Here is a 144,179-nt window from a genome sequence, read left to right as displayed (position 1 = left end):
ATTCCTTTGAAGTAAGACAGTCATCTTGTTCGACAAAAAGTGAGATGTATGCCTTTTGAGCTACATGATGGAATATTTTAGGAGCTATAAACATTGTGTAAGGCTAGCCTAATATTTCCTAAAGCACACATGGAGTGGTGTTCATTAGTAGTTCTAAAAAAAAAAGAATAATCAAATCCAACTTTTCATTCATTTTAGGGAGCTCCATAAATAGCGAGATAAATAGACAGCCAAAGATTACTATTCGTTGCCATTTATTGATTAGATTTTAGATCAGTTAGGGAAGTTAGGAACCTAGCAAATTATTGTTCAAGGTCTATGATTGTTAGGATAATTCTTACTACATGTTTGTCTAGAATGAGAAGAGGCTCATGAAGGTTAGGATGCTCCATGGGAAATGGATTGGGGTTCTTTGGTGGGTCAAGGTGACTAAGGATTGGCGCTCACAAATCATTGGAGTATTCATGATGTACATCTTGTACAAAAATGTAATATTTTATATGAAGACAAATGGACTAAGGTTATTATTGAATAAGTTACAGCTACATAACGGCCTAGTGAAGTGGTTGATCACTTTGGAGGAGTTTGATTATAAAATTAGGAGTAAGCCACCGAAGTTGCAGGGCATCGTTGAATGTCTTGTGGATTTTGGCGAGTTTAATGAAGTCGTAGCTGAAGTAAGTGATCTTGAGGGTTTATTCAGAATAGATATAGCCTCCATTCCATCTTGGTATGCTACTATAGCACACTATCTATCCATATGAGAGGTTGGAGCCACTTTGTCAAAGGTTGAAAAGAGAAAAATTAGGCAGCAAGCCTTGAAATTTACCTTGATTACATGAACACTATATTGGCAAGGGGTCAATGATGTTTATCGCGCTGATGTGCTATATCTGATAAGGTTCTATTTATTTTGGAAGAGTGTCATGACTTTGCTTGTGGAGGATACATTGTTGGACGGTTAACTCCATAGAAAGCATTGAGAGTCATATTTTGATAGCCTTCCATTTTCCAAGATGCATTTGCGTATATCAAAAGATGTTATACATGTTAGAGACATGATAATATGGATAATAGAAAGTGCACTGACTCCTATCATGGCTATACTACCATTTGAGAAGTGGGGAATTGATTTTGTTGGACCTATACATCCTTCATCAACTACACAAAAGCATTATATCATTTTGGTAATAGAATATTTCACAAAATGGTCTGAACCCATGCTATGATGGAAATGACTAGTTTTAGTTTGGAACAATTTGTTTGCCATTTTGGACCACCTAAGAAGCTTGTGTTTGATCATGGGACATAGCTTTTGAATAAAGTGATTGAGGTTCTGATGGAAGCTCTAGAGATTAAACATAACAAGATGATGCCTTGTAACCCCCAAGCTAATGGACAAGTAGAGGGTACCAATAAGCAGCTTGTGGGGGATTTATTCAAGACTATATCCAAAAGGTAAGCGTGATTGGGATAAGAAGTTGTATGTGGATTTTTGGGCTTATAATACGACATTTAAAAGAGGTATAGGCCACACTTCTTTTAAAGTAGTAAATGGGGAAGCATGTATTCTATCTTTGGAGATTGAGCTGCCTACAATAAGGTTTACTCTAAACCATTCTTTGGGTGAAGAGGAAGCATTACAAGAAAGGTTCATTTCCCTTGCACATCTTGATGAAATTCAATTACAAGCCTTGTTATATCAAGAAGTAGGGAAGAAATGAATGAGAATGCTTCATGACCTTTGGGCTTAGAAGTATAAATTTGCTGAGGGTTAGGTTTTATATTATGATGCATGTTGTGAGCTTTTCGTAGGCAAGTTGGAACCCAAATGAGATGGTCCTTAGAAGATTGTTCGTATAGAAAAGAATGGCTCTATAGCCCTTTTAGTGGATTTGCAAGGGATAGAGTTCAAAACTAAGTGAATTTCAATCAATTGAAGCCTTATTATGTGGTGTTAGACTTGGTACCTTTGCAGGTCCTTCAAGATCTAGTTTAAACTTGCACAGGATATCAAGACTAGTGGATAGGGGCATCCATATTTAGAGCAGCATTACCACCAAGGCAAAGTGATCTGGTGAAGTAAGGGTTACCATATTACTGAGGGCAGGATGGATATTTTACATGGAAAATTCGAGTCTATTGCCACCACTGTAATAGAGTTCTTACTAGTGTCCTTATTGAGTTTAATAAGGAAGGAGGGATTGTATTTGTCTTACACCCTTTCTCTCAATTAGCCTTTGGTTATCATAAGTACGAGTAGGTTGATTTCCATGGCATGTTACATCAATGAAGATGGATTTACATATATTACATTTTGATGGAGCTTCTTAAGCACCTACTAAGCATATGAGTGTAGGGGTTGTCATTAAAGGTTCCTACTGTTGAGGGGTTTTAAAAATGGAAGTGTATTTAGACACAAATTTTACGAATAATATGGCAGAATACAAGGCCTTGCTTATGGGCTGAATCTAACCAAATGTGGTGGTATTTGTCAGTTATTGTTGGTGAAAGATGATTCACAATTAATGATCAACCAATTGAATGGGACCTATAGTGTAAGAGATCCCATTCAATTGCCTCCTACTGTCAATCTAGGGCTACTAAGGGGACTCCTTACTAACATGTCCTATTTTGGCTACCAATAGTTGGTATGGGTTATAAGTCAGGTAGTGATTGACCATCTTCCTGTTCTATCATGAATGCATCGGATCGTTCAATGGCACATTCCTCGAACATTCACTGCTATTTATGTAGGAGATTAGCTGATAATTTGTTACTTTTAGTGTAAGGCCTAAGCAACCCATCCCATTGGTCTAGTTTTGTGCTTTAGAAGGGTTTATGTAGGGGCCAAAGGTTTGTTCTCAGCAACAATAGGATGTTGAATGGTGTGCTTTATTGGTTAATTTTGTTAGGCTAAGAGGGCCATTTATTTTGTAGTAAAATGGTTTATTTTGTTAGGACAAGAGGGCCGTTCCTATTGGATTTAATGTTACATTTCATTAGGCCAAGAGGGCCCTTCCTATTGGATTTAATGTTACATTTTGTTAGGCCAAGAGGGCCATTTTTTTGTTTGGTGCAGATGTGGTTAATGGTTTTTTGTTTTAGTACTATATTGAAAAGATTCAATGAAGTATCTAAAGAGAGCCTCTTGCTATATAGAAGCTTCATATGGCCAAGTCCAAGTGATATCCTTCCTTTAGAGGTTCTTTTTTTCTATGCTTCATGTGTATCTATGTGTGGGAAATTTTTCTTTTATTGAGAACCAATATTTAAGACATGAAGTCCAATGTTAGGTTAGATGTATCTAGGGAGGTTTGAGTAGTTGTCAGCCTCGTGTAAAGGCATTGTCGAGTGTTCTAAGAGATATTTTTGAGAGTAGTCCTGATGACCTTGTTCTACTAGCCTGCTAGGCACCTGTATCTAGGAATCCTTATTAGTTGTGAGACAGTTACGGAAGCTTCCCAAATAAAAGACAAGAAACAATGAATATCTCTAAACATTATAAAATGCAGAGGTGTATAAAAAGGGGTTCTAATCCTTAAAATAAGAAAATAAATAAAGAAAAACTCCAAGATCAGATGATCATTGCCTTGCGAAGGCTTGGTAGATTCTTGGGAATGAGTCTGGACCCGGGCTGATGCCTTATCTTCCTAGGGATGGCATTTAGTCGAAAAAATAAATAAGGATTGTTGGAGCGAAATAGAAGTGAGTGGAAGAAGAAAATGATTTAGTGTCACCTTGTGAGATCTTGATAGGTTCTTAGATATCGAGATACGATCTAAGGCCTCGAGACCTGAGACCAACACCCTATTCTCCTTGGGTCACAATATGCTTAGTTCCCTCCTTTTTACATACCCGAGTATAAAATAATGATGAAAAATAATGTGGTACAAGGAAAAATATGCGACTTTTTATAAATTAGGCTATAGGAGTCCTTGACTAGTAAGAGTTCCTAGTTTAGTTGTCCTAGGGCAGATAGGGAGATCAGACCACTTAGTATGATTCCTTTGAGAGTTCTTTTTAGTTGTTCTACGTTAGAGCAGTTGGTTAGCAACTAGCTCTAGATCTCTGTCAGATTATGCTTGGCCTATCCCTCATGGACTTCATGCCTTGATTTTGTTAGGGGATGGGGTGAAAACTGTGGTTGTGCTCTGTTGATTTTCTTTGTAGCAGCTTGATGCTCTTTACAGTTTCTATTTATGCAGATCAGTTTATGGATTCGATGGACTGAGTCACCCTTTCCCATAGTTGCCATCTAGAGCATATTTTAAAGTGGAAAAATTCAAGTCCAAAAGGGAGCCTAAGAGGCATAAAAGAGGTATTTTTTGTATAAATCAAGGAGTTGAAGTTTTTCGAGATGCATTTCGATGTCATGAGTCCAATGCAAGTATCTGTTTGTCAATCAAAGTCTGTTTGACCTCCCATTTAATAGTCCCAAGATTTGGCGTTATAAAATAACTACTCGATTTACAAGCCGAAAAGCATGTGATAGAGACCAAGGTGATAGATTTCAGTGCCAAAAAGCTGCCCAGATTGCGATTCCGAGACTGTTTGCCCCTCCAACCGGGTCTAAACCACTTTCATCAAGTGCGAAAATGCCAAAGTTGAACTAGTTAGTTTTTGGAGGGTGGAAGGAGAGAAGGGGCATTTTTTTGGCACCCCTTCCTACCATTTAAAAATTTATGTTAAATGACTATCATGATCTTCCTTCCCCTCTTAGAACTGAGATCCACCATTTTTTTGCTCTCTATCGCTCTGATCCTTGCAAAGAATGATGTAGTAATCAACAAGATCCAATTCTAATCTTTCTCCCTCCTTTGTTTCTTATTCATATGGCTATTTATGATATATATATATATCGATATATATATATATATATATATATATATATCTCGATGATAGGTGATGGTTTGGAAGCATAATGGCATGTACATCGAGTGATTTAGATTTGTTAGTGGTGGAAAATAACATCAGTGGCTCCATTTCTTCAAAATACGAGACATATGTATACAAATTTTTGAGTAAGTGATCTTTAATTTATTTAATTTTTATGATGAATCATTACAGCATATGATGAAAAGATGATTGCAAATGACTAAATTATGTTTACTAATGTCAGTAATTTTAAAATTTCATTCTTTTTTCTTCTCGTACATTAAAAATAATAAAATTATAAAATCTAAACTAGGAGATTTAATAAAAAATGGCATTATTTTTGGGTTTTGGAGATCAAATTATGTTCATATGGTATGAAAATGAGTATGCTAATGGATCACCCTTCACATATTAAGACATAAAAATCAAAAAAATAAAAATAATTAATAATTTATGTTGAAATAAATTTAAAATTTCATTAAAACAATCAAATAAATAGAAGAATTTAAGAAAATTTATTTTTACATGTTAAGAATAACAAAAAATTAGAAGAATATTTATGAGTGTATAATGAAGGTAAAGCATGAGAGTTTATCTTAGTTTTTCTTTATTTATATGTTAGAGTGCATGTTTTAGAGCTTATTTCTATGGAAAACTACCATGAAATCTTCCTTCATTTGTGCAACGAATATAAATATAAACAGTGGGGAACTGAAGTGAAAATATATTTGATTAGGTTGCTAATTTTTTAATATATCTTAGAATAATAGTCATGGTTTATATAAGATTTAAGAGGTTCAGTAGTACGGGTTAGCCTGGTGCTGTTCCTTAGCAAATGCAACATGACGTTAGTAGAAAGAAATCATGAAAAGATTATTTGTACAGTTCATGTTGGCTAGTTTTTAGTTAAGTTATTTGAGCGTAGAGTGTTATATGCTTTGCATGTGTGATCTAAATATGATATCATAAGATAAATTCTTAGATACACTGCAATTGTATGTCTAGGTGATGATCAATGTTGAGAGTGTAAGATTTCCCTTTGTTGTAAGGTAGTTTTATATCTTGAGAAAATCAATTAAAGGAGGAATATATACAGTCTCCTAGATTGTTACATTTATATTATGAGAGGACTCTATTACGTTCCTATTCTATGTGTAAGATGACACATCGTGGGGCCAATCCCCAAAGTGTAGGAGAGCCGTAGGAGCCAGAGCATTTTGCTGTGGGGGGAGCTCTTTGTGTATTTGAATCGAGGTGTTGATCACCTATATGTTTGTGTACTCCCTCCATTGGATCGAAAAGAGAAAACATTGGACTACAGTCAACACAAATGCTTGATTTATTTAGAGTAGGGTATAGTCCCCAAATGGTCCCTACCATCGCAAGTCCATGAGGGTGGTTTAGTGAGCATAAAAGACTCGACTAGAGTGCTAGAGCAAGACTTTTGCAAGAGCAAAGGGATTAAGCATCAATCGATGCCTCATATAGCTCAGTAGAATGACATTGTTGAATGCCAAAATTGCACCATCATGAAAATGGCAAGGTGCATGCTTAAGGGCAAGAGATTCCCTAAATAGTTTTAGGTAGAAGCTATTAATATTATAGCCTACATTCTCAATCGAAGTTACATGAAGGCTCTTAAGGGAAAAACTCTTCATGAGGTCTATTTTGATAAGAAATCATCCATCTCACATTGTAGAACTTTTGGATGTGAATGCTATGCACATGTTCCAAAGGATAAGAGAAACAAGTTAAATCCAAAATGCACAAAATGTATCTTGGGTTATAGTGACGAGAAAAATGTATAAAAATTGTATGAACAGGAGACAAAGAAGATCATAATGAGCCATGATGTCATGTTCAAGGAGCAGCCACATATAGTGGAGGAGGAGAATATAAGTTCTTTTTCTTTATCATCTAGCAAAGAAGTAGTCCATTATGAACCTATCCCAAGAGCTATCCCTCCTCTCATCTCAAGGAGGAGAAAGCATTGTCTTCGAATGATGAGAAAAAAGTTCATCAACCTGTAATCACATCACCAGAAAAGCCATCGCCGGGATGGGTGAAACAGCTCTATGATCACAGTAATCCTATGCCTAGTATAGTTGAGGAAAAGACAAATGGACCAAGGAGGTCTCTAAGAATAGAGAAGGAAAGAAATACTTCTACTCACATAGTCAATATGGCTTTGATGGTGGCTGAGATTATGAGAGAAGTAAATGAGCTAGCTAACTTGGAAGAAGCACTTGTCGATCTAGCATGGAGGGCAGATATGAAAAGCTGAGTATGATAGCATAATAAAGAATGATACTTGGGAGCTATTGGATTAGCTAGAAAAGAAGAAGATTATTAGTACCAAGTGGGTCTGGAAGGTAAAGTACAAGGTTAATGATAGCTTATAAAACTACAAAGCCAGATTAGTTGCATAGGGATTTTCACAAGTAGAAGGATTTGATTTTCAAGAACCATTTTCTCTAACTACTAAAATTATCACTATTTGCACAATACTTGTAGTGGCTACTCATAAGAAGTGGAAAGTTTACCAAATGGATACAAATCAACATTCTTGATGTGGTGACCTCAAGGAGGAGGTGTACATGGGTCAACCACCAGGGTTTAAAGCTCCTCATTCTGAGAATGTAATATTTCCAATTCCTCCCGCATTCAATTTCTGTGTGAGAGCAGAATTTTGATGCCAAGAAGTGCTTAAAAATAGCCAAAAATGACGAATATCAAGGGAAAAATATTCAATGTCGAAGGCGGCGACTCCAGCTAGGACGATTTTAAGCACCAAGTGAAATACGACTCTTAAAAGGCGCCCGAGCGAAACTTGTTGATTTTTGATAATTTTTCAGACTGCCGTGCAGGTTGGCAGGAGTTGCCAGCCAATGCGGGATGTCAAGTCGGACGCATAGAAATTTTCAGCACTCGATTTGGACACCGGACGGCGGGGAAATGGACAACAAATGGGCAAGATGCGAAAGGGTGGACTTCTTTTTGGCCAAATGAGTGGTGACCTTTGGGAGCCAAAGACAACTTATGCCACATGAAATGTGGCATGCAAATCATGGAGAGAGGAGGGATGAAGAAAACGTGACAATATGGCGCTGAAATTTGCGCCCACTTCTTGGAGATCCATCATGCAGCCTCAATGCAACCCCCCTGACCAACATTGGCCCTTGATTCCTTCCTGTATGCTGATCATATCGCCGCCTCTTGCTCGTGCAATGATGGCCTGGATGAAGATTTCTGATTTTAGTCTTTCTCTCTCCTCCCTCTCTCTCCCTTAAGGGGCTGTTCTTGTGTGAAAGAAGATAATGAAGAATGATGGAGGAAAGCTTGTCCGGATGAGACCGGATTGCTTCTGGATGGATGAAGACATGAAGAGTGCTGTTCTTGAAGATGCTGAGCATTAAATGCATGCTAGAAATCAGACCTGTAATCAAGACCGTAATCAAGACCTAGAAACCAAGACCTGAAAATAAGCGGTAATGCTATTTCTACAAAGAAAAATGATCTTTTTATGCTATTTGCTTTATGAAACCTTGTTCATATGGGATGCAAGTTCATTATGATATTGTTTGCTATGAGTTTCAATTGTTTGCAACCTGAAAATCAGAAAATATAAGGCTACATGGCCGGAATTAGTGTGAAAATACATGAAAAACACGCGTTTTAAGGGTAAAATCGGGGGTCTTGCTATATAAATGAGAAATATGATATGTCATACCAACTAAATCTGAGTTTTTGCTGTCAATGAACCTAAGGGCCACATCCCACAATCAATTTTTATTTTCAGTCATTATTTATTTAAAAAAATAGGGAAAAATGCCCAAAAAATGGGTTTAAAATTAGGGAAAAATAGAAAACAGACTGAGGAAAATTAGGGAAAATTATATCTATGTTTGTGCAATGTATAACGATGGAAAAGCACGAGATTGGCCTCGGTTTGTCCTAGTTTCTATGTTTTGTGCGTATTTATTGTTCTTTTAGAAGGGAAAAATGCATAGAAACCCTATTTAACCGATCAATGATGCAAAATGCTAAGAGTGGGATGAAGAGGGGCTAAAACACTGAAAGATAAAGAAAATATTTGATTTATGCATGGCACTTGGCATATAGGAACCGGTTTGAATAAAGAGGATGGTAGCATGGGCATATGGCTTAGTGCCTCCTTTCAACGCAGTACGTGTTAGTAAAATTCATGGAAAGAATGCTTTATGCACTACGCACGATGCTGATCTTTCTTTTGTCTGAGCACATAGCCATACATGATTTGCATTAAGCATAATAATTAAAAGGTATCAGAAAAACCTCCTGGATGCATGGCACCTGTCTTCCTTAGGTTGTGACCAATGATAAGCGTGAGAGGATGTCGTAAGCTGTAGGTTAGTCGTTGGGTCCTAAGGGGAAAGTGTAGTGAGGAATGGTATATCCTGGAACGTAAAATATTGGTACCGTGAGAGGAGTTTGTGCTCGTTTGTGTTATATGTTTAGCAGCATATCAAAGGGCCAATCCCTGCGATGTAGGAGAGCTGGAGTAGGGCTCCGACTATTAGTCGGTGGAGTGCCTCCTATGTGTTTGTGATGAGGTGTTATGCCTATGTACTTTGGGTTCTCTCTCTGAGGAGTTTTAGGAAAACGTTGGACTATAAACTATAAACGCAGGAATTAAGCTTTAGGACGGTTTGTCCTTTAGCATTTGATAGACGCTCCTGGTCTGCGAGGTCGTGAGAGTGTTTGTGTGTCATGAGCATGAGGTCTGGCTAGTGCTATAGCCAGTGCCGGCCCATTTCAGGTCCCATCAATGGTGCGTCTGTCGGGAGGTGCTTATAAGTGGTGGTTTTCGGATCTAGGGTTTCTAGGGACCAAAAGAAAGTTGGTTTATGTCCTCTGACAAGGACCATCAAGCCGAAATCCAAAAAGCAGAACGTGCTAAGAGGGCTAGACAGTGGTTAGAGATCGTAAGTCGTTATTCTCCTCAAAGGAGTAGCCCAGTATGTATAAGAGGCAGTGGTCTTAGTAACCCAACTGCTCTACATAGTTTGTTAGGTGTAGGAGGAAGCGTAAGTTCTTCCTCTTCTCCACCAAGTCTACCCACTTCAAGTGGGGGGGGTGAATACACCCATTCAAGCTCCTATTGTTAATCCGATTGTCACCATGGCACAACCTATTGCAATTCCTATAGGGACGCCGGATTTACCAGCCTTAGGAGTTCCCTTGCCCATTTTTAATGGGTTAGCGGAAGAGGATGTAGAATTTCACATTTGTGAGTTCCAAAGATTGATGTTCAATTATTGCATCCAAGATGAGGGACATCTCATGATGTTCTTTAATATGACGTTAAAAGGAAGGGCTGCAGTATGGTATCACAGCATAGAGTCTGGGACCATAACCACAATTGATCAATTCTATGCAGCTTTCCGAGGAGAATATGCCCTTGAAAGAGGTGGCCAATATTGGTTGCGGGTCTTGAACATAACACGCCAAGATCCTCATGAGAATAAGAAAGCTTATGCCAAGAAGGTGAAGGAAGTATTTCGTAAGTTACAAACTGACATTCCCATTCCGCCGGCTGCCCAATTGCAATACTTTTTGCATGGGTTGGATTTTAATATCTAAGTACAATTGAGCAATGTGGCCTTGGCAGATATAGACACCACTATTACATAGGCAGAGGGAGTAGAAGCATGATTACAAACGGCCTACTCCTCTCGAATGAATGTTAATGGAGACTTAGTACCTGGAGGCAATCTACCATTGACGAATGGAAGTCAAGGGATGCCTATGACTAACCCTATTGGGAGAGGGAGTGTGGTTTAGAATGTACCTTTAGAATGTACCTTTACTAACGTTATTCTTGTGGGTCAACAGCCAATGCCAAATCAGATTGTTAGGCCAATGGACGACGGGTCGACGATTGAGGCTATGAGTCGAGTGCATCTAATGTCCTTGGCGAAGTTAAGGATATGATGAAGCATTATACCGATATGATTTCTGAACAATATCGACAAATAGTTGTCGATATTAATTTCTTAAAGAAGCAACAAAATCTGATAGGGAGTCGACGCCCTGAAGAGGGTGGACCCTCAAGATTCAGTTGTAAGTGGTGTGGTGGACAGCATTTCCCTAGAAACTGTCCAAATGTTAAATGCGATATTTGTGGGAAGTCGGGCCATTTAGCTGCTACCTGTTGGAGTAAGATTAGTTCCCTCCAACAAGGGAGTAAACAGCCAGGCCTGTAGAAGAGTTACCACAAGGCAACGGAGTCAGCCTTATTGAGGCTGTACAAGTCAATGATGCTGAAACCTCTAACTTAAGAGCCGTGACAAGAGGCCAAAACGCTAAAGAGGTTGACAAAGATAATGCAAAACTGGTTGAGGCAAACCCTAGACAAGGGGACGCACGTCCAGAATCCTAGCATAGAAGGGGGACCGCTAAGGCCGATTGACAAGAAAGTTGACCCTAAGAAGGATGAGGAAGTGCCAAGAAAGAAGGCAAGAGCCAAGAAAGAAGCACCAAAACCGGTCTAAAGACCAAAAGAGAGGATGGTTTGGTGAGAAAAGAGAGCTTTGGCTACTTATCATGACTTTGATTTGGCAAGTTCTCTTTGCGAAGTCAAACCAGATGTGAACCTTTTGCAATTGATTAAATTATCTCTAGGAGTACGCAAGGAATTTAAGAAGATCCTGTGTATTGGGTATATTGTAGAACCTTTGGGCATAGCACGAGTAGGGAAAGATTGGTTTGACCATGCTGAAAAGAATTTCCCTAGGGTTCCAGCTTATGTGGATGGAATATTAGTGGAACATGCTATTGTAGACACTGGATCCTCTGTCAATATCATGAGTTCAGAGTTGATGGAGAGGTTGGGTCTAGGCATCCAAAAAGACAGTTCCACCCTTCTTAGAATGGCTGATGATAGTCTAAGACAACCAAAAGGTTGCGTTACTAAGGTCCATGTTACAGTTGCAAGTGTAGAATGCTTCTTGTACTTTAGGGCGATAAGATTTGCAGGACGTCCTAGCTATCAAGTCTTGCTAGGGAGGCCTTGGATCTTACGAACAGACTGTCAAGTTGATATACCCGCTGGTCGAGTGGTTCTAGGTAGAGGTGCTAATCGAGTAATAGTCGATGCTTACCCTGAGTGTCCTCAAAGTGAGAGAGCTCCTTTATCCTCTACTGAATTAGAGACAGCTGATGATCCATCTGGTAGTGAGACATCATCCAGTGATGAATCTAAAGAGGGGTCCACTACAGAGGATATTTATCAGATAACTCTAAATGAGCATATAGAGCCGCAAGATAGGATAAGAGACGCAGATGTGACTGAGTTGGACCTTGGCACGCCGAATGATTCACGGCCAATTAAATTAGGTTCCGTGCTCAGTTCAGCAGAAAGGGAGGACTATGTGTCCTTGATTTAAGAATTCCGCGATATCTTTGCTTGGAGTTATGATGAGCTGAGAGGCATTCCTCCCAGCCTAGCTGTTCATACTATTCCTGTAAAAGAAGGCAGTGTCTGCTATTCGTTGCCATGATCTAGGCGCATTGCACAAACCAAAGGCCATCACATGGTATGCAAAAGTACCAAAGACAATAATAAAAGTCGTTTTCAACTTGTCCTCTTCTGCAATTGCCATCTGGTTATATCCCGCAAAGCAATCCATGAATGAGTATATTTCCCTACCTGCTAATTGATCCAAAATTTGGTCAATAAACGGCAACAGGTAGTAATCCTTAATTGTCTGCTTATTCAGCTCTCTAAAATCTACATATAATCGGATCTGGTTATTTTTCTTCTTCCTGATAACAACTGGTGAACACCATTTTGTGTGTTGAACAGGGAAGATTAAACCAGCTTTTCTTAACTTCTGTAACTCCTCAAACAACCCGTCGCTCAATTCAAAAGGCATACGCCTTACTTTCTTCCCTTTTTAAACGTTTCACGACCATAGCCCACCTGGATGAGCTGAAGTTGCAGAGCTTATTACACCAGGAGGTAGCTAAACGTCAGATGAAGCAGTTGCATGACCTTAGAGTGAAGAAGTATACCTTTAAAAAAGGGCAAATAGTTCTATATTATGATGCGCGTACGGAGCTGTTTCCAGGAAAGCTGGAACCTAAATGGGATGGCCCTTACAAGATCGTTAGGATAGGGAAAAATAGGTCTACGACTCTATTAGCTGATCTATAGGGAGTAGAGTTTAAAAATAAGGTTAATCTTAATAAGATTAAACCTTATTATTTCTAAGTATGCTAATATGGAGAAATGCATTGCAGGTCCATGTTGGGGATGATTTGAGACCTGCAAAAGAGCTTTAAAGCCGGTTGATGGGGCGGTTAATTCCTTATTTGGAGCACCCATATCTGGAGCAGAGATACCATCAGGGGAAACTCATCTGGTGGAGCAAAGGATACAAAGTGATTGAGCAAGAAGACGGAACCTTTGTGTGGGAGATCAAAGTCTTCTGCCATCACTGCTTACGAATGTTGACAAGTATCCCTGTTGAGTTCAATGAAGAAGGTGGGATGGAGCCATTAGTTCATCCTCTCAACATGCTAAACTTTGACTATCATAATTACGAGTAGAGGAGTTCGTGATGGCAGGCTGTGTAAACCCATTATGGACATACACATTATATTTTGACGGAGTGTCCAGGGGCCCTAATAAAAAAGGGAGTGTTGGAGTAGTAATCCAAGATCCCCGACGTAGAGTTACGATGAAGTTAGCTGCTTATCTCGGGGTAGGATTCACTAACAATATGGCGGAGTATAAAGCCGTGATTATGGGACTGCATATTTCCAAACAAGGTGGTACTCGTCGGTTGTTAGTAAAAGGGGATTCCCAGTTGATCCTGAATCAATTAGATGGGACATACACAGTGCGGAATCCCATTCTTTTTATGTATCATCGTACTGCGATGACCCTACTTGAGGAGTTTGAGAGAGTGTCTTTTCCGCTGATTCCACATTACTGGAATCAGTTTGTGGATTCACTGGCATATCTTGCTTATGAAGAAGACCTCTTGTTCAATTGCGGTCCTAGTTTGGATATTGTTATCAACGATGAAACATGACCCGGTCGATTGTGGGGTATGTTATCAGAGTATGCAATATATGGCAGACGATGGTTGATATGGGTGATGCAAAGAGTAGTCGAGACCAATCTATCGTTGTTATCCTAGACCCATAGGTTGATTAGACAACATGTTATGCGTACACCTCTTGCTATATATGCAGGAGGGATGGGTCATAACCTTATGCATTTAGTTTAGGGTTGGAAGCCCTGGTTTTTCCTCCTTGGGAAGGAGCCCATTATTGTATATCTGTATTCTTTCAGGGAGGGATGTGTATGTGCTATTCTGTTTTATCTCGTTAGGCCAAGAAGGCCAGTTTTGCGAGGTGTTACTGTTTTATTTCATTAGGCCAAGAGGGTCGATCAAGTTTTGTGATGAAGTGCTTTATTTCATTAGGCCAAGAGGGCGAGTTGTTTGTTTAGTGCAGGTGCAGTTAATGGTTTCTCATTTTAGTTTTGTGATAGACAGGCTCGAAAGAAGAGCTTGGAAGGAGCCTTTGTTGCATGGAAGCTTCTCGTGGCCCTATCTAGGTGATATCCCTCCTTTATGAGTACCGTGTTTTATGCTATATATGTCTGTGTCCTTGTTAAGGGGTTTTTTGTTTCTTATTGGCGACCGGAGTCCAAGGCATGAAGTCCCAGGTTTAGTTTCAGTATGTTTGAGGGAGGTCTGAGTAGTCATTGCCTCTTGTAAAGACATTGTCAAGCATCGAAAGACCTGTTTTAGAAGGGGAGTCCTAGTGACCCTGTTCTATTAGCCTGCTAGGCAGCCATTCCAGGAGTTCTTGTTAGTTGTGAGGGTGTTAGAGAAGCCTGCTAGAAGAAAAATAATGATGATAAGGGAAATAAAACCCTGAATATCTTAAAGACAATAAATATATACGAAGGTGTAAAAAAAGGGGTTCTAACCCCTATAAAAATAGAAAAGAAAAAAAACAAAAATTTATAAGCAATTGATCATCGCCTAGCGAAGGCCTGGTAGGTTCCTGGGGCCGAGCCAGACCCAGGGCCGATGCCTTGTCTTTCTAGGGGTGGCTTCTTGCTGGAAAAAAGAAAGTAAGGAATGTTGGAGCGAAAATAAAAGTGAGCGTTAGAAAAGGATTAAGTGTCGCCTCGCGAGAGCTTTGTAGGTTCTTGGGTACCGAGACAGGACCTAAGGCCGATGCCCTGTTCTCCTTGGGTCACTACGCTCAGCTCCCTCCTTTTTACATGCCCGAGTATAGAAGGATAAGACCCTAAAAGAAGCAATATGCTTAAAGAAAATACTTCTTGATCAGGCTATAGGAGTCCTCGCCTAGTAGGAGCTCCTGGTTGTGTTGTCCTTAGTTAGCTAGGTAGTTCGGGCCACCACTTCGGGCAACCTCTTTGATAGTTCTTTTTAGCTTGGCCATGTTGGAGTAGTTGGTTAGTGACTAGCTTCGAACCTTCTATCAGATTATGCTAGGCCTACTCCTTGTGGATGTCATGCCTTGGTTTTGTCAAGGGGTAGGGTGAGCATTGTGATGTGTTTAGTATGTATCTATTTTGTATCAGCTTGATGCTTCCTTTGGTTGTTTTGTGCAGATTTATTGTGGGATTCAATGGGCTGAGTCGCCCTATCCCGTGGTCGCCAATGAGAGCAGATTTTTGCTGTCGAGAAGTGCTTAAAAATAGCCAAAAATTACGAATATCAAGGGAAAAATATTCAATGTCGAAGGCGGTGGCTCCAGCTAGGACGATTTTAAGCACCAAGTGAAATACGACTCTTAAAAGGCGCCCGAGCGACACTTGTTGATTTTTGATAATTTTTCAGACTGCCGTGCGGATTGGCAAGAGTTGCCAGCCAATGCGGGATGTCTAGCCGGATGCGCAGAAATTTACAACACTCGATTTGGATACCCAACAGGGAAATGGCCAACAAATGGGCAAGATGCGAAAGGGTGGACTTCTTTTTGGCCAAATGAGTGGTGACCTTTGGGAGCACAAGACAACTTATGCCACATGAAATGTGGCATGCAAATCGTGGAGAGAGGAGGGATGAAGAAAACGTGACAGTATGGCGCCGAAATTTGCGCCCACTTCTTGGAGATCCATCATGGAGCCTCAATGCAACCCCCCTGACTGACATTGGCCCTTGATTCTCTCCTGTATGCTGATCATATCGCCGCCTCTCGCTCATGCAATGATGGCCTGGATGAAGATTTCCGATTTTATTCTTTCTCTCTCCTCCCTCTCTCTCCCTTAAGGGGCTGTTCTTGTGTGGAAGAAGACAATGAAGAATGATGGAGGAAAGCTTGTCCGATGAGACCGGATTGCTTCTGGATGGATGAAGACATGAAGAGTGCTATTCTTGAAGATGCTGAGCATTAAATGCATGCTGGAAATCAGTCCCGTAATCAAGACCAAGAAACCGAGACCTGAAAATAAGCGGTAATGCTATTTCTACAAAGGAAAATGATCTTTTTATGCTATTTGCTTTATGAAACCTTGTTCATATGGGATGAAAGTTCATTATGATATTGTTTGCTATAAGTTTCAATTGTTTGGAACCTGAAAATCAGAAAATATAAGGCTACATGGCCGGAATTAGTGTCAAAATACATGAAAAACACGCGTTTTAAGGGTAAAATTGGGGGTCTTGCTATATAAATGAGAAATATGATATGCCACACCAACTAAATCTGAGTTTTTGCTATCAATGAATCTAAGGGCCACAGCCCACAATCAATTTTCATTTTCAATCATTATTTATTAAAGAAAAATAGGGAAAAATGCCCAAAAAAGGGAAAAAATGGGTTTAAAATTAGGGAAAAATAGAAAACGGACTGAGGAAAATTAGGGAAAATTATATCTATGTTTGTGCAATGTATAACAATGGCAAAGCACGAGGTTGGCCTCGGTTTGTCCCCGTTTCTATGTTTTGTGCGTATTTATTGTTCTTTTAGAAGGAAAAAATGTATAAAAACCCTATTTAACCGATCAATGATGCAAAATTCTAAGAGTGGATGAAGAGGGGCTAAAACGCTGAAAGATAAAGAAAAGATTTGATTTATGCATGGCACTTGGCATATAGAAACCGGTTTGAATAAAGAGGATGGTAGCATGGACATATGGCTCGGTGCCTCCTTTCAACGCAGCACGCGTTAGTAAAATTCATGGAAATAATGCTTTATGCACTATGCACAATGCTGATCTTTCTTTTGTTTGAGCACATAGCCATACACGATTTGCATTAAGCATAATAATTAAAAGGTATCAGAAAAACCTCCTGGATGCATGGCACCTGTCGTCCTTAGGTTGTGACCAACGATGAGCGTGAGAGGATGTCGTAAGCTGTAGGTTAGTTGTTGGGTCCTAAGGGAAAAGTGTAGTGAGGAATGGTACATCTTGGAACGTAAAATATTGGTACCGTGAGAGGAGTTTGTGCTCGTTTGTGTTATATGTTTAGCAGGCATCAAAGGGCCAATCCCTGCGATGTAGGAGAGCTGCAGTGGGGCTCCGACTATTAGTCGCTAGAGTGCCTCCTATGTGTGTGTGACGAGGCATTATGCCTATGTACTTTGGGTTCTCCCTCTGAGGAGTTTTAGGGAAAGGTTGGACTATAAACTATAAATGCAGAAATTAAGCTTTAGGGCAATTTGTCCTTTAGCATTTGATAGACACTCCTAGTCCGCGAGGCCGTGAGGGTGTTTGTGTGTCATGAGCATGAGGTCCGGCTAGTGCTATAGCCAGTGCCGGCCCATTTCAGGTCCCATCACCGCGTTCTTCATAAAAATCCCCTCTTGGAAAGAGGTCATTGATAGAATTATGGAATTTAAGAAAAAAAAATTATTCCCTCCTTCCCCTAGCCAACTGTCGTGCTGGGGGAGAGGGAGGGAAGGCGGGATGACTAAGCATCCTTGTTGGATGCTAGAGGGGGGGTGAACCCCATGCATGATGCCGCGTGGGGGAGGGAGGATCTCCTCCCCTCACCTATATAAGCTTGTGTGTGAGAGATCCAGAAGGATATTTGGTGTCGTTGCCATAGAGCTGGGGAAGGAAAACAGAACGCTATTGTAGAGGAAGACGAAAGGGCCATAAATGCCGCTGTTGAGAGTGGAGGGAAGAAGCCGCTGAAAAATCACCATCTGCTGCCGAGTAGGATGCTGCCGCTGCCGCCAACGAACCCCTTCTGTGCCTCCATCCCTTATCCACGTGGGCTTCCACGTTCTTTAGAAGCTTCTTAGGAAGCTTCTAAAGCCTCCTAGGAAGCCCCCCTTCATGTGGCTTCCTTAAAGCCTTCCCTTAGAAGGTCTTTTTCACCCCTTGCTTCCCCCTTTTTTCAATCCATTAAAGACCATTTAGTATCCCCCCCTTTTTTTTCCCCGTGGGGTCCCATCCGAGCTTGAAAAAGGCCATCAAGCTTCCCCCCCCCCTTGCGTTCTTACACAAGGTTCACTTTTACCTCGGATCCCCTTTCTATTGGCCTTCACAAAACACCCTCTTTCCCCCCCTTTTTTTTTCATACCACAAAGCTATTTTCTTTTCCCCCTTTCCGTGAAGACAATTTGCACCCCCGGAGCTTCTACGAAAGGAATGGAAAATTCATAAGTTCCATTTCTAAGGTTCGATTCTGAAGGACGGTGGAATCACAAGGGGAGTTTCGCATGCAAAGGAGACGGCCAACATCATAAACCTGCGTCCAAGGTGGAAAGGCCGAATTTGCGATGGCCCCTAAGAAGGCACAAGGCGCAACCACAGGAGGATCATCTCCTAACATCCATGTGGACATTTCACCACAAGTCCAGGTTTTTCTTCCTAAATTTGATTAACGTCATAATATTTCAATTATGCATGGATCATTTGAGGAATGAGGATGCATGTTTTTTCGATTGAAAATACTTTGGCTAATAGCTCACCATTGAGGGATTCGATCATTAGTATTTTTCAATAAAACGAACAAACTAAAGAGAGCATAAGATTTCTATGCATTTTTAGCAAGTAGTTTTTATGCACTGCAAAGTAATGAAATTAGATTAATTAATGCCCATCTTTACAAAACGGAATTATGATAGTACACTTCGATTAAGCATGGAAGGAATAAACCGCATATCGCATTATTGAACATCTTTTTTTGAAATGATTCTTAAAGAAAGTTACTAGCAACTGTAGGAAATTGCTAGGGCTGCATGAAGAAGATTTAACTCTAGGCAAGTGGCCTAAAAACTTAAATCAATGAAAGGGTGTGTAAGTTCAGCATACGAAAAATTCATTCGGAAAAGAAAAGTAGAAAAAGGCTACATGTTTAAACATAAAATCCTAAAGCTTAGTAGCATGAATCTTGTTTGCATGTTATAGGATGATCAATTGGAATTATGCTATAACTTAACCTATGCTTTGATCTTAACCCGAAAAGTTAGGGTTTGTAAATCAACTTATACATAGACAATGAATCATGTGGTTATGGAAAGGATAGCGTAATTATCTTCAAGAATAGACAAGTTAAACTGATTTAAACTTAGACACCTAAAACCGCGAGGTACTCGTTTAGGAAGGGTTAATTCAATGCAACATATCCCAAAGAGCTAACTAGGGTTAGCACGTTGAGGACATTACCTAATCGCTCTTATTGCTAAAGCTGAAACTCTTAAACCTAAAGACTTGGCCACATTCACGGAATGTAGGGACAGTAGGACATACTTGCGATAAATGATCTAGGGTTTTTACCCTAAGGATCTCTCGCTAAAAGGTTGAAACTCGGTTTGAACATTGGAACCCTAGGACCAACAATGACGGCCTAATGCAATCAGGAATGGATTGTTATATCTAATCATGATTTCGTGATTATAAGACTCCATTCGATAGGTAAATAGTCCCATAGTTGATGCGACCCTTGCAACAAGTTACAGAGTTGCATGATCTTGTGATTTGATCACAAGGGAATGGCCAATTCCTCGGAATGAGATTGGCAGATTCTTACGAAAGTTTATCTTGTAAGAGGATGAATAATTGTCCTGATATAGTATCTTTCTTGGGTAAAGTAACCAAGATACGAGGAATTAGATATTTGCTTAAGACCAATTAGTGAATTGGAATAACATAATTCACTGCTAAGAGAAACTAGGGTTTTGATTAAGTCGGGTTAATAGGGTATGGCCCTAACCCAAGGATATAAGGGTTAACCAACAAACCCTTGGGGATCTTTCCAAGTCGCAATTGATCCCAGATCGAGTGCTGGATGCATTCGGAAAGAAGGATTCACTCCTTAGTAGTTGGCCAAAATAACGACCACTGGAAATGATTGTGCTTGTAACAGTTTAGAGAGCACTATTTTGCTTTGTTTGCTCAAAGAATTAAAGGATGAAAAGATATCTAATGCTTCAGGTTGAAGGATTGAAGGGCGAGGCAGCTTCAGTTACCCCCGACTTCCTGCTTGACCCTAACCAAGGGGGTTGTTAGCCGTGCTGGGAAGGTGGACCGAACCCACCGCGAGAGGTCTCTCCGTTGAGCGCTACTTGGAGCAGGAGGACGCTTGGGTGCCAGGGGGGGCTCTGGCCGTAAATCCCTCGCCTTTCGGGCCCTGCACAAGAGGCCAACGTGACTTGGGATTGGATCTCGAGGCCCGCATACTAGTCTACGGGTAGAATCTTGGATTAGTAATCCCTGTGGATTGCTAGATAGCCTTGGGCAGATTATGGATAAGCCTACGAGCTAGATTTTATGTATTTCAAAGATAAATATGATAACTTGTTGAAAAGGAACTTGTTTGACATTGCTTTTCTAAAGGAACCAGTGCCTAATGGGCTAATTAAGGAAGCTGATTGATACATGTCTAATTAAATGTGTTAGGTAATTAAATAACTAAAACAACCTGAGGAAAGTGCGGAGGATGTGGCCATAGGTCGCGTCCTACGGATGGGTGATCCCGATTGGCCGGGAATTTTTCTCAATCATGATGGATAGTGAGAAGATCGTTTCAAAGGATACGAATAGAAAAAGGGCACTGATCTAGAGTCTAAGTTATAATGATCCCGATTTACGCTGTTTTAGGGGAACAAAATGGGACTATGCCTTATGGCAGAGAGGTTGAGCTTCGCATCCCTCTCGTTTCCCATTCTCCTTGAACCAAGTGCAGTGTGAATCCGCTTCGGACTTGGTGTTTCTGCGTAAAGTAGTTCGCTCAGGTTCGACGCTAGTTGCCGTTAGGAAATGACCAATAGGGAAAACCCTAATTCAGGTCGGTCCTAAGTGGGAACGGCCATAATACTTCCGCTATGTGGCAGACGTGGAAAGTCCTAGATCGCAAACCTCGTAACATTCCATGGGAGTGCCGGGCAGAGCTTTCTAGACATCCTTTTTGATGGACTACTAAGACGTGTCTTGAAGATAACAGGTGGACACGTTACAGAGAATAAAGTTTGTAAGCTGAAAAAGGCATTGTATGGGCTAAAACAAGCCCCTAGAGTATGCTACTACTGGATAGATAAATTCTTTCTAGGTTTGAATTTCAAAAGATGTGAGTGAACACCTCAGTTCTCTCACTCATAAAGTAGATCCATACTTTATGACTATGATTATCAATAAAGAAAACATAATACTTGCAACTACTCAAAGTTGCAGTCTTTGTAAGATCCCATACATTAGAATGTATTAATTCAGGTGGCTTCTTGCATATATGCTTTTCATGTGGAAATGCATGTCTTGCTTACTTTTTAAATTGACATACTTCACATACTCTATGTATCCCATCAACTCTAAACTTATGCAAACTATCCAAAATCTACTTGAACTCCACTTCTTTTAGCCACTGCACATTCACATGACCAAATCTCACTCTTATATGTTCAAAGTGTCTCAAGTGTCTTAAATATTATATTTTTTGGAATGAATATATTGGAAGAAGCATTTAAATGTCTTAGGAATTCACTAAGGAGCTTGCACAAACCAAGGTCAAGTGGCCTAAGAGACACTTTGTTACATCATAAGAATCTGGCACACCTAGCACCTAGGCAACTTACATTAGGCTAACATCACCTAGGGACATTTAAAGTCATAATGCGGAACCACAATAATCATTTCCATGTCTAGGCTAGAACACACAACAAGTTGAGGGGTGAAATCATCCAAGCTACCACCAAGAGCTAAAGTCTAATGACTACAAGAAGGGCCCAATGAGAGAGAATATATTGACTAAGCTGAATTCATATCATTTTAGAGATTCAAAAGAGTAGAAATGCACACAAGAAATTTAATTTGCAAGAAGGGTATCATCTAGCTTTTCAAAGCCTAAGAGTCAGTTGATGTGTCTCATAGTGGACTAGGCCATTGGTCTATAAGTCCTAAAATCTTTGAAGTCAACAATAAAGAGAGACATTCTCATCCATCTATCCATTGATAATGTGACGAAGCTAGTAAATCAAGAACCTAGGCCACAACTAGCAGACATGATGGGGATAGACATATTCACAAAGATTGACCTTAGATGCATTGAGTGTGGCATCACTCATATGTATCATGATTGTAAAACACATAAGGAGTCTTGTAGTACCCTTATACAATCCATTGAGCCTAACACTTGAAAGATCAAAGCCAACAACATTGACTCAAAAGACAAAGAGTTAATACCTCTTGCATATCTTAGGGTCAAACTAACTGCCAAGCAAGAGCTCATCATTCATGCTCTCATCGAAGAAGGTTCTAATTACAACATCATGACTTATGATATATGGATTGCGATTGGATAATCTCAACTAGTCCCAACAAATGCAATCATTAAAACTTATGGAGGATCATCTTATTCTCTCCTAGGGACGATGCAAGATTCTTCAAACTATAGAGACTAAGAACTAATTGTTTTTAATGTGCTTCCAAATTAGAAAGATATGGGTAGAGAGATTCTACTTGAAATAACTTTCAAGCATGTGACCAGATGTATTGTGGACTATGAAGCACACCGAATACACTTGAGCTTACCAACTATCCAAATTGTCATTGCTTTTAGCCAAATGAACCTTGTTTCTTCTCCAAGGAAGGGCAAGCAACCTATCTTAGAGTCAAATTAAAAACCTAATGAGGATAGCCAGAGAGTTCTAAAGAAGCTACTCAAGGCACATGAAAATAAGAGATAATCACTTAATGTGAATCCTCCTGGTAGTAAAGCAAAGCCCAAGGTGGCTAGGATCACCATAATAGCTTATTAAGCTGTTAGAAAGATAAATTCATCTAGAAGAAATAGGAGACCTATGACATATAATTGGAAGCATCACTAGAGAGCTAACACAAAGCCACTATAAGTTCCCAAGGTGTTCTACTTGCTCAAGGTTCTCATGTGAGAAATTGTTGGATTTGGTTACTAAACCGCCCACAAATCCACGTCCATTGATCACAGCCCAAGGTCCATCAAAATCCAAGAGAAAGAGAAAGTGACCTAAACATAGATCTAGGTTAAGGACCAAGACACTTGTAGAGATACAAACTGACACCAATCAACTAGTTCGTGAGATACCCATGTCCATAATTTTGGAAGTGCAATAGACCAAAGTAGTTGCTAATCCACAAGAGGAGCCTACAATGATTAAGCAATCACTGAGTCAAAAAGAGGACACAAATTAGTCACTACTTAGTGTTGAAGCTCATGATGAAATAGAAAGTCCAAGAAAGCTAACTAAAGATCCCTCTAATAATGACAAACAACATCGAAGTTGCTAGTTCTTTCAAACAACTAATGTCTCCCAATAACCAAGAACCTTTGTCACCCAATCCAACAAAACATCTTATAGCAACCACCTAGTGCAACTACTTAATCCATTAAAAAGGATACACAAGGCTACACAATCTCCTCCACGAGTGTTTTCAAAAATAAATCTGAAAATTCTAAGAGCGATACTACTTCTAATCAGTTCACATATCCTAGTGTGCAATCATCTTTGATTGATATGATTGACCAATCCATTGCCTTAAAAGTTACTACTTCCAATTCCAAGGTGGAACCCACATAATCCCAACCCTTTGGCTATGACTAAACCTATCACTTTAGCTAAGAACCAAGCCTCTACTACTTTAATCTCACCATAGAATACTAACTCTAGCCCAAGGACCACAATGAATTCCATGATTCACATATCTTGTTCTTCTCATCCAAAAGCTCCAGTGCATTTAAATCCGCTTAAGAGATCTCTTATGGGGGCTTTAGAAAATATGGGGCAACAGAAGGATCAATCCAAGGTTAGAGTTCCAAGGAACTAGATGAAACACTATTGACTTCACTCACTCATGCACATATTCATGCTAACATTGGAATTCAAAATTTTGAGGATGAGAAGTTCTTAAAAAGGCCGTTGAATGCCATATTGGGGAATATGGGCCTTTCCCATAAGTTTGGGACACATGGTCAAATCTTTGGATTTGTCATAACTTGAACACTATAACTCTAAATCGAGCGCTCTATAGCTCAATAGATTCCATTTTTCAAGTGCTTTCCAATGATAGGTTAGATCATATGATTTTGAGAAAGTTATGGATATGTTATCTAGGTGCCACCTTTTTAGTATTGAAAAAATGGGATTTGGGAGATTCCCAAACTCACTAATATTGTGTTTTTGACATGGTCAAAGAAATCAAAAATTGTTTGATGTTACCCAACAATCATGGAAGAAGTCATGAAGAAAATAACCAAGGTAGAGCAAGAGAGGCATTGCTTAATTCATGTGTTCCATCCCAAACAGTGCATGGTAAGTAAGGAAGACATAGCAGCATTAGCCAAGAAAGCAAAAGGACAAAGTGAGTTTGAAAAGAAATGGTATTCTACTCAAGGTTTAGCTGTAAGGTATGATAGCCATCTAATGACTATTACTAAGCAAAGGAAGCCATTTTGAACTTCCATACATGATCTAACATATGTAGCACCTACATCTTTGATTGTGCTTACAACTATTTGTGGTGTTAACATTTCTAAACATGCTAAACTAGATCCTTAATGAAAAAAACTCATTTTAGAGGAGGATCTTCACATTGCAAGTCAATTGGGACAAAGTGACATAATGATTGAGGCCATTAAATACATTTTCTACCTTACATATGACCCACATCTTCTTGATGGCCATGCTTTGCTATAGGAAAATCCCAATTTCTTTGACTGGTTTACCCCAAGGCTGAATGACACAACACCTCATCTTTCCTTTGCTTCTAGTACCACATACAATGACTCTTCATCCCATGATGTGAAGCAGAGTGATGTATATAAAACTTCTACTAACATTGACATAGTGGCTAAAAGTAGTGTGCTTGAAAGTACAAATCCTAAGACCATATCTACTAACATTCCTACTAACCCACACCACTAGTTCAAACAAGTTGAGCTAGCTAAACCCTAAGATGCTCTAGAGGAGGCTGCTCAAACTCACCTCCACATCAACCCTACTAAACCTCACCCTCCTTCTAGTCTCTAGCCTTTTTTTTTTTTCAACCACTCAATATCATGGCTATTTATTTGACCAAGAAATTCAATTCCTATGAAACACAATGGCTACTCAAATTTGATGCCAATTTCACTAATAATGCCAAGCTGTTTGCAATGATTGAATGAGGCCTTGTTGATGATGAGATGATACAAGTTGCTTCCAGATGATGACATCGCATTTGGAAATAGAGTGAATACCTCTATGATAAAAGCCTCTTGGTTCAAGATGAATATGCTAAAACCCTTTCTCAAAAGCAATTGTAGTCATGTCAACCTATTCCCTCTTATGCTTTTGTAACCAAAAGCAAAGACCTGTCAATACTTGATGAACTAGAGCAGAATTGCACTTCCTCAAGTCCATTCTTGGAGAAATGGTTTTCTCATCACCTTGAGATTGCTTGTGATGGAAGTCATCTTATTACAATGATTGAGTAGTGTCATATAGTCAGTATGCTTCAATACGATCCAACCTACTATGAGACTACCTCCTTGTGTTCTATCATCTTGACTCGACATTTGGACTTGCCACAAAAGTTGAAATGCCATTCGTTACTTGATAAGATGTGGAGTGGTGGATCCCTAAAACTACAAAATATTGACCCCTCTATATAACTTTAAAAAAATTCATTGTAAATATTTTTCTTTTGTTGCACTAACAAGAGCCAAAGACCCTCTAACTTTTGAAAAAACACTACATTTTATGTGATGGCATGATCAAGGTATGAGATCTCAACTTTTTCTCAAAGTGTAATGGTGAAATTCAAGAAAAAAAAGCAAGTAATTCTTTATGTATTTTGACTTTGTATCTACTACATAGTACTCTCACATTTTCACTTAATGAATGCAAGAATACCATAGGTTGCAAAGCAAAGACCTACACATTCAAGACTTGATAACAACATCATGGATAATAGAAGATGTTTGCAACTTTAAGGCTATGGCCTCATGAAGACACCATCATCAGCAATGGCAACTTCCTTGAATATCATAAGCTGCAAAAGATCAAAGACAACCAAATCCTCTTAGAGCTGTAATGAGGCAACAAAGATAACAAAGAACCATCCTCAATGGTGTCTCAATTTTGTCAATGACAAACTCCCCTAACTTCAACTTTCAATGCACATCTACTTCTATAGGAAGAGTTGCAAATTGCTTCATCACCAAACACACAAATCTTCAACACATGCATGTTCTTCAATAACAACAAGGCATTGTGCTTCACCATTCTCAACTCAATCTTCAATCTTGATGGATACATTCCAGTATACAAATCTATGCTTTGAGCTAGGGAAAGACTGAGAAAGAAAAAACAAGAGAAACAAGAGAGAAAAGGAAACAATAGAAATTTAAAAAAAAGAAAAGAAAAGACAAAAAAAGATCCATGATTAGTTAGGTGCACTCACATTTTTGTTGCACCTAGGGGTCCTCAAGTTAGGTGCATTCAATGGCTTCTTTTAGCCTTTTCTAACCCCCTAACCCCTTTTTCATTTTCCCCCACATATACCCAAGGCACGTCAAGGTCAAGATATACCTAGGGAGTCTCAACTTGCCTTGGTTAGACCTATCTCCTTGAGTCATTTGCACTTTTTCATTCCACTTCATTTATCCTAGTGCTACTTGACTTCAAAGCAAGAAGGAAAAGTTACTTCACATAAAAAGAGACTAGTTTCATCCACTCCCCCTTGTGTTCATTTCATAGAGAACCATGTGCTTCAAGAGCTTATTGGATTGGAATCCAATTTTTCTCCATCTCCCTAACGATGTGTCTACGATAACTTTATTTTCCCTCAACAAACAACAATGCTTTCTCCCATCTTCACCAATGCAATATTCCTTTGTTAGTCCTCATCAAGAGAAAAATCCATGGAGCAGTCTTCTAACTATGTATTAGACTATGTATGCACATGCATTCATTTAATATTCACACCATAACCTATTCACGACTTTGGGTCCTCAAGTGTGGTACAATACTTTAAGCTTGCTTGAAGTTTGACCCATCTCCTAATTCCACCTACATGTGTATAAGTCACCATCCACATAAGTAAACACACCCATTAGGGAGAGCACAAGTTGGCTTACAAGACTTTCATAGATGACCATTTGAAGGACCAAAGAACCATCAATATCAGTGGCCTCTGCATCCTCATCCTTCTATGTTTCATTTCTCTTCTTTTGCTATTCCATCAGTGATTCTTCCTACAGACATCATCTTCCAACAATTAACACCTATTTTTGGATGTCATATACATCATCTATAGAAGCACCATCTTCTTCCATACTAGTTCTTCACATCAACAGGGCATATCACTCTCATCATCCATATTTCTTCATTAGTAGCCTATATTTCTCTCCATCAAAACTATTTTACTAGGATGTTTCTAGCATTCCACCTCTACCTACAACATGAGTGCCATGGGATAAGCACTTGTCTTGGAGGGGGATAATGTTAACAAGATTTTTGAAGGCTAAAGTCAAAGAAGATCGAATAAAAAGCACAAGTATTGGATCTATTTGATGGTGGATCATTATTTTTGGAGTGCTTAAACGATTATTTTTGGACATTTACACTATTTTTATACTTCATGGACATTAGCTTACCATGGATGTATTATTTTGTGAGAGTTGGGCTCATTGTTGTGTGCACATTATATTTATTACCCACAGTTGTATTTTTCATATTTGCAACTATTGTGTGGGTTGTGCAATATGTAATTGTGATTATATTAGCATAGGCTTGGTCTAATTAGGCGAAGTTACAAGCATGCAATGAGGATTAACTACCAGTCTAGATTCCACAAAGAAGGTAGGACACGCAAAAGAGGGTGCAAACCCTAATTCACAATGGTAGAAACCCTAAAATACAAAAGGGACACAAATCCTACTTCACAGGGGTGTAAACCATAACCCTAAAATGGCGCATCTTGCTAGACAGGTGACCTAACCCTAATTTATATCTATATAAGGGTTGGAGATCTCAAATGTATTTACTCTATTAATGCATCCATGTTGTAGAAGCTCTATTAGTGTAACTATTAAAGCTCTCTATTCTCTTCTTCTATTCTATCATCTTGCCTCCATTGTTAAGAGTGAATGAGAGTGAGGGAGAGAGAGTGAGAGAGAGGTGTGTTGAGTGAGAGATTAAGGGAAGGTGAAGCTCTTCATCATCTTCTTGCTTCTCTCTTCTTTTCTACCAGCTTATTGACTTCTTTATGTGCTTGGTATGGATGCTAAGGAGCAAAGGCATTGGATTGCATTGATCGTAGTCATGGAACCATCTTCGAGCCTTTAAGCTTTCAAACTACAATGTGGAAAGATAAGTTGGTGAGTTCACTACACCTAAAAGCTAGTCTTGTGTTCTTGCTTTCTTGGGATAGAGAGGAGGATGCATGGTGAGCGGAGTGTTGAGAGACAAGGTGAGAGATTATCTCCAAAGCAAGTTGTAGCTTCTAAAATAAGAAACATCCATCCAAAGTCTCAACTATTGGTGCATTTGGCTCAACATTGATGAACCATCAGTAGTCATAATATTCATAAATTATTATATTAAAAATAACTATTTGCTTGTGTCATTATTATTTTTGTTGTTGAATGCACAATTGCCTTGCTACTTTTTTTCATTTCTAATTACAACTTGATTTTTGAAGTAATTTTTAAAAATGTGGCATTTTTTAGTACAATGTACCACTCTTTGCTATCACCAACATTTTGTTGCCTGTTAGAATCAGTAACTTGCTCGCTTTGACCTCCCCTTCCTTGCAACTATCCTCCTCTATTTTGCTATGTATCATAACTTTGACCACAACTACCACCATAGCCTCTGCCATGACCTCTACCTCTACTAGTAAAGTAAAACACCTATTTAGACTTGTTCTTGTTGTGAGAAGAAGAAGGATCCATGCCAAGGTTCTTCTTCTCAAGTATCAACATAGAAATCATGTGGAAAATCAGGGATATCATCCTTGGTATTCATAGATAACCTGAAGCTCTTGTATTCATCTCCAAGTCTATCTAAGTGTACATGCACAATATCATCATCATCAACTATCACACTAGTAGATTCAAGAGCTTCCATAATACTCGTGATCTTCAAAGCGTAATCATTAAAGGATAGGTTTCCTCTTTTCACCTAGTTTATCTTTGACTTGAGCTATAGCTCTCTAGCCTTTGTGTTCACTTCGAATAACCTTACCAAATCCTTTCATCATGCGATAGAAGGGATATCGAATTCCTAGAAATAGCCCATCATACTATCTATGATACTACTGATAGATAATGAATAAATGACTTTACTTTGTGTCTACTTTCAATCTTTCTTAGCCTTTACCTATTTTGCAATAGCATTTTGCAAGGAACTTTAGATGCTACTGCCATGTCTCCTTCAATGTAATTCTAGAGATATTTTCCCTTCAAGAAATTTGTCATCCTAAACTTCCATGCAGGATAATTGTTCTTATCAAGCTTATATCACTGACAATCTCATTGAAGTTGTCAGACATTTTGAGAAAATAAACAACTTGCAAGAAATTGTAATCTACAAGTAAGTTGATACCAAGTGTACCACAATTAAACACACAATATTTCTCAATGATTATACAACAATAACCGTAATCTATAATCTATATGAAAATACCTTCTATATCTACAACCCAGCAAACACTTGAAACCTTACAAATTTGAGATCTATAACTTGTCTACCTGTAAATAGTCGACATAGTTGAAACTATAGTATACCAAAAAACTACTATCGTGACCACTTCTAGATCTAGAATAGAGATCAAAATGACCTGAGATACCAAAAATAACAGTGATAAATTTCTAAAGGAGAATGACCTAAGATGTCATGGTCACCAATTTCCATTGCAATCGAAGACTGTTGCCTCAGTCTTGCCAATCTTAGGAGCCTCCTGCAACTATAATATAAGATACATCAAGTAAGGTAGAAGAGCTTCTTACCTAATGATTTCTTGCTTACTATAATACTCTAACATCTTCACCTAAGCATTCAATCGAGCTCTGCACAGCTATGGGACGGGTATGATACCATGAAAATAGACAAGAGGGAAAAGAGGTGAAAAACCCAAGAGCACACATACAAAAGCAATGGAGACTTGAGAACACAGAGAGATAGGGCTAAAATCTTCTTCTTATTTTCAAACAAAAGAACTAAGTCTACAGCAAGATAAAGATTAATATGAAAGTACCACAACATATTTATGTGTGGTCACTAAGTGTGACCTAAGAAAGAAAAGGTGGCACAATGAATGTGCCATAACCAAGGATGAACTATGTGGGTGTAGTCTAGTTGTAGAATCATTGGCCTATCTTCATGTTGGTCCCCTAACATGCCATTGAATAATTTCCTACCATATCACCAAGACACAAAGCTAGACATCTCAACAAATTAGAAGAAATTACTGTAATCTAAGTAAGGTATTTATTTTTTTGTTTGTTTGGCCAAGAGTATATGAGGCCATTAGAGAAAGTGTACCCAAGCTACTATGCTAGGAGCATCCTTATCTTGTGGACACATCATGTAGTAGGGCGCAACAATGGTGTTTGGATGAGTGGTGAGAGTGACAACATAGGCATTTCCCATAGCCTTGAGACAAAGGCACCGTTCAAGGAGAGCATGTGTTGGTCCATGGAGATGAAGTGGGTAGTGAAGGGTGGAAAGTAGATGTTGAAGTCAACATTAACAAAGGTGGTCAGTACTTGACCTTCACAATGGCCTTCATGGTGCCCACCACATTTGTTAAGATTATCTTCAATATCTACTTTTCACCCTTCACTGGCCACCTCCTCTATCAACATTGTCTTCAATATCTATTTTCCACCCTTCACCACCCACTCTATCTCCATGAACCAACAAATGCTCTACTTGAATGGCGCTTTCATCAAGGCTGGGGTCAATGCCTATATCGCCACCCTCACTACCCTTCCAAACACCATTGTTATGTCCTTCGGGTACTACATGCTCCACATCATCAATAATAGGGCTCCTAGCATAGTAGCTTAGGTGTGCTTTGTCTAATGGCCTTGTAAGCTCTAGGTTAAACAAAAAAAAAACAAACACATCCCTCAGATTATGGTAATTTCCTCTAATTGATCGATCCCACACCATCTATTCTACATTATAATTGAGAGATTGCACAGACCTAGGTGCAAATCTATGTGGTGATCATATAGTAATCCAGAGCTAGAGATGTTGAATTCACACACACACACACACACACACACACACACACTCTCTCTCTCTCTCTCTCTCTCTCTCTCTCTCTCTCTCTCTCTCTCTCTCTCTCTCTCTCTCTCTCTCTCTCTCTCTCTCTCTCTCTCTCTCTCTCTCATACCAAGTCTTAGAGCAAAGATGTAGACAAGACCTACACAAACCTAGGTACAAATCTATGTGGTGCTCATATAATAATCTCGAGCTAGACCTTAAACTCTCTCTCTCTCTCTCTCTCTCTCTCTCTCTCTCTCTCTCTCTCTCTCATACCAAGTCTTAGAGCAAAGATGTAGACAAGACCTACACAAACCTAGGTACAAATCTATGTGGTGCTCATATAATAATCTCGAGCTAGACCTTAAACTCTCTCTCTCTCTCTCTCTCTCTCTCTCTCTCTTTCTATCTATCTTTCTCTCTCTCATCATGCCTGACATCTTTTTCCCATAGCATGTTCCCCCAAGCTAGACCTTGAATTATATATATATATATATATATATATATATATATATATATATCTGTCTCTCTCTCTCTCTCTTTGTTGCAAGTCTTAGAGAAAAGATTTGGCTAAGACCTTCACTATGTTGCATCAATAACACGCTAGCATTAGATGATGGATGTGGAAGAGAAGGGACCATGTGCTATGCTACATCAACAACACACCAACTTTAAATCTTGGAACAACGTGTAGTACTGGTCTATAACTAGTGCATGCTATTGGACATGAGCCAGAGAGCAACGTTTGTGGTCAAAGGGTGGAGGGTATGACTTCAAGGATAGTAAATAAGATGCAACATAGTGGGATGGAGACCATAGGATATTGCCACATAGTGTTGTAGTCTGCAATATGGCATGTACATTCCGTTGAAAGAGGGCAGTCATCCTGTATGATAGAAAGTAAGGTGTATGCCTTTCGAACTGAGGGACGGGCTGTTTGAAGAGTTACAGAAGCTTCGGAAAGCAGGTTTGATTTTTCCTGTGCAACACACGGAATGGTGTTTGCCAGTTGTGATCAGAAAGAAGAAGAATAATCAAATTCGTTTATGTGTAGACTTTAGGGAGCTGAATAAGCAGACAGTTAAGGACTACTACTCGTTGCCATTTATTGACCAGATTTTGGATCAATTAGCGGGTAGGGAGATATATTCGTTTATGGACTGCTTTGCAGGATATAATCAGATGGCAATTGCAGAAGGGGACAAGTTGAAAACAAATTTTATCACTGTATTTGGTACTTTTGCGTACCATGTGATGGCCTTTGGTTTATGCAATGCACCTGGTTCGTGGCAACGAACAGCAGATAAGACATTCGGTGACATATCCCCTGAAGAGTTGAAGGTGTTTATTGATGACTTAGGGGCCGCCACCGTGAGAGGAAGGCAGATGATTATTTTAAGAAAATGCTTTGAGCGTTGTAGACAATTCTGCATCGCCCTAAACCCACGGAAGTGTGTTTTTGGAGTACCTTATGGGCTATTACTGGGTCATGTGGTCAGTTCGGTTGGAATTGCGACAGACCCCGAGAAGGTCAAAGTTATAGTTGCCAAGGGTCCACCACGCACTCCGAAAGAAGTTCATAGCTTTCTGTCTTCAGTTGGTTATTATCGTAGATTCATAAACGCCTTGGCAGAAAGAACGTTGCCGCTTGCAAATTTATTGTCCTTTAGCTGTTTGTTTGAATGGGGTGACCCTTGTAAGGTAGCATTTGAGGATGTGAAACAAGAGCTAGCAAGAGCTCCCGTTTTAAAAGCACCTAAAAGAGGTGAGGTGTTCTATATATTTTCGGCAGCCACCATGTATAGTATCAGCTGTGCTGCTGTTTAGCCCAAATTTGGGAAGAGAAGTGGTACCACCCGATTGCTTTTCCTAGCCGAAAGCTGGGGGTATCCGAAATCAATTATACCTACATGGAGAAGTTGTGTCTAGGGATGGTCTTTGGGACCAAGAAATTCAGGCATTATATTCTCTATGAGAAAGTCGGGCTTTATACGAAGGCGGAGGGACTTCGATTATTGATGAATAAGCTACAACCGCCTGATCATCTAGCAAAGTGGTTGATCACTTTGCAGGAATTTGATTATGAAATCAGGAGTAAGCCACCAAGGTTGCAAGGCATCGTGGAATGTCTTGTGGACTTTGGGGAGCCGAAAGAATCTGTGGCTGAAGGTAGTGACATGGAGTTGTTATTTAAAATAGATACGGCGTCTATTCCCTCCTGGTATGCTCCAATAACGCATTATTTATCAACGGGAGAGGCGGGATCCGAATTGTCTAAAGCTGAGAAACGAAAAATTAGGCAGCAAGCGTTAAAGCTTGCCTTGATCGCAGGTACATTATATCGGCAAGGGGTTGATGACATCTATCGCCGATGTGTGATGCTTGACAAGGTGCCATTCATTTTGGAAGAGTGCCATGATTCTGCTTGCGGTGGCCATTTTGCTGGACGGTTTATAGCACAAAAGGCTTTAAGAGCAGGTTATTGGTGGCCTGCCATCTTCCAGGATGCGTTTGCGTATGTTAAGAGATGCGATATTTGTCAACGACATGATAGTCGAGAGAATAGGAAACGACCACTTACCCCTATTATGGTAATACTTCCATTTGAGAAGTGGGGAATAGATTTTGTGGGTCCTATTACTCCGTCGTTGACTGCGCAAAAGAGGTACATCATTGTAGCAACTGACTACTTCACAAAGTGGTCAGAAGCACGTGCAACAAGGAAAGATGATGCTAAAGAAACTGCTAGTTTCCTTTTAGAGCAGATAATATGCCGTTTTGGTCCGCCGAAAGAATTAGTGTCGGACCGCGGAACCCATTTCCTGAATAAGGTGATCAAAGGTTTGACAGAAAATTTGGCAAATCAAGCATAACAAGACAACCCCATATAACCCGCAAGCCAATGGGCAAGTTGAAAGCACCAACAAGCAGCTTGTGGGCATCCTTTCTAAAATTGTGTCGGAAAAGAAACGGGATTGGGATAAAAAGTTATACGTGGCAGTGTGGGCCTATAATACGACCTTCAAACGAGCCACTGGCCATACCCCGTTCAAGTTAGTATATGGGGAAGAGTGTGTCTTGCCTTTAGAGATTGAGCGGCCGACTATTCGGTTTGCCATCAATCATTCTTTGAGTGATGAAGACGCACTTTTTGAGCGCTTGACGACACTGGCACATTTAGATGAGCTTAAGCTGCAGAGCTTATTGCACCAAGAAGTGGCAAAGCGCCGAATGAAGCAGCTACACGACCTCCAAGCCAAGAAATACACCTTCAAGAAAGGACAGCTTGTTCTGTATTATGACGCACGACGCGAATTATTTCCAGGCAAGCTAGAGCCCAAATGGGATGGGCCCTATAGGATCGTTCGAATAGGAAAGAATAAGTCCACAGTCTTGTTAGCTGACCTTGAGGGGATAGAATTTAAAAATAAGGTTAATCTTAATAAGATTAAACCTTATTATTTCTGATTGCACTAATACTATGACTGCCTTGCAGGTCTAGGCAAGATCGATCAAACATCTGCAAGGAAATCGTGATAGAGGTTGATGGGTCGTCTGATCCCTTATTTAGAACACCCATATTTAGAACAGAGGTATCATCAGGGAAAGCTCATTTGGTGGAGCAAAGGATATAAGGTGATTGAGCAAGAAGGCGGGACATTTATCTGGGAGATCAAGGTCTTCTGCCATCACTGCTTACAAATTTTGACGAGCATCCCTGTTGAATTCAATGATGCAGGAGGGATGGAGCCTACGATCCACCCGTTGAATATGCTGAATTTCGATTACCATAATTACGAGTAGAGTTCAGGATGGCGGGATATGTAAACCCTTTATGGATGTATACATTGTACTTTGATGGGGCGTCCAGGGGTGCATGCAAAAAAGGAAGTGTAGGAGTTATCATCCGAGACCCCCGACGACGCATTGTCATGAAGTTAGCTGCTTATCTCGGGGTGAATTTTACCAATAATATGGCAGAATACAAAGCCCTGATTATGGATTTGAATATTGCAAAGAAAGGTGGTATCCGCCAGTTATTGGTGAAAGGGGACTCTCAGTTGGTTTTAAATCAACTCAATGGGACGTACATGGTACAAAACCCCATCCTTTGCATGTACCATCATACTGCCATAGCCCTGCTAGACGAATTTGATAGAGTGTCTTTTCAGCTGATTCCACAAAATTGGAATCAGTTTGCCGATTCATTGGCTAATTTTGCATATGAAGAAGACCTCTTCTTTAATTGTGGCCCTTGTCTCGATATATCTCTTGATGGTGAGACAGGACCTGGTCGTTTGTGGGGTATGCTTTCTGAACATGCCCTCTTTGGCAGACGATGGTTGATCTGGGTGATGCAGAGGGTAGGCGAGACTCATCTGCCTTTATTATCTTGGACCCACAGACTGATTAGACGATATGTGATGCGAACGCCTCTTGCGATATACGCAGGAGGGATGGGTCATAATTTAATGCACCTAGTTTAGGGCTACGAGCCTCTGTTCCCCTGGGAATGGTCTGCTTTGATGTCTCTCATAGTTGTTTCCAGGAGGATGTTATGTGTAGTATTGTTTGATTTCATTAGGCCAAGAGGGCCATTTCCTTGTCTAGTATGGGTGTGTTTAATTGGGTTTTTGTTTTAAGTGTTGTACTGGACAGATTTCGTGATTCGTAGAATGGTGGAGCCTGGAGGAGCCTTTGCTGCGATGGAAGCTTCTTGTGGCCAATCCAGGTGATACCTCTCCTTTTCGAGTACCTTTCTTTCCTGTTATATGTGTTTTTGTACTTGTCGAGGGGATATATTTTTGTTGGGGACCGGCAACCAAGGCATGAAGTCCCAGGCTTAGGCTAAGTATGTTTGAGGGAGGTCGGAGTAGTCATTGCCTCCTGTAACGACATTGTCAGGCATCGAAAGCCCTGTTTTAGAAGGAAGTCTTAGTGGCCCTGTTCTGCTAGCCTGCTAGGCAGTCGTTCTAGGAGTTCTTGTTAGTAGTGAGGCCGTTAGAGAAGCCTGCCAGCAGATAATAATAATGATGCCAAGAAACCCTGAACATCCCAAAAGATGAATATAAATACGAAGGTGTGTAAAAAGGGGTTCTAACCCCTATCAAAGAAAAGAGAAAAAAAAAAGAAAATATATAAGCGGTTGATCATTGCCTTGCGAGGGCTTGGTAGGTTCCTAGGGACGGGTCAGACCCGGGGCCGATACCTTGTCTTCCTAGGGGTGGCTTCTTGCTGGAAAAAAAAAAAACCAAAACAAGGAAGGTTGGAGCGAAAATAAAAGTGAGCGTTAGAAAAGGATTAAGTGTCGCCTTGCGAGGGCTTGGTAGGTTCTTGGATGCCGAGACAGGTCCTGAGGCCGATGCCCTGTTCTCCTTGGGTCACTACGCTCAGCTCCCTCCTTTTTACATGCCCAAGTATGTTGATAAAATAAAAACCCTAAAAGAAGAAATGTACTAAAAAAAAATACTCCTTGATCAGGCTATAGGAGTCCTCGCCTTGTAGGAGCTCCTAGTTGTGTTGTCTTTAGTTGGTAAGAAGTTCAGACTACCACTTAGGGCAACCTCTTTGACAGGTTTTTTTAGTTTGGCTGTGTTGGAGCAGTTGGTTAGTGACTCGCTTCGGATCTTCTATTAGATGATGCTAGGCCTACTCCTTGTGGATGTCATGCCTTGGTTCTGTCCAGGGGTAGGGGGCGCATTGTGCTGAGTTTTATCATATATTTATTTTGTATCAGTTTGATGCTTCTTTGGTCGTTTATGTGCAGATATGTTCGTGGATTCGACGGGCTGAGTCGCCCTATCCCGTGGTTGCCAATGAGTGCGGAATTTTGGTGCTGGGAATTGCTTAAAAATAGCTAAAAATTATGAATATCAAGGGAAAAATATCCAATGTCAAAGGTGGCGGCTCGACCTAGGACGATTTTAAGCGTCAAAGTGCTCTAAGGACGCCCAGGCAACACTTGCAGATTTTTAGTAATTTTTCCATGCGCCTGTGCTGGTCAGTGGAGCTGGCAGTCAGTGTGGGATGCCGAGACGAGCTCACAGAAATTTTCAGATCGAGATTCAGACGCCGTATGCGAGAGGAGCCGGGAAAAAGGCCAAACGGTCGGTTAAGAATTGGGAGGTGCCCAAAGATGAGAAGTGAGGGGGTGCCTTTGTGAAGGGGCACCCCCCCTTCATGAAAAATCGTGATAGAGGGGGGGGTGACGGCTGTTGCAGGCCGCCGAAAAAAACTGTCCCCCCCCTCCCCCCCCAACAAATCGAGATGGAGGCTTGAAGATCAGCCATGAAGCCAACTACAGCAAGGCACTACACTCGGTCTCCGCTCCGTATCGCTCCGGTCTACGCGAGGAATGGCAGCCTGTAGAGGAAGAGAGAAAATCAGTCTTTCTCTCTCCTCCCTCTCTCTCCTCTAAGAGGGAGTTCATGTGGGAAGAGGAAGGAAGAAGAAAGAATGATGGAGGCTTGTCCGGCAGCATAGATCGGATTGCTCCACGGGCTGGAAATGTAGAGTGTAGAAGAAAACAGAAGAGAAAGATAGCGAGTGAGAGGGATAGCTCATCATCGCCATTGTCACCTCCCCCGCTATACACGAAGAAGAAGGAGAAGTATGCAAGGGAGAAGGGAGGGAAGCAAGTAAGAGGAGATACAAAGGGTTTCATCTTTGGGCATTTGAGGTAAGTATATTTCCTCTTCTTACTTTGTTTTTGTATTTTCTTCTCTTCTTTTTTTGTTTGTCTTTGTGAAGAGATGCATTGAAAGAGAGGGAGAGAGAGAGAGGGAGGGAGGGAGAAGAAGGAAGGGAGAAGAAAGAAGGGAGAGGAACAGAGAAATAGAGAGAGAGAAAGGGGAGAAGGGAAACAAAGAGAAATAGAAAGATAGAATTGAGAGATAAAGGGAGGGAGAGGGAAGGATGAGTGAGAGAAATAACGAGGGAGAGAGGGGAAAAATAGAGATAGAAAACAAAGAAAGAGAGAGAGAGAGAAAGAGGGGCCAGAAATAAAGAGGCAGAGAGAAGGATGAGTTAGAAAAGAAGGGTGAGGTAAAGAGAGGAAGTAGTGTGAAAAGAAGAGAGAGAAAGAAAGAAAGAAAGAAAGTTATATTAACGTCTTCTAAAGACCAAAACTGGCCTATGAGACAAACTGTGATACAACTGATGAGGTCCAGCTATCCAAAATAAAAGTGCTGAATGAAAAGCTAAAAACTGAAAACTGAAAATACGGTGCTGTGAGTGTGATAAGTGTTGTGTATGTGTATGTGCGTATGTAGCTCTGGTACTCCAGATAATGGCTACAAAGGGGGAACAAATGTCGATTGTGATAGGGGAACAACTATCGGCTGTGATAAAGTGGTGCGATGTGTATATGTAACAGATGCAGGGAGATATACTATCCTGGGATGTAGTAGCAGTCGTCGAAGTTGCTAATAGCAGGTGATCCCTCCTGGATGCAGGATGTGGTACATCGACGGTGGAGAAAGAGCAAACTGGAGATCTGAGATCCAATGTGTCGAGTGTCGTCGGATCTCAGTCTGCTCTGTCGATGTAGATCAAGAATCCTCCGGATCTCTTGTCGGTGTGGCTATGGGGTCCGAAACCCACGGATCCTAGTGCGGCGTCGGGTGCGCTGGTCCTCAGCCTGCTGTAGTGTGAGCCCCGAGGTCTGGCTGGAGGCTGGTACAGTAGCTCTCACTCTGTCTGTCTGAAAGAATTGTGTAATAGTCGTCTGGGTGGGCCCCTCTCTGACTGGGACCCGCTGTGTGCTCTGCTCTCTGATGTGCCATGCCTCTCCCAGAAAACGGCCAAATGATCTCTGATCCATATCAGTCATACATCCCTAAAGTGAGCTGCTCAATGTGTATCTAGATCTCAACTCTGAGTATGCTGGGCATCTGAGAACAAAATGCTCCTCACTCTCCACCTCTGATCTGCAAAGGGGGCATATCCTCTCCTCCCGTGGGATGCCACTGGCTCTGCCACTCTCAATCATAAGCTGATGTGATGATACCCTGAGCTGTCCAATAAGAACTCTCAATCGATGTGGCATATAGATCTGCATATATCTCGGAATCTCTATGAATCCCTGCTCTGATATGCTCAAGAACTGTGTATAATAATGTGCCATCTTCGATGGCAGTGGCTGTGCAGGGCTGACCCATGTCCTCTGTATATAAATATGCCATATCTCCTGTCTGATGACTCTGTTCCTCTCAGAGAGAGAGAGGGTGTAAGTGGGAGCTTGAGTATCATATAGAAGAGGTGGGAGTCTATCAATGTCCAGCCCATGTCTGTCAAACCAAGCTCTAGTCTGTGCATACCATGATGTGGTATCCCCCGCTCGAGCCATCTCCTGAGATGCCATATATGCTCTGTATGCAATGCGATCTCTGTCCATATCCTGAAATCTGTGTAGGAAGCAGACTGTCTGAAATAATGCCTCGACTAGCATGGGCGGTGTGGCAAGCTCTGCTCGCACAATGTAGAAAGCAATGAGAGAATCAGAGAGAAAGAAATAGAAAGCAATGAGAGAATCAGAGAGAAGGAAAAGAGAGAAAAGTAAAGGGAGAGGGGAAAGAGAGAGATAAAGAGAGGTAGGGAGACATTACTTTCAATATCTTTATTTTTTAAGTGTTTAATTTTCTACCTTTGATTTTATTTGCAACGAGATGCATTGAGTGAGAGTAAGGAGAGAAGGAGGGTGAGAAACAGAGAGAAAAAGAGAGGGAGAGGAAGAGAGAGATAGAGAAATAACAAAGGAGAGAGAGAGAGAGAGAGAGAGAGAGAGAGAGAGAGAGAGAGAGAGAGAGAGAGAGAGAGAGAGAGAGAGAAGGGAGACGAGAGATGAAAGGAGGTAAATAAATAGATATGTAGGGAGAAAACAAAGAAAGAGAGAGAGAGAGAGAGGGGGATAGATAAAGATAAAGAGAGGGGGAGAGAAAAGGAATAAAGAGATGGAGGTAGAGAGAAAAACAATGGGAGAGAGGGGGTAGAGAGCAACCATTACGGGAGTTTTGGGGTCTCGAAAATGCCTTGTAAGAGATCCTAGAAAGAGAAAATAATTCAAGAAATAAAATTATTTTGTATATTTTTTAAAATTTTTATATTTTAATAAGTAAATATATAATTGTCGTGATATTCTCATCGTCACATCAAATCTAGAAATCTAGGCCGTCATAAAGGTGACGGAGATTGTCATAATGAAGATCTTACTCATCCTCATGAGAGTGAAAACTAATATTCATTTTGAATTTTGTTCAATGTTTGATTGCTTCCCTCCATTCTCACTCTCTTCTTTCTTTCCCATCCTTAATAGTTTCTTCTTCGTTTTTCTTCTTGTTTCTAATTTGCATACTTTTTCAATCCAATCCTCTAATCACATCCTTAGCTATGGATTAGTCATCCAATGATCTTTGTAGCTCTAGTTAAAGACCTCTCAATCATCTTCATATTGAGTTGGATAGTGAATATGAACAATAAGGAAGAGAACAAAATCCATTACTATTACATAGTCTAAAAAACACATACTCAAGTCTAAGGGAAAGAAGAATCTTGATCTTTGGTTAGATGACAGGCTATATCCCAAAGATCCTAGCAAAAATAGCACTCCACCTTTCTATAATAGCTCTTCATTGTTGAGGTTCATTGGTGATGGTTATAATGGGTTTCTAGGCTATACACTTAACTTGGTTGTAGAAAAGGATGTCCTCAAATTGGAGAACCATCTTTTATCAAAACATAAAAATGAGTTACTGCAGAACCGAGAAGGCTATCAAAGAGAGGATTCATTTGTTGGAGAAATGCATCAATCAATGAAAGAAAACTATTTTAGGACTTTGAAATCGACAAAAGGCTCTTAGAAATATTGAGAGTCTAAGACGAGGAGGAGCTAGTTGTAGTCGAAGTAGCAAGGTAGATTTTTTTCAACTTTAAAAATATGAAATATGACTTTGTTTATAATTAATTGTATTGATTTGTGATGTTGATTTTGTTTAGGCCTCTTCTTCAATGGAATGCAAGTGAAAGATATTCTTTGAAAGGATCTTAGTTTTGTTATCATCTTCTTCCTTCAGTAGCTTCAAAAGATATTTTGAAGAAGAAGAAATTTAAAAAGGCAAAGAAACAATACTTGGAGTCATTTATAAAGGATCTCTCTTTGGATACTAAGTTAGTGGAGAAGAGACTAGATAATATTGGTATAATTTGAGATGCTTATATACAAGTTTTCCATCTTTTACAGTCAAATATAAAGCAAGGACAAGGTAATTGCATTACTTCCAAGGCCATATGTGATTAGAACTATTAGACAGAGAGTGAATAACAAAGTAATTGCGATTTTGGGTGAGCGTTTCCATATCAAGGCTAGCTTCAAGGGCAAGAAAAAAGTTGTATTCAATGAATTTAGCAATATTTTACTTGATTTGCCCACCCTACAATGCTTAATGATTAGATTCTATGACATATCACTAGAAGAAACACAAGGAGTGGCTAGATTTGTGGTTAAACTTGATGAAAGTGAGATTCTAGATGTACAAAACTAGAGAGGGCCTCTATTACCTTGATGAATAGAGCACTTTCATTAGATCATTACAATCACTTAATGCCATTTAGTGTTCAATTAGAATACAACAACTGGTGGCTAGGAGCATTCGAAGTAGATACATATGATTTTGATATATTGTATTGGGTTTTTCACCAATACCCGATGTTATTAAGAGACAACAAGCCTAAGAAGAGCTATTTGTTGAAGGATTTGGGAACTATAAGATTGACTGGCACATAGTTCATGACTTAAAGACACTTAAATGTATGTACAATGTATCAAAGGGAGAAAACTGTAAAGCTCCCCCCCCCCCTTCCCCGTGCCTCCCCATCAGAACCACCCCCCCCTTTCAAAAGTTTTGAATTTTTTTTCTTTACTCTCCCTCTCTCTGCCCCTGCCGTGTGCATAGCGGGGAGAGAGAGAGAGGGAGTAATGTGTGATGGGGGGGCATGCATCCCCCCAGATGGCGGGAGGTGCCCTCTATATTACCGCTTCTTGCTTTGTTTTTGTGTTTTCTTCTCTTCTTTTTTGTTTGTCTTTGTGAAGAGATGCATTGAAAGAGAGGGAGAGAGAGAGGGAGGGAGGGAGGGAGGGAGAAAAAGGAAGGGAGAGAAAGAGAGAAAGAGGGAGAGAAAGGGGAGAAGGAAAACAAAGAGAAATAGAAAGAGAGAATTGAGAGGTAAAGGGAGGGAGAAAGAAGGATGATTGAGAGAAATAACAAGGGAGAGAGGGAAAAATAGAGAGAGAAAACAAAGAAAGGGAAAGAGAGAGAAAGAGGGGGTAGAAATAAAGAGGAAGAGAGAAGGAGGAGGTAAAAAAGAAGGGTGAGGTAAAGAGAGGAAGTAGTGTGAAAAGAAGAGTGAGAGAGGGAGAAAGAAATAGAAAGAAATGAGAGAATGAGAGAGAAGGAAAAGAGAGAAAAAAAAGGGAGAGGAGAAAGAGAGATAAAGAGAGGTAGGGAGACATTACTTTCAATATCTTTATTTTTTAAGTTTTCAATTTTCTACCATTGATTTTATTTGCAACAAGATGCATTGAGTGGGAGTGAGGAGAGAAGAAGGGGGAGAAATAGAGAGAAAAAGGGAGGGAGAGGAAGAGAGAGATAGAGAAATAAAAAAGGGGAGAGAGAGAGAGAGAGAGAGAGAGAGAGAGAGAGAGAGAGAGAGAGAGAGAGAGAGAGAGAGAGAGAGAGAGAGAGAGAGAGAGAAGGAAGATGAGAGATGAAAGGAGGAAAATAAAGAGAGATGTAGGGGGCAAACAACGAGAGAGAGAGAGAGGGGGTGGAGAGAGAAATAGAGAGGGAGATAGATAAAGATAAAGAAAGGGGGATAGAAAAGGAATAGAGAGATGGAGGTAGAGAGAGAAACAATGAGAAAGAGGGAGGTAGAGGGAAACCATTAGGGGAGTTTTGAGGTCTTGAAAATGCCCTGTAAGCGATTCTAGAGAGAGAAAATATTTTAATAAATAAAATTATTTTAAAATATTTTTTTTAAGTTTTTATATTTTATTAAGTAAATATATAAAAAAATTTAATAAGTCATTATCGTGATATTCTCGTGGTCACATCAAACCTAGAAATCTTGGCCGCCATAAAGGTGACAGAGATTGTCATAATGAAGATCTTAATCATCCTCATTAAAGTGAAAACTAATATTCAATTTGTAATTTGGTTCAACATTTGATTTCTTCCCTCCATTCTCACTCTCTTTTTTCTTTCCCATCCTTACTAGTTTCTTCTTCATTTTCCTTATTGTTTCTAATTCGCATACTTTTTCAATCCAATCCTCCAATCACATCCTTAGCTATGGATCAGTCATCCAATGATCTTTGTAGCTCTAGTAAAAGGCCACTCTATCATCTTCATTTTGAGTTGCATAGTGAATATGAATTAGTAAGGAAGAGAACAAAACCCATTACTATTACATAGTCTATGAAACATATACTTAGGTTTGAGAAAAGAAGAATCTTGATCTTTGGTTAGATGGTAGGCTATATCCCAAAGATCCTAGCTAAAATAGCACTCCACCTTTCTATAATAGCTCTTCATTGTTGAGGTTCATTGGTGATGGTTATAATGGGTTTCTAGGCTATACACTTAACTTGGTTTTTGCAGAAAAGGATGTCCTTAAATTGCAGAACCATCTTTTATCAAAACATAAAAATGAGTTACTACAAAAAGGAGAAGGCTATCAAAAGAGGATTCGTTTGTTGGAGAAACGCATCATTCAATGAAAGCAAACTATTTTAGGACTTTGAAATCGACAAAAGGCTCTTAGAAATATTGAGAGTCTCAGACGAGGAGGAGGTGGTTGTAGTAAAAGAATCCAAGCAGCAAGGTACATTTTTTTCCACTTTAGAAATATGAAATATGATTTTGTTTATAGTTAATTCTATTGATTTGTGATGTTGATTTTGTTTAGGTTTCTTCTTCAACCGAATGCAAGTGAAAGATATTCTTTGAAAGCATCTCAGTTTTGTTCTCATCTTCTTCCTTCAGCAGCTTCAAAAGATATTTTGGAGACAAAGAACCAATGCTTGGACTCATTTATAAAAGATCTCTCTTTGGATATTGAGTTAGTGCAAAAGACACTAGATAACATTGGTATAAGTTGAGATGTTTACATACAAATTTTCCAACTTTTACAATCAAATATGAAGCAAGGACAAGGTAATTGCATTACTTCCAAGGCCATTTGTAATTAGAACTATTAGACAAAGAGTGAAGAACAAAGTAATGGAGATTCTGGGTGAGCGTTTCCATATCAAGGCTAGCTTCAAGGGCAAGAAAAAAGTTGTATTCAATAAATTTAGCAATATTTTCCTTGACTTGCCCACTCTACAATGCTTAATGATTAGATTCTATGACTTGTCAATAGAAGAGGCACAAGGAGTGGCTAGATTTGTGGTTAAACTTGATGAAAGGGAGATTCTAAATGTACAAAAATAGAGAGGGCCTCTATTACCTTAATGAATAGAGTGCTCACTCAATGTCATTTAGTGCTCAATCGAAACACAACAGCTCGTGGCTAGGAGCATTCAAAGTAGATACTGATGATTTTGATATATTGGATTGGTTTTTTCAACGAACACAAATACCTAATGTTATTAAGAGACAACAAGCATGAGAAGAGCTATTTCTTGAAGGATTTGGGAACTATAAGATCAAGTGGCACATAGCTGGTGACTTAAAGACACTTAAATGTATGTACAATGTATCAAAGGGAGCCAATTCTAGATCTCCTTGTCTATATTGCATGTCCCCAAAGAGTTGAACTCAAGGAATTGGAATAGAGCACCCTTTAGGCACAACAAGGATCCACAATTTAAGAAAATACTAGATATTCCTTTAGTGAATGCCCATATATGTACACTTCATGTGCTTTGTAGGATAATTGAAAATCTTGTTAATCTTTATATAAGATTTGCATGGAAGCTGAAGCCGTTATCAGGTAGAATAGATGCTATAATAAAGATTGAAAAAGTCTTATCTACAATTGGGTTGCATGGTGGTAATGTTGTTATTGAACCGGATCTTCAAAAGTTTAAGGATGGCAATTGTGTCCCCGAAAAGCATTGGTGGAGTGAAGACTAGAAGGTTCCTAGACTTTGATGGAAGACTTGGTAAGGTAATTTCTAGGAATGGTGGCTCAAACATTAGATACAATCAATGGAAGTTCCTACATAATGCCATTAAGGACCATGTTGATAATGGACAAACTCGGAATAGAAAAGCCAATACTTGGGAAACACTAGACAAAGTATTCTTTTATTGTGATAAAACAAAGTGGAATGATGATGATCTCAAAGACTTCAAAAGCCAATTAAACCTTTTTAAAAAAGCAATGACAGAAGCTTGGGGTAATCAACCCTTCACTCACTATATGGTAAGAAGTTTGCATATGTATGTCTCTTTATTGTTTGACTCATATAGGGTTTTCTAATTTAATTTCTTTATTTTTTATCTATGCAGCATATTTTATACAACCATGCTCCATATTTTATCAAGAAATATGGATCTCTATATGCAGCCCAAGGATAGTGATGGTGATTATATCCTTGCAACAGCTTCATCTAGTGCTTCGCATATATCAGAGATACACTCTATGTATGCACATTGTTAGCTCTTGGACTCAGGTGCATCCTTCCATGTGACACCTTGTCGAGAGTGGTTGCATTCATACCATTCTATTTCGGGTTCTATGCGCTTGGGTGATAAAAGGTCCCTTGAGATTGTCGGCATTGGTGATCTTAGACTATAGTTTCCTTCTCGCAGTAGTTTTGTTATGCACAAGGTACGTCATGTACTTGCATTGACACATAGTCTCATGTCTGCTAGATAGCTTGATGATGTAGGATATCATGTATCTTTTGGAGACTCTGCATGGAATGTTACTCATGGCAGGCTTGTGCTTCCAAGAGGTGCCAATGCTGGCACCCTGTACTCCATAGTTGTTTTTGGATCTACAGTTGATCATGCTTTGTCTATGGGGTCTTTACCTCATGTATCTCTTTGGCATGACTGTTTGGGACACATGTCCATTAAGGAAATGAAAATATTTTCTAGTTTGCAATACTTAGCGCCCCTTGACTTTTCTCAGTTTGATTCTTGTGATCTTTGTCTTTATGGCAGGTAGACTAGGCCTACGCAAAGGAAGTCTGGTATGTCACACATGAGTGAGCCCTTGGCTTTGGTACATTCTAATGTCTGTGGGCCCATACCCTATCACTCTTTGGGTGGTGCAAATTATTTTATTACCTTCATAGATGATTTTTCATGTGAGGTATGGGCTTGTAGTTTTTCAGAGATGGCTTGCTTTGGCAGAAAACTAGTCTGGGCATAGGCTGAAATGTTGAATATGTATCACATGCTTTTGACGAGTTATGTGATGAGAGGGGTATTAAGCATCCATTGATCCCCCCTTAGACTTCCCCCCAGAATGGTATGGCTGAGCGAATGAATAGGACCATCTAGAAAAGGGTTCATAGTATGCTTAGCCTTGTAGGCCTGCCCTAGCACTTTTGGGCTGAGGCAATTTTTGGATGTGAGACATTTTGTCATATGCCCAAGGAAAAGCATAACAAGCTGGATTGTAAGAGTGCTAAATGCATATTCCTTGCTTATGGAGATGCAGGAGAGATGGGTTACAGTCTATGGGATTTTCATGCGTGAAAAGTCATCTGCAACCATGATGTAGTCTTCCATGAAGACAAGATGTATAGATAGCCTGAGAGAGTTGTGGAGATATGCAAGGTTATATTTTAGGAGGAGCCACGTGCTCCTGTGTAGAGCCAGTTGGATAGCCTGCAGGAGTAACAGATGCTCATGACCAAGATGTTGGACAGAATGTTGGGCATGCAGCAAAGCCTTAGTGCAACATTCTACTAGAGATGGACGCCCACCTGACAGATTTGAGCCCTCCATGCACTATGTCTTGGTTACATATGCAGGAGAGTCTCTAATCTATATTGAGGCTGTGCACAGGGATGACAGCCACTCCTTGGAGAGGGCTATGTAGTCTTAAATAGACTCTTGGCATAAGAATATGACTTGGGATTTGGTTTCCTTGCCTGTTGGTAAGAAGGCTCTGCTATGCAAGTGGGTGTACAAACTAAAAAGTACCTCTAGACACCCCAATCTGGCATACAAGGCTAGATTTGTAGTAAAGGGTTTTAAGTAGGAGCATGGTGTTGACTTTGATAAGGTCTTCTCTCCTGTGGTTAAGATGACCACCTTGCGTTTAGTATTGGCTTTGGTTTTATAGCTTTACTTGGACTTGTACCAAATGGATATCAAGACATGGGGTCTTGCATGATGAGATTTACATGGAGCAACCTAAGGGCTTTGTAGAGCCTGCCAGGGAGAGCCTAGTGTGCAAGTTGAAGAAAAGTCTTTATGGCTTGAAGTAGGCACCTAGGGAATGGTATCATAAGTTTGATGCCTTTATGCAGTCACAAGACTATAGCCATAGTGCTATGGATCCGTGCTTTTACACGAAGAAAGCCTATGATGGATCTTTGCTTATTTTGGTACTCTATGTGGATGACATGCTATTATAGCAGGGAAAGCTCATGATGAGCTAGATACTCTTAAAGCTCAACTCAAGAAGAGCTTTGAGATGAAGGATCTGGGATAGGCCTCTTGCATACTTGGTATGTGCATTAGATGCGATAGGCATGAAGGACTCCTTTACTTATCATAGAGGGAGTACATTCATAAAGTCCTTGAGCGCTTTTGTATGCATTATGTGAAGCCTATTGGTTGTCCATTACCTTCTTATGTGAAGGTCTCACAAGCGATTGTCCACAGACAGATGAGCAGAGGGTCAAGAAGGCCAAGATTCCCGATGCGTCTATAGTGGATAGTCTTATCTATGCCATAATAGCCACTCGTCTAGATATTGCCTTTGCAATTGGTGTTGTGGAACACTATATGGCTACACCTCGCAAAAAGCATTGGGATGTCGTGAAGCGTATCATGAGATACTTGAAGGGCACAATAGATATGTATACTTGCTATGGAAGCCAGGATACAGGAGTTATGGGGTACACAGACTCTGATTATACAGGATATGTAGATAGTAGAAAGTCTAGTTCTCGTTATGTATTCACCTATGCTGGAGGTGCTGGATGTCCAAGGTTCAAAAGTGTATGGATCTATCTACCATTGAGGTCAAGTATGTTGCTACCACGGAGGCCTATAAGGAGGCCATATGGTTGGGCAGTTTGGTTCATGACCTTGGGATTGATGCTATACCTATGGTGCATTCGGATTCTATGAGTGCTATTCAACTAGCAAAGAATCTGGTCTACCATGCAAATACAAAACACATTGAGGTGAGATATCACTTCACACGTTAGGTGTTTTCTTTTTTTTTTTTCTCTTCTTTTTCACTCCACGTATTAATTTCCTAGTGAATTTCTTGGAATTTAACTCGTTCTAAACGAGTACTCCGTGGTTTAGGTGTTTTAGATTTATGCCAATTTGTTTAACTCTAGAAGATAATTTCAAGATCATTTCCACATGACTCGTTGTCTATGCGTAAATTGATTTTTTCAACCCTAACTTATTGATTTGAGGTCAGGCATAGGTTAGGTTAATTCCAACTAATCTTTCTATACTTTGCGAACAAAATTCATGCTAAACAAGCAACCTTTTACTTGATAATTTATGCAGTTGTCAAACGATCATTTCCTAGAGTTTATGCATCGTAAGAATCATTTCCACTTTGCACTTTCCATGATGATTCATTGCGAAGCGGTTAATAGTGCGATATACAATTTATACGTCTAGGCTTAAAACAAAGTATACTATTTTAATGGACATTAATCTAATTTTTAATTCATTTCAATGCATAAGGCTATTCGCTAGAAATGCATTTATGCTTCCTTTATTTTACATGTTTTACTGAAAGTATTAATGACTAAGTTCCTTCGTCATGAGCATTTAGGACAAAAATATATCCTATTTCTAACAATTAACCTTGCATGATTGAATTAAAACAATATCAAATAAAAATTAGGAAGGCAAACCTGGGCTTGGGGTGAGATGTCCACGTGGATACCAGGAGACGACCCTCCTGCGGCTACGCCTTGGGCTTTCTTAGGAGACATTGCGAGTGTAGCCTTTCCGTCGTCGATAATGCTTTGCGAATTTCCTTCTTAAGTTCCACCGTCCTTTACAAGTTCTTTTGCTTCCCTTTGTGGTGACTCTTTGAAGCGATGTGTGTGTGGAGGAGGGAAGAACTACGAAAAGGGGTCAAAAATCTCGGGAAGGGGGTTCATGTCGGTATAATGCTTCATCATGTCCTTAACCTCGCCAATAACATTGGAAGCGCTCGACTCATAGCCTTGGTCATTACCATGTCGTTCCATTGGCCTAACAATTCGATTAGGCACTGGTTGTTGAGCCACAGGCATGGTGTTAGAATTGACCGCCTGGCCTCCACCATTTGGAGCCATTTGACTGCCCGTAGGCATCGACATGCTAGGGGGAGCTGGTAATAAAGGGACATTCTGCATCATGTTCCCTCTCCCATTAGGGTTAGCCATCGCTATTCCTTGGCCACTACTGCCATTGGCCATCGCCATATTGTTTCCCAATACTAAACCCATATTCGAATTGCCTCGAGAAGCATAGGCTGCTTGTAGTCAGGATTCCACCTCTTGTGCTCGTGTAATGGCAGTATCTATATCCCCCAAGGGGACACTACTCAACTGCAATTGGATATTAAAGTCCAAACCATGTAGGAAATATTGTAATTGGGCAGTTGCGGGGATAGGAATAGAGGTGTCCAACTTACGGAAAACCTCTTTTATCTTCTTCGCATAAGCATGAATATCCTCGTGTGGTTCTTGGCGGGTCACGTTGAGTACACGCAACCAATATTGCCCACCCCTTTCGGGGGCAAACTCCCTTCGAAAAGCTCCATAAAATGAATCAATATTCAATATGGTTCTGGTTTCTAAACCATGATACCATATAGCGGCTCTTCCTTTGAGAGTCATGTTGAAGAACATCATTAAATGTCCTTCTTCTTGGATGCGACAGTTAAACATCAGCTTTTGAAACTCCCTAATGTGGAGTTCCGCATCTTCCTCAACTAGCCCATTAAAAATGGGTAGCGGGTAACCTAGAGCCGGCAAATCCGTCGTTCCTGCAGGAATTGCAATAGGCTGTGCCATGACGAGGATTGGATTTGCACTAGGAATAGGGGGCGGTGGCGTTACACCTCCCGCACTTGATGTAGACTGGCTTATGGAAGAAAGGGGAGCACTAGAGCTTCCACCTTCTCCTAACTTACTGCTTGTGGCCCCAAGACCACTAGATCCACTCCCTCGTAAGGGTTTAGCACCGCTATGCTTAGGGGAATATCTCCTAAAAATTTTAGCATGCCGCCTAGCTCTTTCATCTCTTTCTTGCTTTTGGATTTCTACTAGACGATGCTTATCGCTAAATAACGGATCAATCACAGTGTCCTTTGGCATAAACTGCTAGTTGGTCCCTAGACAACTAGGATTCGAGGACCGCCACTTTTAAGCGGCTCCCGGTAGATGCACCACTGATGGAACCTAGAACGGGCCGGCACTGGCTCGTACACTAGCCGGACCTCTATCTCACGCGCTCAACAACCCCACGGCCTCGCGTCAGGAGCGTCGATGACACATACATTGCCTTCCTAGACATCTTGCGTTTGTATTACGTCGTTTGTAGTCCACTTTTCTCTCACCCACTACTCCTCAGAGGGAGTCCCTTACACATTGCCTAATGGCACGAAGCACAGACATAGGGGGTCCTCCAACGGCTGAGTGTCGCCACCCCTCTGCGACTCTCCTACACCTTGGGGATTGGCCCCTCGATGCGTCGCTCAACATATAAACATTTCGTACAAAATTCACTCAAGGTACCATTTAATCGTATACAGGAATGTACCATTGTCCTTCTCTTTCCCTTAGACCCCACGACTAGCCTATGGCTTAGGGTGTCCTGTCTCTCACTCAACGTAGGCCAAGGTCCTAATGAAAGCAATTGCTGTGCATCCAGGATTTCTGATACCTTTAAATATTTCCATGATTTATGCATATTGTGGATGCTAAGTGCTCAAACAATTATGAAATCAATATTGTGCACATGTGAAAAAACATCCTTTCAATGATTTTCAACTACCGTTCTTATGCGGCGTTGCACGAACCTAGCACCAAGGAAACCCTCGTGCTACTAGGCTCTCATTCTATAATTATTCACCGACCTATATGGCATGCAAACAAAAGCCAGCAATATTTTCATCATTGTACTCCACATCTAGACACATTTTAACCACTCTACCCTCCCATTGATCAAATGTTGCATTGTTGTATAGATTTATACGGCATTTTGCCATCATTTTATGTGTAAAAAGCGGGAAAACCACACTAGAACAAGAAGGTGGGATTGAACTGAGGCAAATTCTCATGCTTCAGTCCCCACCAACATTCACAACATTGTTCTTAATTTTCAATAATTTTCCGCACCCAAAATGCATTTTTTCCCTATTTTTAGTGATTTTTCTCTATTTACCTTGTATTTTTCCTTATTTTTTGCATTATTTAATTACTAAAAATTCAACATAGGTTATGGGCTGTGGCCCTTAGTTCCTTCTTGCAGCAAAAATGAAAATTTAGTTGGTGTTCCTATTTATTCTTCCATTTTTATGCCCAACAATATCATTTTCCCTTGATTTTCCATATTTTACGTGTTTTAGTGTATTATTTTGAGTCACAAGATGCATGTTTTTCTGATTTTCTGATTATGATCAACAAGTACTCATGGAAAACAGCAACATAAACAATTTTTAGTCCACATGAACAACATATTATCAATCAAAAGCCATGAAATCTCAAATTTCCTTTGAAAAAATTGAATTACCGCTTATTTGTGTGTTTTGGGTTTCATGTCCATGGCTGCAAATCTGAAAATCAGCAGCACTTCATGCTCATGACGATCACAAATCAGCATTTCCAGCCCGTGGAGCAATCCGATCGATGCCGGACAAGCCTCCATCATTCTTTCTTCTTCCTTCCTCTTCCCACATGAACTCCCTCTTAGAGGAGAGAGAGGGAGGAGAGAGAAAGACTGATTTTCTCTCTCCCTCTACAGGCTGCCATTCCTCGCGTAGACCGGAGCGATACGGAGCGGAGACTGAGTGTAGTGCCTTGCTGTAGTTGGCTTCATGGCTGATCTTCAAGCCTCCATCTCGATTTGTTGGGGGGGGGGGGGGCAGTTTTTTTCGGCGGCCTGCAACAGCCGCTGCCCCCCCTCTATCACGATTTTTCATGAAGGGGGGGTGCCCCTTCACAAAGGCACCCCCTCACTTCTCATCTTTGGGCACCTCCCAATTCTTGATCGGCTGTTTGGCCTTTTTCCCGGCTCCTCTCGCATACGACGTCCGAATCTCGATCTGAAAATTTATGTGAGCTCGTCTCGGCATCCCGCACTTACTGCCAGCTCCACTGACCGGCACAAGCGCATGGAAAAATTACTAAAAATCCGCAAGTGTTGCATGGGCGTCCTTAGAGCACTTTGACGCTTAAAATCGTCCTAGGTCGAGCTGCCGCCTTTGACATTGGATATTTTTCCCTTGATATTCATAATTTTTAGCTATTTTTAAGCAATTCCCAGCACCAAAATTCCGCACTCAACTCTCTTCATGTACTCATATTTTTCTCTTTTCTTGTTAAACTCATCTTCTTTTTCTTACTAAAGTTGTCTTTTCTTTGTCCTCTCTCTACTTCTACTCCTTATTTCTTCTTTTGTGTTAAACAAGTAATTCATTATATAACCTATCAAGCTAATAAGAATTCAATCCATATTAAGCAAAACATTCAAAAAGTAAATTTGCTCATTTTTATATTAAATATATATTTTATTTAATTTATTAAAATAAATAATCAAAATTTATCTAACCCATAACCCATAACCCAAGATTTGTAATATATATATATATATATATATATATATATATATATATATATATATATATATATATATATATATATATATATATATATATATATATATATATATATATATATATATGCATATGTATATCCAAACAGGTTCAAAGATTTGGATAATGTCAATGTGGTGACAAGCTACTTGCTCAAAATGCTCTCGTAACTAGCTTGATCTCCCTATAAACCTATGCCAAAATAATATCAAACATTAAAATAATTTCTTTTCTTTATCTCTCTAAATATTCTTTCTCATATTATCTTTTCCTTCTCTCTACTCGCTCTCATCGTGATCCTAATCCCTTTCCATGTCTTCTTCTCTCATCCCCTCTCCTCCCTTCCTCCCTCCCTTATTCTTCTTCTTCTTCTCCTCATCCTCATCCTCATCCTCATCCTTCTTCCACTACAAGGGAATGGGCTTCAAATGACGGAAAATATCAGTGTTTCTATTAGCATCGCTATAAGTGTTACTAGTTTGTGTTTGTGATGCTAATAGCAATACTATTAACATAGTCCTTCCACTAGATGAGGTACTCTTTGAAGGTTCTACTCCTCAGTCTCTTTTCCTAAGTGTCTAGGATTCTATCTAGCCAGAGCTCAAGGACTCCTTGGCTTGGCATTACAACTTGTTGATCATTGAGTACATGGCTAGGATTGGGTACATATTTCTTTAGTAGACTAACATGCAATACATTGTGAACCTTTATGTTCTCAGGGAGTTGGAGTTTGTAAGCATTGGGCCCTAGATACTTGAGGATCTTGTAGGGTTCGCAATACCTTGGACTCATTTTTTTAAATTCTCCTAGTGATAGGCAACTCTTCTTGGGTTGTACACGAATAAAGACCATATCTCCTTCTTTGAAGAGTCTCTCTTATCTATTTAGATCCGCATAGGCTTTCTACCTATCCTTGGCAGCTCTAATGTCTTGTCTAATGGCCTTGACTTTCTGCTCATCCATCTCCTCAAGCATCTTCTTGGAAGCTTCTACCCTCATGGTAGGGTCTAAAAAGTTCAATGGGGTACAACAATCATGTCCATACAATTCTTGAAAAGGTGTCATTTGAATGCTTTGTTGGTAAGAATCATTATAGGCAAACTCTACTAATGTTAGATATTGGATCCACTTCCTGGGTTTGCGACAGCAATATACCCTATGAATGTCTTCAATGACTTGGTTAACTCTCTCTGTTTGGCCATCACTTCGAGGGTGATAGGCTGTACCAAAGCAAAGTTTAGTCCCAATGGCCTCGAATATCCCTCTCCAAAAGTGAGATGTGAAGAGGGAATTGAGGTCATTAACAATCCTTCTAGGTAACCCATGAAGTCTAAATATCTCCTTGACGAACAATCTGGCAATGTCTGAAGCTTTATAGTTTGTCTTGACTGGAATGAGCTGTGCAACCTTGGTGAGCATGTTTACTATAACTATAATTGAGTTGTATCCTCCTTGGACTGAAGGTAATCCAACAACAAAGTCCATGCCGATAAATTCCCACTTCATCTAGGGAATGTCAAGAGGTTTAAACTTTCTAGGCATCTTGACATATTCTACTTTAATGCATTGGCAAGGCAAACATTCCATGACATAATTGAGCACATATCCCTTAAGCCTTTCCCAATCATAGCTCTTCCTGACCGTGTTGAAGATCTTGACATATCCGGCAAGGCCTAAAAAGGGGGAATCATGTGCTTTCCAAAGTATTCTCTGTTTGAGTTTCCTACTTGAGGGTATGCACAATCTTGTCCTAAAGTAAACAAGTCCCTCATTGACATAAAATTCTTGACACTTGACCTTAAAGTTGGGGTTTTGGTCCTTTTCCAAAATCTCTTTCATCATCTTTAGATATTCTCGGTCATGGCTAGCTTCCCCCTTTGCTAATTCAAGGATAGGGTTGCTAGGCATTGATACCATAGTTGCTAGTGATTCTGCCATCGAGGGTTCCTCCATAATAAGAGAGTTGAGGAATGCTTTGTGACTTAAGGCATCATCAAGTACATTCTCCTTGCTAGGTTGATACCTGAACTCAAAATCATATTCCTGCAGAACCTCAATCCAACGTCATTGCCTCATATTGAGGTCAGTCTGGGTGAATATCCATTTAAGGCTCTTATGGTCTATGACCAAAGAGAACTTGTTACCAAGCAAATAGTGCCACCAAAGCTTGAGAGCATAAATAACTACTAATAGCTCTAGGTCATGGATAGCATAATTTCTTTCATGGGTTTTTAGCTTCCTTGAAGAATAAGGTATAGGATGACCTTTTTGCATTAGTACGCAACCTAATGCAAGTGAGCTAGAATCCATGACAACTTCAAATTCCTTGCTCATGTCAGGGAGCTTTAAAACCGGTGTTGTCACTAAGCTATGCTTGAGTTGATCAAAACTTGATTGTTTAGTGGGCATCCACACTATGGCAACCTGCTTCTTCAGCAAATTTGTAAGCGGTGCTGCAATTAAGGCGTAGTCCTTAATGAAGATCCTGTACCAACATGTTAATCCAAGAAAGCTATGCACTTCTTTAATAGTAGTTGGTGGAGGCCACTCTTGGACATCCTTGACCTTTGTAGGATCTACAGAGATTCCCTCATTTGACACAATAAATCCAAGGTATTCAATCTGCCTCTTGAGGAAGGCACACTTTTTCTTCTTAGCATAGAGCTTATGAGTTCTCATGGTCTCAAGGATGATGCGAACTTGGGATTCATGATTCTCCTCTTCCTTGGAATAAATGAAGCTATCATCAAAGAAGACAAGCACAAAATCATCAAATTAGGGTCTAAAAATGTCATGTATTAGCTTGTTGAAGGTGGCAAGGGAATTACTCAATCCAAAGGACATCACTGTGAATTCAAAATGACCATATCTTGTGTTGAATGTCGTCTTGGGAATATCTTCTTCCTTGACGCGGATCTGGTATTATCCTGACCTCAAATCGATCTTAGAGAAGATTTTTGCTCCCTACAATCGATCAAGTAACTCGTCTATCCTTGGGATAGGATATTTATTTTTTATGGTTACTTGGTTCAGGCCTCTATAATCAATGCAAAGCTGAAGTGTATCATCCTTCTTCTTTTGGAACAAGACTGGAGCTCCCCAACAAGGAGAACTGCTGGCCATATGTACCCTTGGTCCAATAGCTGTTTGAGTTGTTCCTTTAACTCAATAGCTTCAGGAATGGACATCTTGTAGGGCCTTTTTGCGACCGGTGCAGCTCCTAGTGTTAGCTTAATCTCATGATCCACTTCCCTTGGTGGTGGTAGTTCAATCAACTCTTCTGGAAAGACATCCACATACTCTTTTAGCCATGACAGTTCTTCATTGGTGTCCTCTACCTATTCTGATTTGTTTAGCTTGATCGGGTAGACAAGTAATCATTTTCTTATTCCTTGAACTACTCGCGTTGCCTTAGCTAACTGGATCTTTGGCTTACCTACTTCTCCTTGTGTTGTCACCTGCTTGCCTTAGGATTATGGAAGGAGACTTGTCCTTTCCCACAATGAATGTGAGCATCATTGGGGACTAGCTAATCCATTCCGAGTAGACACTCGTGGACTCCTAGATTCATTACCCTGAACTTAATAGATGTAGCCTCGTTTCCAAGTAGGAATTCCATCTTAGCATTTTGTCCAGTGAAGTGATTTCTCACCCATTTTCTAGTTCAACAAGCATGGTAGGTGCAGCTATAGTGGCTATTCCTAACCTTCTTGCACAAGCTAGTGAAATGAAGGAATGAGTGCTACCACAGTCAATCAGGGTTTTGAATTACTTACCTTAGTAATCTGATGGTGTTTGGATCAGTGAGAACTAGCAGTTTGGCCCCTTTTTATGGAGAGCAGCATGAATGGATGCCCTCTCAATCTCAGCTTCCATGGACAGGTCTTCTTCTTCGTTGATTCCCTTAGTGGAGATATTGGAAGTTTTTGCCCTTCCGATTGCTGCGTGACCACGGCCATGGGTAGCTTTGGCTGGGCCCACTGAATTTTCCTTGGCGATGCTCTCCACCAAGTTTGGGACATTCCCTTTTGAAGTGTCCAGGTTCATTACAGTGGAAACATCGCATGCTTTGATCTCTTCTTTGAGTGGGGACAAAGTCATTGATTGTATTTGTCGTTGGCTTCTTCCGTTTGCCTTGACTTTGTTGTCCTTGAGACCTCTTGAATTGAGCTTTCAATATTCCTGGATTCTGGTCCTTGTAAGACCATGGTCTATTATTCCTAGGCTTTGGTTGAACTTCTTGGACAATAGGTCATGCTCTTATCAATGCATCCTGCAAATATGAAGGACGCATTGATTCCAACCGAGTGTTGAATGGTGGGTTCAGCCCATCACATAACTTTGAAACTTGTTCGGGAATGCTCATGGTCAGAGCATATTTTAGCAAGGAGACAAATCTCAAGTAGTACGCCTCCAGTGACAGGTCCAATTATTTCAATTTGAAAAACTCATTCATCTTCTAAGTTCTATATGCAGGTGGCATGTATCTTCATTGCACGGTTTCCTTTAGCTTATCCCAAGTTATTGTGTTTTCAGAGATTGCTTAATCCTTACACCATTACTTCCAACAGAGCCTAGCTTGTCAGGTAAGTTTGAGCTTGGCAGTTGTGGCCGAGTTCATAGGTGTTGTTCCTGCTGCACTGAAGTAATCTTCCATGGATTCAATCCATACTTTGGCATCAGCTTCAATAGTCTTCCCCTCTCCATCAAATTCTGGTGGTTTAATCTATTTGAGAAGAAACTTCTTCTCTTGTGCCTCTGCTCAGCGGACACAAGGCTCTGGTTCTGCACTTGGGGTTGTACCTAGTTTTACATTAAAACCTTCGTGTTAAGATAACATTTACATTTCTCTACACCTCTTGAATCAACGTGCAAAATTATTTTTCATCAATACTAAACAACAATTCAAATGAACATAAAATTCTTAATTATTCATAAAGAAGTATAAGCCTCAAGTACAATTATTCGAAAATAGATAGACATTGGTTGGGATGATTTTTTTTCAATCGATACATCAACACTAAGTTAATAATTCCCTATTGGATTTAGCTATAGGGATAGAATAGTAATATGGATTGGGAGAATGGATTCTCAGAAAGCAGTAAGTCATGGGAAGCTCGAGAAGTCCCCATATTTGGTAACCATGACGTTCATTTCGCCCCATTACTTTAATTCTGTCAGAGCTTGCAAGACTTTAACAACCTCGTCTCATAGATATAGTGATTTTTTTCTACTTGCTGGCATCCAATGTGTAGGATTGAATTTACAGGGGCCTCATGGAAGATGAATAACTTGATGAACTTCAAGTCCTCCAACCATTTTAGCCTCCAACCATTTTAGCATCTTCAGATTGTTTTGAAGATAGGAAGGTCCATTAGCATCTATATAGTAGTATCCCGTGCTCCAAGTCTAACACCTTTCCACAAACAATGTTGAAGGGTTGTAGAGTCAATCCAGGATCCCCATCATGTTAGTTCATCGATAATAACTTGAAGAGTTCATAGCCGTCTTGAACATGATGTGGAGAAAGAGGAACCTGTTCCATGCCTTGTAAGTCTGGAAGTGGCAACAATCCACAAATGAGTAACATAAAAAAATATTTTCCTAATGAAAACATCACTTCTCCCTTCCGAATTTATCCCTATCTGGATTGTTTTATTCATTGGTTTGCTCTAATACCAACTGTAACATGCCCACCTAACGACAACTGTCCAGGCATGTTTTTAGCGGTCCATTGAGAAATGAATCTAAGAATCGCTGCCCAGCACTCCCATGGAATGTTCCAAGGTTTGTCGCCTAGGGTTCCCCGAGTTCACTTCGCAACAAAACGTTCACGGATGAATCCACTGGGATCAACTTGAAATTTGGGTTCTTGGAGACCAAGGTCTCCTAACAGCATTCTAGCGTCGAACCCTGGACACCCTACTTTACGCAGAGATACTCATGCCACACTTGGTTCAAAGAGAATGGAAAATGAGAGGGATGTGTTGCTCAACCTCTCTACCCGTAGGGCAGTGTCCCATCCTGGTCCCCTAAAATGGCATGAGTTGGGTTCTAACTTAACGATTCCTAAACATTGAATGTTGATAGAATCCTGTGAGAAGCCTCCCAGTTCTCTAGGACAACTTTGCCATAGGACAGACCCATTAGGGGTTCCATCCACCCGCTTCCCTCAATGGGCATTCTTTATTTACCTAATTAGGTCCTATCACATTTATGTGGGACATTTAAAAATAGCTTCCTTAATTAAGCCTTTTAGGAAACATGGCGTTTGTGTAACTTATGGCATTGACACAAAAACAATCCATGTAAGTTCTTTGGAGGTAAGTTTTATATTATTATTATAACCGAAGTACAACTCTCGTCCAAAAAGGATGGATTCTGCAATCCATGGGGATGTGTCTTATTTCCTCCAAGTTTTCGCCCTTGCACTAGTAACAGGGCCTCAAGAATCCATCTCGAGTCACGTAGATCATTTGAGTAGGACCCGGAGAGGCAGGGAATTTATAGTCAGAGCCCCCCTTGGCATCCAAGTGACCTCCTACATTCAAGTTAACCCACGGAGAGACCTCTCATGGTGGGTTCAATCCACATTCCCATCACGGTTATTTAGAACCTTCTTAGCTACGGTTGGTGGCCAGCTGGGGGTAGCTTGGTGTGCCCTCCTTGATTTCAACCTGAATCATTAATGAAGTTTTCCTTAATTAAGCCTTTTAGAAAATAGGATTTGTTTACATAACTTATGGCACTGACACAAAAACAATCCAGGCAAGTTCTTTGGAGGTAAACTTTATATTATTATCTTAACTGAAGTACAAGTCTCGTCCAAAAAGGACGGATTCCGTAATCCGTGGGGATGCATCTTATTTCCTCCAAGTTTTCACCCTTGCACTAATAACAAGGCCTCAAGAATCCATCTCAAATCACGTAGATCGTTTGAGTAGGACCCGGAGGTAGGGAATTTACAGCCAAAGCCCCCTGGCATCCAAGTGACCTTCTACATTCAAACTAACCCACGAAGAGACCTCTCATAGTGGGTTTGGTCCACAATCCCATCACGATTATTTAGAACCCCCTTGGCTAGGGTTGGCAGCCAGCTACTAGGGGTAGCTTGGCGTGCCCTCCTTGATTTCAACCTGAATCATTAATCACGCCCTCCTTGATTTCTTTTAGGGCAGACATTGAGTCTAGATTTACAAGAACAAACAATCAATGAAGGCGAGTGCTTAGGACATCTGGTAAGGTGGAGTCCTCATCTTAAACGTTTAGTGTTACCCTTCTTAGGTCTTTCTTGCCTTGACATCATTTTTCGAGGGATGGAGAATACCCTCTTTCTGACCTCACTACTATGTACTAGGGTAGAGCAATTACGCTATAGTTTCAGATGACGGCTTCCCTAGGTTACTATCCTTTGGTTCCTATCTTAAGATCTTGGTCTAGGGTTTTTTTTGGTCAATTGGTAATCATCTTTTCCATTTTAGAACTCTATTGGATTCAAAGTTCACCCTAGGGTCTCCTCCGCTCAAGATAACAGGAACTTTGTTTACTCCTCTTAGAAGTCAAGCGTAAACCAAGTCTATTTACCATTCTGAAATAGTTGCGAGCATCAAATGTAGCTTGCCGAATAGTCATTCTCCTTGTGGGTACTACATTCGAGCTTCCTTGTGTTAGCTCAGGATATATCATATTTTTAAAATGATATACCTAAGAGTGTTTTGGGTCCATCGTGGTTGGCTATGGTCGTAAGGACAACTCGATCTATTTGCATATCGGCCAGGATTTTATTTACCAAACCATCCCTTTGAATTAAGCTCAACATTTCACATGCGCATCTTAATCTACCTTTTTAGATGCATATCCTATTATGTGGTGCAAATGAGGCTATTCATGATGCCATACAATTCTCAATGCAAGTCTTCCCTGAGTTGTCGATGCAATGCGATAACCCTATTCATAAGAAAGTCCCTTCTAGTACATTTATGAAACTCAAAAGGCATGACCTAATTATTCAAATGCGAGTGTACATGCATTCCTTGTAAATGCAAGTTAACTCTTTACGATGGTCTACGAGTGCAATTGACCTATACGGAATATTTATGTACCCCGAAAATCAATGATGCATATGCAAAATTTAGATCCTAATACTTGATTTGTTTTCGCTATAACCAAAGATAATCAAGCCACTTCCGACAACTCATGATTATTAAACCCTTTTCAGCTACCTTTCAAAACATGCAAATTACCCGATGCGAGGTATGACTTTTTCCCTAATGATGCCCACCATCCTTAAATACTTGATTTTATTTTTCTAGATACGGTAGTAGTACCTGATTTTGGAGTGCCAAGTTAGCGTTCCCGCCTAATAAACCGTTTGTGTTGATGGTGGCGTCTTTGCCCAATCTAGTCATGGCGTTTCTGATTACTTGGGAGAGCTTACGCTTTGGGGCCATTTTGGAGTTGGAAGCGACCTTCACTTCCTTCGAAGGACTCCTTGGTGCCGGAGTTCCCTGCGCTTGTCCTAACTTTCGCGGTTTAGAGGCAATCGATGGAATGACTATGAGACTTCCAGTTGGGGAGAAGTAGTACTCGAGCCTTTGCCCAATAAGGGTGTCATTCTTGAATCACTTCTCTCCCTCTCAGATTTCCCTTCCCTCTCCTCTATGTCTTAATCTCTCCTTCACTACCTCTCCCTCTCCTTATCTTTCTCACAATCTTGGTGGCAAAAAGGGGGGTGGGGAAGAAGGATAACGGGTCTCCTAAAAGAAAAGGGGAGGAAAATGATTTAAGGAAGGATGGTGATGATTAAGGTGTCAAGATTGTGGGAGAGAAGGAAGGAGTCTCACTTGTAGCTTTCTTGCTTGCACAATGGGGGAATACACACAGAGGTGGAGACTGAAAACAGTTTTCCTCTTCTTAGTTGTGTAAGCCAAAAGAACTCTAATACAAAGAAATAGAAGAACCCTATATATGGGTCTCAAACCAAAGACAACTAACTAAGGTGACATACTAACTGAGCCATGAACTAGAGTAGATAAGGATAGCTGTCGTCTAGCTATTATTCATGGGCGGTGTACCAACCGCATCTACAACTGACAAGTCGGTGACATAAATACACAACGGTCACCCTGGCGTATCACGAGTGGAGCTCGATATCTCAACACTCCCCCTCGAGCTCAATCCCAATTCCTGCACACCAAGCAGGTCTCTGAACTTGCGCAGCTTCTCTGCGCCCAATGCCTTCGTGAATATGTCAGCTACCTGATCCTCTGTGCTGACATAAACTAGATCAATAAGACCTAGTAAAACCCTCTCCCGCACATAGTGATAATGCACCTCAATGTGCTTTGTTCTAGCATGATAGACTGGGTCATTTGCCAAGTGTATACTACTGATGTTGTAACAATAAATGACAACTGGCCCATCTGTAGACTGATGCATATCATAAAGTAGCTTATGCAACCAAGCTACCTCACATGTAGCCATTGCTGCACCCCTGTACTCAGCCTCTGTGCTCGACAAGGCAACTGTAGGCTGTTTCTTGCTGCTCCAAGTGACTGCAGCGCACTCCCAAAAGAGAAATCCACTGGTAGAACGTCTATCAGAAATGCTACCAGCCCAATCAGCATCAGTGTATCCATGCAACTGTATCTGAACCCCAGTCTCATAAAATAGTCCATACTACAATGTGGACTTCACATACCTGAGTATGCGTCTAGCCGCATCCAAAAGCGGTTTCCTTGGAGCCTGCATAAACTGACTTACCAATCCAACAGCATAGCTCAAATCTGGCCTGGTAATAGTCATATAAATCAAGCTTCTTACTATGCGTCTGTACATAGTAGGGTCTTCCAGAAGCTCACCTGCATCTGCGCTCAGCTTCACATTCTGCTCCAAAGGAACTGAAATAGGCTTACAGCCTGTCATCCCATATTTGGATAGCATGTCCAATCCATACTGCCTCTGCAAGAGCTGTATCCCACTTGGTGATCTAATCACCTCAATGCCCAAGAAATAACGCAGCTCTCCCAAATCCTTCATCTCAAACTTCTGCTTCAATAGCATTTTCACATGAAGGATATCTTCATCACTGTCACCTGTCATAATCAAATCATCAACATAAATGACAAGTAGCATAATACCTTTCTCTGTTTTTCTCACATAAAGTGAGAAATCTACCTTGGAAATCTGAAAACCAATAGTGACAAGATACTGTCCTATCTTGTCAGACCATGCTCTAGGTGCTTGCTTCAAGCCATACAAGGCTTTCTTCAACCTGCAAACAAACTCAGGATGAACAGCATGCACATAACCTGGTGGCTGCTCCATATAGACCTCTTCTTGCAAATCACCATGCAAGAAGGCATTCTTTACATCCATCTGATGTAAAGACCATCCCTTTGATGCAGCCATAGCAATGACTGCTCTTACGGTTGCCATCCTTGCAACTGGACTGAATGTTTCTTCATAGTCAATGCCATATGTTTGTGCATACCCCTTGACTACTAATCTTGCCTTGTATCTGTTCACAGGACCATCTGCATTGTGCTTCACCTTATAAACCCACTTACAGCCAATTGCATTTTTACCTTTAGGCAAAGGTACCAATTCCCATGTAGCATTTGCTTCCAAGGCATCCATTTCTTCATCCATGGCTTTCTCCCATTTTTCTTTTTCCATGGCTTCCTCAAAAGAAGTGGGTTCTGGTTCCTGTATCACTTTAACCATATATGCATAGTGAATGGCTGTAAATCCATCATATTTCAGCCTATCCACAGGATATCTAGCTCTTGTAGACCTGCGCAAAGTAGGTTCACTCCCAGGTGCTCTCAAAACATCCCTGGTCTTCCTTACTCCAGGTGTAACAATAGAAGGAATACCCAACTCATCATCAATGCTCTGTTCTGAGCCACTGGATTCACCATCCACATAAGAGTGACCTGCATTCACATCAAGCATGGGCTGATCAACCTTCTCTTTTCCTTTTCGTGATACCTGCATACCACTATCTGCATTGCTTTGAGAAGATTCTCCTGATCTCAATCTGCCTGTCCATGGCGAAGAATGTGAACCACTGCTAGAGGACGCTCCAGGTCCACTAATATTTTGTGACTGCTGCTGTGAATTCTGTGCAGCATTACCATTTTGTGCATCTACATTATCAATCACATTTACTGGTTTATACCAGCTACTCATCTCATAAAAAACAACATCTCTGCTCACTGTAAACTTACGAGTAGAAGGGTTATAGCATCTATACCCTTTTTGCTGCAGAGAGTAACCAATAAAGATGCACTTCTCAGCTTTTGGATCCAACTTGGATCTCAACTCATCTGGCACATGTACATAGGCAATGCAACAAAAAATTTTCAAATGAGAAATATCTAGTTTCCTACCAGTATACCTCTCCTCTGGAGTCATTCCATGTATTGCTACAGTGGGAGTCCTGTTCATTATGTAGACTGCTGTAGCAACTGCTTCAGCCCAATAAAAATCTGGCAAGTCTTTTTCATTGAGCATGGCACGAGATACCTCTCCGATATGCCTGTTTTTCCTTTCTGCAATTCCATTTTGTTGTGGGGTATGACTGCATGAATATTGCTGCTTTATGCCATGCTCCTGTAGGAACCTTGCAAACTCATTTGAGAGGTACTCTCCCCCTCCATCTGACCTTAGGCATTTTATCTGCAAACCTGTTTCTTTTTCAACCATAGCTTTAAGAGTTTTGAAATGCCCAAAAACTTCACTTTTCTTTTTCATAAAATACACCCAAACTTTTCTGCTATAGTCATCAATAAAAGTGAGAAAATAATGACAGCCTCCAAGAGATGCAGCTTTAGTAGTCCACACATCAGAGTGGATTAATTCCAATGGCTTCTCACTCTCTTGAACATGTCTAGGAAATGGTTTCCTTGCCTGTTTTCCAAATTGACAGGCTTCACATATCTTATGCATTTCTGCAACCTTGAATTTGGGCAATCCTGCAACAATATTTTGGGCCTGCATTGATTTAAGTCGCTGTACATTAACATGACCAATGCGTTTATGCCAGATATCAATATCTGCAACTACACCGGTCCCATGTGCAAACATTGTTGCACTCAATTCAGACATGTCTGCATCCAACGTAAACATTCTGCCCTTCTTCTTTCCTTTTGCTATCAAGCGACCTTTATTTTTCATATCCTCAACAAAGCATCCATGAGGATTAAATCTGACCTGCAAGCCCTGTTCAACCATTTGACCAACAGAAACTAGATTCTTGGTGATATTCGGGACATGAAATACATCGGACAGGTATTTCTTTTTCCCATCCTGCATAGACAAAAGAATTTTTCCAATCTGCACAATAGGATGTGCAGTATCATCACCAGTCTCCACAAATCCTGGTTTTTCCATTTTCCTTGCATCCTCCATCCATTTTGCATGACCTGTCATGTGGTTTGATGCACCTGAGTCAACATACCATACATCATTGCTTTCTTCTGCACTTGTCACAGAATTGTTCATGTGCTGCACCATAAACAGATGCTCATTTCTGTCATCACCCTGTCTACTAGAGGATGCATAATTTCCTTGTTGCAGTTTTCCATTCATGATGTCATTCTGCTTTTTATAGCAGTCTTTAGCCATATGATCCATTTTACCACAATAGTAGCATTCAACATTACTGTTTGCATTTTGGCCTCTTTGCCATCCACCAAGACCTCTTTGGCTCCCCCTGCCTCTAGAGTTACCACGTCCTCCTCCATAGGACTGGTTTTCTTGAGTTTGCTGCATATTCTGATTTCTACCACGGCCTCCAAATCGGCCTCCTCTACCTCTACCTCTGCCTCTACCTCTTCCAGCATTTGAGTAGAAGACAACTTCTTTTGAAGTTCCTCCTGAAGAAGACGCACCACCATTTCTCTGTTCCTCAGAAATTAGAAGAGCAATCAACTCCTCAAAATCAGGAAATCTTTCACGGACGGAAATGGATGTCCGAAACTGCGCATAATCCTTTCCTAGACCATTCAAGGTCACAAAAACTAAATCATCATCTTCCACTGGCGACCCAATGGAAGCAAGTGCATCTGCAATCTTCTTCACCTTCATGTGGTAGTCATTGATGCTCATATTTTCTCTTTGCACATTATGCAACTCTTGCTTGAGCTGCATTTTCCTGGCTTGAGTATTTGTGCTATACATTTTTGACAAAGTATCCCATGCCTCCTTTGGCGTACTTGCATCCTGAATATGCACAATCATAGAGTCTGAAATGCTGATAGACAGCCAGTACATAACTTTCCTGGCTCTCTCATGCCATGCTTTGAATGCCTGCATTTGCTATTGATTGGGAACATCAGGAAGAACTGGTTCTTCTTCATTTCCTGCAACAAATTCCCAATATCCTTTTCCCATAAGGAAATTCGTCATTCTAAACTTCCATGCCTAGAAGTTGTTCTTGTCAAGCTTTTCAGTTACAATCTGTGAAAGAGAATCAGACGCCATTACAGAACACTACAAAAAATTCTGTCACTGCAAAAACTCAGCTTCACCCTCACAAGGGCAAATCTGCAAAACTGGCGAAAGTGGTATTTGACCACACAGTCACTTCCTAGTGACGATTTTGCATAAACAGGAACCAAGGATGATTCTGAAACTCCCAATGTCTCTGCGCACAAGCATACGATGCAATTTCTACAGTAACTTTTCACCGACCTGTAGAACAGTGGCTGCACAGCATAAAACTGAGCCTTTTCCTGAGTGCGTGCACAAAACTTCCGTCTGCAAAACAGGCCCCGAAATGGCCTCAAATCAAAAAAACAAGGTCGCCAAGGGCTAAAGCCCTTAACCCGCAGCATATACTGCCCTCTTGCTTCACCGCGAAGGGCGTCTCAACCTGAGACAATGCACTCTTGCAATTTCCAGCTGTGCTACATGCAGAGATCTGCTCCCAAAACAGAAAATGAAAGCAACACTGCTCCTCTTACCAGAACACCGTGAGCTTGGCTTGCTTTCTTGAGCTCCTTACCACGAACAAGGCTCTGATACCATGTCAAGATTGTGGGAGAGAAGGAAGGAGTCTCACTTGTAGCTTTCTTGCTTGCACAATGGGGGAATACACACAGAGGTGGAGGCTGAAAACAGTTTTCCTCTTCTTAGTTGTGTAAGCCAAAAGAACTCTAATACAAAGAAATAGAAGAACCCTATATATGGGTCTCAAACCAAAGACAACTAACTAAGGTGGCATACTAACTGAGCCACGAACTAGAGTAGATAAGGATAGCTGTCGTCTAGCTATTATTCATGGGCGGTGTACCAACCGCATCTACAACTGACAAGTCGGTGACATAAATACACAACGGTCACCCTGGCGTATCACGAGTGGAGCTCGATATCTCAACATAAGGGGTCGAAAGGAAGAGTATTTTTTTATAGGGAGGGAGGAAGGGTATCATGGGAGGGGTATTGACACGGGACACTGTAACGTGTCCACTTGTATCTTCAGGACACGTCTTAGCAGTCCATTGGAAATGATGTCTAGAAAGCTCCGCCCGGCACTCCCATGGAATGTTACGGGGTTTGCGGTCTAGGGCTTTCCGCGTCTACCATGTAGCGAAAGTATTCTGGTTGTTCCCACTTAGGATCGACCTGAATTAGGGTTCTCCTTATTGGTCATTTCCTAACGGCAACTAACGTCACACCCAAGCGAACTACTTTACGCAGAAACACCAGGTCCGAAGCGGATTCACGTTGCACTTGGTTCAAGGAGAATGGGAAATGAGAGGGATGCAAATCTCAACCTCTCTGCCATAAGGCATAGTCCCACCGTTCCCCTAAAACAGCGTAAGTCGGGATCAATCATAACTCTAGGTCAACGCTTTTGTTGTTCGTGTTCTTTGACGATCTTCCTACTGTCCATCGTGATTTGAGAAAAGTTCCCGGCCAACCGGGACCACCCATCCATAGGACGGACCTATGGCCACATCCACCGCACTTTCCTCGGGTTGTTTTAGTTATTTAATTACCTAGCACATTCAGTTGGACAAGTAACAATCAGCTTCTTTAATTAGCCTGTTAGGCACTGATTCTTTCATGTAATTATATCACTTGACATAAAAAAACAATGTCAAACAAGTTCCTTATTATCGGGTTATCATATTTATCTTTGAAATACAAAAAATCCAGCCCGTAGGCTTACCCACAATCCGCTCGAAGGCTATCCAGCAATCCACAGGGATCACTAATCCAAGTTTCCGCTCGTAGACTAGTATGCAGGCCTCGAGATCCAATCCCGAGTCACGTTAGCCTCTTGTGCAGGGCCTGGAAGGCAAGGGATTTACGGCCAGAGCCCCCCCTGGCACCCAAGCGTCCTCTTGCTCCAAGTAGCGCTCATAGGAGAGACCTCTCACGGCGGATTCGGTCAACTTGCCCGGCGCGGTTAACAACCCCCTTGGTTAGGGTCAGGCATGCAGTCGGGGGTAACTGAAGCTGCCTCTTCCTTCAAGCTTTCAACCTAAAGTATTAGATATCCATTTATCTTTTAGTTCATTGATCAAACAAGCCAAACAGTGCTCTTAAATCTGTAACAAGCACAAACATATCCATTGGTCATTTTTGTTGGCAAACTACTAAGGAATGAATCCTTCCTCTCGAATGCATTCAGTACTCAATCTGGGATGACTTGCGACTTGGCAAGATCCTCTATATCCTGGGTCAGGGCGTACCCTATTAACCCGACTTGGTCAATATCTTAACTTCATATGTTATACCAATTTATTGGTTTGTCCTTTGCTCCAAGCAATTATCTTTACTAAAAAAAAGATGCTAAATTAGGATGATTACTCATCCTCTTGCAAGATAACTTGCGTAAGGACCTGCCAACCTCATTGCGAGAAATTGGCCATTCCCTTGTGATCCAATCACAAGATCATATGACTCCGTACTTGGTGCACAAGTGTCGCATCGAACTATGAGACTTATTCTACTCATTGAACGGAGTCATGAAACAAACTGTTTCTGATTACCTTAGGCTGACATTGTCAGTCCTAGGGTTCCAAGTTCCATCTTGTAAGATTGATATCCATTTGGTACAAGTCCAAGTCAAGCTGTGCAACCAAAGCCAAGACTAAGCACAGAGGGTGGTCATCTTAACTACAGGAGAGAAGACCTTATCAAAGTCAACACCATGCTCCTACTTAAAACCCTTTACTGCCAATCTAGCTTTGTATGCCGGCTTTGAGTGTCCAAGGGTACTTTTCAGTTTGTACACCCACTTGCATAGCAGAGCCTTCTTACCAACATGCAAGGAAACCAAATCTACAGTCATATTCTCATGCAAGGAGTCTATCTCAGATTACATAGCCCTCTCCTAGGAGTGACTGTCATCCCTACGCATAGCCCCATTATAAATGAGATGCTCTCGTGCATCTGTGACCAAGACAGTGCATGGAGGGCTCAAATTTTCCAAGTGGGCATCTTTCTCTAGTAGAACGCTACACTGCAGGCTTTGCTGCCTCCTGCCCAACATTCTATCAAACACCTTGGCCAGAGCATCTATTGCTGCTGGATGCTGTGTAGCTCATTGTACATAGGAACACATGGCTCCTTCTAAAATATAACCCTGCGTATCTCCACAACTCTCTCAAGCTATCTATTCATCTTGCCTTCATGGAAGACTACATCATGGCTGCAAATGACTTTTTGCACCTGCAAATGCTATAGACGGTAACCCATCTCTCCTACATCTCCATAAGCAAGGAATATCCATTTAACACTCTTAGGATCCAACTTGTTACGCTTGTCCTTGGGCACATGGCAGAATGCCTCACATCCAAAAACACGTAAATGCGCATAAGAGGGAGGATTTCCTATCCATACCTCCTCTACAATGTGAAAATCAATGGCACTATAGGGCAATCTATTAATGATATGTACGACACTCGTAACTACCTCATCCCAAAAGTGCTAGGGTAGGCTTGCATGGCTAAGCGTACTTTGATTCCTAGATGGTCCTATTCATCCGCTCAGCCATAGCATTCTAGGGAAGGGTGTAAGGGGCGGTCAACTGATGCTTAATACCCCTCTCATCACATAACTACTCAAAAGTACGTGATACATATTCACCTCCATTATCTGTTCTAAGAAATTTCAGTCCATGCCCAAACTCGTTTTCTGCCAAAGCAAGTCATCTCTGAAAAACTGCCAAGATATCAGACTTTTGCTTTATGGGATAAGCCCATACCTTACGTGAAAAATCATCTATCAAGGTAACGAAATACTTTGCACCACCCAAAGACTAATAGGGCATGGGCCCATAGACATCAGAAGGTACCAAAGCCAAGGGCTCACTCATGTGTGACATACCAGACTTCTTATGCATATACCTAGGCTGCCTACCATAAAGACAAAGATCAAAATAATCAAAATGAGAATAGTTAAGGGGTGGTAAGTACTGCAAACCAAAAAGTATTTTCATTCCCTTAATGGGCATGTGCCCCAAACGAGCATGCCAAAGAGATACATGAGGTGAAGACTTCACAAACAAAGCATGATCAACTGTAGATCCAAAAACGACTAAGGGGTAGAGGTTTCCAGCCTTGGCACCTCTTACAAGCACAAGCCTGCCACGAGTAATCTTGCATGTAGAGTCTCCAAAAGATACATGATATCCTATGTCATCAAGTTGTCTAGCAGACATGAGACTTTGTGTCAATGTAGGTGCATGATGTATCTCCTACATAACGAAACTTTTCCTTTGGTAGAAGGAAATTGTAGCCTAACATCACCAATGCCGACAATCTCAAGAGACATGTCATCTCCCAAGCACACAGAACCCAAAACAAAACGGTATGAATGCAACCACTCTCGGCAAGGTGTCACATTGAAGGACGCAGATGAGTCCAAGAGCCAACAATGTGCATACATAGAGTGTATCTTTGACATATGCGAAGCACTAGATGAAGCCGTTGCAAGGATATAATCCCCATCACTATCCTCGGGCTGCATAACATTGATCTCCTCAATTTTAACACTTGACTTAGCAGGTACTATACTGCGATGAGAAGACTTTTCTTGCACTTTCTCTTTCCCCTTGTCTTTGCACCTTTCATTGCACAATTCATGACACAGTGGCATTTCTTACCACAATGATGACAAGTCAGATTTGCATTTCTCCCACAAGACTTACTCTGCGACTTGCCACTCAACTTGGACCGAGATTTCTACGAATCCTGTCCACGGCCATTACCGCAGTCATTCTTTGCAATTCCATCATGTCGGTCTCTAATTGTCAAAGCATGAGACATACGAGAAGCATCCAAATTCTTATAGTTTATCTCTTCCTGTAGAAGAGAGCTCTCAACATTAGATAGCTTCATAGTAGTGACAGAAGCACATAAGGCCATGAAAAATGTCTTCTTGTATAGAAGGATGTTCTATTTCCTATATATCTTCAATATATGGATAGTTGTTCTTCAAAGACAATACAAGAGAAAAACATGGAGGATATTACATGCAAAGACAAAGAAGTTGAAGAGAAGGGTGAAATGTGTTAGGAGGATATTGAGAACTAGTTAGTGCAGGGATTTGATGTTCCTTTGTTTAAAAGTGAGAACATTACAAAAGTGGAAGAAAAGGAGATAGAGTTGAGTGCAAAGATTGAAACATGTCCTCTTGAATGTGTCCCAACATTCTTAAATTATGTCATCATCAAAAATAGATATGTATCGCTAAATTATATTCAACACCTTTTTTATCTTTGAGAAGATTACTGCTTGGAAATCCTTGCTGCATGGGGTCAAAATGATAAGAATTTTATAAGTTATGAAGAGGAATTGCTAGCAACTATTGATGTTGAGGGAGTGAATTTTCAAGAAAGTTCTGTAGCCTTGCATTCTTGTATTAATCAGATCGTGAAATATGAAAAGGGAGGATACCTATAGAGCAAGAGTACTTACAAATTCAACAGAGACTTGGTATTGAAAACATGGAGTATGAAGGGAAATTGAAGTCCCCATTAGAGGAGAAACCCAAAAGTTCAATAAATCTACATGATGATAGTCTTCTTGAAGAAGATAAAAACCCTAAGGTATAAAAGATAATTCTAAGATATGCATTGTGATTTATATTAGAGTATGTTATGCATATCTACTGACATCTTATACTATTGTGGTTTATTGTGCAGATAGAAATTGAAGATGCAGACAACTTTCTTGGAAGAGCCAAGGGCTCAAGGCCATTGAAGCTTGGCAAAAGTCAAGGCCTTGGTCATTATATTGGAAGCTTAAATAATCAAACCGTTGCAATTTATCATAGCAGGTTGTAAGGCTCTTCAAGCTTATCAATAATTGCTTTGAAAGCTATCTCCAAGGTGATTGGATCCCAAGCTTTCAATAGAGGTTCAGCCAATATAATTTTGGTGGAGAAGGAAGAGGCTGTAAGAGTTTTTGGCTTCATGCCTAGATATAGTGAATCTAGGGCAAGATAGTTTGGAGTTCTTGCCTCTTATTTGCTCTCCCATGTAGGAGTTTCCAAGAATTTGAAGCTCCTTTCAGGCTATAGAAAACAAGAGTTCCTGAAATGTAAAGGTCTCATTGAGTGGGATGAAACAAAAGATTCTTTTAGAGAAGCTAGTGAAGTCCCTAAAACTAAATATTCTTTTGCAAGAGAGTCAAACTAAAAGATGTTAAGGGTTTCTTGAAACCCATCTTTTTCCATCTCTTTGTCTAGTTTGTAACCATTAAAAATATATTTGCTTTACACAAGAGTTTAAATATCCCTCTTTTCTTCTTTGGGTAACAATGAATATAGTCCTTGCCAAAGATGATATATTACATGATGCGATTGTGCCTTTGAGCTTGAATTTGTGCCAAATTTTTCTATAGAACCATTGAAAGACCTCTAATAAGCTGTTTTCTTTGTATCTTCCACCTCCATGTCTTGTGTGTCTAAAGTATTTTTTTCTTGCTTGATAATGTGATATAGAGATCCATATTTCTTGATAAAATATGGAGCATGGTTGTATAAAATATGCTGCATAGATAACAAATAAAGAAATTCAACTAAAAAACCCTATATGAGTCAGACAATAAAGAGGCATACATATGCAAACTTCTTACCATATAGTGAGTGAAGTATTGATTATCCCAAGCTTCTATCATTGCTTTTTTTAAAAGGTTTAATTGGTTTTTGAAGTATTTGAGATCATCATCATTCCTGTAACATGCCGCCATCCTGCCACCAAAATGATGTCACCCCCCCTTTTGGATTCCGTCATCTTTGTTGTCATTTCCTCCCCCCCATTTATTTACAAATGAAAAACGAATACCTTTTTTTCTAACCTTTCTTCCCCCCGGTCATTGCTATCAGTAGATGGCGGGAGGGGGAGTTAAACTACAAGAGGAAAAGGGGCGTCGATCTGAGGTTGAGGAGGCCTAGTGATGATAACGGAAGGGAGGGGACAAACTCGAAAATAAAGAAGGTGAAAAGTAGAGGTGACTTGCATTCTACGGGGGTAGAGGAGGAGATCACAATAAGTGATGCAGCAGTAGAGGAGGCCAACGATATTAACAAGAATCCCCCATATTTACCCACCTCACCCTTATAAAAGCCCCCCTCCTTGAGAGGGTGGATAATTTCCTCTCTTCCTTTCCTCCCTACCTATTGCCCTTCCTTCCTTGTAAATCTCCCCCTTCCCTACCACGGATACACTACTCTTCCCCTTCCCTTGCAGCCATCTTGTGAGAAAGAGAAAAGAGGGAGAGGTAATGAAGGAGAGTAAGAGAGAGAGAGAGGGAGAAGAGGCTCAAGAACAAACCCCTTCCTTGGGTAAAGGCTCAAGTACTGTCTTTCCCCCATCGCAAGCCTCGTACCCTCTCCATCTATTGATTCAAATTGACAAGGAGACCGTGAAAGGCAAGACAAGGCGTAGGTAACTTCGGCACTAAGGAGTCCATCGAAGGAAGCGAAGGCCGCCTCCAACTCCACAATGGCCCCAAAGCATAAGCTCTCCCAGGAGACCGGAAAAGCTGCGACTACGGAGGAAGGGTCGGGAAAAGACGCCACTATCAACAAGAATGGTTTAACAGACAGAAACGCTAAATCAACCCTCCAAAATCAGGTACTGCTACCATGCTAGAAACAAAAATCGAATATTTAAGCATAGGCATTATTAGAAATAAAATCATGCCTCACGTCAAGTAGTTTGCATATTTTGAAAGGTGATTTAAAAGGGGTTTAATAATCATGGAATGTCAAAAATAAATTGGGTGTCTACGGGTGTAGCGAAAACAAGTCAAGAAATAAGATCTAACTTCCGCAGATACATCATAGATGGTCAGGGTACATAAATATTCAATCTACGTCAATTGTACTCCATAGACCATCGTAGAGAATTAACTTGCATTTTCAATGGATGCATGTACACTCGCATTTGAGTAATTAAGTCATGCCTTTTGAGTTGCATAAATGTACTGGAAGGGACTTCTACGAATAGGGACCTCGCATCATGAATAGCTTCAATTGCACCACATAATGGGATATGCATCTAAAAAGGTAGATTAGGATGTGCATGTGAATTGTTAAGCTTGTTTGAAAGGAATAGTTTGGTAAATAAGGTCCTGGCCGATAAACGAGGCCAAGGTTTAGCTCGACCCACCTAGGACCTTTGTCGCAAGATAAATCGGCTTGTCCTTATGACCATATTTTGACTTGAAGCCAACACGCTCGTTGGTCTCTACCCCAATAGCCAACCGCGATGAGCCCAAAAAATGCTTAGGTATATCATTTTCAAAATATGAAACATCCCAAAACTAACACAAGGAAGCTCAAATGTAGTATCCACAAGGAGAATGACTACTTGCCAAGCTACGTGCGATGCTCGTAGCTATCTCGTAATGGTAAGTAGACTTGGTTTACGTTGTCTTGCAAAAAGATTAAATATAAGTATCCATTATCTTGAAGACGAGGAAACCCTAGGGTGAACCTAGAACTCGATATAGTTCTAAGGTAGGAAAAGATGATTACCAATTGACCCAACAAAACCCTAGACTAAGATCTTAAGATAGGGGGGATCAAAGGATAGTAACCCAAGGAAGCCATCATTTAAAACTAAAGTGAAATTGCCCTACCCTAATACATAGTAGTTAGGTCAAGTAGAGGGTATTCCCCATTCCCCGAGAAATAACAGAAAATGATGCCAAGGCAGGAATGATCAAGAAAGGCGATGTTAGATCAGGACTCCACCTTAGCAAGTGTCTTGAGAGCACTCGCCTTCACTATTTTTTTGTGCTTGTAAATCTAGGTTCAATGTCTGTGAAAGGAGTGAATGACCCAAGCTCACAACAGGAAATTGAATAATGAATCAGGTTGAATTCAAGGAGGGCGGGCCAAGCTACCCCCAGCTAGCCGTGAACCTAGCCAAGGGGATTCCAAATAACCGTGATGGGAACATGGACCGAACCTACCATGAGAGGCTTCTCCGTGGGTTAGTTTGAATGTAGGAGGACGCTTGGATGTCAGGGGGGCTCTGACTATAAATTCCTTGGCTCCACGTCTAGTGGAAGGGCGAATACTTGGAGGAAATAAGACGCATCCTCATGGATCGCGGAATCCGTCCCTTTTGGACATGACTTGTATTTCAGTTAAGAGAACTTATCTGAATTGTTTTTGTGTCAGTGCCATAAGTTACAAAAACAAACCATGTTTCTTAAAAGGCTTAATTAAGGAAGCTGTTTTTAAATGTCAGGGCATCTATAACCAAGACATAGTGCATGGAGGGCTCAAATATGTCAGGTGGGCATCTATCTCTAGTACAACACCGCACTGCAAGCTTTTCTCCCTGCCCAACATTCTATCCTGCATCTTGGCCATGAGCATTTGTTGTTGCTGTAGGTTGTCCAACTAGCAATACATAGGAGCATGTGGCTCCTCTTGAAATATAACATTGCATATCTCCACAACTCTCTCAAGCTGTCTATGCATCTTGTCTTCATGGAAGACTACATCATGATTGTAGATGACTTTTTGTGTATGCAAATCCCATAGACTATAACCCATCTCTCTTGCATCTCCATAAGCAAGGAATATGCATTTAACACTCTAAAAATCCAACTTGTTACGCTTGTCCTTGGAAACATGGTAGAATGCCTCACGTCTAAGAACACGTAAATGCACATAAGAGGGAGGCTTTCCTATCCATACCTCCTCTCTAATGTGAAAATCAATGGCACTACATAGTAATCTATTAATGATATGCAGGGCATCCTTAACTGGCTTAGCCCAAAAGTGCTGGGGTAGGCTTGCATGGCTAAGCATACTATGAACCCTCTCCTAGATGGTCCTATTCATCCGTTCAGCCATACCAATCTGGGGAGGGGTGTAAGGGGCAGTCAACTGATGATTAATACCCCTCTCATCACATAACTGCTCAAAAGCACGTGGTACATATTCAACCCCATTATCTATCTTAATGCATTTAACCCTATGCGCCCAATCTAGTTTTCTCCCAAAGCAAGCCATCTCTGAAAAACTACAAAGATATGAGACTTCTGGTTTATGGTATAAGCCCATACCTTACTTGAAAAATCATCTATGCAGGTAACAAAATACTTCGCACCACCCAAAGACTGATAGGGCATGGGCCTTAGACATCAGAACGTACCAAAGCCAAGGGCTCACTCATGCGTGACATACCAGACTTCTTATACGTAGATCTAGTTTGCCTGCCATAAAGACAAAGATCACAAGAATCAAAATGAGAATAGTCAAGGGGCGGTAAATACTACAAACCAAAAAGTATTTTCATTCCCTTAACGGGACATGTGCCCCAAACGAGAATTCCTAAGAGATACATGAGGTAAAGACTCCACAGACAAATCATGATCAACTGTGGATCCAAAAACAACTAAGAGGTAGAGGCTGCCAGCATTTGCACCTCTTTCAAGCACAAGCCTGCCACGAGTAATCTTCCATGCAGTGTCTCTAAAAGATACATGATATCCTACATCATTAAGATGTCTAGCAGACATGAGACCCCATGTCAATGCAGGTATATGATGTACCTCGTGCATAACAAAATTGCTGCTTTGCCAGAAGAAAACTATAGCCTAACAAAATTGCTGCAAGTTATGAAGAGGAATTGCTAGCAACTCTTAATGTTGAGGGAGAGAATTTTCAAGACAGTTATGTAGTCTTGCATTCTTGTATTAATTAGATCGTGAAATATAAAAAGGGAGGATACCTATAGAGGAAGAGTACTTACAAATTCAACAGAGACTTGGTATTGATAACATGGGTTATGAAGGGAAACTGAAGTCCCCATTAGAGGAGAAACCCAAAAGTTCAATAAATCTATATGATGATAGTATTCTTGAAGAAGATGAAAACGCTAAGGTATGAAAGATAATTCTAAGATATCCATTCTGATTTATATTAGAGTATGTCATGCATATCTACTGAGATCTTATACTATTGTGGTTTCTTGTGCAAATAGAAATTGAAAATGTAGACAACTCTCTTGGAAGAGCCAAGGGCTCAAGGCCATTGAAGCTTGGCAAAATTCAAGGACTTGGTCATTATATTGGAAGCTTACATAATCAAACACTTGCAATTTATCATAGTAGGTTGTCAAGCTCTCTTTGCTTCTCTATTTCTCTATTTCTCTCTATCCGCTTCTCTATTTCTCTCTCCACCCCCGCTCTCTCTTTATCTATGGAAGCGAAAGTTGAGATTGGGTCCTTCAGATGTAGGCCATCATTTTTCCATGGAGACCATGGATTTAATGGACTAAAAGTTTTCATCAGTACACGAGTTTAGTCAACATGAAGGGAAGAAGAAAGTGATATTCTCGGAGGACTGGATGGATATTTTATGGGGATGAGGAAGCCATGTGTAGTACCACCATTTGTAAAGGAGCAACTAAATATACACTCAAGGAGGTTACTATATGTATATCCTCTATATCACATGCATTCAAGGCCTATTTGTAAATATCCTTATTTGTGAATTTTTCCTTAATATAAGATAACTAGTAAATAATCCCTTTATATTATATCCTTCTGTATGTAAAAAATGTAAAAAATTGGTATTTCAAAAATACCTTATTTTGAACCCACGTGATGCATACATATATTCATGAGTAAGTTACCTGAGAATATACAAGGGTGGTGGACTACAATATACAATCCTTGAGAAAGCACAATTATATTCTATGGTGGTGATAAGGCACTACATTATTGATGACAGATTATTGGAAGCTTGCATGCTTCCTGAAGAGGTTAAGCTATATGGGAAGGTGATGGTAGCTACCATACAATGATGCAGCACTTTACACTCGTCATGTCCCTTAGAATTTTTAGAGATCATGTATTGAAGAGTTGGTGAGAGACAGTACAAGTGAGTGAAGCCAAGAAAAGGTAATGGATTTGATGCTTTGGGAGTTAGAAAAGTATTTTCATTCAAACAAAAACAACGCTGAACCATGCCCTCATTCATTGATGCTTTATCATGGCAAGTCATTTATGAAAGTAGGAAGCACATATTTTCCGAATAGTCGAATAGGCATGTCATCGCTGCTTGTAAAGCTTGAGATCTTTACAGCTATCATGGATTTTTTTACATCATGCTTTATCATGGCAAGTCATTTATGAAAATAGGAAGCACCGATTTTCCTAATAGTTGGACAACATGTCATTGCCACTTGCAAAGCTAGAGATCTTTGCAATTATCATGGATTTTTTAAACATCAAAGCAACCACTATTTTATGATGCAAAAGGATCTCCTCCATCTAATATGGTAATTTAGGAGGATGATGATGATATTGTGGCAATGAAGGCATGGTACTAGTAATTTCTAGGATGGATAAGGAAGAGAGGCAGATGAATAGGCATTTACGTGAAGAACATGATGCTGCTTATCGAGTTGATTTATGAGCTCATCAGGAAAGGGAGCGACCATGGTAGGAAGAAGCAAAATGTTTGGCACAGGAAGCTATTGGAATTGAGAAAAAATGAAAAAGAAAAGAATGAAAGTAAATTTGATGAACAAAAAACATTAAAAGGAGAAAAGAAATAATGTTTTTTATAAACCTTATATTATAAGATTACAAAATTAAATCATATGTAATTCATATACATAACATACCAATAATAAGTGTAATATTAAAGTACTTGTTTAAACTAATGATACACAAATATTTATGAGCTAATTTTGTCTAGTTAGGGATAACATAGCATCAAATAATAACCATACTATGAGCTACCATTATCGAAGTAATGATGTTAATATATTAAAACAAGGTTCAAATATATTTAATTACTATTTTCTAACTTAGTGCTTCATATTTAGGATACCTATGACCCATGAGAAGAACAAATACCCAAGAAATAAAGCACTCTGTGATTTCCCCAAGGTTTATTAAAAAACAAGAATCTAGACTAGCAAATAATCAAGGGTTACATCTTGGTCTTACTCACACTCGAACAAGTAACCTGATCTTATTTGCACATGTTTTGGTTTCTCATTAGAAGAAATATGGACTCTCTTTTTTGTCCCTTAAGGGGTTTCTCTCACCTCTCTCTCTCTCTCTCTCTAAAGAGATTCCAAAATAATATTAGAATAAGAGATCTTCTACAATCAAGCAAATCTCGTATTTGTATTTTCAATAGATTTCACTGATTATTTGATGCCAGGAGGCATTTTCCATAGTCGATTCCGTGAGACCACGGTAGATTCGGTGAGGTTTTTATTCCATGGTGGATTCTGTAAAAACTATATTTATTTTTTGGGGCTTGTACACCAGGTGGATTCCTTGTGCGAGAAGTTGACGTGGATGCTTGTCCTTTTTAGCATCATGTTAATGTAATGTGCATGTGGGTGATTCCATGGAAGGTGATTCCACAAAATACATATTTTAATTAATGGACGTTTATGAGTTTAGAGTACACTCGTATTAAATTAATGTTAGGACAGAGTTCCAACCTATTTATTCATTTTGTAGATGAAGACTGCTAGGTATTCACTTTTGTCGATTTAATTTTATTATTTTCTAACAATTATGAATGCTTCAGTTTATGTATAGAGCAAGTTGTCGTGGCGTTGGGAAGCACTGGGGCATCGGCAGGTGATTTTGCAAAATGCATATTTAAATTAATGGATGTTTATGAGTTTAGAGTGCACTCGTAGTAAATTAAGGTTAGAACAGAGTTCCAACCTTTTTTGTAGCTGAAGACTGCTAGGTATTCACTTTTGTCAATTTAATTTTATTATTTTCTAACAATTATGAATGTTTCAGTTGATGTGTAGAGTAAGTAGCAGTGGCATTGGGAAGCACTAGGCAATAGTGTGTATTCAAATTACCTAGAATAAATTATCATTTTTTATGGGTACGTGCTTTATCATTAAAGGCGTGGTGCTAATATTTATCTAAGCACGCTTATTTATTGAAGCTCTTGACAAATATTTATTATTTTGTATGCACATGGACGCTCGGTTTAAATGTTTTATTATTTGACATTGTATTTGGGCATAGCCCAAGACTTTTGGAGCGTCCAACCGCTTTATTCTTTATTTGGACAAAAGCAAACACAAAAGCCAAAGCATGCTAATTGTAAATTGGGCTATTTTTTAGCTTGGAGATTAATAAATTTATAAAAACATGCCTTGTGGAGTGCTCACATAAGGCATGGGGGAAGATTGTATCCAATTTGTTTCTTTTCTTCATGTCGTGCAAATCTTTCTTCTTGTTTTATGAGCTTTAGTAGAGTTTTTTTGTTCTTGGGGACTTTTTGGCGCTCGCTACGCACGCATCTAGCATCCGATTTGCCCCCCCAGTGGTATCAAAGCAAAGCTGAGATCAAGGGCTTCCATTTGCTTACCATCTTGCACGGAGGCAAAGCTCCTGGAACGAACATGCTCTACAAGCAGGAACCGTCAATATCAATGTGTTCCTGGCGGTGAAGAACCCTCAGCTATGCTGTTGGATTGTGAAGGATCACTGTCTAGTGCCAGAGGACCACTTCCCAAGCTCTTGTATCAATATATTTTTCTTAGAGAAGAAGAGAAGCAAATTTTCATTAGTTTGGAGATTATAAAGCTTAATAAGCTTTATAAATAGCTTAACTTCTTAAATTCCAGCGTCTACGGCAACAACATGTTCATGATGGCATCAAATTCGTCAATGATGTCCTTTCGTCTTGATTCGTTTTTTTGTCTTAAATTATAAAGCTTTTCTAATTAAGCTTTCTAAAGCTTAAAGATTTAATTCTTAAATCTCCTGCATAGTGGAAGTTCACACGGAACCAACCCCAAATCCACTTTGTAACTTCAGCAAGCTCCTGTCGTACATGTACCCTGATAGAGATAATTTCCAGCAAGCAAATTGTTATATGTAGTCTACACACAGAAGAAGTATTCATTGGAAGAAGAATGACATCAATTACTGTACAAGCAAAAGAAGCAAGATCAATAAAGAAAGCAAGGTCATGGTGGTCTTACTCACATGTGACTAGAGGACGAGCGACGAATCCTCAATCAAATGGAGGTTAAACTTTTCAGTTTTATGCAACTTTTGTTTAGTATTCTACACTAGCATGTCATTATTTACATTGAGATCTTAGTTAATAAATTAAATAAAATTTTATTTATGATAATTTATTCTAAAAATTGAGGTATATATATATATATATATATATATATATATATATATATATATATATATATATATATATATATATATATATATATATATATATATATATATATATATATAGAATTGTTGATACCTTATGTCTACTTGTTAATAAGTCATAATATTATACCGAGTTCAAGAATCTATATTCCATTTTTTTAAAACAATTATCTAAAATTTACTAGTTTTTGTTAAATTTTGAATAGAATAATAGATTTATATATTTATATTAAAGTCCTATTATTCTTGATATGTAATTAGAATTTGTTTTAGCACCATAGTTAGTACTTATATATATTTAAAAATATGCTCATAGATTACCATTAGATAAATTAGTTAGATTAAATGTCACAATTGATATTTTAAAAATTCTACATAAATTGGTTGAGAAAATGATTTAGATATATATTTTTAAAGATATTTTATGCCTGCGTAATTGCATGGTAAACCCTTACCAAGGTATTCTTATATTTTCTTTTGGTACTAGTATAAAAATATTAGTTGAAGATTTTTATTGGCCAAAAATGGAATATGATGTTTCTAACTTTGTATCTGAGTGTTTAATTTGTCAATGAGTCAAGCGACACCACGGTAAGCAATATGGTTTATTAATGCTTTTACTAATTCCAAAATGACCATGGGAACATATTTCAATGGATTTTATAACTAGTTTGCCTAATACACAAGCTAATCATAATATGATTTGGACTATTATAGACTGATTTAGCAAACAAGCATATTTCCTTCCATGCAAGAAAACATTAACTGCATCTCAAGCTGCACAATTGTTTTTGAAGATTGTTTTCACTAACCATGGTTTGCCAAAATTTATTATTTTAGATTGTGATTCTAGATTGTGTAATAATTTTTGGACTACTTTGTTTGCTAATTTAGATACTAAGATTGATTTCTCGTCTACATTTCATTCTGAAACTAATGGGCAAACAGAAGCTACTAATAGTAAAATATTAGATCTTTTGCGTGCATACACAATTTCAAAACCACAAACATGGGATACACACTTGTATTTACTTCAATTTGCATATAATAATATACCACATACAGCTACACATAAAGCACGTTTTGAAATCATTTATGGACATAAATTGCCTATATATATTACATCATTGTCAAACAAAGTTAAAGCCGTTGATGATATTGCAAATACACATGCTACTATTTTTGCTAAAGTTAAAGATATGATTGCGAAAGCCCAGTAACCATACACTAAACAAGCAAATAAGAAAATAAAAGCCATGAGTTTCAAAGTTCATGATTATGTTTGGTTACGTATTGAAAAGAGAAAATTGCAAAGTGTTGAGAAACACCCTATTGTTAAGTTAGCCCTTATATTTTATGGACCTTTCAAAATAATTCACAAGATCAATGACAATGCATTCAAATTAGAACTACCCCCACATTGGAAAATCCACAATACTTTTCATATCAGTTTGTTACGACCTTTTAGAGGCCAATTACCTGTCCATCCTGTTTATGAAAACCCTCCTTTGTTAGAAGAAGAAACTGAAATCCTTGAACCTGAAACTATTCTAGATACAGAATTTATGACCACTAGAACTGGCCGTAGATACTCTAGATATTTAGTTAAGTTTAAAAATCATCTTGTTGAAGAGGCCCAATGGATGGGTGCCCGCAACCTAAGTACTTACCCCTCACTACTCGCTCCACATTGAGCTAATAGCAATTCATGACAATTGCTATCCCACCCTAGGGGTGTGATGCCATGAGGCATATTTCATGGTGGATTCCGTGAGGTTTTTATTTCATGGTGGATTCTGTGAGGTTTTGTAGTGGATTTCATAAAACTATATTTATTTGCCAGGGCTCATACACAAGGTGGATTCCTTGTGCGAGAAGTTGACAGGGATGTGTGTCCTTTTCGGACATCATGTTAATTTAATGTGCACGTGGGTGATTCTGCAAAATACATATTTAAATTAATGGACGTTTATGAGTTTAGAGTGCACTCGTATTAAATTAAGGTTAGGACAAAGTTCCAACCTATTTATTTATTTTGTACTTGAAGACTACTAGGTATTCACTTTTGTCAATTTAATTTTATTATTTTCTAACAATTGTGATTGCTTCAGTTGATATGTAGAGCAGGCAGCAGTGGTATAGTTGGGGAGCGCTAAGCGATAGCATGTATTCAAATTACCTAGAAGTAATTATCATTTTTGATGGGCGCACACTTTATCATTAAAGGCGTGGTGCTAATATTTATTTATGTACACTTATTTATTGAAGCACTTAATAAATATTTATTATTTTGTATGTGCATAGATGCTCGGTTTAAATATTTCATTATTGGACATTGTATTTGGGCACAACCCGACTTTTGGAATGCCAACCGCTTTATTCTTTATTTGAAAAAAAGCAAACACAAAAGACAAAGCATGCTAATTGTAAATTGAGCTTTTTTGAGCTTGGAGATTAATAAATTTATAAATATATGCCTTATGGAGTACTCACACAAGGCATGGGGGGAGATTGTATCCAATTTGTCTCTTTTCTTCATGTCATGCAAATCTTTCTTATTGTTTTATGAGCTTTACTAGAGTTCTTTTGTTCTTGGGGACCTTCCGTTGCTCGCTACACACGCATCTAGTATCCGATTTGTGCACCATTATTTTATTCTCAAACTGTAGGATAAGATCACTTTTTCTCAAAATCCTCATACATAAAAAAATATACTTCTATTTTCTCTAAAAACAGAGCCAATAATTAATATACAACTCTTTAATGCCTTCATGACTTTTCAACATGAAGATATATTAGAATTATTCTCATTCTTACTTCTTAAAATGAATTTTTTTTAAAAATGATATAAAATGACGTACACATCATTTTTTAAGATTATATTTTACCTAGAGACACCTTTTTGACTCGAGAGTTTACTTGTAAATTTTTATCGTTTTTGGATAAGTATATGCCTATTTTTGGGCATTTCTTCATTCCCTCTCAAAGCTCTAGTTTTGTCCGAAATTTTGTGTCCTCTTCTCCTTCCCTTCAAAATACGGTTTCTTGCATATGAATTCTTTTGAAGCAACACTCAGTACTATCTATAACACTCTCTACCCTGCTACAAGCAATCTTAGGAGTGGTTTTGATAGCATTGCTGAAATCAAATAATCTCTATCTACAATACTCTCTACCCTACTACAAGCAATCTCCCTCTTCAGTACTATGCTATAATATATCTTCCTCTTCAACACTCTGTACTACAAGCAATCAAGTGATAATTAATATATCTTTATTTTTTAATCTCTGTGATGTTATTATTCTTCATAGTTGTTTAATCCTTAAGTGTCAATTCACAGAGAGAGAGAGAGAGAGAGAGAGAGAGAGAGAGAGAGAGAGAGAGAGAGAGAGAGAGAGGAGGGGGAAGAGAGAGGATTGTGTGAGATGAACTAAGAAAATAAGTGATAGAGTGATAGATAGCAAATTAGGGTAGAAGATAAGATGATGTTATTGTTCTCCACTAGCCAAGCTTCTGTATAAATGTGGTTAAATATCTTTGATCAATTCTTCGGGGGAGAGAGAGAGAGAGAGAGAGAGAGAGAGAGAGAGAGAGAGAGAGAGAGAGAGAGAGAGAAAGAGAGAGAATATTCTGGATAGAATAGAAGATAAGATTGGATGTTGATTAGAGGTAGATTCAAAGTGTAACGTGTCCACTAGAATAATCCAGGACACGTCTTAGCAGTCCATCGGAAAGGATGTCTAGAAAACTCCGCTCGGCACTCCCATGGAATGTTACGGGTTTTGCAATCTAGGTCTTCCCGTGTCTGCCACGTAGCGGAAGTATCCTGGCCGTTCCCACTTAGGATCGACCTGAATTTGGGTTTTCCTGTTTGGTCATTAGCTAGCAGCAACTAGCGTCAGACCCGAGCCAACAACTTTACGCAGAAACGCCAGGTCCGAAGCGGATTCACGCTGCACTTGGTTCAAAGAGAATGGGAAACGAGAGGGATGCAAGGCTCAACCTCTCTGCCATAAGGCATAGTCCCATTCCGTTCCCCTAAAACAACGTAAATTTGGGTAAGATGTAACTCTAGGTCATCGTTCTCGTTATTCGTTTTGATGATGATGATCATCCCACTGTTCCTCGAGATTTTTGAGAAAAGTTCTCGGCTAACCGGGACCACCCAGCCGTAGGACGGACCCATGGTCCATCCTCCGCACTTTCCTTGGTTTGTTTTAGTTATGTAATTATCTAACACATTAATTTGACATATAACAAACAGCTTCTTTAATTAACCCTGTTAAGCACTGGTTCCTTCACGTAATCTTATCACGTGACATAGAAAAACAATATCAAACAACTTCTTTATTATCATTTCATCATTTTATCTTTGAAATACAAGGAGTTTCGCCCGTAGGCTTGTCCATAATCCGCCCGAAGGCTTATCCAGTAATCTGCTAGGGATCACTATTCCAAGCTTCTGCCCGTAGACTAGTATGCGAGCCTCGAGATCCAATCTCGAGTCACGTTAGCCTCTTGTGCAGGACCCGGAAGGGGAGGGATTTACAGCCAGAGCCCCCCCTGGCACCCAAGCATCCTCCTGCTCCAAGTAGAGCTCAACGGAAAGACCTCTTGCGGCGGGTTCGGTCCACGTTCCCGGCGCGGTCAACAACCCCCTTGGTTAGGGTCAGGCAGGCAGTCGGGGGTAACTGAAGCTGCCTCTCCCTTCAGGCCTTCAACCTGAAGCATTTAGATATCTTTTCATCCTTTAGTTTCTTGAGCAAACAATGCAAACAGTGCTTTCTAAACTATTCCAAGCACAATCAATTTCCAGTGGTCGTTTATTTGGCCAATCTGTTAAGGAGTGAATCCTTCTCTCCGAATGCATCCAGCATTCGATCTGGGATCAATTGCGATTTGGCAAGAACCTCAAGGGTTTGTTCGTTCACCCTTTTTGTCCTTGAGTTAGGGCCATACCTTGTTAACCCAACTTAACCAATACCTTAATAGTAAATCCTAGCGACCATGTCACGCTAATTTATTGATTGATCATCTGCTTCCAAGCAAATACCTAACTTCCCTTAACTTGGCAAAATTTTCCAATAAGGGTGATGTAACAGGATGACTACTCATCCTCTTGCAAATTAAACTTGTGCAAGAACTTGCCAACCTCATTTCAAGAAATGGTAAAACTTTCTTGTGAACTAACCCCAAGTCTATGCGACGTTGCAACTTGTTTGCACAAGTGTCGCCTCTATTCCAAGGGATCATTTCACCCATTGAACGGTGTTTTCTGGTCAAGGAATTATGATTAGGCTAGAAGTAAGGTTTAGGGTGTCTTCTTACTCAACCCAATCCTAAACGCACTAGGCCGACAACGTTCGGTCATAGGGATCCCAACTCAATCCAAGTTCTAGCATTAGGTCAAATGATCCTTAGGGTAGAAACCCTAGATCATTATTTGCGTGAGCGTCCAATTGACTCAACATTCCGGAAAGGTGGGTAGGACCTTTGGGTTTGAGGACTTCGACTTGGCGTCCAAGTACAATACTTGGCTACATTTCTAACGTGCCAAGCCCTAGCTAGTACTTGAGGTTTTTATTGAATCGGCTAGTTATGCCTATACGAAACCCTAACAGTCATGATACCACAAATGACTTGGGTAAATTGACCTACTTGTCTTATGACAAGGACAATTCTTTCCTAGAGATGATAAACTTGATCTAAAGTAGAAAAAAAATAGTTGCAAAATGTTACAATACATGTAAACATGTAATTCATTGCTTCTACGCACCATAAGATCCGCAATGGCCCTATCCCTTTTTGCTAAAGTCAAAAGGCATGATAATTTGAAGAATAACTTACATAGGGCCTACTAGGATTTACATCAAGGAATAACACCTACAACCTTTTGTCTAAGTATTTGCATTTCATGCTTTTATAAGCCATGCAATCATTCCTAAATGCTACTTGATGAAATGAAATTTGCGAAAGTATAAGTGCGACCCTTAGATACAACAACATCGTGAATGAAGTTCATGCAATACTAAGGCAAGTGTCGATTTAATCTAATTGCAAGCATCTTTTTCCATGCAACTTATATAAGATCGGGGTTCTTTTTCATGCCGTGCAACAGAAATTAACAATTTCCTCATGCGAATCCTAACGAAGGGAGTTATTGCAAAAATACTCCTTTCCTTCATGACCAATGCACTTAACAATTTCCTCTTTAACCCTAGGCAATATGTGGCTTTCCTTTGAAAATGCACGACAAGGCAATTTACTGTTAAGGTCGTAAGATGGATGGATGATTAGCGTTTATATTGAAAATACCAATTTTTTCCAATTGCATTTAACTTAGGTTAGGTGAATTTGAACATGCACGGTTGCTTCCTAATCCATGGAGTTGTCATGCTTAATGCATTACTTTAGTATGAAATCACAATAGTAAAAACCTGGGTCTGAGGGCTCGGGGAGATGTCCACGTGAATGCTAGGAGAAGAACCTCCCGCAGGCGCGCCTTGCGACTTCTTGGGAGCCATCGTTAGCGTGCTTACGGACTTCCGGTTTGCCTTTACCCTTACGCGATCGGTGAGTCTTCTCCAACCGTTTGTGAGCAGCTTCAAGATCTTTCCCCTTTTTCCTCGTACGCCGGAGATTCCTTCCAAAGCGCGGATCCTTGAGAGTACCGGTCTTGCGGGTTTTGGGCTTATGGAAGGCCCGGTTTTAAAACCGAAAAAACCGCGTAGGACCAAGGCTTATGGCCTTATCCTTAGAAGCTTCTTAAAGAAGCTTCTAGGAAGCTTCTGAGACCAGCAACGACATCATGGGAGGCCCAATGATTGGGAAGGAAAAGGCGTCGAGGACAAGGGAAAGGACTTGATGGCGATGGCGAGGATGGGCGGCGGCCTGGTGGTCTCCAGCAAGGCGGCGGCGTCCTTCTTCTCTCCCAGCGTCGACAGCACTCCACCCTCCAACACGGCGATGGCAGCAGCCGTCTGTCCTCCCTCCCCCTCTTCAACACCTTAGCGGGTGTTTATATAGGACAAGGGGGGGGGGGGAGAAGAGCTTCACCACGTGGCCCCCTGCATGGGTTCCCCCCCTCCCCATGCAGCCCACGTCTCCACCAAGCCCATCCCCCCACACTCCCTCTCCTCCAGCCGTGCATCGGCTGGGGAAAAGGGGTAAAAATAAAAAAAATTTGCCTTGATAATATTCAATTTGCCCCTCCCAAGAGGGTGTTTACGTGCGATTTGTGGGTTTGAATCCTCGGGTTTGCTTTGCCAATGCGGAGGTCCCGACTTCTCGCGCGCAGGTCACAGATTACACTGCCGGTAATTCCAATATGACAGATAACCTTTGCACGAGGTTTACGCAGTGTGCGGGAAGTCAATTTTCATGAGTGGGAATATTACATTCTCTCCCCCTTAGAAGGATCGAGATGTCCTCATCTCGAGATAAACTGGGGATATTGAAGGTTGAGAGAGCTTTCATCCATCCAGGTAGCATCCTCTTCGGGATAATCTTTCCACTGGACGAGGCATTCTTTCAAGGTTCTAGATCTTAACTGTCTCTCCCTAACATCTAAAATCTTATCCGGTCTTAGTTCAAGGACTCCTTGGCTAGGCATTAAAATTTGTTGGTCATCAAGTACATGATTAGGGTTGGGTACATATTTTTTTAAGAGACTAATATGGAATACATTGTGAACTTTTAGGTTATCAGGAAGTTGTAATTTATAAGTATTGGGTCCCAGGCATTTGAGGATTTTATACGGCCCACAATACCTTGGACTTAGCTTCTTGCATTCTCCTAGAGATAGAGAACTCCTTTTAGGGCGTACACGAATGAAGACCATGTCTCCTTCTCCGAAGACCCTCTCTTGGCGTTTCAAATCCGCATATGCCTTTTGTCTATCTTTGGCTGCTTGTATGTCTTGTCTTATTGACCTTATTTGGTCATCCATGTCTTCCAACATTTGTCTTGAAGCTTCAACTCTTAGGGTTGGATCAGAAAAGTTTAGGGGACTTCGATAATCATGACCATACAATGCCTGGAAAGGGGTCATTTGAATGCTCTGCTGGTAAGAAGCATTGTAGGCAAATTCTACTAACGGCAAGTACTGAATCCACCTCTTCGGCTCTCGACAGTAGTATGCCCTAAGCATATCCTCAATGATTTGATTTACTCGCTCTGTTTGTCCATCCGTTTGGGGATGGTAGGCAGTGCTAAAACAGAGTTGAGTTCCAATAGCTTCAAAGATAGCTCTCCAGAAGTGTGAAGTGAAGAGAGAATCTCGATCGCTAATGATCCTTCTAGGTAACCCATGTAGCTTGAATATCTCCTTGATAAACACTCTTGCAATGTCGGAGGCTTTATAGTTTGTCTTTACTGGAATCAGGTGTGCAACCTTAGTAAGCATGTCAACTACAACCATAATGGAGTTGTATCCTCCTTGGACTTGGGGTAAGCCCACCACAAAATCCATACTGATGAATTCCCATTTCATTTGGGGAATGTCAAGTGGTTGCAATTTTCCTGGCATCATGACATGTTCAGCCTTGATACGTTGGCAAGACAAACATTCAGTGACATATTTGAGAACGTCACCTTTGAGCCTCTCCCAATGGTAGCTCTTCCTAACTGCATTAAGAGTTTTTGCATAGCCAGGATGTCCTGCGAAAGGGGAATCATGAGCTTCCCATAATATCTTCTGCTTAAGTGACTAACTTGTTGGTATACACAGCCTTGTTCTGTAGTAGACAAGTCCATTATCAATGGAAAATTCCTGATACTTAGCTTGTGACTTCAGATTCTGCTCCTTGGTAGATATTTCTTTTATCATGGTTTGGTAGGCCAAATCATGGCATGCTTCCTCTCTAGCTAGTTCGAGTATAGGGTTGCTTGGCATAGATACCTTTGTAGCCAGAGATCTGGCCGTTGATGGATTCTGCAAGATTAGGGAATTTAGGAATGCCTTGTGACTGAGTGCATCGGCAACTACATTCTCTTTCCCTGGTCGATACTTGATTTCAAAATCATACTCCTCCAATACTTCAATCCATCGACGTTGCCTCATGTTGAGCTCGTTCTGGGTAAAAATCCATTTGAGACTCTTATGATCGGTTACTAGAGTAAACTTGTTACCCAACAGGTAGTGTCTCCAAAGATTTAGAGCATGGATGACAGCTAATAACTCCAGATCATGCGTGGCATAATTCTTTTCATGACTCTTCAATTTCCTTGAAGAATATGCTACTGGATGACCTTCCTGCATAAGTACACACCCCAAGGCAAGAATGCTGGCATCAGTTACTACCTCGAACTCCTTATTGAGGTCAGGAAGTTTTAGAATAGGTGCTGATACCAAACATTGCTTCAATTGGTCGAAGCTATTTTGTTCGGGAGTTGACCATGTAATAGAAGTCTGCTTTTTTAGTAAGTCGGTAAGAGGTGCTGCAATCAAAGCATAGTTTTTGATAAAGACCCTATACCATCCTGTCAAGCCAAGAAAACTACGTATTTCTTTGATGGATACTGGTATTGGCCATTCAAGCACATCTCTGACTTTGGCTGGGTCTACTGATATTCCTTCTGATGATACTATGAATCCTAGATATTCAATCTGACGTTTGAAGAATGCACACTTCTTCATTTTTGCATACAGCTTATGAGACCTCATTGTCTCAAGGACAATCCGAAGTTGAGGTTCATGATCTTCTTCCTGTTTAGAATAAACTAAAGTGTCATCGAAGAAGACAAGCACGAAATCATCAAGATATGGTCTAAAAATATCCTGCATTAATCTATTGAAGGTGGCAGGTGCATTTGTAAGCCCGAATGACATAACCAAGAACTCAAAGTGCCCATATCTTGTATTGAAGGCCGTTTTTGGAATATCTTCATCCTTGATCCTTATTTGATAGTAACCTGACCTGAGATCAATTTTGGAGAAGATCTTTGCACCTTGAAGGCGATCAAGAAGCTCATCTATTCTAGGAATAGGATACTTGTTCTTGACTGTTGATTGATTCAACCCACAGTAATCAATACATAGTCGAAGTGTCCCATCTTTCTTTTTCTGGAATAGTACTGGAGCTCCCCATGGTGAGTTGCTAGGCCGGATGTAACCCTGATCTAACAGTTGCTTGAGTTGTTCCTTCAACTCAATAGCTTCTGGTATGGACATTCTTTAAGGTCTCTTTGCAATTGGCGCAGCTCCAGGCATTAGCCTTATTTCATGATCAACTTCTCTTGGAGGTGGAAGTTCAGTTAATTCCTCAGGGAATACGTCAGCGTATTCCTTTAGCCAAGAGGGTCCCTCATGAGACTCTTGCCTTTGATCTAATTTGTTGAGTTTGATCAGGTAAACAGGTAATCCTTTTTTAACCCCTTTTATGATCCGCGATACTTTGGCTAACTGAATTCTTGGCACTCCTGCCTCACCTTGAGTTGTAACAAACTTTCTTTCAGAGTTTCGAAAGGAAACTTGACCCTTTCCACAGTGGATGTGGGCGTCATTAGGCTTAAGCCAATCCATCCCGAGTAGACACTCATGGATACCTAAATTCATGACTCTGAATTTGACTGAGGTTTTCTTTCCTCCCAGAAAGAACTCTTCCTTAGCAGTTTGCCTGATACAAGTTACCTCACGACCGTTTGCCAATTCCACAAGTAGGGTAGGTGCTTCTATTGTGGCTATTCCTAATCTTTTAGCACACGCTGGTGAGATAAAGGAATGTGTACTGCCACAATCAATCAAGGTTTTGAAGCCTTTACCTTGATAGTCCGACGGTGTTTGAATCACCGAGAACTGGCGATTCGGCCCCTTTCTGTGTAAAGCGGCATGGACTGTCGCTCTTTCAAATTCCGCTTCCATAGTCGGATCTTCCTCTTCTTCTGCTTCACATCTTTGCCTATTGGTAATGCAGGCAGTTCTTCCTCTTCCACGGGTGGCGGCTCCTTGACCGCGGCCTGCACCTTGACGATGTCCCTCGCTGAGCTTGGGACATTGCCTTTTGAAGTGACCGAGTTCATTGCAGTGGAAACATCGGAGGTTTCGGCCATTACTGTGAGTAGGAACAAAGTTGTTGACGTTATTTGTCCTTGCTTTCTTCCTTTGTCCCTGATTGAGACCTTGAACTCTCTTCACTTGGGGTCTGAATTCTCCTCTGTTTGGGTCGCTATAAGACCAATTCTTAATACCCCTTGGTCTAGCTTGTACTTCTTGAATTATAGGTGCCGCTCGAATGAGTGCATCCTGAAGATCTGATGGTCGCATAGATTCGAGACGAGTATTTACAGGTGGATTTAAGCCCGCGCAAAATTTGGACACCTGCTGCGTCGTGTCCATTTGTGGCGCATACTTTAAGAGTGAGACAAATTTAGAGTAGTATGCGTCAAGGGTGAGTCCTAGCTGTTTTAGCTCATAGAACTCATTCATTTTCTGTGTACGATATGCAGGTGGCAAATATCTCCCCTACACGGCTTGCTTTAACTTCTCCCAGGTAACGGACCCCTCTGAAGTCCCTTGATCCCTGCACCATTGTTTCCACCATAGTCTAGCTTCACCGGTGAGTTTTAATTTGGCGAGCATGGCCTGATTGGTAGGTGCAGTACCAGCTGCTTCGAAGTAATCCTCCATAGATTCAATCCAAATTTCAGCATCAGACTGGACGAATCTGCCTCTCCCGTCAAACTCGGGTGGCTTTATCTGTTTGAGGAGGAACTTCTTCTCCTGGATCACAGCAGTACTTGATGTAGGGGGGCGAATTTGGAACCTGTACCTGGGGTTGTGCCTGGGTAAAAGTTTTCTTAACGTTATTGTATGATAATTGACATTAGCTTATCTTTAGTTTAGCTATCTCGTAAATCATGAAGCTACTTAACTTTTTGTAACAACCCTGATGCACAGTCGGATATTGATAAAAGAAGTCCTTATTTATATTTACATGGGCGTAGCCGTATACAACATCTCGTGTGATGATAATCCAATCATTACATTTAGTTTGGGGAGAACAACGTTGTATTGCATTTGTCTACAGGAACTATGTAATAGTAGGGTTTTGGGTCATGGATCTTTAGGAATCGATAATTCATTGGAAGTTCAGGATATCCTTTCCGCTGGAATCCATACTTCTCATGGCGGCCCAACACCTTAATCTTGTCGGTTGGGATTACACGGGTTACTTCCTCATATACATATGAGTTCAATTCAACCCTCCGACCTTGAATATGCAAAGTCGAATTTACGTGAGCTTCCACAAAAATGAACAGCTTCACGACTTTCAAGTCTTCCAACCACTTGATCCTCTTTAGGTTGGTTTGTAGATAAGCGAACCGGTGGGCAGCTATGTAGTAGATTCCTGAAGACCCAGCCCATCTTCGTTCTATGTATAAAGGTGATGGATTATAAATCTGCTCCAGGATGTTCATCATTTCAACTCTCTGCCTATAATGCGGAGAATGCATTGCAGTCATAAACATGATCCGGAACACCAAAAACTTGTTCCACGCTTCATAGTTCTGCAAGACAGTATTGAAGATGAGGAAATGTTTGGACAGCAACAATTTCTTTACTTCATTTTATTGAGATTTCACAAAAACACTTCCGTTGTTGGTCGGCTCTGATACCAACTGTAACGTGTCCACTAGAATCATCCAGGACACGTCTTAGCAGTCCATCGGAAAGGATGTCTAGAAAACTCCGCCCGGCACTCCCATGGAATGTTACGGGTTTTGCAATCTAGGTCTTTCCGTGTCTGCCACGTAGCGGAAGTATCCTGGCCGTTCCCACTTAGGATCGACCTGAATTTGGGTTTTCCTGTTTGGTCATTAGCTAGCAGCAACTAGCGTCAGACCCGAGCGAACTACTTTACGCAGAAACGCCAGGTCCGAAGCGGATTCACGCTGCACTTGGTTCAAAGAGAATGGGAAACGAGAGGGATGCAAGGCTCAACCTCTTTGCCATAAGGCATAGTCCCATTCCGTTCCCCTAAAACAACGTAAATTTGGGTAAGATGTAACTCTAGGTCATCGTTCTCTTTATTCGTTTTGATGATGATGATCATCCCGCTGTTCCTCGAGATTTTTGAGAAAAGTTCCCGGCTAACCGGGACCACCCAGCCGTAGGACGGACCCATGGTCCATCCTCCGCACTTTCCTCGGTTTGTTTTAGTTATGTAATTATCTAACACATTAATTTGACATATAACAAACAGCTTCTTTAATTAACCCTGTTAAGCACTGGTTCCTTCACGTAATCTTATCACGTGACATAGAAAAACAATATCAAACAACTTCTTTATTATCATTTCATCATTTTATCTTTGAAATACAAGGAGTTTCGCCCGTAGGCTTGTCCATAATCCGCCCGAAGGCTTATCCAGTAATCTGCTAGGGATCACTATTCCAAGCTTCTGCCCGTAGACTAGTATGCGAGCCTCGAGATCCAATCCCGAGTCACGTTAGCCTCTTGTGCAGGACCCGGAAGGCGAGGGATTTACGGCCAGAGCCCCCTGGCACCCAAGCGTCCTCCTGCTCCAAGTAGAGCTCAACGGAAAGACCTCTCGCGGCGGGTTCGGTCCACGTTCCCGACGCGGTCAACAACCCCCTTGGTTAGGGTCAGGCAGGCAGTCGGGGGTAACTGAAGCTGCCTCTCTCTTCAGGCCTTCAACCTGAAGCATCTAGATATCTTTTCATCCTTTAGTTCCTTGAGCAAACAATGCAAACAATGCTTTCTAAACTATTACAAGCACAATCAATTTCCAGTGGTCGTTTATTTCGCCAATCTGTTAAGGAGTGAATCCTTCTCTCCGAATGCATCCAGCATTCGATCTGGGATCAATTGCGATTTGGCAAGAACCTCAAGGGTTTGTTCGTTCACCCTTTTTGTCCTTGAGTTAGGGCCATACCTTGTTAACCCAACTTAACCAATACCTTAATAGTAAATCCTAGCGACCATGTCGCGCTAATTTATTGATTGATCATCTGCTTCCAAGCAAATACCTAACTTCCCTTAACTTGGCAAATTTTCCCAATAAGGGTGATGTAACAGGATGACTACTCATCCTCTTGCAAATTAAACTTGCGCAAGAACTTGCCAACCTCATTTCAAGAAATGGTAAAACTCTCTTGTGAACTAACCCCAAGTCTATGCGACGTTGCACCTTGTTTGCACAAGTGTCGCCTCTATTCCAAGGGATCATTTCACCCATTGAACGGTGTTTTCTGGTCAAGGAATTATGATTAGGCTAGAAGTAAGGTTTAGGGTGTCTTCTTACTCAACCCAATCCTAAACGCACTAGGCCGACAACGTTCGGTCATAGGGATCCCAACTCAATCCAAGTTCTAGCATTAGGTCGAATGATCCTTAGGGTAGAAACCCTAGATCATTATTTGCGTGAGCGTCCAATTGACTCAACATTCCGAAAAGGTGGGTAGGACCTTTGGGTTTGAGGACTTCGACTTGGCGTCCAAGTACGATACTTGGCTACATTTCTAACGTGCCAAGCCCTAGCTAGTACTTGAGGTTTTTATTGAATCGGCTAGTTATGCCTATACGAAACCCTAATAGTCATGATACCACAAATGACTTGGGTAAATTGACCTACTTGTCTTATGACAAGGACAATTCTTTCCTAGAGATGATAAACTTGATCTAAAGTAGAAAAAAAATAGTTGCAAAATGTTACAATACATGTAAACATGTAATTCATTGCTTCTACGCACCATAAGATCCGCAATGGCCCTATCCCTTTTTGCTAAAGTCAAAAGGCATGATAATTTGAAGAATAACTTACATAGGGTCTACTAGGATTTACATCAAGGAATAACACCTACAACCTTTTGTCTAAGTATTTGCATTTCATGCTTTTATAAGCCATGCAATCATTCCTAAATGCTACTTGATGAAATGAAATTTGCGAAAGTATAAGTGCGACCCTTAGATACAACAACATCGTGAATGAAGTTCATGCAATACTAAGGCAAGTGTCGATTTAATCTAATTGCAAGCATCTTTTCCCATGCAACTTATATAAGATCGGGGTTCTTTTTCATACCGTGCAACAGAAATTAACAATTTCCTCATGCGAATCCTAACGAAGGGAGTTATTGCAAAAATACTCCTTTCCTTCATGACCAATGCACTTAACAATTTCCTCTTTAACCCTAGGCAATATGTGGCTTTCCTTTGAAAATGCACGACAAGGCAATTTACTGTTAAGGTCGTAAGATGGATGGATGATTAGCGTTTATATTGAAAATACCAATTTTTCCCAATTGCATTTAACTTAGGTTAGGTGAATTTGAACATGCACGGTTGCTTCCTAATCCATGGAGTTGTCATGCTTAATGCATTACTTTAGTATGAAATCACAATAGTAAAAACCTGGGTCTGAGGGCTCGGGGAGATGTCCACGTGAATGCTAGGAGAAGAACCTCCCGCAGGCGCGCCTTGCGACTTCTTGGGAGCCATCGTTAGCGTGCTTACGGACTTCCGGTTTGCCTTTACCCTTACGCGATCGGTGAGTCTTCTCCAACCGTTTGTGAGCAGCTTCAAGATCTTTCCCATTTTTCCTCGTACGCCGGAGATTCCTTCCAAAGCGCGGATCCTTGAGAGTACCGGGCTTGCGGGTTTTGGGCTTATGGAAGGCCTGGTTTTAAAACCGAAAAAACCGCGTAGGACCAAGGCTTATGGCCTTATCCCTAGAAGCTTCTTAAAGAAGCTTCTAGGAAGCTTCTGAGACCAGCAACGACGTCGTGGGAGGCCCAATGATTGGGAAGGAAAAGGCGTCGAGGACAAGGGAAAGGACTTGATGGCGATGGCGAGGATGGGCGGCGGCCTGGTGGTCTCCAGCAAGGCGGCGGCGTCCTTCTTCTCTCCCAGCGTCGACAGCACTCCACCCTCCAACACGGCGATGGCAGCAGCCGTCTGTCCTCCCTCCCCCTCTTCAACACCTTAGCGGGTGTTTATATAGGACAAGGGGGGGGGGGAGAAGAGCTTCACCACGTGGCCCCCTGCATGGGTTCCCCCCCTCCCCATGCAGCCCACGTCTCCACCAAGCCCATCCCCCCACACTCCCTCTCCTCCAGCCGTGCATCGGCTGGGGAAAAGGGGTAAAAATAAAAAAAATTTTCCTTGATAATATTGAATTTGCCCCTCCCAAGAGGGTGTTTACGTGCGATTTGTGGGTTTGAATCCTCGAGTTTGCTTTGCCAATGCGGAGGTCCCGACTTCTCGCGCGCAGGTCACAGATTACACTGCCGGTAATTCCAATATGACAGATAACCTTTGCATGAGGTTTACGCAGTGTGCGGGAAGTCAATTTTCATGAGTGGGAATATTACACAAAGCTAAGATTACAGGTAGATTAGGGGTTAATTAGGGTCTGTCATGATTGAAACAAGAAAAAGAGACAAGATCCAACAAGGTAAAAAAGAACACAGATATAGTGAATCAAAGGGGTGTAATTGTGTGATTTGAGCCAATCTAGAATTAACTACATGCTGCTGGATTAATACTGACATGCAGCTCCTAGATATTTAGACATTCTTGCTATTGATAAGAAAATTGGCATCAACTCCTTAACTTACTATTAATCAAAGGAGTGTAATTGTGTAATGTTAAAATTGGCATATATTTTTCTTTACAGGATGCAGGTGCAGGACGTTCAACATGAAGCAATTTTACACATCGAGGGGTTTGGGGACTATCAAGTTGAATGGCATCTTGTAGGTGATTTAAAAACATTGAAGTGTATGTTTGGTTTATCAAATGTAGTGAATGCAAAATTTTTGTGCATATACTGCATGCAAACTAGGAAGAAAGGGAAAGATGGAAGAAAGAATGGCTTGCCAAGGCAAGACAACAAGGTGCTCCAACAGGTGATAAGAAAGTTATGAGAAATGGAATGTTGGCTCCAGTGAATCCAAACTAGTGCCCTTTTTTGGAAATACCACTAACAATGGTTCACTTTTACACATTGCATTGTTTGGTTAGAATAATTGAGAAGCTAGTATATGAATATATATGCTTTGCATACAAGATGCAACCTAGGTCAGAAGCTGATGCTACATGCAAGAAGGTAGAAAGAGTCCTCTCTGAAGTTGGATTGCATAGGGAGAAATAAAAAAGGATGAGAAAAAATTGGAAAAGAGTGGAAGTATCCCTTGTAAACCATACTTTGGCAGACCCAAGGCTAGGAAGTTTATATCTCCACCTCGAGATGAGAAAGGCAATATACTTGTAAAACAACTAGAGAAGTATGAAGCATGGAAAAAGTTGCACCTTGTTGTTCCGAATTGGAGCAATGGAGGATGAAGGAGGATTCCAAAGGCAAAAGTGTGGATACACCTAGATAGATTAGCAACTCTCTTACAAAAGTTGAGGTTTAGGGATGGTGATGCCAATACATTTAAAGAGATAGTTGCTAAATTTCATAAGTCCATGGTGGAGACATGGACTACAAATAGTATAACACACTACATGGTCAGTATTGTCACCATTACAAAAAAATATCATCATTTTGAATTAGTTTTTGTTTCTAATCTCTCTTCTTGTGTAGCATATACTTGAAGCACATGGTCCATACTTTGCAGATCAAGGAAATTTGGCAGTATGATCAACTCCAGGCATGGAACGATCTCATTGGCAAGCTCATTGTGCTTTTCAAAAGGCAACTGATCATGGAGGTGGCATCAATGATTCCAATTCTATGAGGCAATCATTACAATGGTGGTATAGGAGATTAGAGATACGATACGAGGAAAAAGAAAAGAAGTCCTAAAACTCTCAAGCAGAATTTATAAGTAGGGAAATATATGAAGTGAGAAAAGCAAGATATGAAAACAACACAGCTAGGCAACACCACACAGAATGGTTGGCAACCCAAGAGAGATATGGCAAGAAATGGAGACCTAGACAAAGATAATACTTTTGATGCATTTAGAGTCCACGAGAGAGCATAGGTACCCAGGATATAACACATCAATACTCCTATCTTTAACATGAGATGTCTTGCAAATTTTGTTTAAAATTTCAAAGGTTTGTCACTATGTTTTTCAAAGCCGATTTCGAACTATGTTTTTAAATTTTAAAGTTCATTTACACCACAACAAGTTTAAAAGTTTCATACATAACTGAAGTCTCTCATTTTATTTTTTCCCATTACTCTTCGCTCTACCCTCTCCACCTTTCTATCCTTCATCATCACAACCATAGCACGTTCCAAGCTTCCTATCAAGAAGGCACTTGCAAGAGCAAGAGCTCAACACTCTTTCAAATTTAGTGAGCGTACTGTGTGTGGCAAAGGTCTCTTGGTGGCTGACAACGGTGGCCCTGCTCCATCTAATAATGGTGGTGCTACTATGTCCAAAAATGGTGGCCCTAGTGTGGTCAATAATGATGGTTCGCCATTGTCCAGAAATGGTGGTCCACATACTCTTGTTGCTCCACCTCCCACTAATGCTCCAATTCATAATACACGTCCTCCAACACATAAGAAGCGAAGATGGAGGCCAGGCACAGCTGCACTACATGAGATAATGAAATTCCAGAAGAGTGCCAACTTGATTATTCCTAAGGCACCATTCTCCAGGTTGGTGCAAGAAATACTACAAGATCTGCGATTAGGGCATCATAACAAGTTCTTTTCAAGGAACCATGCAAGGAATGTGGGACAATGGTCAAGCCAAGCCTTGCTTGCTCTCCAAGAAGTTGCTGAAAGTTACTTGATTGATCTAATGGGTGATTCTCAAGTTTTAGGCATTCATGCCTGATATATCACTATTAAACCCATAGATAGTTTTATTTTTCGTAGGATCTGTAACAACAAGGATGGATTTAATCTTAATGTCAACAATATGCTTTGAGAAGCTACCTTGTAATTGGACCTATGTTTTTAGATCAGGTTTGGTTGTAGATTGTAAGGAGCTTAGTTCTGGTTTATCTTTCTAGTAGACCTTCAATTATTTGAAAGCAGTGGTCTATAAATGGAGCTAAATTTTTCCTAGCTCTAGTTGTACTTGGTGCAATGCACTATGTACCATGTATTTCATGGTTTTGTAATGCCAAATCTGATATTTGATATTCTATTTTTCCATGATTTGGATTGTGTGTATTTCCAAGTTTCTATTTTTTAAAGTAGTTTTGTTAAGAATAAATTCAATGCGCAATCAAGCACACATTAATGATCAGTTGTACATGGGCCAATGCACTATATCTTTACTGTATTTAGCGATTTGGCAACACTATATCCGATATGCGATATTCCATTTGACCCATGACTTATTTTTTGTGAAATTTTAATGTTTCCAATATTTCACCTAGTTTGGTTGACAACACATTTAATATGCAATCACGCACACTCGATGCGGTGGTGAGTTTTTTTATTATTAGTGAAGTATAATCTAGTTAATGCATTTTCAAAAAATTATTGAATCCTCAATTTTATAAATCAAAATATGGTGAAACTTCACCCTCATGTCGAGCATCATAAAAACTCATGGATGTTAAAAAATTGGCCCCATCAGAAGTCTCTGGGACACTTGTCTAGAAGCTCACGTTTGGGGCCCTAAGTTCCCAGATTGAGGGCCCCAGACATGAGTCTCCGAATAGGTGTCCCAGAGACCTTTGATGAGACCAATTTTTTTTGGGTAGTTGATGTATCCTAGAGAAGTCCACGGGTAAAATTTCATGTCAATCGGATCACTGGTCATATTTTTCCAAAGCTTGGATACATTAATTTAGGTTTAAGGGTTTTTTGAAAGTTTTGCTATAAGTTTTAAGTTTCACCTCATTTTACACATTTCACTTTTGAATTTTGAGTTTTCTCTCCTATAAGACATGGCATGCACCAAGCAAGCAGCCCGGAGACACCCCCTAGAAATCCTATGTTATAGAGGCCACCTCCCCATGCTCCACCACCACCATGCCAGCATCGCAAGTGTCAATGGAAGACATGCATAGTGGCTTTTCATGAGATCTGCCATTACCAGAAGACCATGCACCTCTTCTGATACCAAAGGCTCCATTCCAGAAGCTAATGCATGAGATTATGGACGGCATACTCATTAAGAACAACATGAGGTATTTCTCAAATGGAACACGCTTGCAACAACCTCATCACTGGACTGCAAGCTCTCCTTGCACTACATGAAGCTGTCGAAGCTTATGTCATCGACTTATTCGAGGACTCGGTCTATGCAGCAGTACCATGCAAGGAGAGTCACCGTCACTAATAGGGATTTACGGATAGTGAGGTTCTTCTGGAGATGGAAGGATAGTCCTCATGAAGATCAACAACGATAGGGGTATACTACCAAAACATATATGGAATGTAGCTTCCAAAGAGATTTTGTAAAACCCTGGTTGTAATGGGTCCCATGTAAAATGTTATGAATATGAATATAAATTTTTTGGTGCATCTTATTTTTGTTTGTTCACTTGTTATTTGTTTTATTTATGTCTTTGAGTTATCATTATATGCATTCAAATGAATATATGTTGCGCAACTCGATAAAGCACTACATATTTAATTTTAAGGTATGAATCGTGTTGCATATAAATCCGATAAATAAATGTAACATTCAAGTAAAAAATAATAATAAGCAACACATATGACAAACTACATTGCACGTAAATCCAACAAATATCGATTTTTATTACTTCAAGAGAAAATTACAAATTTCATTACATTGATGATGAGATATCATTTGGCACTAAGTACATCTACTCTCTCCTAGGCTTCTTTGAGCTAGACTTCCCATGGTCAGAGCTATTCTTGATCATAGGCAGCAACACATTTTGCCCTAGTAGTTTCTGCCTAATGACATTGGGGACTTTAACATTAGTGACCATGCCATGGGCCACCATGGAAAAAAGTGGCCTAGACCTAGTACTAGAGAATAAGTAGAGGAGCTTCGAATGTTGAAGAAACACTACTTTCTCCAAGCTAGAGTTTGTTGGGATGGTCTTGAAGGGCCCAGCCTTTGTTAGTGCCCTCAATAATGTCTCTCACAAGCTGGCCGATATACTCCTTCATTACCGAGTCTTGCACCCTTCCTTGGCTACCAGATCGACCATCTTGTCTAGATGAAAATTCATCTATATAGACAATGTCCTGCATCACACAAGTTCAATGTTAAACTCACTGTGTCAAACTCACTATGCATGGAGTGTGCTAAAGATATATACATTGAATTCACTGTGTCAAACTCACTATACATGGAGTGTGCTAAAGATACATACATTGAATTCACATCAAAATTTACCAGTAGGGCCTCTAGGGCATCTGAAGTGTGCATATCAAATTTTGCAGGGATCGGGCCCCCAGAGCTACCTTGGCCGTAGGCTTGCTTCTTTATTAGTAGGCCAGGGCAGCTCTAGGGGCCCAATCCTGGCAAAATTTGATGTGCACACTCCGATGTCCTAGAGGCCCTATTAGTAAATTTTGACGCAAATCCGATAACATTACCTTCTCTGCATTATCTATTTTTTGCTGTACTGGAGCATGGAAATATTCCACCCCCTCGATGATGATAGCATGTAGAGAAGGGAGGGGTGGCTCATCGCTTGTCAGCATCTCAACAGGGTAAGGAGGTGGGTGCACAATGGCTAAGCTTTGTGCTGCCTCTACTCTTGGATCGAGTGTGATCTCTTGAGACTCCCTCTCAAAATACTCTAACTGTGGCCAAGAGGGTGTGTCAATGTCTTCCTCATTGTCCTCTTGCACCTCAGTGCACAAAACATATATGGAAAATGCTACATCACACTTGATGAGATCCATCGTGGTGGCATGGTCCTAAGATGAGGTGGGCATTGCTCTAGCGCGGAGATGTTGTCCCACATGCATGAGAGCTCAATTTATTACCTTTCCATGGCTAGATCTAGCACATAAACTATATAGGAAATCTATCGGGACCCATCTGAGAGCAGAGTCTCGAATAGAGCAGGTGAGAGGGTTTTCCGCATCACAAAACGATTCCAGCATACTAAAGCTAGGGTCTACGGTAGAAAACAAGCTCTCTAGACTTAAGGTTACGCAAAACCTAGGGTCTATCTAGTCTCCTATGTGTGCATAGCATGTGGAGCTAATCCATACAGCGAAGGCAGGAGTGGTAGCCATGGCACACAAAGAGAGAAGGAAGGAGAGCACAAGTGTAGGGAAGTAGATAATGAAAGTGAAAATGAGTTTGGAGTTATAGCTTTTATGTATCTAGGGTTTTAAATAAAGGTTCTTTTTTAATCCTAAAGTTTCACATTAAAAATATTACCTTAGTTTCTTTATTTTAATACTTTAAATTAATTGTTAAAATTACTCATACAGACAAATGCTTCGTTCTACGTCATTATATACTTGAATATACTTGGATCACTGAGTATATTCAAGTCCAACTATAGAATATATAAAAAAAATTTAAGAAAAGAAATCTGAAAGACCTTCAAAATCCCTTGGATCCAATTTACTATTTAATTTTTAAAAATAATTAGAATAGATGAGCTATAATATATCATTATGCAAAGACAATATTGCATAGATTATAGAACTCCAGCCTACAATTTAATTATGATTTTAACAAGCACGATTGACTAATTATAGTATGTATTATCGCATGCTTGGATCATAGTAAACTGAGATTATCTAAATTGAAAGTACTCAAAAGTTAAAAAAAATTATATTCATTTTTTATTTAAAATTTTTTGCAAGGATTCCACTGTCTCAAGGATATGTGGAGAAGCACATTGTTTACATGTCATGGATTGCTCACTAGGAATCCTGACTTTTCTATTATCTAAATTGAAATAGAAGTTGCAGAGGGGCTCATTGGACATTGATTCGATTTCTTGTCTTAGAAAAGAAATGGGCCAATGGCTCTCTGCGTTGACCACAAAAGGGTTATGACCATTCCACAAGATAATCACATCTATGAGAGCTGTATGTGTCTCATCTTAGGTATCTTGATCCAAGTTGATCCACTCCCCTCACAAAAGTCACCATCTTCTATATCAAAAGTGAATGCACAAAGTTTGTCTAGCGATGAACTACCTATAATAAAAACAAAAATAATGGTAAGTAAATACGAATACCACAACAATTCATCTAGGCAAGACCTATGTCAATTAAATCAAGGCCTTCAAAGTAGTAAAAAATATTTACCTGAATGTGAGATCAGATTGGTTGACCCTGCATTCAATCGTCTCATTAAAATGTGTTCTTTTGACTTCCAAGACTCACCCAATAGCTGACTCATCCATTCTCGGATGGACACTTGCATTGATAAGTAATCTTTGTTTTCTTTAAAACATCACATGAACCAAACAAATGTGTAAACAATGAGAATCGAATAAACCAACTAAGATGTACATCTTGGAGCTTGTGGTGGGTTTCATAGTACTATTGATATTAGATTTTATCTTGGACTTATATGCTCCTGACTGTTCAAAGATGGGAGAGAGAGACAGGGAATACTCCATATCCATGAGCCTTTAGGCTCTCAGTGTTTTTTTTTCATTATTCAAGAACTAACTGAGAAGTACACAATATAGTGTAAAAGTAAAACAGACTAGGTGTAGACCTAACTGACTAACTCTAGTCAGGTCACTGACTAACACACACCCGACTTATTCAATGTAGTCACATGGAGACAGCTGTACACACACACTAGCTGTCAGATGTCGGTCACTCATAAAGACGGACTGAAGTGAGCTTGACTTCTAACACTCCCCCTCAAGCTCAAAACAAAACTCAAATCATCTGCATCACTCCAAGTAGCTGTCTAAAGTGAATGAACTTATCTTTACCAAGTGATTTGGTAAAGATGTTTGCTACCTGGTCTTCAGTCTTCACATGCTCCAAGTCAATCTGATCTGCTAAAATTGTTTCCCTGATGAAATGGTAGTGAACCTCAATGTGTTTCAATCTTGCATGATAAACAGGATTCCTTGCTAACATGACACTGCTTAAATTGTCACAGTACAACCTTACTTTGCTGTCCAAGTGTACTCCCAAGTCATTCAGCAACTTCTGTAACCACATAGCTTCAGAGGCCGCTAAGGTCGCACCACGATACTCTGCTTCCGTACTGGACAGTGCAACTGTAGGCTGTTTCTTACTCTGCCAACTGATCATGCTACTACCCAATCCAAATGCATAGCTGCTGGTTGACCTCCTGTCATAAGTGCAACCAGCCCAGTCAGCATCAGTATATCCCATCAAGTCAAGGGGTTTCCCATATGCATAAAACAGCCCATGATCTGTGGTACTCTTTACATATCTTAGAATTCTCCTGACTGCATCCAAATGTGGTTTGCGAGGCTTTCTCAGCCCCACAGCATAACTCAAGTCACAGGTCTAGTGATCGTGAGATAGATCAAGCTGCCTACCATCTGTCTGTACATGGCAACATTCTCAATCTCTGTCCCAACATCAATCTGCAGCTTGACATTCTGCTCTAAAGGCATATCCATAGGCTTGCAATCAGCCATACCATATTTCTGTAACACGTCCTGAGCATACTGCTTCTGTAGCAGCCATATGCCTTGAGGTGTAGAGACAACCTCAATCCCCAAAAAATATTTCAGCTCTCCTAGGTCCTTGACCTTAAACTGAGCCTATAAACATGTCTTTACTTCAGCAATCCCACTTTTATCATCTCCTGTAATGATCAAGTCATCAACATAGACAACTAGGAATACATAGCCACGATCTGTCTTCTTCACAAACAAACTATGATCAGCATCACCCAATCGGAAACCATGTTGCTGCAAATAACTGCTGATGCGAGCATTCCATGCTCTGGGTGCCTGTTTCAGCCCATATAATGTCTTTTTCAGCCGGCATACATGTGCTGGAAATTTTGGATGCACATAGCCTTCAGGTTGTTCCATGTAAACTTCTTCCTGTAACTCTTCATTCAGAAAGGCATTCTTTACGTCCATCTACCATAGTTTCCAACCTCTAGCTGCTGCTAAAGCAATCACAGCTCTAACTGTAGCCATCTTTGCTACAGGACTGAAAGTCTTCTCATAATCAAGACCATACTGCTGCGCATACTCTTTTGTAACCAGCCTGGCCTTGTATCTTTCCAATGATCCATCTGATTTACATTTTACCTTATACACCCACTTGGAGCCAATAGGTGTTTTTCCCTCAGGCAATTGTACCGAATCCCATGTGCCATTTTCAGCCAAAGCTGAATATTCCTCATCCATAGAAGCACGCCAATCCTCATCTGCAACTGCCTCATCAAACTTGGTTCTCTAAAACCTGTTACTTTCGTCATATAAGCATAATGACGGGCTGAATATCCAGTGTAAGTTTACCTATCAACAGGTCATCTGACCCTCTCTGATCTCCTGAGCTGTGGCTCACTATGAGCTTGCCTCTCATGAGGCGGCACATAATGACTCTGCCTAGCACGTGGCATCATAACAGACGGAATCCCCAATTCACTATCTAAGCTGTCACTACTAGATGAGTCATAACCTGTAGTGAGTGGACCTGTTACATCTTTAAAAACCTTTTCTTTTCCCTTATGTGTTCTCCCCTCACAGACATATCCGTGTCAGTGGATGCAGTAGTGTGACTGCGCAATCGTCCTATCCAAGGACTCACTGTAGATGATACATCACCTGTTTGACCACTCATGGAAGTACTCTCTGCAAGAGTATTTTCAACACGACTCATACTGGGTGAGCCATCAGTAGGCACAACAGGATTCCCATACCAGGATGCTAACTCATCAAATACCACATCTCTGCTTATGAGTGTCTCATGCGTAGAAGGTACATAACACTTATAATCTTTCCGTTCCTGTGCATTGTAAACACCCCGAACAACGTAGTATGCTTAACAATTATGATATTTGCTTGTTTTCGAGATTTAATATAAAAGAGAATGAACACTTAAAGCTGAAAATGAAAATTACTCACAAAATTACAGCCATGAAAATGTAAAAGTAATGGAGACAAGATTGAGGGTTGAAGATGGGCAACCCCCCCCGAAGGAATGTATTTCTGCTCAACCCAAGTCCCTTAGGGAAGAGCTCAGTTACAATCAACCTGAGAGTGAGAAGAAGTAATTCTCACTCTCACAAGATCATGCAAAGATGTACAAACACACATGCATTATCTATTATGCAATGATAAGAACTGATTTCTTTACAGTATGAGAGAAGAAAAAGGGGAATTCAGCCTTTCTCCATCGTTGATCAGCAGTACATGGATAGAGCTTGCTTCTTGTAGCTAAAATGGAAGAAAGAGCTCAAGAAGGAGGTGCTGTAATGAATTTACAAGCTTGCTGTCTTGTAAAACAACAGTGATAGAAGAGGGAATATGGAGGAATTTGATAATGGAGAAGTGGGGGATGATGATGGGGATGGATGGGGCCAGTTTCTGGCTATCTGTGGGTGCTGTACATGAGTTTACAGCAAAGAAAAATGATGTTGAATGAAGAAAAACGAGCTCTTATTTATAGGAGAGGGGAGAGCTAGTACAAAAGGGGAAAGTGGAGTAGCACAAGACAAGTGTCCAGCCACATGTCATGAGATGTGACAAGTGGTGGGACACTTGGAAACTTGTGTGACAAGTGTCTTGACACTTGTCTCTTCTCTATGGCCTTCCTTTTTGGGTTGAATACTGTCAAGAATAGAAACAACCAAATTTAGTAAGCACAGTCAGAGTACAGAACTTACTATTTTTAGAATGACATCCCTATTTTTTAGGACTAGCATTTTTAGGCTAATTCGAGGCTCCTAAAATTTAGGGACCTCCTAAAATTTAGGGATCTCCTAAAATTTAGGGACCCGCCCAATATGGGTATCATATGAAAGCTTTTTCCGTGTACATCGCAAAAATGGTATCCGAATCTTCATGTGACTTTCCTATGCAAAGAAATGTGCATTTCAAGCTTTCAGCCCACACATGCACATTATACAAGCATTTCATGATCATGCCATCTTGTTGATTGTAACTGTCTGTTCTGGTGGATCTAGCCCACACTTCAAGGCATCAATCCTTTCTGTGCGCGAGTCTAACCCTGATATGCGTGAGTTCTAGTCACAGGCGCCCAATCGGGTCATATAGGTGGAAGTGTGAACTATCTTTTCTCTAACCCACCGCGTGGGTCCACCATAACCTGTGACCACTTATCAGTGGCCAGCTCCAATGCACTTTTCTTTATATCTAATTAGTGCAAAGGAAATAAATTTAATAAATCATTATATAGACAAATTAATGAAAAAGGATACAAATTCTGTTTCTATAGAGTTGTGACAGCCCTCTGGCTTTTATTCAACTGTCCTCAGCTGAAAAGCTTCTTGATATTGCTGTAGAATATTTGGGTAATCCTTCATGAATTTCATCTACCCACTGTGCATCTGTTGTGGGTAGATTTTTGAATTTTAGTAAGAATTTTCGTGTCATAAGGCCACTTCTCGTGGTTCGATCCTTGAGAAATAAAATCTTTTCAGGTTCCAAGAGTTGCTCTGTTTCTTCAACTTCTGGGGGATCTTCAGTAATGGGTTCCTTTGGTTCTGGTCCTATGTAAGGTTTTAGCAAACTTACATGAAAAGCATTGTGTATTTTCCAATGAGTAGGAAGCTCAAGTCGATAAGAAACTTCATTTATTTTCTCAATCACTTTGAAGGGTCCAAAGTATCTACTGGAGAGCTTTGGAAAAGATGAATTTTGACCAGAACCTTGTTTGAGCCTGCTTTTATCAAACTTTAGCAAGACATATTGACCTTTTTCAAAAGCCAAAGGTCTTCTTCGTTTATCTGCTTGCTTCTTTTGTCGCTCTTGGGAAACTTTGATAGTGGCTCGAACTTGATCCATTGTGGTTTTTAAATCTGAAGCAAACTCATCAGCAGCAAAAATCTTATCTTTAGTGCGAATAATTGGAGGAGGAATCACTTTACCCTGTACTATTTCATTTGGAGCTTTCCCTGTGGATGAGTGCACTATATTGTTGTAAGCAAACTCCAATAATGGAAGATATTTCTCCCATTGTGACTTATGTTCACTAACATAAGCTTTCAACATATCCAAAAGAGTGAGATTCATCACCTCTGTTTGGCCGTCAGTTTGAGGATGAAAAGCTGAGGAGAACTTTAAAGTGGTTCCCAAATTCTCAAATAAAGCACGCCAAAAGTTACTTGTAAATTTGGAGTCTCTATCTGAAATGATCTCAGAAGGCATACCATGTAATCTGAAGATATGTTGAATGAAAAGTCTTGCAGCTTGTGAGGATTTCAATGTTTTATGACATGGAATAAAATGTGATTGTTTGCTGAATCTATCAATTATGACCCAAATCATATCATGACCTTGAGGTGTTCTTGGAATACCTGAGATGAAATCCATTGTGATAGATTCCCATGGATCTTTGGGCACTGGAAGAGGTTGCAACAATCCTGGAATCTTCTGCCTATCATATTTGGATTTTTGGCATACCAGACAAGCCTCGATGAAGTTATGTGTATCTTTTCGTAATGTTGGCCAATAAAAGTAGCGCTCAATTGCACTTAGAGTGGCTGCCCTCCCTCTATGCCCTGCATAAGGGGGTTCATGACTTTCTTTAAGCACCTTTTGTCGAACAGGAAGAGTGACACAAAGGCGATTGTTCATGAGAAGGTAACCGTCTTTGATGGAATAATCTGGATGAGAACCTCCTTGCTGTAAATTTGACCAAACTGCTGCAAAATCAGTATCTTCATCATAAGTATTCTTGATCGTTTGAAAATCTTCATGATGAGCCACTGTAATAGTTGCAATGCGAGGCACTCTAGAAAGTGCATCAGCAACTACATTTTGTTTCCCTGGAGTGTACATAATTTGAAAATGAAACATAGACAAGAAATTTTCCCATCTTGCATGTTTCTCCTGCAAATGCTTTTGAGTCTTGAAATACTTCAAGCTTTGATGATCGGTTTTAATAAGGAATTCATTGCCTAAAAGATAATGTTTCCATATCTTTAAAGCATGAACCACTGCTAAGAGCTCCTTTTCTTAAATGTCATACATTTTCTCCACATCATTTAGACGGCGGCTTTCAAAGGCTACGGCATGGCCTTCTTGATTTAGCACTGCACCAATACAATCACCGCAAGCATCTGCTTCCACCACAAATGGTTTTACTAGATCTGGAATGATAAGAACAGGTCCAGAAGTAAGAGCTGTTTTTAGCCTTGTGAAGGCTGCCTTCTCTTTTTCCTTCCATTGGAAAGAGATCTTCTTCTTTGTAAGGTCATGAAGTGGAGAAGCCATATGTGCAAAATGCTTGATGAAGCGGCGGTAATAAGAACATAAGCCAAGAAACGATCGCACCTCATGTACATCACGAAGATGAGGCCATTCTTGGATTATCCTGATCTTTTCAGGATCCATCTGAATCCCTTCAGAAGAGATGACATGCCCAAGGTAATTTATTTTATGCATGAAAAATTCACTCTTTTTACCATTTACCAAGAGTTGATTTTGTTGTAGTAATTGTAGAACAATTTCCATGTGTTGATGATGCTCCTTTTCATTCTTACTAAAGACAAGAATATCATCAAAGAAAGTACTGACATATTGTCGATGCTCTCTAAAGATGCGCTCCATCATTCGATTAAAGGTGGCTGGTGCATTGGTTAATCCGAAAGGAACCACCAAGAATTCATAAAGACCGTATGAAGTGCGGAAAGCAGTTTTGTGTACATCTTGTGGTATTACCCTAATTTGATGATAACCACTCTTTAGATCAATGCGGCTGAAAACCTTTGAGCCTCCTAGACGATCCAAAATGTCATCAATTCTGGGAATAGGAAACCGATTCTTCACAGTGATTTTGTTGAGGGCTCGATAGTCAATGCACATCCTGAATGTGCCATCTTTCTTTTGAACAAGAAGAACCGGTGAACAAAATGGTGAGCTACTTGGCCTAATTAGCCCACGGTTGAGTAGGTCTTCGACTTGCTTTCTGATTTCTTCTTGTTGAGGACGGCTCACACGGTATGGTGCTATATTAGGAGGAGAACTGCCCGGGATAATATCAATATGATGGTCTTCTGGCCTTTCTGGGGGAAGCTGATAAGGAAGATCTTCCGAAAAACAATCTTTATACTTTTCCAAGAGCTGAAGTTGCTCTTGGTTTTCAGCATTCATATTATCTTTTACATCAGTGACATAAAGCAGACAACATTGAACACAATCCTTAATTGCTCTAGAGATTTGCATATGGCTTACCATAGGTATGGTGTCTCCAGAAACTCCAGCTTGGATTTCGTACTTCTTGCCTTTGTTGGTGAGTTCTACCTTCTTTTTCTGAGAGAAGATGGTTGAATCTACTCTATGATTCCAGGGCATGCCAAGAATCACATCGCAACCATCAAGGTCTCCGATACAGAAGGTATCTTCGTCACTGTAGCCTTGAATTTGAAACTTGAGCTTGCCAATGTAGGGTATCACAGTCTTCACTGTGTCACCTTCATCAGCATTTAAAGCTTGGCGAACTTCTGCCGGAGTGTCCATCTCTTCATTCTTTAATCCAAGCTCTTTAGCTAATTGCAAGGAAATAATATTTTCATTCGCCCCAAGATCTATCAAGAATAGTGCTTGCTTACCTTGCAACTGTCCCCAAGCTTTTAATAATTTGCGCGTCTCTGGAGTGTGAGTTGTATTTGCAACTACATCACTGATAGCATTGATTTTCACTGGCGACTTAGGCTTGTTGTCAGAAACCTTGCTTTGTCCCTTGTTTGGACATTGCTTCGCTATGTGGCATGTTTGTCCACATTTAAAGCACTTCCCTTCTTTCATGAAGCGATTCTTTTCTTCTTCGGAAAGTTGCTTTGCTTGTGGGTATAGATTGGAGCAAAATTGAGGAGCATTAGGAGGTGCATAGGGCTTCATCTTCTTTTGATTTGATGGCTGCTTTTGCCACTGTTTTTGTCCTTCATTTGGGGCTGAATACTCCTCATCATCAGCTACTCTCTTCTTATCATTCTTTTGGAATGATTTGTTGCCATTGTGCTCCATTTCCCATGTCTCAGCATGGTCAATGAGTTCCCTGAGACTAGAACAATGATAATGATTAAGAGCAGTACGAAGTTTAAAATGCAAACCTCCTTGAAACTTCCTAAGCTTTTCCGAATTGCTGATCTTCTTGAAATGTTGGACCTTCAAAAGTAGCTCCCAAAATCTCTTGGTATAGTCACCAAGTGACTCATTTTTCCTTTGCCAAAGCCGATCCCATTCCATTTTTACATCTCTTTTGAAATGAACAGGAAGAAATTGGCTTTGTATCAGGCGAACAAAGGACCGCCATGATTTTGGGGCAGCATGATCATATTCCAACCCCGTCCACCAAGTATGGGCTAAGTCGGTTAAATGTAAAGCTGCAAACTTAATCTTTTCTTTTTCTTTATACTTGTCACGACCATACAAAATTTGAAATTGACGAATAAACTTCAGAAGAAGATCAGGATTTCGGGAACCATCATACATACTAAACTTGATCTTCTTTTCAAGTTGAGATAGTGACTTAGTCTTCTTCTTCTTCTTATGCCTTCGTCCATGCTCGGATATTGAGGTTGAAGATGATGAAGTGCTTGATGGGGATGAAGATGGAGACGAGGGTGAAGAATGTCGACGCCTTTGACGATGATGAGGTCTTCCACGAGAAGGGTGTGACTCTTCATTACTAGAAGAGGATCCATCAGAATAGGCGCCAGATGACTTTGAAGAAGAGGATGAGCTTGGATGCGATCTCTTTCTTGAAGTAGAATGGGACTGCCTCTTAGAAATAGTTGGACTTCTTGATCGGCTCCTTTCATTGGTATGGCTTTGTTTCCTTGAAGTAGATGGGCTTCTTTCCTTGAATTCTTTGGGATTCTCAACTTTTTCTAGTTTGAGAAGTTGCTCACGAATTTGCTGATTCTCCTCTCTAAGACTTTGAATGGCTTGAAGGATAGCACTCGATTGATCCATTGAGACTAAAGAAAAAAAAATGCTCAAGCACTCAATGCAAGGGCTGAAAACAAACAAACTTATAGTTGTAAGCACTACCAGTGTTGGGGGTGAGGACCGAGCCAAAGCTCTGATACCACTGTAAACGCCCCGAACAACGTAGTATGCTTAACAATTATGATATTTGCTTGTTTTCGAGATTTAATATAAAAGAGAATGAACACTTAAAGCTGAAAATGAAAATTACTCACAAAATTACAGCCATGAAAATGTAAAAGTAATGGAGACAAGATTGAGGGTTGAAGATGGGCAACCCCCCCCGAAGGAATGTATTTCTGCTCAACCCAAGTCCCTTAGGGAAGAGCTCAGTTACAATCAACCTGAGAGTGAGAAGAAGTAATTCTCACTCTCACAAGATCATGCAAAGATGTACAAACACACATGCATTATCTATTATGCAATGATAAGAACTGATTTCTTTACAGTATGAGAGAAGAAAAAGGGGAATTCAGCCTTTCTCCATCGTTGATCAGCAGTACATGGATAGAGCTTGCTTCTTGTAGCTAAAATGGAAGAAAGAGCTCAAGAAGGAGGTGCTGTAATGAATTTACAAGCTTGCTGTCTTGTAAAACAACAGTGATAGAAGAGGGAATATGGAGGAATTTGATAATGGAGAAGTGGGGGATGATGATGGGGATGGATGGGGCCAGTTTCTGGCTATCTGTGGGTGCTGTACATGAGTTTACAGCAAAGAAAAATGATGTTGAATGAAGAAAAACGAGCTCTTATTTATAGGAGAGGGGAGAGCTAGTACAAAAGGGGAAAGTGGAGTAGCACAAGACAAGTGTCCAGCCACATGTCATGAGATGTGACAAGTGGTGGGACACTTGGAAACTTGTGTGACAAGTGTCTTGACACTTGTCTCTTCTCTATGGCCTTCCTTTTTGGGTTGAATACTGTCAAGAATAGAAACAACCAAATTTAGTAAGCACAGTCAGAGTACAGAACTTACTATTTTTAGAATGACATCCCTATTTTTTAGGACTAGCATTTTTAGGCTAATTCGAGGCTCCTAAAATTTAGGGATCTCCTAAAATTTAGGGATCTCCTAAAATTTAGGGACCCGCCCAATATGGGTATCATATGAAAGCTTTTTCCGTGTACATCGCAAAAATGGTATCCGAATCTTCATGTGACTTTCCTATGCAAAGAAATGTGCATTTCAAGCTTTCAGCCCACACATGCACATTATACAAGCATTTCATGATCATGCCATCTTGTTGATTGTAACTGTCTGTTCTGGTGGATCTAGCCCACACTTCAAGGCATCAATCCTTTCTGTGCGCGAGTCTAACCCTGATATGCGTGAGTTCTAGTCACAGGCGCCCAATCGGGTCATATAGGTGGAAGTGTGAACTATCTTTTCTCTAACCCACCGCGTGGGTCCACCATAACCTGTGACCACTTATCAGTGGCCAGCTCCAATGCACTTTTCTTTATATCTAATTAGTGCAAAGGAAATAAATTTAATAAATCATTATATAGACAAATTAATGAAAAAGGATACAAATTCTGTTTCTATAGAGTTGTGACATGCATATCCCACAAACACACTCTTCACTGCCTTAGGGTCCAGTTTCTTCCTCTTCTCATCCGGTATATGCACATATGCAATGCTGCCAAATACCTTCAAGTGCAAAATATCAGGTTTATGACTATACAGCCTCTCATATGGAGTGACATCATGAATCCCTGCTATAGGGGTTCGATTCAGCACATAGACAGCGGTCATCACTGCTTCAGCCCAAAACCATTTGGAAGAGATTTCTCATTCAGCATAGCTCTAGCTTATTCCATCAGGACCCTGTTTTTCCTCTCTACAACACCGTTTTGCTGCGATTTATAGCTACATGTGAGCTGTCTTCTGATCCCATATTTAGCAAGATACCTATCAAAGTAGATAGAGACATATTCACCTCCTCCATCTAATCTCAAACAGGATATGTAGTAGCCCACCTCATTTTCTGCATGCTTCTTGAAGTCTTTGAATGCATCAAACACATCATCTTTATGCTTCAAAATATAAAGCCAAGTGTACCTGCTGAAATCATCAATAAATGATACATAATACCGTGCACCTCCAAAAGAAGCATTATGTGAAGGACCCCAGACGTCAGAGTGCACCAACTGTAAAGGCCTAGTGCTGTTTTTTACATGTCTCATGAAAGGAAACCGTGCCTGCTTCCCAAACTGACATGTAGGGCATACATGACCAAAGTCATTATACTTGATTTTGGGTAATCCAAGTACTACTTCCTTCTGATGCATAGATTTCAACTTTTGTACATTGACATGTCCAATCCGCTTGTGCCAAATCTCTACATCTCGAATGGCACTCTCATCATGAGCAAACATGGCTGCCTTAAGTCCCGGAATGGTCGCATCCAATGTAAACATCCTGCCATCCCTTCTGCCCTTGGCAATTAACTTGCAGCCATTTCCATACTCCTCAATGAAACATCCATCTTTGTTAAATCTCAGTTGCAGATTCTATTCTGCCATTTGACCCACAAACAAAAGATTCTTTGTTATGGTCGGTACATGTAATACATCATGCAGGCCTTTCTTCTTGCCATCAGGCATCATGAGAGGAACAATCCCTTTATGCTTTATGTCATGTTGGGTGTCATCCCCAGTACATACATGACCATGTGTACCTGCAACCATCTCATCAAACCACTCTCCATGTGGTGTCATGTGGTTTGACGCTCCAGAGTCAATGTACCATCTATCATCTCTATTATGTCTCGATGCATTTTTGGATACATGCTGCATGGTAAAGAGTCTATCAACTTGCTCATCATGAGCACCACTGGAAGATGCATAGTGCCCATGTTGTCTGCCCTTTACCTTCATATCTCCCTGCTTCTTGTAACAGTCTTTTGCAATGTGCCCATACCTGCCACAATAATGGCAATCCTTGTCCCTGTTGGACTGATCAGATGACTGCCATGAACCAGATCCACCACCTCTACTGCGGGGTGATCTCCCCCTACCTCTAAACCCGCCAGATCCATACTGGCCTTGTGTATTTGCACCATGCCAATTACCCTGCTGCTGCTACTGTCCATAAGCATTAGAAGTGTCACCACGACCTCGAAATGAACCATGACCTCTAAATCCTCTGCCACGCTGGCTAGAGTATAACACAATGTCTCTACTCTGAGATGCACTGTAACCTGTATTCAAACCAAGTTTGACCTCCTCATGCAGCAACAAAGCAACTAGCTCTTCCCAGGTAGGAGGCTCTTCTCTAACAGAAATAGTTGTGTCAAAATCTTTGTACTCTTTCCCTAATCCATTCAAGGCAACAACAATCATATCATCTTCTGATACACTTGAGCCAATGGTAGCAAGTTGATCAGCTATGGTCTTAATCTCCGTGGTATACACCTGGATGCTCCTGCCATTCCTAGACATGTTGTTGAACTGTTGTTTCAACTGGATCTTTCGTGCATGTGTCATGGTTCCATAATTTTTCATCAATATGTCCCAAGCATCCTTCGGAGTCTCACATCCAGTGATTTGAATTACCATAGCATCATATATACATAGAGAAAACCAATGCAGCACCTTGCATGCTCTCTCATTCCATAGCCTATGAGCTCTTTTCTGTTCATTAGTTGGATTCGTTGCAGGAAACTTAGGAGCAGCCTCATCTCCTGTACATTAGCCATATGCATTAGCCATGATGCAATAGACTGTCTATCAGATGTTTAACTACCTACAAACCAATAAGTATGACTGACCAAGTTCAGTCCACAACAGTTTATGACAGTTTTCTGCAACTAATTGCAGTAAAAAACCAGGGTATTTCAGCCCACTGATAACCCAAAACAGTCTTAAAACAAATGATCTAACCCATAGGTAAAACAGTCAATACATATGCTATGTATTTGCTTCAGTTTTAACTCTTGCAACCTCACTGCCAGGGACCAAAGATGCAGTCTGAAAATTGTAGACTGTGTATAACTAGCAACAAATTCAAGTCCAAAAACAACATGCATACATGTCCCAAAATTTCCTAGATAGCTGCTAGTACATATTTGGACTCATAAAGACGGACTAAAGTGAGCTTGACTTCTAACAGTGACAACTCCAAGCTACCAATCAACCATTCACCACTAGATAGTGGCGGCAATGGGACATGCTGCAATCTTTGGCTTTCTACTACATACAATGAATTATGAAAAGATATTTTGAGTTACAAGTTAACTTGTATAGTTATTCTCATAGATCAAAGAACCTATGTCTTCATGCCAAACATGTATCTTACTGCTCAAACATTCCACATTTTGCCATTCATGCAAAGTTGATGGATATAGAGTTGTCAGTAAAATAAGATTGAATTAGAACACTGCAATTTAAAAAAAAACTATGATGCAAAAGAATAAAAAATGATAAAATTTTAAAACTTATTATTTTGTTTATAATTTGCAATTTAGTTCTTGTAATGTACAAGATTTGTTTGTGCATATAAACATGTTGGATCAATACTTCTGTTACTATACTTGTTCCATTAAACACTTTTCTGAACTCTAAAATTCTACCTTTCCAATGTTTGCTAGGGTTTGCAACATCCTTATGCTTGACCTTGAAACTCCCTTGAGTACTTGGGTGCATCAAAATTCAATCCAACTTATAGTACTTATCACAAATCCAATTACCACCGCTATCTTTCCTATTGAAGACCTGCATTGTAAGTATGTTACTGATGTTTTTCCTCCATGAAGACATCTATGATAACCAAATAGAAAAGTTACCTATTAGCATGTGTATAATTTGTAAATGTTCTCTCCAAATGAAATGAAATTTGAATGGAGCAATTAAAAAAAAACATTGTACCTATAATTCTTTTCACAAAGAAGCTTAGAGATGTTGAATAAGAAGTTGACTTATAACAAAACCATTGTTCCTTCACTGACAAATTCCTAGAGTACAAAAACAAAATAAATATTGAGTCAAAGCATACATATAACTTACATAGGCTTTGTCCAAATGAGTTGAAACTTATTCATGGAGCAACACAAAAAAGTGACAATATACATGTGTCTCTCTTTGCAAAGAAGCCCAAAGATGTTGAAGAAGTTGAGTTTTTAAAAAATCATTGTTCTCCACCCTCGAAGACTCTTGGAGTAAAAAAACAAAGGAAAACTCAGTATGCACATATCTTGCATACATTTTGTCCAAACGAGATAAAATTATACTATGGAGCAGCAAAAGAACAAGACAACATACCTATAACTTTGTTTACAAAGAAACCATAAGATGTTGACGAAGAAGTTGAGTCTTAAAAATATCATTATTCTTGACTGTAAGAGACTCCTAGAGTACCAAAAGAAAAGAAATTACTTGTCAGAGAATGCACATAACTTGCACAAGTTTTGTCCAAACGAGATAAAACTTTACCATAGAACATCCATGAAAGAGAACGATATACCTGTAAAGTTTTGTGACAAAAATCTTAGGGCTTCGGTAGAACAAGATTTGCTCTCATAAAACATGTGAAACTTACTTTGTGTTTGTGTAGAGGAAATGAAATTTCATAGGGTTACAAATAGGGCAAGCAACAATGTGGCTGTAAGATTTTGTTAGGAAAGAAGAAGTGGGGAAAGAGATATGATAAACTTGAGTTCCGCCTAAGAAAGAGGGGGAAACTGAAAATGGGAGAAATGAAAAGTAAAACATAAAAAAATAAGAAAATAAAAATTTGAGTCACAAACTTCCAAGAAGTGTCAGCATTGTATTCCCCACATTTCCCCTTATTTTATTGCTAAGGGAAGATTTGGGCCAAGATATTCCAGCTTTCTCATTGGTTAGGCTTGTATTTCTTTATTTACTCCCTAAGGGGAAAAAAAAGAGTCCATATTTCTCCTAATGTGTTTTTAGTATCCCTATGCAAAGAATGGAAACTAGCTCATTGAAAGATTCTTACAGCCATCTAGTTAATGCATGAGATACTCTAGAGGTTATTCTATAAAAGAGATCTCTTCACCATGACGGATGCAATCCCCAAGAATCTCACCTAGAATTTGAAAAAGTGAGAAATGTGATCAATGTCCTCTATATATAGTGGATTTTTTATGGTTTAACACTAGTCTTGCAATTTTCGACAAAAGTGATTATAATCGACTTTAGTGGCTCAAGTCCTATTTCACTAATTTTGAAATCAAATGTGTATGTGATACCAAAATTGGATGGGATTTTATGAATATTGTAAGATAGTAGAACAAAATATTTGAAACAAGTTTTAAGTGGAAAATCATTTTCTACAAAATTTGGATATTCAAAACTATATGAAAATTGGTCAAAATACCACTCAACAAGGCTATTTAGAGCTCTTAAAAAAGTTCATAGTTTCTATCTAGTTGCAAATATTTTAATGGGAATGTATATCATACATATTAATGTATATTTAATGAAAAATGTAGCATGATAAAAATTTATTGAGATGATTTTGCCACTAAAATTTTTCACTTTTCTACAAAAATGGTCTCAAATGTGGACATGAAAATATATACTTCCTAGCTTGTTTTGACCCTTTCTAGTTTTTTCAATAACTATCTTATGTTAGTCACCTTTCCTTGAAACCATTTCTTCTCAACCTTTCTTGTTGATTAGAAATAGAATTTTTAATGGAGGGCCCGAATTGCCACAAAAGTGGCTTTCTTGCTATAAGACTAGTGTTAAAACTTGTCAAGCTTTTGGTATACCTTGATAGACTTTCTTTTTGGCATATCCTAATAGACCCGTTGGGCTATCAACAAAACCCAATAAGCCCACTGGGATAAAAAAACCTTATCTACATTGACCAACATAGCAAGTTTAACTTGGCTAACCATATTGACAAAAAATTGCAGAGTTGATGAGGTGTTATTGTTAGGATATCACAAAAATGTAATCATGTCATTTCGATCCCTACCCATTAGGATTAGGTACATACTTTTTAAATAGGCTGATATGGAATACATTATGAACCTTTAGGTTCTCAGGGAGTTGCAGTTTATAAGCATTAGGTCCTAGGCACTTAAGGATCTTGTACGGTCCACAATACCTTGAACTTAGCTTCTTGCAATCTCCTAAAGATAGGGAACTCTTTTTAGGGCGTACGTGAATGAAGACCATGTCTCCTTCTTCGAAGACTCTATCTTGACGTTTCAAATCCGCGTATGCCTTCTGTCTATCCTTGGTAACTTGGATGTCCTATCTTATTGACTTTATTTGGTCATCCATCTCTTCCAACATCTGCCTTGAAGCTTCAACCCTTAAGGTTGGATCTGAGAAGTTCAGGGGACTTCGACAGTCATGACCATACAATGCTTGGAAAGGGACAAGACAAACACTCAGTGACATATTTGAGAATGTCACCTTTAAGTCTCTCCCAATGGTAGCTCTTCCTAACTGCTTTAAGAGTCTTGGCATAGCCAGGATGTCCTGAGAAAGGGGAATCATGAGATTCCCACAATATCTTCTGCTTAAGTGATTGACTTGCTGGTACACATAGCCTTGTTCTATAGTAGACAAGTCCACTATTGATAGAAAATTCATGATACTTAGCATGCAGCTTTTGATCCTGATCTTTGGTAGAGATTTCCCTTAGCATCTTTTGATAGGCTGGATCATGGCATGCTTCCTCTCTAGCTAACTCAAGTATGGGATTGTTTGGCATAGATACTTTAGTAGCTAGAGATCTAGCTGTTGATGGATTCTACAAGATTAGAGAATTTAGGAATGCCTTGCGACTAAGTGCATCGGCAACTACATTCTCTTTTCGTGGTCGGTACTTGATTTCAAAGTCATACTCCTCCAACACTTCAATCCACCGACGTTGCCTCATCTTGAGCTCATTCTGGGTAAAGATCCATTTGAGACTCTTATGGTCAGTTACTAGAGTAAACTTGTTACCCAACAGGTAGTGTCTCCAAAGCTTTAGAGCGTGGATGACAGCTAGCAATTCCAGATCATGTGTAGCATAATTCTTCTCATGACTCTTCAATTTCCTTGAAGAGTATGCTACAGGATGACCTTCCTGCATGAGCACACAACCTAAGACAAGTGTGCTAGCATCAGTTACTACCTTGAACTCCTTATTGAGGTCTGAAGTTTTAGGATAGGCACTGATACTAAACTTTGCTTCAATCTGTCGAAGCTATTTTTTTCGAGAGTTGACCATGCAATGGAAGTTTGCTTCTTTAGTAAGTCCGTCAGAGGTGCTGCAATCAAAGCATAGTTTTTGATGAAGACCCTATACCATCCTGTCAATCCCAGAAAGCTGCGTATTTCTTTGACAGATGTTGGTATTGGCCAGTCAAGCACCTTGGTTGGGTCCACTGAGATTCTTTCCGCTGATACTATGAATCCCAAATATTCAATCTGGCATTTGAAGAATGCACATTTCTTCATCTTAGCATACAACTTATGTGACCTCATTGTCTCAAGGACAATCCGAAGTTGGGGTTCATGATCTTCTTCCTGTTTGGAATAGACTAAAGTGTCGTCGAAGAAGAGGAGCACGAAGTCATTAAGATATGGCCTAAAGATATCCTGCATTAACCTGTTGAAAGTGGCAGGTGCATTCGTAAGCCCGAATGACATAACTAGGAACTCAAAGTGCCCATATATTGTATTGAAGGCCGTCTTGGGAATATCTTCTTCCTTGATCCTTATCTGATAGTAACCTGACCTAAGATCAATCTTGGAGAAGATCTTTGCACCCTGAAGGCGATCAAGAAGCTCATCTATTCTAGGAATAGGGTACTTGTTCTTGACCATTGATTGATTCAACCCTCGGTAATCAATACATAGTCAAAGTGTTCCATCTTTCTTTTTCTGGAATAGTACTGGAGCTCCCCATGGTGAACTACTAGGCTGGATGCAGCCCTGATCTATTAGTTGCTTGAGTTGTTCCTTAAGCTCAATTGCTTCTGGTATGGACATTCTATAAGGTCTCGTTGCAATTGGCGCAGCTCTTGGTACTAACTTAATCTCATGATCCACTTCTCTTTGAGGCGGGAGTTCTGTCAACTCTTCAGGGAATACGTCCACGTATTCCTTTAATCAAGAAGGTCCTTCATTAGAATATTGCTTCTGATCTAACTTGTTAAGTTTGATCAAGTAGACAGGTAATCCTTTTCTGACTCCTTTTATGATCCGAGATGCTTTGTCCAATTGAATTTTTGGCACTCTAGCCTCACCTTGGGTTGTGATTAATTCCCTTTCAGAGTTCTGAAAGGAAACTTGACCCTTTCCACAATGAATGTGGGCATCCTTAGGCTTAAGCCAATCCATTTTGTTAGATATGATCAATGCCCCACCCTCATTAGGTGCCACCAATGATCCATGGTGCTCAGAGTTGTAAGGCCCCCATTATGAGGAGAAGCCAAATGTAAGCCCGGGACATTGGTTGAGTCCTGACTTGTATATCAGATGAGGTCTATGTGACCGTATGGAAAAAAGGTGACCGTTGTGGGTCTAATCTTTGGGTTAGATGGAGTGGTTAAGATGGTAGCAACTCGAGGATTCCCTAGCCGACTAGTGGAGGTTCATATGGTAGGTCGATCAGGCCGACCTAACGGCCTTCGTGGGCTATAAAAGCTAAACCCCTTCACAGCCATCGATCACTCATCTTTCACCCAGTTAGAGTTGTTGTTCCAGCTAGCCTTAAGCTCTTCACCTATCTTCTGTCTAGATCGCCATCTAGGCTTCACACAGTGGAAGCGCACGGGTGGACAGAGCCATCTTTGTATCAGTTGTTTGGAGTTAAAGAATTTACTGATTCTCCTCTTATCTGTTGTGTACTCTCTATCTCTTTCTCAGATTCTATTTGCTGCACCGTGTAATTTTTACATGGTATCAGAGCCCAGGGGGCTCTAGAGATCAAAGAGTGTGCAAGAGGCAAAGGCTTCAACAACAAAGAGAAACTATGTTGACTTCCGAAAGCGGTTCTGGCGCATCAAGAAGCGGTGCACGAGGTGGTGCTGTTGTACCGGTTATTCAAACACTAAGGATTTGTCCACCAACCTTCAGTGAAGGCAAGTTAGATGGTACAAACTACACCTTGTGGAAGTTCAAAATTACAACTATCCTTTGTTAGATATGATCAATGCCCCACCCTCATTAGGTGCTACCAATGATCCATGGTGCTCAAAGTTGTAAGGCCCCCATTATGAGGAGAAGCCAAATGTGAGCCCGGACATTGGTTGAGTCCTGACTTGTATATCAGATGAGGTCTATGTGACCGGATGGCAAAAAGGTGACTGTTGTGGGTCTAATCTTTGGGTTAGACGGAGTGGTTAAGCTGGTAGCAACTCGAGGCACATTGCATTGAGTTGCGTGGTAAGGGAGTTAAAAGGGGCCCCTATTGTGGGGTCCGGGGGCCGCGGAAGCGGCCCCTGGCTGGGGGGTCCCAGGGGGGCCAGCGGCCCCCCTGGCGGGGGTCCGGGGGCAGCGCCCCCGGCCCGATGGTAAAGGGAATATTCCCTGGAATATTCCCTGGCCGACTAGTGGAGGCTCATATGGTAGGTCGGTCAGCAGGCCGACCTAACGACCTTCGCGGGCTATAAAAGCTAAACCCCTTCGCAGCCATCTTACACTCATCTTTCACCCAGTCAGAGTTGTTGTTCCAGCTAGCCTTAAGCTCTTCACCTATCTTCTGTCTAGATCGCCATCTAAGCTTCACACAGTGGAAGCGCACGGGTGGACAGAGCCATCTTTGTATCAGTTGTTTGGAGTTAAAGAATTTTACTGATTCTCCTCTTATCTGTTGTGTACTCTCTATCTCTTTCTCAGATTCTGTTCGCTGCGCCGTGTAATATTTTACATGGTATCAGAGCCCAGGGGGCTCTAGAGATCGGAGAGCGTGCAAGAGGCAAAGGCTTCAACAGCAAAGAGAAACGATGTCGACTCCGGGAAGCAGTTCTGGCGCATCAGGAAGCGGTGCAGGAGGTGGTGCTGCTGTACCGGCTATTCAAACACTGAGGATTCGTCCACCAACCTTCAGCGAAGGCAAGTTAGATGGTACAAACTACACCTTGTGGAAGTTCAAAATTACAACTATCCTTGATTCTTATGAGCTTCTGGAGACTGTGCTGGGGACTGACGCAGAACCACAGCCTACCCCCGACCCATCAAATCCTAGTGTGATGATTCCTCCGAATGCAGATCTTCTACGAGCTTGGAAACGAAGGAATGCAGATGCATTGTGTGCCTTAGTTACAAGCTGTTCTGACAGTGTTTTGACTCTGATTCAGCATACAACCAAAGCGTCAGAGGCTTGGAATGTACTAAGGAGTCAGTATGAAACACGAAACCAAACAAGGATTCAAAACTTGGAGAATCAACTAGCAGCGGAGAAGTTTGCTGAAGGAGAGACGGTTGAAGCATTCATCACTCGGATTAAGAATCTGCGCGACCAGATGGCTGGCGCTGGGATACAAAAGACTAGCGAAGAGCTAGCTCGGAGGTGTCTTCGGATTTGTCCACAAAAGTTTGATGGACTAGTAACTGCCCTTAATACTCAGGTGAGACCTCAAGCTTTGACTTTTGAGGAGTTTTGTGCATTATTAATGGAGGAGGAGTTGAGGCTGAAAGCCCGAGAAGGAAGCAACAATGGAGATGCTGCATTCTCTGCCAATGCAAAAGGCAAAGGTGTTTCCTCCACCAAAAATGATGGTGACAAAAAGAAAAAGGGCGGCAAGAAGAAGTTTCAAGGAGAGTGCTTCTACTGTAAGAAGAAAGGACATGCAATTGCAGATTGTCGTGTCAAGAAGGCAGATGAAAAGAATGGTACCCTTAAAACTAAAGGGAAAGAGACAGCCAATACGGCTGAAGCAGAGTTGGAATTATTCATGGCGACCATTGAGGAAGTGTGCTCCTCGGCGCAAGAAGAATCTACCACTGACTCTTGGGTGTTGGATAGTGGGGCCTCCCGTCACATGACCAACAAGAAAGGTCTATACAGTTCTATGCAGCCTCTACAAGAATCCATCACTGTGACGGTTGGAAATGATGCTAAATGCCCTGCTGCGGGCACAGGTACTATTTCTTTTGTTGCTGCAAATGGTGAAGTCAAAAAGCTTTCAAATGTGTTGTATGTTCCCGAAATCAGGAGAAATCTCTTATCAGTTGCTGCCATAACTGATCTTGGTCATGAAGTGAGGTTCAAGAAGACAGGTGCAGAAATTATTGATAGTGCTGGCACAATTGTTGGCAAAGGAGAAAGAAGGAACAACCTGTATGAGCTAAGTGCTCTTACAGCCACCGCTGGAGTGGGCACAAGTAAGCTTTGGCATGAAAGGTTTGGACACATCGGATTTGCAGTATTGAAGGAGATGCAAAAGCAAGGTATGGTTGCTCACCTACCTACAATAACTGAATTGAAGGAACCATGTGAAGCTTGTATGATGGGCAAGCAACAGAGAAAGGCATTTCCACAAGAAAGCAAGAATAGAGCACATGCTCCTCTAGAGTTGGTGCATGCTGACTTGTGTGGTAAGATGCCTACACAGGCCTTGGGGGGATCTTCTTATTTTATGTTGATTGTCGATGACTACAGTAGGAAGATGTGGGTGTACTTCCTTCGTGATAAGGCTCAAGCTTTTGGTAAGTTTAAAGAATGGCTAATACTTGTTGAGAATGAAACAGGGAAAAGTGTGAAGAAATTTAGAACAGATGGTGGTGGTGAGTTCAACTCAAAGGAGTTTGAAGGCTTTTGCAAGAGCAAAGGGATCAAGCGTCAATTGACGACGCCTCACACACCTCAGCAGAATGGTGTTGTGGAACGCAGGAATCGTACCATTGTGGAGATGGCAAGATGCATGCTAAAGGGCAAGGGATTGCCTAACCATTTTTGGGCTGAAGCTGTTAATACTGCAGTCTACATTCTAAATCGGAGCTACACAAAGGCTCTCAAGGGAAAAACACCTCATGAGGCTTACACTGGTAAGAAACCATTTGTTTCACATTTCAGAATTTTTGGATGTGAATGTTATGCACATGTTCCAGATGAGAAGAGAAACAAGTTACAACCAAAAAGCAGAAAATGTATCTTCTTGGGTTATAGTGATGAGCAGAAGGCTTATAAGTTATATGACCAAGAGGCAAAGAAGATCATCGCGAGCCGTGATGTGGTGTTCAAGGAGGAGCCGCATACAGTGGAGGAGGAGAAGGCAAGGTCTTCCACTTTATCATCAAGCGAAGAAGTAGTCCACTATGAACCTGTCCCGAGAGCTATCCCTATCCTTAAGGAGGAGGAAGCATCATCTTCAGATGATGAGGAAAAAGTTCACCAACCTGACATCACCCCACCGGAAAAGCCATTGCCGCGCTGGGTGAAGCAGCTCTATGACCACAATAATCCTAGGCCTGCATCTGTTGAGGAGAAGGCAGACGGACCAAGGAGGTCTCAGAGAATAGAGGAGCAAAGGAGGGCTTCTGCTCACATAGTCAACATGGCCTTGATGGTTGAGATTATGAGAGAAGTAAAGGAGCCAACTGACTTAGAAGAAGCACTTGCAGATCCATCATGGAAGGCTGCTATGCAGGCGGAGTATGACAGCATAATGAAGAATGACACTTGGGAGCTAGTGGATCGGCCAGCAAAGCGGAAGATTATTGGCACCAAGTGGATCTGGAAGGTAAAGTACAAGGCTGATGGTACCTTAGAAAAGTACAAAGCTAGACTGGTTGCCCAAGGATTTTCACAAGTTGAAGGGTTTGATTTTCAAGAGTCATTTGCCCCAACTGCCAGAATGACCACTATTCGCACGGTACTTGCAGTGGCTGCCCACAAGAAGTGGCCAGTGTACCAAATGGATGTTAAGTCAGCGTTCTTAAATGGTGACCTCAAGGAGGAGGTGTACGTGGCTCAGCCACCAGGGTTTGAGGCCCCCCATTCTGAGAACAAAGTGTGTAAACTGAAGAAGGCATTGTATGGGCTGAAACAAGCCCCCAGAGCATGGTACCAGCGGATAGATAGGTTCTTTTTAAACCTAAACTTCAAAAGATGTGCCTCAGATGCTAACTTGTATGTTTACAGGGATGGTAAAAAGTCTGTAGTGATTGTCCTATATGTGGACGACCTTCTTATTACAGGTGACTATGAAGATATGATCAACCAAACTCGAAAGGCTTTGAGTTTTGAGTTTGAAATGACAGACTTGGGCTTGCTGCACTATTGTTTGGGGATTGAAGTCTGGCAAGAGCCAGGAAAGATCTTCATCTCTCAGAAGAAGTATGCATGGGAGATCTTGAAGGCATTTGGCATGACCGAGTGCAAGGAGATAGCTACACCTATGGAGGTGAATGTAAAGTTATCCGTTGAGGATACATCAGCACTAGCAGACATTGGGAGGTATAGGAGGTTGGTCGGCAGTCTAATCTACTTGTGTAACACCAGACCAGATATCAGTTTTGCTGTTGGTGTTTTGAGCAGGTTCTCAAACAAACCTCATGAGAGTCATTGGAAGGCTGGGATGCGGGTGCTCAGATACTTGAAGAAAACTCTTGACTATGGTATCACATACAGTTTCGGAACTTCTCTTGTGGGGAACTGTGACTCAGATTGGGCAGGAGACATTGATTCCAGGAAGTCAGTTTCTGGTTATTGTTTCTCTTTGGGTTCAGGAATTTTCTCTTGGATTAGTAAGAAGCAACCAACAGTGGCATTGTCTTCTACCGAAGCAGAGTACAAGGCAGCTTGTTTTGCTGCATGTGAGGCCGTATGGTTGAGAAGGATTCTATGGCATATGGGAGTGCAGGATGAAGAACCAACTGTGCTGAGATGTGACAATCAGAGTTGCATCGCCATTGCCAAAAATCCAGTGTTTCATGCACGCACCAAACATATAGAGATCCAGTATCACTATGTGCGTGATTTGATGGAGGATGGGATAGTGGAATTGGTCTACTGTCCAACAGAGGAGAATGGAGCAGATATCTTCACCAAAGCACTTACGAAGGATCTGCTTCAAGTTCATCTTCAGAGACTCGGCATTGGGCCGAGGAGATAGTTCACCTATGGGTGGACATTGAGGGGGGGTGTTAGATATGATCAATGCCCCACCCTCATTAGGTGCTACCAATGATCCATGGTGCTCAAAGTTGTAAGGCCCCCATTATGAGGAGAAGCCAAATGTGAGCCCGGACATTGGTTGAGTCCTGACTTGTATATCAGATGAGGTCTATGTGACCGGATGGCAAAAAGGTGACTGTTGTGGGTCTAATCTTTGGGTTAGACGGAGTGGTTAAGCTGGTAGCAACTCGAGGCACATTGCATTGAGTTGCGTGGTAAGGGAGTTAAAAGGGGCCCCTATTGTGGGGTCCGGGGGCCGCGGAAGCGGCCCCTGGCTGGGGGGTCCCAGGGGGGCCAGCGGCCCCCCTGGCGGGGGTCCGGGGGCAGCGCCCCCGGCCCGATGGTAAAGGGAATATTCCCTGGAATATTCCCTGGCCGACTAGTGGAGGCTCATATGGTAGGTCGGTCAGCAGGCCGACCTAACGACCTTCGCGGGCTATAAAAGCTAAACCCCTTCGCAGCCATCTTACACTCATCTTTCACCCAGTCAGAGTTGTTGTTCCAGCTAGCCTTAAGCTCTTCACCTATCTTCTGTCTAGATCGCCATCTAAGCTTCACACAGTGGAAGCGCACGGGTGGACAGAGCCATCTTTGTATCAGTTGTTTGGAGTTAAAGAATTTTACTGATTCTCCTCTTATCTGTTGTGTACTCTCTATCTCTTTCTCAGATTCTGTTCGCTGCGCCGTGTAATATTTTACATCCTTGATTCTTATGAGCTTCTGGAGACTATGCTGGGGACTGACGCAGAACCACAGCCTACCCCCGACCCTTCAAATCCTAGTGTGATGATTCCTCCGAATGCAAATCTTCTACGAGCTTGGAAATGAAGGAATGCAGATGCATTGTGTGCCTTAGTTACAAGTTGTTCTGATAGTGTTCTGACTTTGTTTCAGCATACAACCAAAGCGTCAGAGGCTTGGAATGTACCAAGGAGTCAGTATGAAACATGAAACCAAACAGGGATTCAAAACTTAGAGAATCAACTAGCAGTGGAGAAGTTTGCTGAAGGAGAGACGGTTGAAGCATTCATCACTTGGATTAAGAATCTGCGCGACCAGATGGCTGATGCTGGGATACAAAAGACTAGCGAAGAGCTAGCTCGGAGGTGTCTTCGGATTTGTCCACAAAAGTTTGATTTTTCCACAAAAGTTTGATGGACTAGTAACTGCCCTTAATACTTAGGTGAGACCTCAAGCTTTGAATTTTGAGGAGTTTTATGCATTATTAATGGAGGAGGAGTTGAGACTGAAAGCCCGAGAAGGAAGCAACAATGGAGATGCTGCATTCTCTGCCAATGCAAATGGCAAAGGTGGTTCCTCCACCAAAAATGATGGTGATAAAAAGAAGAAAGGCGGCAAGAAGAAGTTTCAAGGAGAGTGCTTCTACTGCAAGAAGAAAGGACATGCAATTGCAGATTGTCGTGTCAAGAAGGCATATGAAAAGAATGGTACCCTTAAAAGTAAAGGGAAAGAGACAGCCAATACGGCTGAAGCAGAGTTGGAATTATTCATGGCGACCATTGAGGAAGTGTGCTCCTCGGTGCAAGAAGAATCTACCACTGACTCATGGGCGTTGGATAGTGGGGCCTCCCGTCACATGACCAACAAGAAAGGTCTATACAGTTCTATGCAGCCTCTATAAGAATCCATCATTGTGACGGTTGGAAATGATGCTAAATGCCCTGATGCGGGCACATATACTATTTCTTTTGTTGCTGCAAATGGTGAAGTAAAAAAGATTTCAAATGTTTTGTATGTTCCCGAAATCAGGAGAAATCTCTTATCAGTTGTTGCTGCCATAACTGATCTTGGTCATGAAGTGAGGTTCAAGAAGACAGGTGCAGAAATTCTTGATAGTGGTGGCACAATTGTTGGCAAAGGAGAAAGAAGAAACAACCTGTATGAGCTAAGTGCTCTTACAGCCACCACTGGAGTGGGCACAAGTAAGCTTTGGCATAAAAGGTTTGGACACATTGGATTTGCAGTGTTGAAGGAGATGCAAAAGCAAGGTATGGTTGCTCACCTACCTACAATAACTGAATTGAAGGAACCATGTGAAGCTTGTATGATGGGCAAGCAACAGAGAAAGGCATTTCCACAAGAAAGCAAGAATAGAGCACAGGCTTCTCTAGAGTTGGTGCATGTTGACTTGTGTGGTAAGATGCCTACACAGGCCTTGGGGGGATCTTCTTATTTTATGTTGATTGTCGATGACTATAGTAGGAAGATGTAGGTGTACTTCCTTCGTGATAAGGCTCAAGCTTTTGGTAAGTTTAAAGAATCACTAAAACTTGTTGAGAATGAAACAGGGAAAAGTGTGAAGAAATTTAGAATAGATGGTGGTGGTGAGTTCAACTCAAAGGAGTTTGAAGGCTTTTGCAAGAGCAAAGGGATCAAGCGTCAATTGACGACGCCTCACACACCTCAGTAGAACGGTGTTGTGGAATGCAGGAATCGCACCATTGTGGAGATGGCAAGATGCATGCTAAAGGGCAAGGGATTGCCTAACCATTTTTGGGCTGAAGCTGTTAATACTGCAGTCTACATTCTAAATCGGAGCTACACAAAGGCTCTCAAGGGAAAAACACCCCATGAGGCTTACACTGGTAAGAAACCACCATCTGCCTCACATTTCAGAATTTTTGGATGTGAATGTTATGCACATGTTCCTGATGAGAAGAGAAACGAGTTACAACCAAAAAGCAGAAAATGTATATTCTTGGGTTATAGTGATGAGCAGAAGGCTTACAAATTATATGACCAAGAGCCGCATACAGTGGAGGAGGAGAAGGAAAGTTCTTCCACTTTATCATCAAGCAAAGAAGTAGTCCACTATCAACCTGTCCCGAGAGCTATCCCTATCCTTAAGGAGGAGAAAGCATCATCTTCAGATGATGAGGAAAAAGTTCACCAACCTGACATTACCCCATCGGAAAAGCCATTGCCGCGCTGGGTGAAGCAGCTCTATGACCACAATAATCCTATGCCTGCATCTGTTGAGGAGAAGGCAAACAGACCAAGGAGGTCTCAGAGAATAGAGGAGCAAAGGAGGGCTTCTGCTCACATAGTCAATATGGCCTTGATGGTTGAGATTATGAGAGAAGTAAAGGAGCCAACTGACTTAGAAGAAGCACTTGCAGATCCATCATGGAAGGCTGCTATGCAAGCGGAGTATGACAGCATAATGAAGAATGACACTTGGGAGCTAGTGGATCGACTAGCAAAGCAGAAGGTTATTGGCACTAAGTGGATCTGGAAGTGGCTGCCCACATGAAGTGGCCAATGGTACAAAATGGATGTTAAGTTAGCGTTCTTAAATGGTGACCTCAAGGAGGAGGTGTACGTGGCTCAACCACCAGGGTTTGAGGCCTCTCATTCTGAGAACAAAGTGTGTAAGCTGAAGAAGGCATTGTATGGACTGAAACAAGCCCCGAAAGCATGGTACCAGCGGATAGATAAGTTCTTTTTAAACCTAAACTTCAAAAGATGTGCCTCAGATGCTAACTTGTATGTTTACAAGGATGGTAAAAAGTCTGTAGTGATTGTCCTATATGTGGACGACCTTCTTATTACAGGTGACTATGAAGATATGATCAACCAAACTCGAAAGGCTTTGAGTTCTGAGTTTGAAATCACACGCTTGGGCTTGCTGCACTATTGTTTGGGGATTGAAGTCTGGCAAGAGCCAGGAAAGATCTTCATCTCTCAGAAGAAGTATGCATGGGAGATCTTGAAGGCATTTGGCATGACTGAGTGCAAGGAGATAGCTACACCTATGGAGGTGAATGCAAAGTTATCCGTCGAGGATACATCAGCACTAGCAGACATTGGGAGGTATAGGAGGTTGGTCCGCAGTCTGATCTACTTGTGTAACACCAGACCAGATATCAATTTTGCTGTTGGTGTTTTGAGCAGGTTCTCAAACAAACCTCATGAGAGTCATTGGAAGGCTGGGATGCGGGTGCTCAGATACTTGAAGGAAACTCTTGACTATGGTATCACATACAATTTCGGAACTTCTCTTATGGGGAACTGTGACTCAGATTGGGCAGGAGACAGTGATTCCAGGAAGTCAGTTTCTGGTTATTGTTTCTCTTTGGGTTCAGGAATTTTCTCTTGGATTAGTAAGAAGCAGCCAACAGTGGCATTGTCTTCTACCGAAGCAGAGTACAAGGCAGCTTGTTTTGCTGCATGTGAAGCAGTATGGTTGAGAAGGATTCTATGGCATATGGGAGTGCAGGATGAAGAACCAACTGTGCTCAGATGTGACAATCAGAGTTGCATCGCCATTGCCAAAAATCCAGTGTTTCATGCACACACCAAGTATATAGAGGTCCAGTATCACTGTGTGCGTGATTTGATAGAGGATGGGATAGTGGAACTGGCCTACTGTCCAAACAGAGGAGAATGGAGCAGATATCTTCGCCAAAGCACTTACGAAGGATCTGCTTCAAGTTCATCTTCAGAGACTCGGCATTGGGCCGAGGAGATAGTTCACCTATGGGTGGACATTGAGGGGGGGTGTTAGATATGATCAATGCCCCACCCTCATTAGGTGCCACTAATGATCCATGGTGCTCAAAGTTCTACGGCCCCCATTATGAGGAGAAGCCAAATGTGAGCCCGGACATTGGTTGAGTCCTGACTTGTATATCAGATGAGATCTATGCGACTGGCTGGCAAAAAGGTGACCATTGTGGGAGGGTTAGATGGAGTGGTTAAGCTGGTAGCAACTCGAGGCGCATTGCGATGGTAAAGAAAATATTCCCTGGAATATTCGCTGGCCGACTAGTGGAGGCTCATATGGTAGGTCGGTCAGGCCGACCTTACGGCCTTCGCGGGCTATAAAAGCTAAACCCCTTCACAGCCATCGATCACTCATCTTTCACCCAGTCAGAGTTGTTGTTCCAGCTAGCCTTAAGCTCTTCACATATCTTCTGTCTAGATCGCCATCTAAGCTTCACACAGTGGAAGCGCACGGGTGGACAGAGCCATCTTTGTATCATTTGTTTGGAGTTAAAGAATTTACTGATTCTCCTCTTATCTGTTGTGTACTCTCTATCTCTTTCTCAGATTCTGTTCGCTGCGCCGTGTAATTTTTACAATTCCGAGTAGACACTCATGGATACCTAGATTCATGACTCTGAATTTAACCGAAGTCTTCTTTCTTGCTAGAAAGAATTCCACCTTAGCAGTTTGCCTGGTACAAGTAACCTCACGACCATTTGCCAATTCCACAAGCAAGGTAGGTGCTTCTACTGTGGCTATTCCTAATATTTTTGCACAAGTTGGTGAGATCAAGGAATGTGTACTGCCACAATCAATCAAGGTCTTGAAACTTTTACCTTGATAGTGAATCACTGAGAACTGGTGATTTGGCCCTTTCTTATATAGAGCGGCATGGACTGTCGCCCTTTCAAATTCTTCTTCCATGGTCGGATCTTCTTCTTCTTCTTCTTCTTCTTCGCACATTTGCCTATTAGCAATGCAGGCGGTTCTTCCTCTGCCTCAGGTAGCAGCTCCTTGACCACGGCCCGTTCCTTGGAAAGGTGCTTGGCGATATCCTCCACCAAGCTTGGGACATTGCCTCTTGAAATGTCCGGGCTCATTGTAGTGGAAACAATGGAGGTTTCGGTCATTACTTTGAGTAGGAACAAAGTTGTTGACGTTATTAGTCCTTGCTTTCTTTCTTTGTCCGTGATTATGACCTTGAACTCTCTTCATCTGAGGTCTGAATGCTCCTCTGTTTGGGTCATTATAAGACCAAGTTTTGTTACCCCTTGGTCTAGCCTGCACTTCTTGAATTATAGGCGCAGATTGAATGAGAGCGTCCTAAAGATCTAACAGACGCATAGATTTGAGACGGGTATTTATTGGTGGATTTAAACCAGCACAAAATTTGGACACCTACTGTGTCATGTCCATCTGTGGCGCATACTTAAGAAGTGAGACAAATTTAGAATAGTAGGCATCAAGAGTGAGTCCTAACTATTTTAGCTCGTAGAACTCATTCATTTTCTGCGTGCAATACACAGGTGGTAGGTATCTTCCTTGCATGGCTTTCTTTAGCTTCTCCCAGGTAACGGATCCCTCTGCGATCCCTTGATCCCTGCACCATTGCTTCCACCAAAGCCTGGCTTCGCCGGTGAGCTTTAGCTTGGCGAGCATAGCCTGATTGGTGGATGCAATACCGACTACTTCGAAGTAATCCTCCATGGATTCAATCCAAATTTCAGCATTAGCTTGGATGGACCTACCTCTCCCGTCAAACTCGGGCGGCTTGATCTGCTTGAGAAGAAACTTCTTCTCCTGGATTACAGCAGTACTTGATGTAGGAGGTGAATTGGAAACTTGTACCTGGGGTTGTGCCTGGATAAAGGTTTCTTAATGTTATTACACGATAATCGTTATTGATTTATATTACATCTCCATTTCTGCTATCACGCAAGCAATGTAACTACTTAACTTTTTATCAATTCTCATGCACAATCAGACATTGATAAAAGGAAGTCTTATTTGTATTTATATGGGCATAGCCCTTTCGGAATACAACATTTCTTGCGATGATAATCCAACTATTACATTTAGTTTGGGGAGAACAACGTTGTATTACATTTATCTACAGGAATTGTATAATAGTATGGTTTCGGGTCATGGATCTTGAGGAATCGGTAAGTCATTGGAAGTTTTCGGTATCCTTTCCTTTGGAACCCATTCTTTTCATGGCGCCCCAACACTTTAATCCTGTCGGTGGGGATTACACGGGTTACTTCCTCATATACATATGAGTTCATCTCAACCCTCCGACCTCAAATATGTAAAGTTGAGTTTACGTGAGCTTCCACAAAAATGAATAGCTTCACGACTTGCAGGTCTTCCAACCAGTTGATCCTCTTTAGGTTGGTTTGTAGGTAAGAAAACCGGTGGGCGGCTATATAATAGGTTCTTGAGGCACCCGTCCATCTTCGTTCGATGTACAAAAGTGATAGATTATAGATTTGCTCTAGGATGTTCATCATCTCAACCCTTTGTCGATAATGCAGAGAATGCATTGCAGTCATAAACATGATTCGAAATACTAAGAACTTGTTCCACGCTTCATAATTCTGCAAGACAGCATTGAAGGTAAGGAAATGTTTGGAATATCAACATTTGCTTTACTTTTTCTTATTAAGATTTCATAAAAACAATTTCGTTGTTGGTCGGCTGCTCTGATACCAGCTGTAACGTGTTCACTTGTATATTTAGGACACTCTTAGCAGTCCATCGGAAAGGATGTCTAGAAAGCTTCACCCGGCACTCCCATGAAATGTTACGGGGTTTGCGATCTAGGCTTTCCACGTCTACTATGTAGTGGAAGTATTCCGGCCGTTCCCACTTAGGATCGACCTGAATTAGGGTTTTTCTTATTGGTCATTTCCTAACGGCAACTAGCGTTGGACCCAAGTGAACTACTTTACGCAAAAATGCTAGGTCCGAAGCGGATTCACGCTGCACTTGGTTCAAGGAGAATGGGAAACGAGAGGGATGCAAAGCTCAACCTCTCTGGCATAAGGCATAGTCCCATTCCGTTCCCCTAAAACAGCGCAAATCGGGTTCAATCATAACTCTAGGTCAATGCTTTTGTTGTTCGTGTTCTTTGATGATCTTCTTGCTGTCCATCGTGATTTGAGAAAAGTTCCCGACCAACCGGGACCACCCATCCGTAGGACGGACCTATGGCCACATCCACCGCACTTTCCTCGGGTTGTTTTAGTTATTTAATTAACTAGCACATTTAGTTGGACATGTAACAATCAGCTTTTTTAATTAGCCCGTTAGGAACTGGTTCTTTCACGTAATTATATCACTTGACATTAAAAAAAAATATCAAAAAAGTTTCTTATTAACAGGTTATTATATTTATCTTTGAAATACAAAAAGTCTAGCCCGTAGGCTTATGCACAATACACCCGAAGGCTATCCAGCAATCCACAGGGATCACTAATCCAAGTTTCCGCCCGTAGACTAGTATGCGGGCCTCGAGATCAAATCTCGAGTCACGTTAGCCTCTTGTGCAGGGCCCAGAAGGCGCGGGATTTACGGCCAGAGTCCCCCTGACACCCAAGCGTCCTCCTGCTCCAAGTAGCGCTCAACGGAGAGACCTCTCGCAGTGGGTTCGGTCCACTATCTTGGCGCGGTCAACAACCCCCTTGGTTAGGGTCAGGCAGGCGGTTGGGGGTAATTGAAGCTGCCTCTCCCTTCAGGCCTTCAACGTGAAGTATAGATATCCATTTATCTTTTAATTCATTGATCAAACAAAGCCAAACAGTGCTCTAAAATTTGTAGCAAGCACAAACATTTCCATTGATTGCTTTTGTTGGCAAACTGCTAAGGAATGAATCCTTCTTTTCGAATGCGTCCAGTACTCGATTTGGGATGACTTGCAACTTGACAAGATCCCCTATATCTTGGATAAAGGTGTATCCTATTAACACAACTTGGTCAAACCTTAACTTCATTGGTTATTTCAGTTTATCGGTTGGTCTTTAGTTTCCAATCAATCTTCTTTACTCAAGAAAGATACTAAATTAGGATGATTATTCATCTTCTTGCAAGATAAATTACGTAAGGACCTGCGAATTTCATTGCGAGAACTTGGCCATTCCCTTGTGATCCAATCACAAGATCATATGACTCCGCACTTGTTGTGCAAGTGTCGCATCGAACTATGAGACTATGGAGTCACAAAACAATCTGTTTCAGGTTACTTTAGGCTGACATCGATAGACCTAGGGTTTCCAAGTTTCATCTTGTAAGATTCTTAGGGACAAACCCTAGTTCACCTTCCAAGTATGTTGCACTATCCCTACATTTCGGCAAAAGTGGGCAAGTATTTAAGGTATAGGAGTTTCAGTTTTAGCAATACGTAAACACATTATGACAATTGGAGTTCGCATTTCTCGTCTCTCTCTTTCTTGCTCTTGCTCTCCCGCCATAGCTTTCCAAATTCAAGCTTGGATCCTTCTTACCTTTCACCTCTCTCCCTCTCTCTCAATGCATCTCTCTACAAACAGAAACAAATAAAAAAAAGAAGAAAACACAAAGACAAAGTAAGAAGAGCCAATGTACCTACTTCAAAGGATAAAAAATGAAACCCTTTGGGTTTTCCTTTTATGGCTTCCCTCCCTTCTCTTTTGCACCCTTTTCCTTCTTGTTTGCATTCAACAATGGTACGGTGAAGGTAGTGATGAGCTCACACACACACACACACAAAGCTTTGAGCTCTCTCACTCTCTCTTTTTGCTCTTTCGTAAATGATTTTGACAAATGCTGGGGGTTTGTGACGCCCATTTTCTCAAAGTGACATTGTTAATAGTGTTGTTATTAGCATCACAAACACAAACTGGTGACACTTATAGTGATGCTAATAGAAACACTAATATTTTCCATCATTAGAAGCCCATTCCCTTGTAGAGGGAGAAGGATGAGGATGAGGAGGAGGAGGAGAAGAAGAAGAAGAAGAAGAAGAAGAAGAAGGGAGGGAGGAAGGGAGGAGAGGGGATGAGAGAAGAAGACATGGAAAGGGATCAAGATCACGAGGATAGCGAGTAGAGAGGAGGAGATAATATGAGGAAGAATATTAAGAGAGAGAAAGAAGAGATAATTTACTTTAATGCTTAATATTATTTTGGCATAGGTTGATAGGGAGATCAAGCTAGTTACGAGAGCATTTTGAGCAAGTAGCTTTTCACCACATCAACATCATTCAAATCTTCGAACCTATTTGGATATACATATATATGTATGTATGTATGTATATATATACATATATATATATATATATGACAAATCTTAGGTTATGAGTTTAGGGTTAGGTAAATTTTGATTATTTATTTTAATAAATTAAAGATAAATATTTATTTATTCTAAAAATGAGTGAATTTACAGTTTGAATGTTTTGCTTAATATGGATTGAATTTTTATTAGCTTGATAGGTTACATAATTAATTACTTGTTTAATACAAAAGAAGAAATAGGGAGTAGAAGTAGAGAGAGGAGAAAGAAAAGACAACTTTAGTAAGAAAAAGAAGATGAGTTTAACAAGAAAAGAGAAAAATATGAGTATAGGAAGAGAGTTAAGGGAGTAGCTAGAGGAGAGAGAAAAAAGAGAGAAGAGCAAAAATAATAGAGAGGATAGAGGAGAGAGAAAAAAGTAGAGTGTAGAAGAAGAGAGAAGAGATAGTACGATTAGCAAGAGGAGAGAGAAAAGAGAAGATAGAGAGAGAAAGAGAATAAAAAGAGACTAGAGAAGAGAGAAGAAAATAAAAGAATAGAGAAAGAAGAGAGCGATGAAGAGAAAAGAGAGGAGAAAGAGAGAGTGAATAAGAGAGGAGAGGAGAGAGAAAAGAAGAGGGGAGTATGAGTAGAGAGAGAGGAGAGAGAGTGGAGAGTAGAGAGAGGGAAGAAAGGGAGTAGAGATTACAGAGAGAAGATTAGTTTAATAAGAAAAAAGATAAAGAGATAGAAGAGAAAAGAGATGAGAGAGGAGAGAAAGAAGATATATGAGAGAGAAATAGAGTAGAGCGTAGGAGAGAGAGGGAATATAAGTAGAGAGAGAAGAGAGAAAATAGACGAGAGAAGGGAGAAAAAACACTTCAAGGGAATGGGGTGATAGCGACAACCATTCACAAAGTAAAATAGTGGCATCCCTAAACGCATCGCTATATGTGTCATTACAAGCGTCGCTATCAGCATCATTATATACGTAGCAAATTCGTAATGCTTTTAATAACACATTTAGTGATGTTGCTCTAAGAAAAAAAAGATCTGAAATCCCGAGTGTGGCATTTGTTGAAAATATTTGTGAGAGAAAATGAAAGAGAGCAAGAGAGCACAAAGCTTTGAGAGGGGGACAGAGGGGAAGAGAAAGAGAGAGAGAGAGGGAGATCTCATCACCACCATCGTCACCTCCCCCGCTATGCATGAAGAAGAAGGAGAAGTATGCAAGGGAGAAGGGAGGGAAGCTATGAAGAGGAGATACAAAGGGTTTCATCTTTGGGCCTTTGAGGTAAGTATGTTGCCTCTTATTGCTTTGTTTATGGGTTTTGTTCTCTTCTTTTTTTGTTTATCTTTGTGAAGAGATGCATTGAAAGTGAGGGAGAGAGAGAGGGGAGGGAGGGATAAGAAGGAAGGGAAAGAAAGAGAGAAAGAGGGAGAGAAAGGGGAGAAGGGAAACAAATAGAAATAGAAAGATAGAATTCAGAGATAAAGGGAGGGAGAGAGAAGGGCGAGTGAGAGAAGTAACGAGGGAGAGAGGGAGAAAATAGAGAGAGAAAACAAAAAAAGGGAAAGAGAGAGAGAAAGAGGAGGAAAAAATAAAGAGGGAGAGAGAAGGAGGAGGTAGAAAAGAAGAGTGAGGTAAAGAGAGGAAGTATTGTGAAAAGAAGAGAGAGAGAGAGAGAAAGAAATGAGAGAATGAGAGAGAAGGAAAAGAGAGAAAAGTAAAGGGAGAGGGGAGAGAGAGAGATAAAGAGAGGTAGGGAAACATTGCTTTCAATATCTTTATTTTTTAATTTTCTACCTTTGATTTTATTTGCAAGGAGATGCATTGAGTGAGAGTGAGGAGAGAAGGAGGGCGAGAAATAGAGAGAAAAAGGGAGGGAGAGGAAGAGAGAGATAGAGAAATAAAAAAGGGGAGAGAGAGAGAGAGAGGAGATGAGAGATGAAAGGAGGAAATAAAGAGAGATGTAGGGAGCAAAGAAAGAAAGAGAGAGAGAGGGGGTGGAGAGAGAAATAGAGAGGGGGATAGATAAAGATAAAGAGAGGGGAAGAGAAAAGTAATAGAGAGATGGAGGTAGAGAGAAATCATTTTTTATATTTTTGATTTTTTTTTATTTTTATAAGTAAATGTATCAAAAATTGTTAATAAGTCATTGTCGTGATATTCTCGTGGTCACATCAAACCTAGAAATCTTGGCCGCCATAAAGTTGACAGAGATTGTCATAATGAAGATCTTAATCATCCTCATTAAAGTGAAAACTAATATTCAATTTGTAATTTGGTTCAACATTTGATTTCTTCCCTCCATTCTTACTCTCTTTTTTCTTTCCCGTCCTTACTAGTTTCTTCTTCGTTTTCCTTCTTGTTTCTAATTCACATACTTTTTCAATCCAATCCTCCAATCACATCCTTAGCTATGGATCAGTCATCCAATTATCTTTGTAGCTCTAGTAAAAGGCCACTCTATCATCTTCCTTTTGAGTTGCATAGTGAATATGAACTAGTAAGGAAGAGAACAAAACCCATTAGTATTACATAGTCTATGAAACATATACTTAGGTTTGAGAAAAGAAGAATCTTGATCTTTGGTTAGATGGTAGGCTATATCCCAAAGATCCTAGCTAAAATAGCACTCCACCTTTCTATAATAGCTCTTCATTGTTGAGGTTCATTGGTGATGGTTATAATGGGTTTCTAGGCTATACACTTAACTTGGTTGCAGAAAAGGATGTTCTTAAATTGCAGAACCATCTTTTATCAAAACATAAAAATGAGTTACTACAAAAACGAGAAGGCTATCAACAGAGGATTCATTTGTTGGAGAAACGCATCATTCAATGAAAGCAAACTATTTTAGGACTTTGAAATCGACAAAAGGCTCTTAGAAATATTGAGAGGCTCAGACGAGGAGGAGGTGGTTGTAGACATAAAAGAATCCAAGCAGCAAGGTACATTTTTTTCCACTTTAGAAATATGAAATATGATTTTGTTTATAATTAATTGTATTGATTTGTGATGTTGATTTTGTTTAGGTCTCTTCTTCATCTAAATGCAAGTGAAAGATATTCTTTGAAACCATCTCAGTTTTATTATCATCTTCTTCCTTCAGTAGAGAAAATATATTTTGGAGAAGAAGAAATTTAAAAAGGCAAAGAAACAATACTTGGAGTCATTTATAAAGGATCTCTCTTTGGATACTGAGTTAGTGTAGAAGACACTAGATAATATTGATATCAGTTGAGATGTTTATATACAAGTTTTCCAGCTTTTACAGTCAAATATGAAGCAAGGACAAGGTAATTGCATTACTTCCAAGGCCATCTGTGATTAGAACTATTATACACAGAGTGAATAACAAAGTAATGGAGAGTATGGGTGAGCATTTTCATATCAAGACTAGCTTCAAGGGCAACAAAAAAAAAGTTGCATTCAATGAATTTAGTAATATTTTCCTTGACTCACCCACTTTACAATGCTTAATGATTAGATTCTATGACTTGTAATTAGAAGAGGCACAAGGAGTGGCTAGATTTGTGGTTAAACTTGATGAAAGTGAGATTCGAAATAAAAAAAAACTAGAGAGGGCCTCTATTACCTTGATGAAAATAGCACTTTTATCATATCATTGCAATCACTCAATGTCATTTAGTGTTCAATCAGAACACAACAGCTAGTGGCTAGGAGCATTCGAAGTAGATACAAAGGATTTTGATATATTGTATTGGGTTTTTCGTCGAACACCAATACCTGATGTTATTAAGAGACAACAAGCATGAGAATAGCTATTTATTAAAGGATTTGGAAACTGTAAGATTGAGTGGCACATAGTTGATGACTTAAAGACACTTAAATGTATGTACAATGTATCAAAGGGAGACAACTCTAGATCTCCTTGGCTATATCTCATGTCCCCAACCATAGAGTTAAACTCAAGGAATTGGAATAGAGCACCCTCTAGGCACAACAAGGATCCACAATTTAAGCTAGTCCTACATATTTCTTTAGTGAATACCCATATCTGTACACTTCATGCGCTTTGTAGGATAATTGAAAATCTTGTTCATCTTTATGTAGGATTTGGATGGAAGCTGAAGCCATTATCAGCTAGAAGAGATGATATAACAAAGATTGAAAAAGTCTTATCTACAATTGGTTTACATGGTGGTAATGTTGTTATTGAACCAGATATTCAAAAGTCTAAAGATGGCGATTGTGTCCCCAAAAAGCCATCTATTGGTGGAGTGAAGACTAGAAGGTTCCTAGACTAGAAGGTTCAACTATTAGATACAATCAATGGAAGTGGATACATAATGCAGTTAAGGATCATGTTGACAATGGACAAGCTCGGAAGAGAAAAGCCAATGTTTGGGAAATACTAGACAAAGTATTCTTTTATTGTGATAAAACAGAGTGAAATGATGATGATCTCAAGGACTTCAAAAACCAATTGAACCTTTTTTAAAAAGCAATGACAGAAGCTTGGGGTAATCAACACTTCAGTCACTATATGGTAAGAAGTTTGCATATGTATGCCTCCTTATTGTTTGACTCATATAGGGTTTTCTAATTGAATTTCTTTATTTGTTATCTATGCAATATATTTTATACAACCATGCTCCATATTTTATCAAGAAATATGGATCTCTATATATTTGGTCAACCCAAGCTAAGGAAAAATCACATTATAAAGTAAGAACAAAATACTTTAGACACACAAGACATGGAGGTGGAAGATACAAAGAAAACAGTTTATTAGAGGTCTTTCAATGGTTCTACAAACAAATTTGGCGCAAATTCAAGCTCAAAGACACAATCACATCATGTAATACATCATCTTTGGCAAGGACTATATCCACTGTTACCCAAAGAAGAAAAGAGGGATATTTGAAATCTTGTGCAAAGCAAAGATATTTTGAATGGTTACAAACTAGACAAAGAGATGGAAAAGGATGGGTTTCAAGAAACCCTGAATATCTTTTAGTCTGACTCTATTGTAGAAGAGTCTTTAGTTTCGGGGAATTTAGTAGGTCCTCTAAAGGAATCTTATGTTTCATCCCACTCAATGAGACCTCTAC

This window comes from Lygodium microphyllum, chromosome 8, assembly GCF_053477565.2.
Source record: "Lygodium microphyllum isolate KBCC chromosome 8, Lygodium_microphyllum_v1.1.10, whole genome shotgun sequence".
Taxonomy (NCBI): domain Eukaryota; kingdom Viridiplantae; phylum Streptophyta; class Polypodiopsida; order Schizaeales; family Lygodiaceae; genus Lygodium; species Lygodium microphyllum.
This window is presented reverse-complemented; position numbering follows the sequence as displayed.